The sequence below is a fragment of the Engystomops pustulosus genome, chromosome 1 (genome assembly GCF_040894005.1).
Source record: "Engystomops pustulosus chromosome 1, aEngPut4.maternal, whole genome shotgun sequence".
NCBI classification, from domain to species: Eukaryota; Metazoa; Chordata; class Amphibia; order Anura; family Leptodactylidae; genus Engystomops; species Engystomops pustulosus.
The window spans coordinates 135,813,543-135,957,721 of NC_092411.1; the positions used below are offsets into that span (position 1 = coordinate 135,813,543).

At 42.3% G+C, this 144,179-nt stretch overlaps 3 protein-coding genes across 5 annotated transcripts in view; 1 reads left to right on the forward strand and 2 right to left on the reverse strand.

Moving 5' to 3' along the window:
• The window catches only part of LOC140088367 (thioredoxin-like), a 16,662-nt gene extending 15,596 nt beyond the window's left edge, over nt 1–1,066 (reverse strand). The window contains exon 1 of the mRNA XM_072126536.1: nt 884–1,066. Within this exon, the coding sequence (XP_071982637.1) occupies nt 884–1,051 (168 nt within the window). The 5' untranslated portion in view covers nt 1,052–1,066. The remainder of the gene's footprint in view (nt 1–883) is intronic.
• A 34,236-nt stretch (nt 1,067–35,302) lies between these two features.
• LOC140133733 (thioredoxin-like) lies at nt 35,303–71,609 on the forward strand. Of its 3 annotated transcripts, none has more exons than XM_072154317.1 (5): nt 35,303–35,554; nt 39,229–39,333; nt 66,270–66,329; nt 69,259–69,324; nt 71,456–71,609. In XM_072154317.1, the coding sequence occupies exons 1-5, from the start codon at nt 35,531–35,533 to the stop codon at nt 71,519–71,521; spliced, it is 321 nt and encodes a 106-aa protein (XP_072010418.1). In that variant the 5' UTR covers nt 35,303–35,530; the 3' UTR covers nt 71,522–71,609. The 3 variants fall into 3 exon arrangements, with proteins under 3 accessions (XP_072010418.1, XP_072010403.1, XP_072010411.1); XM_072154302.1 differs by lacking the exons at nt 66,270–66,329; nt 69,259–69,324; nt 71,456–71,609 and adding exons at nt 47,165–47,224; nt 48,054–48,119; nt 50,130–50,734 and having other exon boundaries at nt 35,381–35,554; XM_072154310.1 differs by lacking the exons at nt 35,303–35,554; nt 39,229–39,333 and adding exons at nt 63,882–63,986; nt 64,719–64,823.
• A 6,164-nt stretch (nt 71,610–77,773) lies between these two features.
• On the reverse strand, nt 77,774–98,237 carry LOC140088534 (thioredoxin-like). The gene is made up of 5 exons (XM_072126537.1): nt 98,127–98,237; nt 80,585–80,689; nt 78,864–78,923; nt 78,642–78,707; nt 77,774–77,956 (listed from the first exon to the last, which is right to left on the reverse strand). Exons 1-5 carry the CDS (start codon nt 98,145–98,147, stop codon nt 77,891–77,893), a joined length of 318 nt encoding a protein of 105 aa, XP_071982638.1. The 5' UTR covers nt 98,148–98,237; the 3' UTR covers nt 77,774–77,890.
• Between the last annotated feature and the right edge of the window lie 45,942 nt (nt 98,238–144,179).

The following is a 144,179-nucleotide window of genomic DNA, read 5'->3' on the forward strand; positions in this document are numbered from 1 at the left end:
TTTCAGATCTCTTTTTGAGAAATTTGTTACAAATGGCGCAAAAATTTCGCACAAATGTCTCAAGTCCATTTTCTAAGTTTTTCTTAAGTATGGTTTCATTCATTCAAATGTTGCAAATTTTAGACAATTTCAAATTCAAAATGTCATTTGCGACATTTAGTACATTTAGCAGATAAATGTGTCTTCCTGACGAAAAACAAAATGTCCGGCGGACATTTCAAAATGTCCCCAAAAATGTGCAAAAATTGCAATGTGCCAAAAACTGTGTCAAAAAAGACAGAAAAAACTGGTAGAAAAATCAAGATAAATAACCCCCATAGTCTTTATAGGACTCTTGAAGTAATTTTCTTTAGCTAAGACGTCCTGAGATAACTTCTTAATAACATATGTCTACTGTACATCTATCTAACTAACTCACTACATGTTTTATATTACTTTATGTTTTGAATACACAAGTCTTGTACATTAAAAAGCATATAAATGTGCAAGTCCAAGTAGGAACAAGTAAATACAACTGACTAGATTATAGAAATGTCATGGCACATGAGGTTTAGAAGCTATGTACATTTTTTAGATGTGTTTCCTTTCTTGATAGAGGGGATCAATAATTAAGAAATTTAAGATTAAGTATTCTCTTTTCCTAATGCTTTGATCCAATCTTCAGAGTCATACATATGTCCTATATTTATATATGTATCTCTTGGATCTAGTCCTTATTACTTATGCTTACTTATAGATAGATGGTTAGGTAAATATACAATAGATAGCATGAGCCACTTCCTAATAACAATAGCTTTTATGATGTAGTAAAAAACTTATGTTAAACAATGAAAAAGTACCTATCAAATGAACAATAGTATAAACAAAAGTAAAAACTGTTTACCTCATCTGATAACTGTATTACAGGCATGATTTCACTTTTTCTTTCTATGGCTCCAAATCTATCTCTTCCAGGCTCCTTATATGAAGATGTTGTAGTTCTGGATTCCTTTTGCTGTTTCCTGGTATTTGTGAATTCATCAATGACCCTCAGGGAAGCAGCCCAGCCCATTATTACAAACCACAATGAAATCAGGTGCTTACCAATATTTGGGAGCGGCACAGCTTAGTGTGGGTGTAAAGATTCTTGGATATATGCAATTTTGAACATGAATTGGCTATGTGTGTAGTAGAAACAAGATTGCGAAGAACAGAGTACATATAATTGTCTACAGTGTCTATTAAATGTAGTTGTTCACTAAATTTTAGAACTTTTATAGACTTCATAATAAATAGTTATTGCTTAGTTATTGGAAATGTAATACATGAGGTGTGGAATGAAAAGTGGTTGCTCTTTAGGCCTTTGAAGTAATACTCCCAAGGAGTACTGTAGAACTGTATATGCTTCTGCACCCCCTATTCTGGTTCACTTCTGTCACCTTCTTGGTATTGCTGTCCTATATTACATATTTTAATAAGAACAAGAAGTCTTCTGTAGACTCATTGCACATAAGCTTCAATGTAGTAAAAAAATCACTTGTGTCCTCTCAACAAGCGACCCCTTAACAACTGCTGTTTTGGGTTTCTATAAGGGACCTTCTACTTTTGGCATTTTATGTTGGTGCATCAGAAGAAGAAAGTAGGTAATCACACAAGTGCTAACACCAAGGATAAAAAAAACTCCAATCATGGGCGTTAAACTACTTTGACTCTGCAGTAATCCACAGGCCATGATTATAATTACCAAATGTTCAGAAAATTATATTTAATGTGAAAAAAACAGAAACAATAAAGTTTTTAAAAAAGGATGAAATAATAATAATCCCCCCCCCCCACACACACACACAAAAAGTAAAAGCACACACATTCTATTACTTCCACTACACACAGGTAACTGCACACCTTTGCATAATGGCTGGGGGATACATAGCAGTCTTCTTGTTTCTGATACATACACTGCCATGTTTTTGTGGTATTGGGAGGAGTTGAGGTTTATCCTAGCATTGCATAGGTTGATTTCCATCACAGCATTATCAGGAATGAGTGACATGTCGACATGTCTCAATGATCTTGACACTGTGTGTGAGATTATCATCAATGCAGTTTGGAAAATCCATATATGCTCCACAATTTTGTACTCTATATTCTGCCCTGTTGATGATCCCAAGCTTGTTTCTTGGATTATGTCATTTTGCTGCTTGTGGCTTGTTTGACTGTAGCTCTGCCTGACCGCATGTCCTTTGCACCATTGTTTTCTGACCAACTAAGACCCTCTGTCACCTAAACAGGACAAATTTAAAAAGTAGCAGCCTTGTGAAGTCTGTAACCCTCTTTATGGGTAAAAGGGTGAAAAGCGACCTCTGGATAACAGCCCTGGAATTATCCCAAAGTAAACTGGTTAGATGGCAAAGTAGATCCACAATCTCTTGTGAAAATTAAAAGAAAATCATAAAATAAAAATCAGTAACAATTTGTAACACATTAGGTGTTGACCTAATGAATTGTTTTGACTAAGGTTAATTAATAAATGTGATGTAAAAGCACTACTTTTCCATCCTTTTACCGGGCCTGTACTTGAGTGAAAGGGTCATCAGGTTACTACCCCTTGCACTATTCACTATTCTTAGAACATTGGCAAATTAACCTATTCCTTAATTCTGTATGACTATATACACTCACCGTCCACTTTATTAGGTACACCTGTCCAACTGCGCGTTAACACTTAATTTCTAATCAGCCAATCACATGGCGGCAACTCATTTAGGCATGTAGACATGGTCAAGACAATCTCCTGCAGTTCAAACCGAGCATCAGTATGGGGAAAAAGGTGATTTGAGTGCCTTTGAACGTGGCATGGTTGTTGGTGCCAGAAGGGCTGGTCTGAGTATTTCAGAAACTGCTGATCTACTGGGATTTTCACACACAACCATCTCTAGGGTTTACAGAGAATGGTCCGAAAAAGAAAAAACATCCAGTGAGCGGCAGTTCTGTGGGCGGAAATGCCTTATTGATTCCAGAGGTCAGAGGAGAATGGGCAGACTGGTTCGAGCTGATAGAAAGGCAATAGTGACTCAAATCGCCACCCGTTACAACCAAGGTAGGCAGAAGAGCATCTCTGAACGCACAGTACGTCGAACTTTGAGGCAGATGGGCTACAGCAGCAGAAGACCACACCGGGTGCCACTCCTTTCAGCTAAGAACAGGAAACTGAGGCTACAATTGGAAGATTGGAAAAACGTTGCCTGGTCTGATGAGTCTCGATTTCTGCTGCGACATTCGGATGGTAGGGTCAGAATTTGGCGTCAACAACATGAAAGCATGGATCCATCCTGCCTTGTATCAACGGTTCAGGCTGGTGGTGGTGGAGTCATGGTGTGGGGAATATTTTCTTGGCACTCTTTGGGCCCCTTGGTACCAATTGAGCAACGCCACAGCCTACCTGAGTATTGTTGCTGACCATGTCCATCCCTTTATGACCACAATGTACCCAACATCTGATGGCTACTTTCAGCAGGATACTGCGCCATGTCATAAAGCTGGAATCATCTCAGACTGGTTTCTTGAACATGACAATGAGTTCATTGTACTCAAATGGCCTCCACAGTCACCAGATCTCAATCCAATAGAGCATCTTTGGGATGTGGTGGAACGGGAGATTTGCATCATGGATGTGCAGCCGACAAATCTGCGGCAACTGTGTGATGCCATCATGTCAATATGGACCAAAATCTCTGAGGAATGCTTCCAGCACCTTGTTGAATCTATGCCACAAAGAATTGAGGCAGTTCTGAAGGCAAAAGGGGGTCCAACCCGTTACTAGCATGGTGTACCTAATAAAGTGGCCGGTGAGTGTACGTTGTACAGCAGTAAGGGCTGTGTGAGGGCACTCATAGGCTGAGCCCTCTCCATACACAGCTGACACCTTCCAGTAACTGCCACAGTCATTTAAATGCCCCCCCCCTCCCGTGGATCTATTAAAGAGCGCCAATTGACACTCAGAGAACTCAGAGCCTCTAAAAGGCTCCTATAACTAACATTAGCATATCTATATTACAGTCTGTCTGAGACAGACTTTAATACAGAAGCAGTATATCTACAATATACTGCGCTACAATTGTTTACATCTTTCTGGAGAAATTATGTCCTCTCTTCATTATAATGCGACTTTAGTTCATAAAGGTGAGTGATGAAGGGTTTGTCCTGGGGTTGGAAAACATGGATGCTTCCTTCTTAAAATAGCCAAATATCTGACCATGGTATTTGCCACTATTGCAGCTCAGCTGTATAGAAATGAGTGGATCATAGTTGCAATACCTTGCATAACCCATGGTCATGTGTGGCACTGTTATTAAAAGAAAGCAGATGTTTTTTCAACCCTGGACAACCTCTTTAAGGTGCCATCATAGCATTTGAAATGGGTTGAGGGCTGCAATTTGGTTCATTGTGACATAAGTCATTCCTGGTGAAGGTGGTTCCACAACATATTGTTTCATGGTTCATATTTATTTCTCTCACATTGATTTTCCATTTTGGCTTTTGTTAAATAAATAAAATGTGGAATTTGTTCTTGGTTGTTGATGATCTAAAGTATATATATATAATTGTAAGACCTTCCAATGACCATTTGTTTTCTTTTTATTACATCCTAATAAATAAAGCCATTGGGTGAGATTTATCAGATGCTGGCACTCGTGCATACAGCCACGTTCCACGGGGTACAACAAAACTACACCTGGCATAGTTTTGTGGAAAGTACAGGCAGTCCCCGGGTTACATACAAGATAGGGTCTGGAGGTTTGTTCTTAAGTTGAATTTGTATGTAAGTCGAAACTGTATATTTTATAATGGAAGTTCTAGACAATTTTTTTTCTTTTGCCCCAGTGACAATTGGAGTTTCAAAATTTTTGGTGTAATTGGACCAAGAATTATCAATAAAGCTTCATTACAGACATCTTACAGCTGATCAGTGCAGTCTGGGACTATACTAAAGCATCCAGAGAGCTTCACCAGAGGTCACAGTGGGCAGAGGGGTCCGTCTGTAACTATGGGTTGTCTGTAAGTCGGGTGTCCTTAAGTAGGGGACCGCCTGTATGCAGACATGGGGCAGTAACGTCTGCCCACACATGGCAAGGAGGTGTAGCCACAAATATACTCAAAATTGTGATTATTTCAGCACTTCTATAAATATTCTTTTATACATAGTTAGTTTGGTTTTAGCAAATGGTAGACGCTCTTTAATACATTGTGAATAAAAGAAGATCAATGAAATCTGCAACTAGATTTTTACAGAAGCAAGGTACTAATAAAATGTAAATCACAAATCTGACTAATATTTATGGTTACACCCTCAACTAGAAGAACCAGTTTTCAAATATTATCCACACAGAAAGCTGTGTAAAAACTAGACATAAGTATTTTGTATGTATACATTCACATTACAGAGAGATCCTAGGACGTTAACACTCTACTTAGTATGATTGACAGCAGGGTTCTACAAATTCAAGTATTTGATGCTAAACTAGACTAAACGAGAACTTAGACTTTTGTAGGTTTGGATCCAAGCTATTGTGAGTAGAGCTAGCTATAGGGAGCTCTAATCTGGGACTTAGTTATCAGGGTTTTGCCGACGTGCCTCCAGGGAAATTGATTCAAAGACAGTCAAAAGCAACAAATAATGTTCATTAGTTTTGCAGTATACACATACTTCAGTATTTATTTATATAAATACTGTGCTTCCCCAAAAATAAGCTAGTGTCATATTAATTTTTAATTTAATCTTAATTTTATTTCTTGGTCAGCGCCAAACTGGGAGACACGAGGGAGAAATACAGTATGAATTGCCGGTAGTAATTGGCGAAGTCCAGGAATCTCTGAATGGCACAAAGTCCCACTGGGCAAGACCAATGAAGTACCGGAGACAATTTTGTGGGATCCCTCTGTAGTCCCTTGTCAAAGATGAAGACTCTTAAAGTGGAATAGATACTTCTCGAGCTTGGCATACAGGAGATTGGCAATTAGGCGCCTGAGCACTAGTCGTACGTGAACCTGATGGGATTTGAGGTAAGCAGAGAGCACCAGGATATCGTCCAGGTAGATCAAGACACAAGTATAAAGCAGGCCTCTCAAAAAGTTGTTCACAATCTCCTGGAGTCTCCTAGGTCCCTCTAAGTGTACATACCACCTATAAATTGACCTTCGACCTCCGGATCTTCTAACCTCACCAGAAAACAGAGAAGAATAATAAGGAAAAGAAGAATAGAAAGAAAGACAAGAGAAAGACAAGGACTTTCCAATGCAATAGGAATGATCAACACGGCTCTTTGTCAACAGTCTTGCCCCCTGCCGATTTTGGACTCTTGACTCCTTATGTGACCCTATGTGACTTTACCTTTTTTTGACCTTCATCAATTTTGGGACTCAAACCTACTTTACACAGGAATGTATGTTTCTCTGACCAAAGTGCTTTCTGTTCGCCATGGCTCTCCTGCGTGTCCCCACTTGCACTCTCCCAGCTCCCTAAGATGATTCACAGATTATATATATATATATATATATATATATTCTTTATGGAAAGATACCAGGTTAGCTTATTTTTATAGTTTGGTTATCGCTTGACCAGCCTCCAGGCACCATTCTTGGCCACCTTATATGGCTTCTAGGTAGTTGCATCGTATATAATATATGTTTCATCTATAATTCCTCTTTTTTGCGGAATTTCAATTTGAATAGTACTTCAATATATGGTACTGATACTCACTGGTTTTTGGACACCCTTATACTTACATCGTCTTGAATATCCTATTTATTAAGATTGGGTGTATCACCACATATCACTTATCTGGATATCTTAGTAATGAGGTCCGGGGTTCTTGTTACATCCATGTCGCCGTTTTATTAACTATTGTTGTAACAGAAGTGTCTCCTCACATGTACAGGATTGTTTTCCTGTGTAACAAGCTTCCATTCCAGACGCTTTGGCACAATAATCTTATTTTAATTTTCCTCCTTGTTCCTTTTTCTCACCATTTATTTTGCTTACCTTATATTGAATACTATACTTATGCAGACGCGCGATCTATAATGAATGATCTATTATTTATCCATGTACTTTGAGACAGGGTCGACGCATAATGCTGGATCGCCGTTTATACATACCTATTGCTGGCATGAAGAGTGGCATACTTACCTATTTTCTGTAGCATCGCGTTGCCTAGTTACCATACTTGCTTCCACAGCACTGTGGCCAGCACCTCGTCATTTCCGGATTAAGCTAACTGCGCATGCGCCTGTATTGATTGACAGCCAGAATCATCTCGACCATTGCGTCATTTCCGGCACCTGCAGTACGCATGCTTGCCTAACACGCTGACCGCTACAGCTGATGGTGAGTGCTGTGGGGGGTATATAAGGGGATCCTGGCAACATGGGGGCATCTTTACCCCTGAGGAAGTCTCCAGTGAGAGACTGTGGGGAGCCCTCCACCTCCTGACCTTTGTACCAACCCGCTTTTCTGACGCTGTACCATGCTGCCTGGCTCAGAGCCAGATAACTTGTAATGTATACTAGGGATTTGCCTCGCACCTTCTTCACCATTATTTTGGGGAACAATTGATCCAGGCACCAGTTTACTTGCTCAGTATTTTTATGACAGCTGGTCATTTGCACTTGCACTTTGAATTTATTTACATTGTCATTGGGTTTGTCTTGGTTTACGTTACCCATTCAGGAGGGGTTTGTTATCGTACCTATCAGAGTACTATTAACACGATATTACATTGCAAGTACTTTGGTACTATTTTTAATTGTTTTTATGGTATTGTCTGTGTATTGGTTGTGTGTTCCAATAAAAATCATGATTTTGTAACTATTCCATAGTGGCACACCACTTTGTTTCTGGTTCTATGTTTAATTCATCACCTTCGCGGATGAGATTATGTGCCCCAAATAGGTCTAATTTGGTGAAGACCTTGGCTACACGTATATGGTTGAAGAGTTCCGTGATCAGTGGCAATGGGTAGCGGTTCTCCACAGTGATTTTGTTCTCTCTGCGATATTAAATGCATGGATGGAGTGAACCATCCTTCTTGGCTACGAAGAAGAACCCAGCACCAGCAGAAGAAGAGGACTTGCGTCAGTGTGGTGGTAGAGTCTCCAAGACTCCAAGAAGACCCACCAAGGACTTGGAAGACACCAGAGAAGACATAGTGGACACAGGATAAAGTGCCACCAGACAGCGTGACTGGCATTCAGGTCCCCATTGAAGAACTTTCCCAGTTTGCCAGTTGAGCATAGGAGAGTGACATTGCAACCACGGAAGACCCAGGAGAACAGAAGACGTAGATCAGAGTAGCACATAAAATGACAGTCGTTCTTCGTGGAATGCCCCAAATTGCAGGCACAGAGGCTCAGTGCAGTACAGGACCGAATCACAGAAAATCTGCTCACTGATGGGCGAGATGACCGGCGGCTTCTCAAGATGGACAATAGGAAGATGAGAAGATAATGCTGGGAGACCAAGACAGAAGAACTTTCCTGCAGAACTGGAATCCAGGAAGGCAGAAACTTTAAACTAAATACCTGTCCCAGAGCTGTCCCAGGTATGTTCAGACGTGGAGAAGCTTTGCTCTCACCTAGTGATGCTTATCCCAGGGACCCTAGGTGCCTGAGTTTCCGGGACGCTGTGGACGCCAGGGGCGTTGCTAGGGTTGTAAAAGATCCGGGGTATGTGGGCCCATCACATGTGTATTACTGGAAACGCAAATGAGATCAAACCGAGGCCCATCCTAGTGCCATGTGTGACCACGCTCCAAGAATAATGCCCCCCAGTAAGTATTGTCCTCACACAGCCCCCCAGGAAGTAATGTGTCCACACAGCCCCCCAGTAAGTAATGTGTCCACACAGCCCCCCAGTAAGTAATGTGTCCACACAGCCCCCCAGTAGGTAATGTGCCTCACACAGCCCCGCCCAGTAGGTAATGTGCCTCACACAGCCCCCCAGTAAGTAATGTACCCACACAGCCCCCCAGTAAGTAATGTGCCTCACACAGCCCCCCAATAAGTAATGTGTCCACACAGCCCCCAGTAAGTAATGTGCCCACACAGCCCCCCAGTAAGTAATGTGCCCACACAGCCCCCCAGTAATTAATGTGCTCACACAGCCCCCCTGTAAGTAATGTGCCCACACAGCCCCCCCAGTAGGTAATGTGCCTCACACAGCCCTCCAGTAAGTAATGTGCCTCACACAGCCCTCCAGTAAGTAATGTGCCCACACAGCCCCCCAGTAATGTGCCCACACAGCCCCCCAGTAAGTAATGTGTCCACACAGCCCCCCAGTAAGTAATGTGCCCACACAGCCCCCCTGTAAGTAATGTGCCCACACAGCCCCCCAGTAATGTTCCCACACAGCCCCCCAGTAAGTAATGTGTCCACACAGCCCCCCAGTAAGTAATGTGCCCACACAGCCCCCCTTTAAGTAAGGTGCCCACACAGCCCCCCCCCCAGTAGGTAATGTGCCTCACACAGCCCCCCCAGTAAGTAATGTACCCACACAGCCCCCCAGTAAGTAATGTGCCTCACATAGCCCCCCAATAAGTAATGTGTCCACACAGCCCCCCAGTAAGTAATGTGCCCACACAGCCCCCCAGTAAGTAATGTGCCCACACAGCCCCCCAGTAAGTAATGTGCTCACACAGCCCCCCTGTAAGTAATGTGCCCACACAGCCCCCCTGTAAGTAATGTGCCAACACAGCCCCCCCAGTAGGTAATGTGCCTCACACAGCCCTCCAGTAAGTAATGTGCCTCACACAGCCCTCCAGTAAGTAATGTGCCTCACACAACCCCCCAGTAAGCAATGTGCCCACACAGCCCCCAGTAATGTGCCCACACAGCCCCCAGTAAGTAATGTGCCCCCCCCCCTAGTAAGTAATGTGCCCACACAGCCCCCAGTAAGTAATGTGCCCACACAGTAATGTCCCCACACATCCAATGTTCTCCCCCTTCCCTGGCCCCTGTCATGTCTCCCCCTCACCTCACAGATGCAGCTCTCTGTGTGTGTGCACTGCTTTGCCTCCGGCACTATTATTCACCTGGAGGCTGAGCTGCAGGGGAAAGCAGTGACAGCAAACGGTCCTGCGGACACGGATCGTGTTAAGAGAGGGGAGGATGCTGGGGAGAGTGCCGAGAAAGTGGTCCGGGTTAGCATTAGAGATCAATTAGACAACCTAGGGTCAAAGTTACCTAAGGGAGCCTAAAAATAGTAAAAATAAACAAAAGTAAAAAAAAAAAAATATATATATATATATATATATATATATTAAAAAACCTAAAAATTCAAATCACCCCCTTTTCCCTAGAAGTCATATAATTATGTGCCTCACACAGCCCCCCAGTAAGTAATGTGTCCACACAGCCCCCCAGTAAGTAATGTGCCCACACAGCCCCCCTGTAAGTAATGTGCCCACACAGCCCCCCAGTAATGTGCCCACACAGCCCCCCAGTAAGTAATGTGTCCACACAGCCCCCCAGTAAGTAATGTGTCCACACAGCCCCCCTTTAAGTAATGTGCCCACACAGCCCCCCAGTAATGTGCCCACACAGCCCCCCAGTAAGTAATGTGTCCACACAGCCCCCCAGTAAGTAATGTGCCCACACAGCCCCCCTTTAAGTAAGGTGCCCACACAGCCCCCCCAGTAGGTAATGTACCCACACAGCCCCCCAGTAAGTAATGTGCCTCACACAGCCCCCCAGTAAGTAATGTGCCCACACAGCCCCCTGTAAGTAATGTGCCCACACAGCCCCCCAGTAAGTAATGTGCCCACACAGCCCCCCAGTAAGTAATGTGCCCGCAAAGCCCCCTGTAAGTAATGTGTCCACACAGCCCCCCTGTAAGTAATGTGCCCACACAGCCCCACCAGTAGGTAATGTGCCTCACACAGCCCTCCAGTAAGTAATGTGCCTCACACAGCCCCCCAGTAATGTGCCCACACAGCCCCCCAGTAAGTAATGTCCTCACACAGCCCCCCAGTAAGTAATGTGCCCACACAGCCCCCAGTAATGTGCCCACACAGCCCCCAGTAATTAATGTGCCCACACAGCCCCCCCAGTAAGTAATGTGCCCACACAGCCCCCCAGTAAGTAATGTGCCCACACAGTAATGTCCCCACACATCCAATGTGTGTGAACTGCTTTGCCTCCGGCACTATTATTCAACCGGAGGCTGAGCTGCAGGGGAAAGCAGTGACAGCAAACGTTCCTGCGGACACGGATCGTGTTAAGAGAGGGGAGGATGCTGGGGAGAGTGCCGAGAAAGTGGTCCGGGTTAGCATTAGAGATCAATTAGACAACCTAGGGTCAAAGTACCTTAGGGAGCCTAAAAAACAGTAAAAATAAACAAAAGTAAAAAAAAAAATATATGTATTAAAAAACCTAAAAATTCAAATCACCCCCTTTTCCCTAGAAGTCATATAATTATAAATAAACAGTAAAAATCCTAAACACTTTGGGCATTTTTGGACCCGGCGATACCTAATCTATCAAAATATAATAACAGTTTTATACTTTGTTTAACCCCGTAATGGATAATAGCGCCCAAAGTTGAAAATGGCACTTTTCTGCCATTTTGAAAAATGTAAAAAATTCAATAAAAAGTGATCAAAAGGTCATACAGTCATGAAAATTATAGCATTGAAAACGTCATCAAATGGTGGAAAAAAAAATTACACCACTCACAGCAGTTTTTAGCACCAGAAGATGTCAAAATTAAAAAAAAATGTTTTTACAGGTTTTCATTTCTAAAATGTATGGAAACGTTATAAAACCTATACAAATTTGTTATCCCATGATCACAACGACCCAAAAAATAAAGTAGACATCTCATTTGTGGCCTACAGTGAAAGCTAAAGTTATAGATTTTTGATAGTGGGCAGTGAAAAATGGGAATGAAAAAAAAAGGGCCAGGTCGTTAAAGGAGATATTATACTATGTTTCTGGGTGGGGCAATAGACATGGTTTTGATAGAAAGGGGGAGGGACATTTTGTCCCTCTTTCTCTGGCCCAAAAGTTGGGAGGTTCTGATCTAATCGAGAATACGGTAGTAGGCCTCATTCTAAAATGGTTGTAAGTGTACTTTGCTACCACTTAGTGGTCAAAAGTTGTAAATGTTCTGAACTGATATGTTATTTGTTTAACTAATGATATTGTCTAATGTAACCAAGAAATTAGAAATAATTCCCTATTAGTCAAAACTATAGAAAATTCTAGAGTGTCCCACAGATTCACTATATAAAACCCTATATAAATCTAAGTGAAAACAACCTGCACAGGTATTTAAGAAGTGTCTGCGCACTATTTTGTTGCATGTGACACTTTTGTGGTGCAGCTGCACTAGCCTCCATGTGACACAAATTAACGGGCGTTCCGGTTCTCAGTCGGACTGACAGTCTTTAACATGCAAAGCCTGTCGGACGCCCTATGTTAAAGGTGCACCACAAAAAAGTTGGTGAACTCTGTCGGGCCAGTGCAGTGATTCATGATTTCTAGCGCATGTTCTTAATGAATCGGTCGCACCCAGCATTATACGGGCAGAACAGTTTCTGCGACGTTTACGACTTTCTTAGTAAATGTGCCCCTATAACTATAATTAAGCTCAAATAATCTGATTTGTCAGTCAGATAGCTGATTAGTAGTGTGTGCATAGGTGATTCTACTAGACTACAAGATTGCAACTCAACATTTCTTAAGCCCCAAAAAGGAAAGATTGAGGGTGCGTTCACACGTGGCGTTTTGGATGGATCACAACGCATGCAACGAAATGCATGCGTCAGGATGTGGTTTTTAAAATGTTTTAACAGCTGATTTTACTTACATTAATGAAGTACACTTTTAGGGTGCGTTCACACGTTGCAGTTACAGGTGAAAGACATGAAATGAATGGGTGAATGACATTTATGGAGCCGGTTTCCCCTTCAGTTCATGTCTTTCACCTGTTCATTTGACAAAACTGCACCTAAAACCACCTCAAAGCTGATTGCGATGCAGTTTTAACTGCAACGTGTGAACGTACCATTAGCCTGATTGTTTTATACCTGTCTTTTTATTGTTGGTGTTTTTGCATTACCTGCTGATGTTTTTAGGTATCAGCTGTGACCAGGCTCCATTTAATGCTGGTTTTGTCATTCGGTGTTTGCTAGGTTGTATCCCTGGCTCTTTTCTGTAGGAACATCTATACTTTCTAGTAGCTTGTTTCTTTGACTGTGGTGAGAAACGGTGAAGTCTCACTGTTCTCTTGTATTCAGTCACCACTTTCCTGTCTGTTCCCCTTTGTCTGTGTTTATTTTATAGTGTGCGTATTTGGACATCAGGATGTTACCCACTATTCCTGTCCTTCCTATTGCCCTTTTTGCTGCATTGAGATTTTTTGCAGCAATCGTTTTGTTAGAGGAGCCCAAATTCAGTACACCAGACCTTAGTATCTTTTAGTCCTTTTCCTTAATATCTGGAAAGGTCTTTGTGTTCAGAGAGAAAAGTTGTCAGGTCCGGAGCTAGCCTGGGTAGGCTGACTATCACCCACAGGCAGGGACTACCTTGGCCTTAGAGTAAGGAACAGTTTTCCCTTCCCCGTTTCCCTAGTTCTTGCTGCTCTCCTTATATGGTTTCTGGCTTCCTTGTAATTCGAGACAACATCACTACTAAGATTTGCAAGTTCTTTGTAACCCCTGTGTCCTGGTGTCACGATTCGTAAGGTGCGCACCATCTGAAAGTCTCTTTGGGAAGAGTCTGTGGACCCTCTCGACCACCGCAGGGGATGGTATGAGACCCGCGGTGGTAGCCAAGGTAATAAATGCAGGAAACAGTCACAATCTGAGATGACAGCAGGAACGCAGAGGAGCACTGGTAACGCTGGTACGGAATGAAGACACTGCTGGGATGGAACCCTGGAAGGCACGGCAGAAGCACAGGAAGGCAGGTGGTCACCACTGGGCTGGAACCCACAGGAGATGTACCACCGGACACGGACCACCAGATACAGAGCACCGGACACGGACCGCAGGACACGGACCACAGGATATGGACTACCAGACCCGCACCACAGTAAACGAACCACTAGACACGGACCACTGGATATGGACCACTGGACACAGACAACAAGATACGGACCACCGGACACGGAGGCGTCTGGAAACTAACAGGAACCGGGACCTTGGGAAACACACAGGAACAGGACCTCGGGATTCACACAGGAGGCTTTCACTTCAGTTGGAAGACTTGAAGATCTGGCGGGGAGTGGAGGGAGCCGCCGGGTTATATAGGAAACCCGGAAGTGACTGGCGCCAAAGGGAATGATGCTTCCCCTTTGGGCGTGCGCGCCCTAGCAATGGGAGCGTGCGGCATGGAGGCAGGAGGCGTGCGGCCTGCACGCCTGGACCCGGAGCACAGCCAGGAACCAGGAGAGGTAAGTGCGGGACGGCAGAGGGACGGGGACAGGCAGCCAACAGAGCACGATGTACCCGCGATCCATGTCGTGGACCTGTGACACCTGGTGCCATTTTATCCACTGCACACCATACCACCATGGGCATCCTCATTTAACACCGGCCAGGGACAGCATATAGAGGAAGGCCCGGGAAACAGTAACATCTTTGAGGCAGATTTCCCCCCATACCATTGTTGCCCCATGTCGAGCTTACTGTTGTCATGACATGATAGATTTTGCCTTAATTGCTCTATGGTTCTCGAGGCCTCTGCCCCGACAACTGACTCTGGTGGTCCCCAAGTACTGCACATGTATTAATTAAAACCTCCAATTTTACCAATAAAATCACTGTACCAGTACCAAATATTACCACCATACAGTCACTAATATTACTGCCCTATTACAAATTTAAAAAACAAAGACCACTACTTTACAGGCACTCTGCAGGCCATATACATGTACAGAGTACATATACAGTGTGTATTTGTAAATTTGGTACCTCTTGAAGTGTATTAACGATTCTTCTCATTAAGGCAAAGAATTTCATATTGACTCTTCTGATGTATGGCTGCAGAATTTGCGTTCCAGATATCTTCAGCATATCACCAAACTGCCCAGGTGCTTACAGAATAGTGTCACCTGAATAAAATCTTCTGACTAGTTCATCCATCTCTGAACATCATACCCATCACTCTTCCACACAGATATATTAACGAAGACAGAATGCTGTGGGTTAGCTACTGCATATTTGATAGTTTCTCACCTGTGGCAATTTACAGTAGGAGCGTAATGATTGTCAACAGCCCTGTGTTAGGATTGGGTACACAAAAGACAGGGGATAGTGTGCCCTGAGCTTGCCCCAGCCTCTGTCCCTTCCTATAGCCCCCCCACGCTAAACCGTGGGGCGACTACTTGAAGACTCGGAATACACTGGTTTAAGTGGGGGAAGGGAAATACAAACAGACTGACAAACATAAAACACAAAAGAATCGTAAACTAGCCGGAGTCACAACGGGAGGGTACGTCAATAGCAAAGTCAGTAAGCAAATAGTCAATGTCAAAAACTAGCCGAGGTAACAACAATACAGATACAGAGCAATACAACCTAGTGCAGCAAGCAAGTGGAGAAAGAGATTTCAAACACTGGCACAGGTGACTAGTGAAGCTGCAATTTATGCAGCCAGAACTCCACCTCCAGAACCTGATAGGAGCTGGACAGCATCTGGGAATTAACCCCTCACAGTGCAGAACAACAGGCACCAAGCAGAGGTTCAAAGTCCCAGCCCCTCCTAGACAGCGCGAGATCTTAGCAGCCGCTGCCCAGGACGAGAGGTGGAGTTTGCGCGGACACGCGCCGGGGTTCGGAGAACGCTGCTGGCACCACCAGAAGTCCCAGCATTCTCCCTAGCGAACCTGACACCCTGATATATATATAAGAGAATTGGATTACAGAAGTATTTAGTAGGAAGAGAAAATACCAGACTGGGGGTCTGGTGATTTGAAACAAAATTAGCTAGTTAAAGGGGTTATACCATGAAACAAATTACTTCAAAAAAACTCCCAAAGAGGTAAACATTTTTCAAAAAGCTCTTCACATTGGTTACCGTATTTTTTGCCCTATAGGGCGCACCGGACTATAAGGCGCATTAGTCCGATGCGCCTTATATATGTAATAATTACATATATAAGGCGCATCGGACTATAAGGCGCGGGGTCCGGGGGCCGGGGGCGTGGCGGAGACCCGACGGGACGCGGCGACGGGACGCGACGCCGAGACGCGACGGGGAACGCGGGGAAGGTGAGCGGGGAAGGTGAGGGGGAGGTGGAGGAGGGCAGCGGACCATACTTACATAGGTCCCCGCTACCGGAGACAGCAGATCTCCAGCGGGAACTGCAGACCACGCGGCAGAAGTTGTTCGTGCCCCGTGGTCTGCAGTTCCCGCTGGAGATCTGCTGTCTCCGGTCTCCGGTAGCGGGGACCTATGTAAGTATGGTCCGCTGCCCTGTGCCCAGCGCCATACATAGGGCGCACCGGACTATAAGGCGCACTTTGGATTTCCACGGAAATCCAATGCTTTTAAGTGCGCCTTATAGTCCGGAAAATACGGTACCTGGAATTAAAGACACCTTTTTATTTAAAATTGTGATACACAGAAGCAAATGTGGGAGGGGCCTAGCTGGGCACATGCACAGCACTAAAGGGGAGGCAGGTATACCCCAACTCATTGGCCTCCCCTAAGCTGTACATCACTGATCTTTCTCTTTCCACCTGCTGTGTTCAAATACTACCTACACTTGCTGTTCCCGCGCATAGCAGGATGATAGGTCACTTTCCAAAGCACTGACATTGATTTTCCTTCTAATCCTGGTCATTACATACTCGAAAAAGAATATAAATTATTATTTATTTACATGCACACCTATATATTCCATAATATTTATATCCTGAAATCTTCATATCAGCCCCATTTATAAAAGTTTTTCATAGCAACCAGTCACAGCTCTCACTGCTATAAATTTTTAACCCCTTCTGGCCGCAGCCCTTTGTCGTTTTTGCGTTTTCATTTTTCACTCCTCACCTTCAAAAATCTATAACTTTTTTATTTTTCCATGTACAGAACAGTGTGATGGCTTGTTTGCTGCGTAACAAATTGCATTTCAAAATGGTGGTATTTAATATTCCATGCCGTGCACTGCGATGCGGGAAAAAAATTCCAGAAGCAGTGAAAATGTTGAAAAAATGCATTTGCAAAGTTTTCTTGTGGGCTTGGATTTTACGGATTTCACTGTACGCCCCAAATGACATGTCTACTTTATTCTTAGGGTCGGTGCGATTACGAGGATACCAAATTTGTATAGGTTTTAGAATGTTTTCATACATTTACAAAAATTAAAACCTCCTGTAAGAATTTTTTTTAGATTTTGCCATTTTCTACAACTTTTTCATACGAAGCTGTGGGTGGTGTGACTTTTGATGACGTTTCCAATGCTACCGTTTTTTGGGACTGTACAACCTTTTGATCACTTTTTATAGAATTTTTCATATTCTTTAAAATGTCAAAAAAATGCCATTTTCGACTTTGGACACTATTTTCTCGTACAGCGTTAAACGCAACGAAAAACCCGTTATTATATTTTGACAGATCTGGCATTTTCGGACGTGATACCTAATGTGTTTATGGTTTTTACTGTTTATTTATTTCATTTCTAGGGAAAGGGGGGTGATTTGAATTTTTAGGTTTTTTAGTCATCTATCATAAGGCTCTAATAGGTAGATCGAAATGTGCTGCTGATCAGTTCCTCTCTGGTATGGAATTTCGCTATAACTTACACCTTAATGGGTGTAAAATATTGCTTGTGCCCAGGTGCAAGGAATGGAACACCCTGCAGCAGCCCACCCTGCTGCTGGGCACGCTCCCTTCACATCCCTCCATGCCCACTTGGCATGGAGTTGGAGTAAAGGGGAAAATAATTGTACACTATATGGCACATTTATCACACGCTGGCGCTACATGCCTCATGCTGTATGTGTCAGGAGGCTCCGCCCTCCTGATAAATCTGGGCAGATGGCAGTGCACCACAGCGATGCACTGCACCACCAGGGCATGTCTACGTCAGGCTATAGGCAACTGCAACTCCCCTTCCACACCCAACTGGCACAGAGGCTGCAATTCCAGGCTCTTTGCCAGGTAATGCGACCAAAGGTGTATAAGGTGTGAAAGATGGACTAAGGACCCTTGTTGGTCCGAAACGCATCAGATATATGTTATAGTGACATCCCTACATGTTTTTAAAGATTTTTCTTTTTCAATAAAGTGGATTTTAATCTTTTTTTTTTTCTGTCTGGATGCTGGACACCCTTTCAATTTAGGAATCTGGGAACTCTATTGGAATATTTTCATTACAAGATGAAAGGGGGTCAGGTCTTGCTCAGAGATTTTAAGCATGAGATTCCATGCCCAGTGGAGGAGATATTTAAGATATAGGTTGTGGAGGACACAGATGCCACATCACTGCTATCATTCTATTTTTTTTTGTATGACTGTTTACATTTTATGAAAGTTTTCTAGAGTTAACTTGAACAGGCAAAATCACATAATAACATAAAAGTACAACTGTAAAGTATAAAAACGTTTGCCTAACTCTGCACTAAGCAAAAATAAGAAAATATGTAATTTACTATAATTAGCTATCTTGCGCCCCCAGGCTAATCTCCATTTGCCATGCTTTCTGGTTGCCATGGGAAACCGTATAGTACAGCTAGAGACGACAGGAGGCTTGTTGTGATGGTCTGTAGAGCCTGTAGTGATGTCTCAAGCATGTGACTTATCACATTCTTCAAGCAGACCAATTACAAACAAACTGTCCTGCATCATTTGAAAGTACTTAGTTCAATGCAAAGGACCTTCAATTATGTCACATACATGTGACTCATCACACACTTCAGACCTGCCAATTACAAACGTACTCTCCTCTACTGGCTTCAGTAGGGTGAGCTGATGTCACCCACCCACATCAGTTTTAGCTGAATCTGAACCTAATTTTATATGTACCAGATATATCTCAGGAAAGGAAGAAGCCAGAAGCATGACACAGGTATTGTTGGAATTGTTATCAAAGGTTCTCTCCTGCTGTGCTACCACTATTTTTTGTCAGTAACTTTACAGTTATGCTTTAAGTATCTATCAAGAAAAAGACTATGTACAGGAGGTCACATAAGTGTTTCAACCTAGAACCTACCAAGACCCTAACTGGTCTTTTGGAAAGAACACAAAAGGAGGGAGTATCACTAACATGAGTAGATATATAGTGTCTGTGAAAACGCTGCATTAGCATTCATTTTATTGTCTCCAAAATAAATTTCTTCATTTTACCTTTTGGCGCTAATAACTTTTTCATACTTCAGTGTATAGAGCTGTGTTTGGTGTAATTTTCTGCAACTTTTGTTGATGTTTTCAATGCTACTAGAGATGAGCGAGCACTAAAATGCTCGGGTACTCGTTATTCGAGACGAACTTTTCCCGATGCTCGAGTGCTCGTTTCGAGTAACGAGCCCCATTGAAGTCAATGGGAGACTCGAGCATTTTTCAAGGGGACCAAGGCTCTGCACAGGGAAGCTTGGCCAAACACCTGGGAACCTCAGAAAAGGATGGAAACACCACGGAAATGGACAGGAAACAGCAAGGGCAGCATGCATGGATGCCTCTGAGGCTGCTTAATCGCACCATTATGCCAAAATTATGGGCAACAGCATGGCCATGACAGAGTGACAGAATGAAGCTAGATAGCATCTAAAACATCCAATAATTGACCCTGACACTATAGGGGACGGCATGCAGAGGCAGCGGCAGCAGCGGCAGGCTAGAGAGTGGCATGGCGACATACCCTAAATGGACTCAGGCTTCAAACCAATGGGTGGCAGAGAGGAACCAAAGGAGGTGAGCAAGAAGCGCTCAAATAATATCGGTACATGATAAAAGTTTGCCAGTATATTTTGTGGATTACACAGCAGGGTGGCGACAAAGTTAACATGGAAAACATGAAAACAATCCAAAATTCTGCCTGACACAGCTCGTTTGATAAGGGGACCATGTATGGAGGCAGTGAACTAGTAGTAGATTAAAGGTGCTGCAGTTAAAACTATGTTAGTTGGATCTTGGCATGGAGCTGGCGCTCCGCTGCCAGGCGAGCTTTCGCCAATCCAAGCCCCTGTCTCTAGGCTACTCCCCAAACAGCACTTCTAAGAACCTTTTGTATAAGATCAAGTGTAGTAGCGTTCTTATAAGTTTGGGATATGGCGGGTGAGGGGAATGTAAACATCTGCGCAAGAAGCGCTGAAATAATATCCGTAAATGAAAAAAGTTTTCCAGTATATTTTGTGGCTTACACAGCACGGTGGCGACAAAGTTAACAAGTTTGATGTGGAATGCCCTGTAATAGCTCTTGGGCGGTGTGCCTTTTATCACCTAGGCTCAGCAGTTTGAGCACCGCCTGCTGTCGCTTAGCGACGGCACTGCTGCTGTGCCTAGAGCTACCGACTGATGGCGCCATGCCCACGGATGGTAATTCGGAGGAGGAGGAGGTGGAGGAGGGGTGGGAGCAGGAGGAGGCATAGTAGGCCTGAAACACCTGGACCGAGGTAGGCCCCGCAATCCTCGGCGTCGGCAGTATATGACCAGCCGCAGGGTCAGACTCGGTCCCAGCCTCCACCAAGTTAACCCAATGTGCCGTCAGCGATATATAGTGGCCCTGCCCGGCAGCACTCGTCCACGTGTCCGTGGTCAGGTGGACCTTGTCAGAAACGGCGTTGGTCAGGGCACGGATTATGTTGTCTGACACGTGCTGGTGCAGGGCTGGGACGGCACATCGGGAAAAGTAGTGGCGGCTGGGGACCGAATACCGAGGGGCGGCCGCCGCCATGAGGCTGCGAAAGGCCTCGGTCTCTACTAGCCTATAGGGCAGCATCTCCAGGCTTAGCAATCTGGAGATGTGCACATTAAGGGCTTGGGCGTGCGGGTGGGTTGCACTATATTTGCGTTTCCGCTCCAGCGTCTGGGGTATGGAGAGCTGAACGCTGGTGGATGCTGTGGAGGATCGTGGAGGCGACGATGGGGTTTTTGTGGCAGGGTCCTGGGCAGGGGGCTGACTATCAGCTGACACAGGGGAAGGAGCAGTGGTGTGCACGGCCGGAGGTGAACGCGCTTGTTGCCACTGAGTGGGGTGTTTAGCATTCATATGCCTGCGCATACTGGTGGTAGTTAAGCTATTAGTGGTGGAACCCCTGCTGATCCTGGTTTGGCAAATGTGGCACACCACAGTCCGTCGGTCATCCGGTGTTTCCTTAAAGAACCTCCAGACTTCTGAAAATCTAGCCCTCGCCGCAGGAGCCCTCGCCACGGGAGCTTCACTAGTTGACACATTTGGCGCTGATGCACCAGCTCTGGCCCTGCCTCTCCGTCTGGCCCCACCACTGCCTCTTCCAACCTGTTCTGGTCGAGGACTCTCCTCCGTCTCAGAAGCACTGTGTTCACCCGGCCTCTCAACCCAGCTTGGGTCTGTCACCTCATCATCCTCCGATCCCTCAGTCTGCTCCCCCCTCGGACTTCCTGCCCTGACAACAACTTCCCCACTGTCTGACAACCGTGTCTCCTCATCGTCGGACACCTCTTTACACACTTCTTCCAGTACGTCAACAAGGTCATCATCACCCACAGACTGCGACTGGTGGAAAACCTGGGCATCGGAAAATTGCTCATCAGCAACCGGACAAGTGGTTTGTGACTGTGGGAAGGGTCCAGAAAACAGTTCCTCAGAGTAAGCCGGTTCAAATGGCAAATTTTGCTGGGAGGGGGCAGACTGGGGGGGAGGAGGCTGAGGTGCAGGAGCTGGAGGAGTGCCGATTTCGGTGACATGGGTGGACTGCGTGGAAGACTGACTGGTGGACAAATTGCTCGAAGCATTGTCGGCAATCCACGACATCACCTGTTCGCACTGTTCTGGCCTCAACAGTGCTCTACCACGAGTCCCAGTAACTTCAGACATGAACCTAGGGAGTGTAGCTCTGCGGCGTTCCCCTGCTCCCTCATAAGCAGGTGGTGTCTCACCCCGCCCAGGACCACGGCCTCTGACCCCTGCAGTAGTTGGACGCCCACGTCCCCGCCCTCGTCCTCTACCCCTAGCCCTCGGGTTAAACATTTTGAAAATGAGAGTTATAACTTTAATTTTTTTTTTAACTTTTTTTTGTGTTTTTTTTTTGTGTGTTTTTTAGTTTTTAAAACCAAACGATGCTATCCTATTGCTATGGCTATTTTCTAGCCAAGTATGAAAGCACACTGCTATGCCAGATGAGATGACACTGAGTTATTAAAAAAATAAACGTAAAATAAAAAGAAACTGGCAGACTGTGCCTAATTGAAATCAAACCCCTAATAAATTTTCCCACTTTGGTGTTTGAGGTGGATATGTGTGTCACTAAGAGCTAAACACAACGGTAGCAAGTCCCCCTGCTAATTCCTCACAATATGGTACTAGCTGCACTACTAGTGCCAGCAAGCCCAGCCACAAGCAAATAAAAAAAAAAAGTATAACGTTATTGTAGCCCTAAGAAGGGCTGTTGGGTTGTTGTAGAATCACTCCTGCCTAACAGTAAGCTAATAGAACACCCTAACGCTTTCCCTGACCAGCAGCAGCTCTCTCCCTAGCGGCATCCAGACAGAGAATGATCCGAGCAGCGCGGGCAGCGGCTAGTCTATCCCAGGGTCACCTGATCTGGCCAGCCAACCACTGCTATCGACGTGTAAGGGTACCACGTCATGCTGGGTGGAGTGCAGAGTCTCCTGGCTTGTGATTGGCTCTGTTTCTGGCCGCCAAAAAGCAAAACGGCGGGAGCTGCCATTTTCTCGAGCGGGCGAAATACTCGTCCGAGCAACGAGCAGTTACGAGTACGCTAATGCTCGATCGAGCATCAAGCTCGGACGAGTATGTTCGCTCATCTCTAAATGCTACCATTTTGAGGATTGTACAGCCTTTTGATCGCATTTTATTTCATTTTTGATATTTTTCAAAATGGCAAAAAAAAGATTTTGGGTGTGTGTGTATGTTTTTTTTTTACTATTTTTCAGACCCCCTAGGGTACTTTCAACTTCTACAGTATGTTCAGGGCCGGCACAGTAGATGCAGAGATTTTCCTGTCTACGTCTGGAGCGTTCTTGGGGTGTCAGCTGGGTTTCACCCACATGCAAGGGCTTTTCGGTAGCAGACGGCAGAGGTGATTTCTGGAAAGCCGGTGCCAGACATGATAAACTTCGGACTCTGGGTTGTGATAGTTCAACCCGCTGTTCTTCCTTGCGTTCAGAGAAGCAGATGTCTCTCTGAGTAGCCAAGGAAATTAGACCATTCAGGGTAGACGGCAGGTCGTGTGCAGACAGTGAAATATGGAATCTAGTCACACTGATTGGTAGTTTTTAGAATGAGTATAAGTTTATTTTGCAAACAAAACAGTGGTGTGACATTTCGGTCAATCTCTGACCTTCATAAGACACAGTTTGCAATGTGACAGGGCGCTTGGGGAAATGGCGGAGAACTGCTCTGTGTTGAAGAAGCGATCTGTGTTGAAGAAGCGCGTGCAGACAGGGCGTCTTTGATCAAGGCTGTTTCATTCCTGGAAAGTTCTGAAGCCAGAATACGGAATTGCACCGCATAGTCTCCCATGGAGGAGTACCCTTGACACAAGTTTAGAAGGGCAGTCTTAGCAGAAGATGCCCGGCCTGATTCCCTCGAGGCTGGTCCATAGTTCAGCGAAGAAAGCAGCAATGTCTGCTGTAACTCGGTGTCCCACGTCCCAGAGGGGTGTGGCCCAGGCCAGGGCTCTTCCAGAGAGAAGACTGTTCACAAAAGCCACTCTCGACTGTTCAGTTACGAACTGTTTAGGCATTAGTTTAATATGCAAGGAGCACTGGGTAATAAAGCCTCTGCACAACTTTGCATCCCCACCATATTTTGAAGGCATGTTGAGCCTCAGCCTAGGTTCTGTGGAAGGTAGACAAACCGAGCTAGCAGGTGAAACCACAGGAACTTGACGTGGCTGCTGGGAGGACAATATCCACGGTAGAATGGCGGTGGCTTCTCCCAGCTGCTGACTTTGTACGGCAATCTGCTGGGACTGCTGGGTCACGATGGCGGGGAGATCAGCCAGTACAGGTAGCGGAACCTCGGCGGGATCCATGGCCGGATCTTACTGTCAGGATTCGGGATCAGTGGATCCTCTAGACCAGTGATGGCGAACCTTTTAGCAGCCGAGTGCCCAAAACAAACCCCCCTTATTTATCGCAAGGTGCCAACCAAAAATTAGAGCAGTAACTTATTGCTCCCTGTTTTTCAACAACTTTCAATCATATTGGCCTCCTGAGGACAGCAACACAGTAGAAAGATGGAAAATTTGCATCATTGTAGCTTCTTTCCAGTGTCCCTCTGAACACAGAGAATCGTGGGGCAGCAGAAGGTCCTCCAAAGCCAACTTGTCCCCGTCTACTCAATCTTCCTCTTCCTACAGTCCCTAGAAACTAAGCAAGTATCAAAATTTGAAGGAAAAAGCAGCATCTTTTAAGTTGCTTGGAACTGCAGGAAGATTCATTGAGTCCGGTCTGGTGCGCTGGGATAATGGCCCGGGTGCCCACAGAAAGAGCTTGGAGTGCCGACAATGGCACCCGTGCTATAGGTTCGCCACCACTGCTCTAGACCACAGCGGTAGGTGGTACAAGCCAACATCTGGGACCGTAATCTAAGTGGCACCTGGTCTTCACCAGAGCCCACCGCAAAGCGGGAAGGACTTGCTGCGGCAGGGCACCCCCAGTTCGTTCCACAGGCTCGACTAGCCTGCGGTGGCAGCTGAGGTCAAGGTACCTTAGTAGGAGACAGTCTCGTGGTCAGGTTCAGGCTCAGGGTCAGGGCAGGCGGCAGAGATGCAAGGTCAGGTACAATGCGGGTTCAGCAACTGGAGGTCAAGGCAGATGGGAACACAGAAACGGGACAAAGGAACATAGGAGCACGGGAACTGGAATGCAGGAACACAGGAACGCAGGACACAGGAACTCAGGAGCAGGAACACATAGGAACGCAGGAAGACAGGAGCAGGAACACACAGGAAAGCAGGAACACACAGGAATGCAGGTATATTGCAGGGAAGCTCTCTCAGAGACACGAAGCACGAAGATCCGGCGGAGAATGCAGGAAGTAGCCAGCTTTTATAAAATTCCTGGAAATGGCCAGCACCAATTAGCGGTGTGCTGGCCCTTAAATCTTCAAGCACAGCCACACACGGGCCCTAGGTGGCGGGGACGCACGCGCCACACTGCTGAGTCCTGAGCAGGATTGTGGAGAGGTAAGGCAGTACGGGGAAATGACGGGGCCGTGGAGGTGCCGGGGAAAGGAAAGATGCACACGACCCGAGATGTGGGTCGCGGGGACAACCGTGACAGGTTTTACATTTCTGTACAAATGCCAAGGGGGAGGCTGCAGTGATGTTGTGACTTTTTACAATGTGCTTTTATGTCTAAGTGCTGTTAAAGTTCCTGCACAACTTTTTGACAGTGAAAATGTGTCGCAACTGTTTGCCGCAAAAAAATAAAAAGGAAAACAGATCATAAATATCCACATTTACTTAAATTTACCAATTTATTATGGATAGGAGATAGAAACAGTTGGTGATTGAGCTTTATAACTATTTACCCCAAGGAAGTCTCTAAAATGGAACTCTCTTAAGTTCAATACAACCCTTTACTCTCTGTTTAAGTTCCTTTAAAATAAATATCCAGAAATAAAGGCAAAATAAAACATTTGCTCTTTTATACACAGATTCTACAAAAACCATCCTCGAAAAAGAGATGAAGCACTTCTCAGCATGTAATGCATAAATCTCAAATGGGTTTTCCAAGTTTGTGATATGCATGACTTATCTATGGGATGGGCAGGAAACCCTTTCCACATTATGTAACAACAAAATATGAAGAATCAAGTACACAGGAAGTTCCACTATAAATATAATAAGTTGCAACATGTATGAAAGAATCATTAAAAGACAAACCATTCACTCAAGCTGGCAGAACGGGTTTTCTTAAATACAGCTTTTATACATACCGGTACATGTTACAGTGAATGGCTGGAATACATTCATTAACTTCCTTAGTGCTAGGTTCAAGGTGGGATAAAGGCTTAGTATTAACATTTATTGAATGGCAGTTTATAGTCTTATCTAATATATAAAGCTGAGTTTGTGTATGTGTGTTTGTGTGTATGTCCGCTAAAGGGATCTGCACAATCGCGTTTACAATCACCAAATTTTGCACAGCCGCTCTCTGTGACTTAGGGGACGTCATAGACTAAGGATTGAGCCAAAATTTTCACCATGTGCTTTCCAAAATCCACTTATTAACCACCATATACACAGGGCCGGATCAAGGTTGGTGGGGGCCCCCATGGAATGTAGCCCAGACAGGGAACAGCAATCGCTACATATCACTCCCCAGTAATCGCTATATCCAGCTCCCCCAGCAATCACTGTATACAGCTCCCCCAGCAACCGCTGTATCCAGCTCCCCCAGCAACCGCTGTATCCGGCTCCCCCAGCAACCACTGTATCCAGTTCCCCCAGCAACCACTGTATCCAGTTCCCCCAGCAACCACTGTATACAGCTCCCCCAGCAATCACTGTATACAGCTCCCCAAGCAACCGCTATATACAGCTCCCCATATATACTGTCCCCCTATAACTATTTACAGTCCCCCTATAATAACTATGCACCCCTATAACTATATACAGTCCCCCTATAATAATTATACACCCCTATAATAACTGTATACAGTCCCCTTATAACTATATACACCCCCTATAATAACTATACATCCCTATAACTGTATACAGTACCCCTATAATAACTATACACCCCTATAACTATATACCCCTAAAATAACTGTATACAGTCCTCCTATAATAACTATACACCCCCTCTAATAACTATATACAGTCCCCTTATAACTATACACCCCCCTTTAACTATATATACCCCCTTTAACTATATAGAGTTCCCTATAATAACTATATACCCCCCTTTAACTATATACACCCCCTTTAACTATATACAGACCCACTATAATAACCAACTACATACAATCCCCCTATAACAACTATATACAACACCCTCCCCCCATAATAAATATATACAGACAATCCCCTATAATTAACTATATACAGTCATAGATAAAATAAAATTGTTCTCACCTTCCAGCGTTCCCCTGATGCGCGGCGTCATCATCTTCCTTCTCGGTGTAGAATGTAAACAAAGATGGCGGCACCCTGCTACAAGCGGCGCCGTCGTCGTGGCGCCATGATGTCACACGCTGAGACGTCACGCACTGCGCCGCTAGCGGCAGGGGGGCGCCATCTTTGCTTATATGCAATCGTCTATGGCAGAGCAGGGAACTTATTGTTCCCTCGCTCTGCCATAGATGAAAGTCAGCAACATCGGCGCGAATCGGCCAGGAAGCCCGAAGCCAAGTACGCTGTTGGCGATTCAGGCGGTCGCCCACATTTGGTGGGGGCCTCTTTAAGGGCTAAGTGGTATGATCTGGCTCTGCATATACAGGAGCCATTGTCTGCTGCTGCTGTGGCAGTTGGAAGCTGAGCTGTGATTGTTTGCTCTTCTGCCACAGGTCATTAATATGTGTGAGGTAAGATGGATAGGGATATAGAGATATGGGGACATTTTTTCAGAAATGTCTGAGGTAAAACTGTTTCAGTTGCCCATGGAACCCAATCAGAGATCCGCTGTCATTTTATAAACAGCTATATAAAAATGAAATTTGAGCTCTAATTGGTTGCCATGGCCAAGTATAGCAGTTCTGCTCTCAGATAAATCTCCCCATAGACAAAGTGACAGTCAGAGATAGTCACAGTCAGATATAGAGACAGTCACTGAAAGAGACAGTCAGTGACAGTCACTCAAAGAGACGGTCACAGACAGTCACTGAAGGAGACGGACAGAGACAGTGGAGGTCAGCGACAGAGACAGTTAGAGACAGAGAGACACAGAGAACGTCAGAGAGAGAGAGAGAGTCAAAGAGAGTGATATAGATACATATAAAATATTTTTTACTAACCCATTGTTATAGCTAAGAGCAGTTATTTCCTATCCCGGGCAGGATCTACAGCTAGTAAATATGTATAATTTAGGTGTTTAAGCTTTTAAAATAACAAGCTATGAAAAATTATGATGGAGTATGAACCTACTGTACATTTGAGGCATACACGTTTTCCATTAAAAAAAAAACTTATACCTAACCTCCACTTATGTCCAAGGAATATAGTGTAAGGAATATAGTACTGAAAGCCAGATCTACTATGTATCTGTTAGGAGCTGGTCTGAACACCAAGGAAACTAGTCAGCAATGGGAAGAGGTGAAGAAGAAGAAATTGCAATTAAGAGGTTTTTTTTTTGTATGTTTCGTAGAGAAAAACTTAATTGGGACAGGGACACATAATCAATGCTGAATTTCCAAAATTCATTCAAGATGCATTGAGATATATCTAATATATAAAGCTGAGTGTATGTATGTATGTATTATGTATGTATGTCCGCTAAAGGAATCTGCACCATCACCTTTACAATCACCAAGTTTTGCACAACCACTCTCTGTGACTAGTGGAACGTCAGAGACTAGGTTTTTCACCCCTCTTTAAAATCCACTTATTAACCACCATATACTGGAGCCATTGCCTGCTGCTGCTGTGGCAGTTAAAAGCTGAGCCAGATTGGTTGCTCTTCTGCCACAGGTGATTATTATGAGCTCTGAGAGTTAAGGAGAAACCACAATATAAAGTGTATGTGTAAATGACAATATCAAATTAGATGATATGTGTGTTTATTATTAGGAAAAAGTTCCTAATAAAAACTGTTACTGTACATATGAATATATATAAATAAATCAGAGACAAGAAGACACGTAACCAAGTCACAATGGCCAACTCTGTAGCCAAGTGGCTGACAGTACCAAAGTCACAGTTTTTATAGTAGTGTTTGTGACTTATCCCCTTCCTAATACTAACATTAAAAGTTATACAGTTACAGTAAAAGTAATTCAAGTAAAACATTTTAGTAAGAAATTCTGCTTGTAAAGACACAGACAGTAATGTGGCCCTTAGTTACACTGTTACTTTGCTATGGCAAATCGGTCTATGATTAAAGACAGGGCTCACTCTCCTCTCCTGTTTGTTACACAGCTGTGAATATTAACCCTTCCTGCTCTCTCCCTGGCTGTAGTATGCTATAAGCACTATATTAAAATAACAAGCTGAAAGTGAAGGGATTATTATTATTATTAATCCTCCTATTTAAGAGCTGTTTAACCAAACACAGGGAGATTAGATGTCAGCTCATGCAGCCTTCATAGACACACAATGTATAGGCTGGAATGCACAACTCTTTGGGAGGGAGTAGCTCATTTTTTTCACAAACTCAACAGAATTTGTTAATGAAATATATTAGAAAAATGTTCACAACATCCCACCAAACACAATATAAAAAAAAATTAAAAAAGTAATTATCTTAAATATGTTTAAAAGGTTCAAAAATGTATACTCCCCCAGCTCACTAATATACACAATAATGTTTCCACCAAAGTATTCATGTTTGTAGTTGCTGACTATCATATAGAATTTTTTTTTGTGCCGCACAATTTTATATATAGGAGCTACTGACAGCCTCAGACGGATCCAAAATATCCGACAGTAAAAAGTCATGTATAAAATAGCTGACCGGAGCTCGCATATTCCAACAGCGACTTTACTTTTGGGTATTCAACAAATCTCCAGATAATAATAGAATCTACATCAAATATATAATCAGGAAATCTTCTCCAAGAATAAGCCACCATTCAGATACAGGAACGCTATACTATACCTTTTTCCAGCCTCAAACATCATTCTTTTGGGCTTGCTAAATACAGTAGATTCACATAGACGTAACATAGCCTGTTTCATCAAGAATTCCAATATTTGTATTGTATTAAAAATGCCCTGAAACATATTTCTTCAATAAACAGTTTAAAAAAAATGCCCTGGAAGAAGTCACGGAAGCGAAACCCTGGGTCGGGCAGGGATGATTGGCGTCCTAGTGGTTTTTATATACGCATTTTAATATTTTAATTGTGAGTAGAATTCAATAATAATACAGGATATTATATCATATAATAAAGCACTGTTGAAAATTTATGCAAATCCGTCATAACCCTAAGTACTCATCATTACAAAGCAGTTCTTGTGATACTTATCAGCTCTCCACACATTAATGCTCATAGTTTTAATAGTCACCCTACTCAACTACAACCTATTTGCATAGTATGCCAGTTTCATTATTAGTTTCTATTCTTAATATAGATGTTCCACCACAGAACTTTGTCCTAAATAAACAAAATCTAGGGTTCATTTTTACTTCCAATTTCTGAAGCCAGAAGCAGAAGTGAAGCTAAATGTGAGAGCAACCATAAAGTAGAGCATACCTCCCAACCGTCCTGGTTTTAGCGTGACTGTCCCGTTTTTTGGGCTCTGTCACACTGCCACGGGCAGCTGGGAGAATGTCCCGGGCCCTGCCCACTTTTCACAGTTTGTCCCGCCTTCTCCAGACCCCATAGTTCAGAGTTGCAGAGCAGCCAAGGCATGGGGGCCAGGAGGAGGTGGGACCAGCCCCTGCTACCTCCTCACATGATGCCTCGCATGTCATGTGAGGAGGTAGCTCCGCCCCCGCTGGCCACGCCCCCTGCATGAGTCAGTCGGACTCCAGCAGGGAGAAGATGGAATGACTGCAGGGAACGAGGAGAGGTAAGAAACTGAGAGGACCGGGGGCCACAGGAAGAGGAGCCAGGAGGAGGATAGAGGATGGTGGGGGGGGGGGGCTGGAGGCTACAGGAGGAGGAGAGAGGACAAGGCAGGCTGGGGGGTTGGAGGCTACAGGAGGAGGACAGGGGGGGCTGGAGGCTACAGGAGGAGGACAGGGGGGGCTGGAGGCTACAGGAGGTGGACAGAGGGGGCTGAAGGCTACAGGAGTAGGACAGGGGGGGCTGGAGGCTACAGGAGGAGGACAGGGGGGCTGGAGGCTACAGGAGGAGGACAGGGGGGCTGGAGGCTACAGGAGGAGGCTGGGGCACAGGAGAATAGTGGAGGCGGATGCTGGAGGGCAGGAGGAGGCTGCTAGGCAATGTGAAGAGGCTGCAGGGGGCTGCTGGAAGACAGGAGGAGGCTGCTGGAGGACATGAGGAGGCTGCAGGAGGACAGGAGGAGGCTGCAGGAGGAGGCTACAGGAGGACAAGGCTGCGGGAGGACAGGAGGAGACTATGGGACAGGAGGAGGCTGCAGGAGGACAGGAGGAGGCTGCTGGGGGACAGGAGGAGGCTGCTGGGGGACAGGAGGAGGAGGGTGCGGGACAGGTGTAGGCTGGAAGACAGGTGGAGGCTGGGGACAGTAGGAGGATGCTGGTGGACAGGTGGAGGCTGGGGACAGGAGGAGGATGCTGGGGGAGGAGGCTGGAGGACAGGAGGATGCTTGAGGAGGCTGGGGGACAGAAGGAGGCTGGAGGACAGGAGGAGGATGCTGGAGCGGAAGGTCAGAGGACAGGAGGAGGCTGGGGACAGTAGGAGGAGGCTGGAAGACAGGTGGAGGCTGGGGACAGTAGGAGGATGCTGGTGGACAGGTGGAGGCTGGGGACAGGAGGAGGAGGCTGGGGGACAGGAGGAGGAGACTGAAGGACAGGAGGATGCTTGAGGAGGCTGGGGGACAGAAGAAGGCTAGAGGACAGGAGGAGGATGCTGGAGGGGGAGGTCGGTGGACAGGAGGATTCTGGAGGGGACTGTGGGACTGGAGGACAGGTGGAGGATGCTGAAGGAGGAGGCTACATTATGAGGAGGATAGAGAACAGGGACCACACCATGTGAGGAGGGGTGGGGGTAGGGGTACAGATAATATGTAAATTTGGGGAGATAAATAAAAGTGGAAAACCAAATGTAAAGGGAGGATAAAATTAAAGAGGGGTTTTATATGTTGCAGATTTGCATTAGGGCGTATTAAATGGGTCCATCGGGGTGGGGTGGGGGTGGGGTAAGAGGCATCGTACTATGTGGGGACCGTCAAGGTCGATATTATACTATGCTTGTGGGTGGGACAATGGGCATGGTTTAGAAAAAGGGGAGGGGCTTTTGTCCCTCTTTCTCTCGTCCAAAAGTTGGGAGGTATGATGTTACTCCTTTTTCATTCAATCCACTAGCTTTACATCTGTGACTGGATGCCTTTCTGGTTTCTGTCAGCTATTCTACCCAGATTTTATAAAATCCCATACATATATTATGGAAAATCTCTGTAGCAGAAACAAATTGCTACGGATCAAGAACTATCACAGGCAGGGCTGGATTATAGGGAGAGCTCCAGGGGCACACGGCCTGGGGCCGCCAACAGCAATGTCCAACATTACCCGGGAGTGATGCATAGCGGTGATACCACCATGCTGTATGTGAGCTTTCTTTAAAGCTACTATGCAAACAAGGCAGGCACTGCCACAATATTAAGTTTGTGCATCATCCCAAAGTCATATCAAAATTTAAAAAAATTACGCACACAAAGACCAAAAAGATAATGTAGAAATCTTAGTATAAGTCTTTAATAAATAACACAAAACCACAAAAAAGCACACCAAACATAAAAAACACTTAAAAGAATGCAAAATGATGTGCGTCCGGGAGGGGCAAGGAACAAGTACAAAGCAAAAAACCTCCCCAAACCTTATGTAAATGTAAAGCCTATCTATAGTGACAGAAAAGTGCCAAAAATGGGGCTGAATGGCATGTGACAAATGTAGCTAGAAGTATCATAGAATACCGGAATCGAGCTTAGAAACCAATATGGCAGGTGGACGGCGAGTAGAGGAACATACCTACCAGATTTTGCGCCCAGGGGCCTCCCCCTACCTTAATGCAGCCCTAATCACTAGGATAAATTTGGCCCATCTCCGGCAGTGCAGCAGCTAACTGCGGGTACACGGGTGGCAGACAAACGGGTGCTATTGTGCACATGCAGAGCTCCCCAGCAGCGTGCGGTGCACCAGCAGAGAGCTGCTGTGCTTGCACACAGGTCAGTTAATGCCTGAGTCAGGCTGGATCCGGGAGACGGGTGGGTAGAGGAAGGTCAGTATTGGCTACGGTGGGGGTGTGAAAAAGCCTTCGCCACCCGAAGCTGTCTCAGGCTACTCTGCTCCTCGAGTAGCCTTAGAAATGTATTTGCATATTGAAAAATTAAACTTTATTTCTGCAGCAGCTGCATCCCTGGATTAGTGAAAAACGGGATACAGCTGCTTCCCGGATAGAGAGTTTTTCCAAAAGTAGATTCCCCGTGGTAGAAGACTGTCGGTTCCTACCTTAGACTTACTTTTAGATGGTCTAAACTGTACACCAGAATTTTGGGAGTACGGACGATTTCCCACAAAGCACTTTCTTGAGTGTCCATGCTCATCACATGTAGGCCATGCCCCCTTAATCAGACAAGTTGGGAAAGTGCCAAAAATTGGTCAAAAAGCCTTGAAAACTGTGGTGCAAGGCATTTTAGACAGTGTTTTGCATTAAAGATAGCTGAGTCATCCTCCTACTCCATCTCATTGTAAGTCACATTAATCCAAGGATGTGTCACCCTCTAGTCCACACAAAACATTCAGCTCTGTGGCAATCCAGTCATGTACATTCCAGATTAATCCCCTTTAGGGTACATACCTCTGTGCGCTGTAGAGGAGGAAGTGACCCCTCCCCCCTCCATAGAGAAAAGTGGTGCACAGCCGCTCACACAGAGAAAGATAAAGCATGCTCTATCTTTTCCCCATGTATGGCGCTGATTGCACCACCGCCAGGCTGCCATTGCCGTCTATGGGGACATATATATACACCCCCTCAGACGGCCGTCTAAATGTACCCTTAGATGCCCCTTCTTACACACATTTAGGAAAATGTGAAACAAATCCCCCCTAAAGTTACAAGCCTCATAACTACCTAGAAAAATGACAGGAGGCTTAAAGGGCACCTACCACCACAAATCTACCTATAAAGGTAGATCGGGTGGTAGGTGAATCAATGGGACGTGAGGATAGCCCTTTTAAGGGCTAATCCTCACGTCCCCGCACTGTTTTATAAACTTTTATTACTTATATATGTTAATTTACTTATGCGGCTACCGGGGCGTGGAGTAGCCGCATCTGAGGTTACACGAGGCGGCTACTCCACGCCCCGGTAGCCACATTACCCCTCCTACTCACCATGTTCGGCCTGCGCAGCCCCGGCTTCAGAGCAGTGACCGCGCAGGCGCGGGCCTGCTGTTCTGCGCATGCGCAGACGGCAGGATCGGCGGACGAGGGCGCGCAGCTACGAGCAGCTGCGCGCCGAACATGGTGAGTAGGAGGGGTAATGTGGCTACCGGGGCGTGGAGTAGCCGCCTCGTATAACCTCAGATGCGGCTACTCCACGCCCCGGTAGCCGCATAAGTAAATTAACATATATAAGTAATAAAAGTTTATAAAACAGTGCGGGGATGTGAGGATTAGCCCTTAAAAGGGCTATCCTCACGTCCCATTGATTCACCTACCACCCGATCTACCTTTATAGGTAGATTTGTGGTGGTAGGTTTCCTTTAAAGGAAACCTACCACTTAAAAGTGGTAGTTCTAACCCACAAATACATGGCACCACCTCAGGGTGAGCTGGTGCCGGAGCATATTTTCATTAATGCAAGAAACCCCCGATTTTATACCTTATGGTACAACCCGCTTCGGCGCACCAGATTACGGCACCATGTGCGCGTCCATGCGTGCGGCTGATTTGGAAGTGCCGGAGACGTTGAGCTCTCGGGCACACGCACGCCTGCGCAACTTCTCACGGGGAAACAGGCTGGTGCCATGTATTTGTGGGTTAGAACTACCACTTATAAGTGGTAGGTTTCCTTTAAATACACAGCAACATAAAGCAGCCATTCGGTAAATGTTTAGTCACTTACTTCGGTGGTACAGTGATCTGAAAAGCAGAAGCTGTAAAACTTTAAAAACTGAGATTTTTCCCATATTTGTTACAATTTTTTTTTTTTTTTTCATAAAGTAAAACAGATCACCCAACTAAGGTGAATACAATGTGTCACAAGAAAACATATAGTACAAATGGTGGCTGGTGGGGAAGGTGAAACTATTTCTGTACTGTGGGTAATTTCCTCACAGCTCCTCAGTAGTGAGTAGCAGGATCTGCAGCCATGATGTTTTCTCACTCTCTACCTCCAGCTACACAGGGCGTGTTACTGGCAGCACAAGCCCCGGCCTGCCCCGCTATAACGCGCTAATGCCTGAGCTCCACAGTTATACTTGTACACACAGCTAGTAATGGAGACACATAGGACACTCCCAGGAATGTGAGACGTGTAATAACTGCAGCTGTCACATGAGGACTCCCATCCCCGCCCACACACTGCTCAGTATATGTAACTGCAGGTCACACAGAGAGAGAAGAGCAGCCTGGCATCATGGTGCAGTACGTGGAGACCGAGGTGAGTCCTGGCACATACTGTAAGCTCTGGAAATGGCTGCTCACTGCATGGAATACCTCAGCTAGTGTCTGCTGCTCCTGCTATGAGGCTGGGGTGGAACATCTCCTGATGTAACACAGTTCTATCTCCACCACTGAGGCCCACTACACATACACTGCAGCCTCATGTCATGGAGGAGCAGAACTAACTACTCAACACATTACTTGTACATGAGGCTCCAGAACAGAACAAATGATGTAGATGCTGCATCTGCTACCTAATGGAATGGCGGAAGGTAGAACGCGGATGTGAGCGTCGCCTCAGGCATGTTTACCTGTACAGACACAATATTGTATTGTAGGTAATGTGACTCAGCTGAAACACCTTATTTATTCTCCTGCAACGCTTTTTCCCAAACTTATGTAGAGGTAAAAATGATTTGCGACTCTTAATATGGCAGCGCTCCAGCATGAATAACTCTGCCATTGTGCTATGCCTCCTGTACACTGGACATGCAGTTATCTTCAGGCCGTGGAGTGATAAAATGGTCCAACATTTTCTTTAGCTGTCTGCTCTATTCCTGTTCTAAGGCTTTAGGCCTGGTATGAATAGTTGTTCCAAGGGCCACATTGTCGTAAGGGGCTGCAGCAGTAACCAGTACCCTAGATGCACCAACAACCACAGTACAGCAAAAAAATGCCACTGTACAGCAATAAAGTGATCATTGTAAAATTCCAGAGAATTGTCCGACCTTAGCCAAAAGATTTACGGTCAGATCCATGGGCAGCCAAAATTGTAAACATCAGGGCTGATGGAGAGAGGTTGGAATAATATCTGTGAAATTCAGTATTTTTGTTAATAACCATGAATTTTAGATTGTATTTGTTATCCTTATTATACTTAAGAATCTTGTCTTTGTGGGAATACCCCTTTAAGTTGAGGCGAATGTGTGATGTACTTTTAAGTACATGCTCAGTAGTGAAACTCCTCTTCTACAGATCGGAGGAATAAGGCACTGGGAAAGAATGTACACCTTTATCTCAGCACGGTTAGTGTTCCCTGGAATTCAGGACTATGGAGTCAGTTTGTGACCATTTTGGTGAAGTTGAAGTTTGGCTTACTGACTCCACAACCCTGGTTATCTGGCACACAAACAATGGATCTGCTCATGCACTGATGACAATAGAAAGACTGCGTGGGAAGCAAACACAGGCAGGAATAGGACCTGCTCTATCTACCCGGCTTGGGCAGTTGATCATGCACAAGGTTGTAGAATCCAGGGCCATGTGCATGAGGCCATAGAACTGAAAGGGGACGTGTGCTAGCTGTAGCAAAAGATAGTTTACTTCATAGGGATTGAAAGTCATAGTCTTGGTTGTAGTGTGTCTATATCCAGTATAATAAGACTTTAAGTGTCCACAACAATCTTGGGATGCACAATGTGTTGGTTCTGGTAAGCTGAGCCCCCATTTACTAGGTGATCTACTTTAGCAGTGGGACACCACAAGGATATTGTTCTTTCAGGGGTTGTTCAGTTGATAGCTACCCTTTTCTAAATCTGCTCAAACTCCCTATATCAATATGTGGCTCTGGCACAGTTATAGCACAGGTATCAGAGGTGCCAGTCAGAGTTCTCTCAGTGGGCACCAGGTTCTCCAGACATAATTTAAGGGATTCTCCTACAGTCCCAGGTAGCCCAGGATTTGTCACGTGCAGTGTTTATTTGAAAATGAAGCATCCTGATCTACCTGCAACTCCAGGGAGAGAGAGAGGGGTGTGGACAGGGTCAGATTATCATTGGAGCCATTGTATCTACTGCTATGGCCTTCACAGTTCTTCCTCTTCAGGGAGCTCCCAAAGCAAGTTCCAGTGGGAAACCCTTCCTTCTGTCAATGATATTGGTGTCCTTCGGACCTGTGAACCTGTTGTACAGGGAAGAGCAAGAAGATTGCAGCAAGTTACTGCTTGAATTAGTTTGTTGGCACTTTGCAATAAATAAGTGGTTTTAGGTTGCAGTTTGGGGTGCCGGTCCATAAAAGGTTCGCTTTCCCTGCTCTAAACCATACACTCACCGGCCACTTTATTAGGTACACCATGCTACTAACGGGTTGTACCCCCTTTTGCTTTCAGAACTGCCTCAATTCTTCGTGGCATAGATTCAACAAGGTGCTGAAAGCATTCCTCAGAGATTTTGGTCCATATTGACATGATGGCATCACACAGTTGCCACAGATTTGTCGGCTGCACATCCATGATGCGAATCTCCTGTTCCACCACATCCCAAAGATGCTCTATTGGATTGAGATCTGGTGACTGTGGAGGCCATTTGAGTACAGTGAACTCATTGTCATGTTCAAGAAACCAGTCTGAGATGATTCCAGCTTTATGACATGGCGCATTATCCTGCTGAAAGTAGCCATCAGATGTTGGGTACATTGTGGTCATAAAGGGATGGACATGGTCAGCAACAATACTCAGGTAGGCTGTGGCATTGCAACGATGCTCAATTGGTACCAAGGGGCCCAAAGAGTGCCAAGAAAATATTCCCCACACCATGACACCACCACCAACAGCCTGAACCGTTGATACAAGGCAGGATGGATCTATGCTTTCATGTTGTTGACGCCAAATTCTGACCTTACCATCCGAATGTCGCAGCAGAAATCAAGACTCATCAGACCAGGCAACGTTTTTCCAATCTTCTACTGTCCAATTTCGATGAGCTTGTGCAAATTGTAGCCTCAGTTTCCTGTTCTTAGCTGAAAGGAGTGGCACCCGGTGTGGTCTTCTGCTGCTGTAGCCCATCTGCCTCAAAGTTCGACGTACTGTGCGTTCAGAGATGCTCTTCTGCCTACCTTGGTTGTAACGGGTGGCGATTTGAGTCACCGTTGCCTTTCTATCAGCTCGAACCAGTCTGCCCATTCTCCACTGACCTCTGGCATCAATAAGGCATTTCCGCCCACAGAACTGACGCTCATTGGATGTTTTTTCTTTTTCGGACCATTCTCTGTAAACCCTAGAGATGGTTGTGTGTGAAAATCCCAGTAGATCAGCAGTTTCTGAAATACTCAGACCAGCCCTTCTGGCACCAACAACCATGCCACGTTCAAAGGCACTCAAATCACCTTTCTTCCCCATACTGATGCTCGGTTTGAACTGCAGGAGATTGTCTTGACCATGTCTACATGCCTAAATGCACTGAGTTGCCGCCATGTGATTAGCTGATTAGAAATTAAGTGTTAACGAGCAGTTGGACAGGTGTACCTAATAAAGTGGCCGGTGAGTGTATATTTTAACATCAAACCTGTATTTAAAGGGCTTGTCCAAAACTACAATTTTGTGTACAGGGTTTATATACACTTTCATTTAGCTTCTGAACATTCTACAAGTATCTGGCACCGAGATAAAGAGAGATGAGACAGATCCATGAGATGGCTTTGAAAGTTTAAAAAAAAAAAAAAATTATAAAAAAAGATGTACTCACCTTTCTCCATTCTCCCTTTCACTGCCTTCATTTTGTTCCAACTAAAAAATAAAATAAAAACATGAAATGTATATACTGCCAAACTTAATTTCTAAACATCTGGATGCAGTATTTTTGTTATGGTAAAACTGCAGGTAAATGCCGACAAATTTGTCTTGTGTCAAAAAAGCACAAATGATACGAATTTCTGATGTTCTATTTCTTTTAACAGGATGAATTTAGGGCAATTCTAGAAAGTGGTGGAGATAAACTCATAGTTGTGGATTTTACTGCAACGTGGTGTGGACCATGCCAGCGTATAGCTCCTTTCTATGAGGTACGTTGCAGAGGAATATATTTGAAAACCCATTGCACTATTAGGACTTTATGGGAGAATTCTGGCAAAGCTTTCTTTGGCCTCTTTCAGGGTTTAGTCAGTGAAAAACTGACATTTTTTTTTCATCAGTTTTCAGTCAGTTTGTTCAGTGTCAGTTTTTCACATGCTTTTTTTCTTTTGGTGTAAAGAAAAATTAAAATTGATCAGTAATAAAAAAAATTCATTGCACTTCGCATGCATTTTTGATGTATTCCCATAGTTCCATAATGCGTTTTTCACACGTGACTAGCAAAAGTAGAGCTTGCTGAGATTTTAACGTGCTTCAAAAAAAAAAAAAGTGCTTGTGTGCATGAAAAAAATGCAAGTGTGACAACACCCGTTCAATACAATGGGTCAGAGTGCAATGCAATTTCTGAACGTCGTATACTCGCGCAGAGCATGTGCGTGAAAAAAAGAAAGTGTGAAAGGGGCCTGACAAAAGTATACATTCCCTGTAAGACGTCTACTTGTTTATAGTGCAAAGTCCCTGGTAGTGGGTGCAGGAAAAATATAAAATATTTGGCTTTTTTGACCCATTCAATCTCAGGAAAGAACAGTATCTTCACTGTTAAAGATGACCTGTCGCCCTAAAAAAAAACTCCCTAGAAGCTGCTAACTAAAATAAGCAGCTCCCAGCCATGATTAGCAGTGTTGAATAGCTAGCTTTATCAGAACCTTTGGAAAAGCTAGTGAACTGGCGTATTCATGAGGGGGCGGTCAGAGGCGCTCCTCTGCTTCTTCCCCAGACTGCCCCTCCCACGCCATAGGCCGGTGGTGACTGCCAGGCTTCATGCGGCACTGCCTCCTCATACTACCCCCTCATGAATACGCTGGACCACTGTAAGCTGGTCCGGAGGGCTATGGCAGTGCAGTTTTCACTAGCTTTATTGGAAGGTTTTGATAAAGCTATCAGTTTAACACTGCTAATAATGGGGTAGCACTAGGAACTGCTTACTTTAGTACAGTTTAAAGGTGTTGTCTGGGATTAAAGTGTCTCTGGGACTGATAATCGTCTCTCCCAGTTTCTATTCAGCTACGAATGCACCAGTCACTGTCGCACTCTGTCCGTATACAGAGGCTAACAGAGATGTAGTGACCACAGCCTCCTGCCTGCTACAGAATTAGTTTCAGGCTGTGGTATTTTGCTGGCTGTGGTCAGAACGTCTCTGCCGGTCTCTGTACGCAAACAGGAATGGCAGTGATGGGCAGCGATGTGGCTGAGCGGGAGATTGGAGAGAGCCCCTTTAACAAACAAGGGGAAAAATTCCAAATGCGGTGAAATTGATGGAAAAACACATTTGCAACATATTGTGGGATTGGTTTTTACAGCTTTCCCTATGCACCCCTAACGACATGTCTCCTATAATCTTTGGGTGAGAATGATTACAGGGATACTAAATTTATATAGGTTTTATTGTTCTACATTTAGAAAAATTAAAACATTCCATACAAAAATTCTTCATTTTGCCATCTACTGGCACTAATAACTTTTTCATACATCGGTGTATGGAGCTGTGTGACATGTCAAGTTTTGCAAGATGAGCTGACATTTTCATTGCTACTGTTTTGAGGTCTGTATGTCTTTTAGATCACTTTTTATAAACATTTTTATATGTTGCAAAATAGCGAAAAAGTAGCGTTTTGGGCACTATTTTCCGTTAATGGGGTTTATTATCAGTTCTAGAGGAAAGGGGATGATTTGAATTTTTATTTTTTACTATTTTTCAGACCCCCTAGGGCAGCGATGGCGAACCTATGGCACGCGTGCCACAGGCGGCATGCATAGCCATTCATCTGGGCATGCACACCGTCGCCTGTCCTGCTAAACATATGTCTATGGAAGGACGAAACTAGACGCCGCTCCGTAGACATCATTCGGCTGGGGAGCACTGAATGTTATTGTGGCTCCCATAGAAACCAATGCGGCCGGGAGAAGAGAGCAGTATGATAAAACTGCTCCCACATCATAGGATTGGGCAGGAGCGTAAGGATCTTGCCCTTAGAGAGTGGGCCACAATGTGCTCTGTTCTACTTGCAGACAGCCGCAGGACCCCTGAGTACAGTAATGTAGTCAGGAAGGCACAGTCATTGCTCTGCCGTCCCCCCTGCTATAGCCAGGACTCATAGAGAGGGCTGGTCACCTGACCCGACCAGCCAATAGGAGAAGAGGGGCAGAGCACAGAGGGAAGAAGAATCACCAGAGCCAGGGCTGCAGTATAGAAAGGTAACAAGTGAAATACATAAAGTATAGGATCAGCTCATTCCCCCCTTCTCCACTGCTATCCTGTAAAGATCCCCCTGAAAAAGCTGCCTGTAAACAAGACAGATTGATAAACTACATCATGCAGCTATTTCATATCTATCATATATCTATCCGTCAATCTCTTATCGTTATATCACATCTACATTTGCATTTACAAACGCCCATTTCCAGTCAAATGGATACTTGTTAGCAGTCGCATCCAATGTTTGTTAGGAATCACATGCGTTTTGCTGGAAATGCATATGCGGTCGAACAAGAACCGACTCCTGGCATTTGCACTGCGTTTTTAAGTGCAGTGCATACACCACGTGTGAACGCACACTGAGACTGTCTGCCTATCAAACTATTCTGTATATCAGAGCACACGGCCCTGTGACTGCTGCTAATGGACAATTTATTATGGAGTGGAGGCTGCTGCTGTACTTAACCCCTTCACGCGCAGTGACTTAGCGCTCAGTGGCGGATATATCCGCCACGGCGCTTATGCCGGCTCGGCTCTGGATCAGAGCCGAACCGGCATCGGGAAACACGGGGTGCCGGCTGTAACTAATAGCCGGCACCCCAGTGTAACACCCGCGATCGGAGTTGTCTCCGATCGCGGGTGCTTAACCCGTTAAATGCCGCGGTCAGCGCGACCGCGGCATCTAACATGCATCTGGGGGATCTTTCCCCCACGATCGGCCCCCCCGAACCGTTTTCGGGGGGTGCCGATCGTTGCTATAGCAACTCTGGGGTCCGATCTGGACCCCAGAGTTACTTGCAAGAATTGCCGGTAAGATGGCGTCTGTGACGTCATCTTACTGGCACAGTGCCAGCCTATGCAAGTGTATAGGCTGACACTGATAATACTCTGCAATAAGTCAGTATTGCAGAATATTATCATGAAGAAGCAATCAGATGATTGCTTGTTCATGTCCCATGGTATAAAAGTGAAAAAGTTAAAAAAAAGTTATTCAATAAAAAAATAAAGTCATAAATCACTAAAAATGCCCCAAACCCCCAAAACATATAAAGAGACATATAACTAAAAAAAAAGTCTAAATCATAACACAAACCCCACATATATAGTATCACCGCGTCCGTAACAACCCGTAGAATAAAAGTAAATCATTATTGAACCCCCACGATAAACGCCGTAAAAAAAAACTGTTATAAACCCTCCAAAAATTATGATTTTTACCTTTTCAATCCCACAAAAAATGCTATAAAATGCGATCAAAAAACCATATGTACTCAGACATGATACTGGTGCAAAGTACTACATGTCCCGCAAAAAACAAGCCATCAACCAGCTCCGTAGCCAAAAAAGTAACAATGTTATGCCACTTGGAAGACTGCAATACATAAATGATAGATTTTTCCCCACATTAGGGTTTTGTTTGACAAATTTAGTAAAACGTTAGAAAATATATTCATGTCTGGTATCCCCGTAATCGTATCGACCCATAGAATAAAGATAACATGATTATTAGTCTATACGGTGAACACCAAAAAAAAAAAGAGTAAAAAATCCAGTACAGAATTGATGCTTTTCTACTCCTGCCCTCAAAAAAAGTTCCTAAATTTTCAACAATAGGTGATACCAACCCCAAAATGGTAACAATGGAAAAAGCATCTCGTCCCGCAAAAAAAATGCCGTCAAATGGCCCCAATAACGAAAAAGCGAAAATTTTATAGCCTTCAAAAGGGGCCAATGAGGAAACTAAAATCCTGGCAGCTGCAGCGCCCTCCTTCCCTTCTGCGCCTCACTGTGCGCCCATAAAACAAGTCACAGCCACATGTGGGGGGTCTTTGTACTCAGGAGAAATTGCAGAACAAATTGTATGGTGGGTTTTCTCTTTTTATATTTTGGAAATGTGTAAATTTTAGGGCTAAATGAACGTATAAGGGAACAATATGACCATTCTAAATTTCACCTCCATTTTGATTCAATTACTATGAAGATCTCAAGGGGTTAACAATCTTCGTAAAAGCTGTTTCTGATAGCTTGAGGGGTGCAGATTTGAAAATGGGTTGGTTATATAGGGGTTTTGATGCTAAATATGTAAAATTTCATTCAAAACTGTATTTATCCCCAAAATAGTCAATTCTGAAAATCCGGAAAAGCGATATTCTATTTGTAAGCTGCGTGACATCAAAATAAATTATCCAGACATATCAGAAATTATGAAAATGTAAAGTAGACAAATGGGAAATGTTATTCAGCAACTTCTTTAGGTGGTAAATCTATCTGCCTGAAAACGCAATGATTTAGAATTTCGAAACTGGCAAATTTTTCAAAAAATGTATCATATTTTCTTAGGTTTTGCGTTTATTTACAAAAAAAATCAGCCAAAATTTACCACTAAAATGAAGTACAACATGTGGGGAAAAAAGCAATCTCAGAATCGCTTTGATAAGTAACAGTGTTCAAAAGTTATAACCATATAAAGCGAAGCAAGTCAGAATCCAAAAAATCGGGCTGAGCCTTAAGCTACAAAATTGCTCCGTCCTTAAGGGGTTAATAAGAGTGTTTCTAGACAGTATATTAATAAGAGAGGCTCCTGCTGGACACTAAGTATAAGGTGTATGAGTATGGTGCTGTAGGTATATGTATGTGTAACATATATGTGTATTTATATTGTATAATGTGACAGGGGAGGGGCGATGGCGAGATTTTGGGTACAGTATATGGGGGCCCCGATCTGGAGTTTGCATCGGGGCCCACTGGTGTCTTGTTACGCCACTGGTATTGGGGTAACAGATGGGGGTCAGCAGACCCCTATATGTGACATATGAAATAGCTATAAATAAAATACATCAATAGAATTGCCCCATTTTAATATCTATAATGCTGGTTATCAGCTGCAGGTGTACTTGAGCTTTGCCTCCAATCCTTCCCCTGAACAGTATACAACAGTTTTAGGTGAGCAGAGGACAGCAGCAGTAAAGGAATTATTTATAGCTGAATGAGATTGCTTATGCAGCATGTGAATGGAGTACTGCTCTCTCCATTCAGATGAATGGGGCAGTCACATAAATTTCTGACAAGTGAATGTACTATAGAGAAGTTGGTTAGCACATTCCAACAGATGAGAGAATGACATGTCAGGCTTAACAAGCACTGGCCCTTAATGGGTTTCCAAGGTTCTTGGTACACATGAGTGATGAAAAGAACAAGACTCTTCCAAAGGTCCACTTATATCTGTATAAAACATGACTGTGTGGGTGTCTTAGATGACTTTCTACATGAATATATTATATTTCTCATTCATTCTATCCACTGATTACCCATAAGAACAATGTTTGGGAATCAATTTCTTGTTAATCAGTTGTTGTACTAGTGTAGTTGAATAGGGTGTTCTAAAATATCTTTAACAAATTACAAATATTTAATATTTAGCTGAACATAGGGGGAAAAGCATTTAGATACTACAAAAAAGAAAAGGAAACATTTCTTGAGAGGCACTTTCGACCTAGTCCAAAAAAAACATGCTAAAGTTTTTGATATAAGAAGACACAGGGCTCAAGACTTGTATGGAATCAGGTGGTTCTCTAACTCGGCAGTAGACAGTCCAATTTTCAAACAACGAAATAGAAGAATCGAAGTTGGCACTCACCATTTCCTAAAAGCAGTCTTTATTTCAAGCACAAGCGTTTTTTTGCGGGAGGGAAGGAATACAGCAGGAGCCAACGGTCCGTTTCACTCTATCTAACCACTTATTCCTGCCTAGCTGGTCGGCCTTCTCACATGAAATTAAATTGAGTGCAACATGTAAAACAAAGAGTTTCATTGGCCGCGTACTATGGAGGGCAGGTAACAGAAATTAACTCTCATGATGACATATACACACGAAGCACACACAATGGTGAAATATAATATGTTAAAGAGGAACTGTCAACTCTAAAAACTGCACTAGGAGCTGCTTACTAAGCAGCTCCAAGTGCTACAGCATATGCCGCAGTGTTAGCGCAGCTAGCGTTATCGGAAACCTCAGATAACGCTAACAAACACCGCAGTGCTGTACAAGTGAAACCGTCAGACTGCGCTGTATTCATGAAGGGGCGGTCGGAGGCGATGCCTTTCCCCTGGACCGCCCTCCTACTCCATAGGCCAGCGGTGACTGCCAAGCTTCGCACGAAAGTCACCGCCCCTAATAATCCCACCTCCTCATGAATATGCCTGACCTTACCGCGAGTTCCAGCGTTTTCAATTGTACAGCGCTGCAGTGCTTGTTAGCGTTATCTGAGGTTTCAGATAACGTTAGCAATGTAACACTGTGGCATATGCGGTAGCACTAGGAGCTGCTTAATTTAGTAAGCAGCTCCTAGTGCAGTTTTAGAGGTGACAGTTTTTAGAGGTTAAATATACAAACTTGATATGCACATACATATTATAACTTCTGAAATGCAAAAACTTCAACAAGAAGAGATCAGCATAAGAATGAAAACAAACGACATTCAAAATATTGAGAAGGCATGTTCTCTAGATGGATGTGAGCAGATGGCATATAAGGATTATTTTATGGATAATAAAAATACCAATTTAGTTCTGTAATAAAAGTTTAGTTACAAAAAGACCCCCATCACGTTTTTATCGGGCATGCCGAATGGTCCCATGGCATTAGTTTTCATTATCCAGGATTATTAGCTTATCAGTAAGATTCATTGTATCATCTTTATGTGGACGATGTGTTCATCGTATGGTCGGGTACAAAAGATGAATTCTTGCAAATGGACCGTCTCCTCCAGTGGGCTCCTGCTGTATTCCTTCCCTCCCTCAACAAACGCTTTTAATGTACTTGAAATAAAGACTGCTTTTATGAAATGGTGAGTGCCAACTTTTGTTTTTTGTTTTTATTTTGTTGTTTGAGTATTTAGATTATAAATTTCAACCAACAAAAGGGATCTGTGATGTAGGTGGATGTAGCAGATTTATCTGTTGAACAAGAAAATTCTCAGTTAATTGGTTTGTATCGCATGCAGGGTTCACAGTTGATTTTCATCCAATTATAACTGTATGTTTGGTGTAGAGGGGTCTTCAGCCATATGTGTGTATTCAGAAGTTTCCATAATTCTGATGTCCAGCTGATTTTATTATTTTAACCGTATTTATTTATGACTTGAAGAGGAGATTGAGGAATCATCACTGCTGTTATCTTCTAAATCATTTTTACGCCTTCCTGTTCCTTCCTCTTGTAGACAGCTTAGGCTTGCCCCCCAGATTCGCCCCCAAGTGCGCATCAAGTAGCTTCCCCCTTTAGAGAGCGGGTGCATCACTAGATCATATAACAAGGGTCTAGAGCTACAGCTGACGCATCAGATTAAAGTGATGTGCATTCGCCATTCTGCAACTTGGGACAGAGTTCTAGTAGTGCAGGGAATGGGTGACATCGGTACAGAATGATCTAGTGATTGCATCACGTGAAGCACATCCTTACACATCCGTGTAATAAACTTAACTCTACTGGGTCTTAGGTTCAGCCTTGTAAGAAGAGGAAGAAGTGCATACAATGCTACCACTTTAACCATTTGTGTTTTGTTTTTCAGTCTCTTGCTGCTAAATACCCCGGAATTCTCTTGTACAAAGTTGATGTGGATGAGGCAGCTGTAAGTTACTGCAATACATATTTTTTTACATTCTGCATAAACACAGTATTTTCATGGATTTTTCACTGCACCTACAGTCCTTTGTGTTTCCACGTCCACCTTTAAATTATGCCACCTTCTACATTATCATGATGGTGTTTACACAGTCTGCGATGCAAGTTATAATATGTCCTTTGCCAGTGGATATTGCCCGCTGTTGTGCTGCAGGGAAGAAGGCTTGAAGCGCTGAAACGTACATTGGGGCAGCAAAACAGCTAGCAATATCCATTGCTAAAGGAGATTTGCTAAAGTGTTGCTAACTGTGTAAGCACTTTGTTACTATAAAGCAGACTAGTGTATCCTTTTATTGTGCCTCTCATTTGTCTTCCTTATAAACACACTTTATGGAACGCCATTAGTAGTGCTCATTGTGTTGGGATAAATTTATCCTTCTTCAATTTGTATTTAGATGTTATCATTGCATTATCAATAATTATTAATTTATTTATTTTTTTCGGTATGTGCCCCTTTCTTTTGTGTTATTAGATGGTCATGCTCACTGCATTAAATATTACTATTTCACCCGGCTAGCTATATTTGGTTGTGTTATTGATTTTGGACAGTTTAAGGTACTTTAACCCTTGTTGACTATTATGTGTAATGGATGGATTTACAGAAGACTGGATTCATATTTCATTTGTTAAGCACAATAATTGGGGGAAATTTACCTTCAGTCTTCTTACAATAACACTTAATAGAATTCTTAGTAAATGATCTGCTATTCTGTTTCCTAATATAATCCATCATTGATTTGTTCTCTGTATGTGAGTCATTCTTTCATGTTTTGCAGGAAATATCTGCTCAATGTGGTATAAGGGCCATGCCAACGTTTCAATTTTACAAGTGTGGAAAAAAGGTATGTGAAGATGTACTTAACACTTTAACCCTTCACCACTGTCAGTCTTAAGCCAGTGTATCACAGTTGCCATATTGGGGCAGGATCCCTAGGAGCTCTCGCATGTCTCCTTGTTAGGGCCACTGCGATGCTTAGGTGTGCTTTGAAGCAGGGGCACCTTAGCATGAGAAGCACAAGCACTTCCTTTCCATACTACTTCTATCCATGCACTCTGCCCCTGCCCTCTTGCTTCAAGGATGCAGCAGCGTCCTTTGGGGCAGAAAGCCCAAAACTCTGCTTTATTCTAATGTCAGACTACAGCACAAAACATAACCCAAAGATTCCACCTGTATACAGACTAACTACAGAAAGTACTGGCTGCAGTTACGCAGAAAGTTTACTTTAACCCCAAAATGAAACATAAAGGATGAAAAGTATGTAATCTAGTAAATTACTTTATTAACAAAAAACATAAAGTTTTTAGAATAAAGAAATATTTTGTTATATTTTTATTGTTTAACTATGTGAAAATATATATATATAATTTTTTTTTTAATTATTTTTTATTATTTTTTCTATTCCTCACACATTATTAAGAAACAAAAAGCTTCATACATTGGGTATTGGGTAATAATTTTGTGGAATGATACTTTCCATAAAATTTTTACATCCTCTATGTCTACTTGGGTAAAACTTTAGTCACATAAACTAATATCTGCTTTATAAGGAAAATCTACCATCATGATAAACCTGGGATACCACTCATATATCCAGACACTGTGACTGTGGTAATATTCTTATATTTGTTATCTATGGCCTTCTTCACTCTCAAATCCTTCTCAAAATTATTGTAATGAGCCTGAAAGGCACTGGGGCCTGAAAATTTACAAGTTTTTACATTTTTCTGGAGCACTTCACCCCTCCCATTGTGTGAGATTATATCAGGCATTGGGATGGGGAGGGAAGTACTGGGGGAAATGGTCTAAAAGTTTTTGAAGCAAGAGCACTCAGGTACTCTGGTAACACTCCACCCCAGCCCTTCAGGTTCAGTAGCATTTTTTGAAAAGTTGATATTACAAGGAAGGAGGCCATGGATAACAAATATAAGAAGATCAGTCACAGTGCCTGGATCTATGAGTAAGTGTTCCTGGTTTATTATGCTTAATTTTGATGGTAGATTTCCTTTTAAGACAATCCCCCCCCCCCCCCTCCTTGTCAGAGAAAGGGTTTGAAAATATCTAACGATAGCACAGACACAAATAGAGGAATTCACCATTGATGTGGGTGATGGGCAGTGTCATCCTTATTCCTACGCAGAAGTGCCCGTATAACACATTTATGCACACAATTGCACCATGCTGGAAACTAGTTAGGCAGTGTCCAAACTCGGTGGGTGGCCTAGTAAGCCAATTCTTGGAGACCAAACCTTTTCAGCTGATTGACCTATCTATCACATTTCAATATCAACCACTTACATAGTTTAGCTTCTACACATGAATTCTAGGAATGATGTATTTAAATAGCCTACTATGTACTACACTCTGCCATCTCTCCTATCTTGGAAGGTGGGAGAATATGCAAAGTTTTCCAAAATTGGATAAGGAAAACCATGCCACTTTTAGCTACCTTGATATCAAGTAAACATCTGTCTAACATGGTGCAACCATTCAGTTTGCGTTCAGGAAGGGCCTTGACTCAGAAGACACACTAATTCATCTTCTGCAAATGCCTTGTTACGCATAGTTTTTCAATGTATGTAGTGCGTTCAACACAATCCAGCCAGGCATCTTGTGAGCAAAGTTGGACAAAATGCTGCAAGTCTTGTTAGTTGTGTTTATGACTATTTGTCAGGCAGGCCATAATGAGCCATGATGAACGGACTTAATATAGAAAAAACAAAAGAGCTGGTCATTGACTCCGAAAATGTAACTACAGTTGACATTCTGATTAAAAAAAAAAGCAAAATCTGCTTCTGGAACAATAGTAATTCAATGATGATTTATTATTAATTGTATGCCTTACACTCTACAGGTTGATGAACTATGTGGAGCTGATCAGGATAAGCTTGAATCTATCATCATGAAGTTGACTTCCTCATGAAGAACCAATCTAGAAAACCTCTTTATTGATTCCTGTTTTCCTGCAGCCTTGTATTTAGCCCAAATCTCCATATCCCAGGAACCAATACATTTTTCTTGGTGGAACAACAATCTTCCTCCATGTTAGAGTATTGTGACCACTAGCAGTTTTCAAAATATAGTGCTTGACAATCCCTGTACACTGTGGCATGTTATCTGGCTGATAAACAAAATTGTATGTGTCATGTGATTTATATGCATAACTGCTTTTTCCTTGCCTTACGTTCACACATGTTCAGATAACTAGAGGCAAACTGATATGCAAATGTTCTTCAATATTAGATCTTATCAGTAACTTCAGCTGGTGTCAAAGCAAGGACAGTAATGGGCATAACTTGTCATTTCAGAGGAGTTGAGCACTATTTATTGAAAACCAACAAACCCCTTTTAATTTGTAGCACTTTGCGCCCCAATAACTTCACAATATTCTGTTTCAGAGGGCTTTTACACAAAATGTTTCAGAATGCTTATCTGCATTAAAAATGTTTGGCCACCATATGTCATGATCTTTTGTAGGATAAATTCAATATACTGTAAAGAAATAATTGTGGGGCTAGGAATGGGGAACAGAAAAAAAAAAGAATCTATACATACATTCCTTTGTCTCCCTGTACTCAGGAAAAAACCCTCTATGAAATTGTCAGGTATTGCTACGATCAGTGCAGCAACTTGTGTCATATCCTAGTCAGGATCAATGGAGGGTGTGGATTTAGGAATTATTTCCTGGCAAATACAAGCAATTTTATCTTTAAAGTAGGTGGCCAGAGTGAAGAGTATCATAAAGTCTTTTGGGGTTGTTGCAGAGGGAGAATATTAGATTAGTGAAACTCACCTTTTTAGCAGGGAAAGAGCCTGCAGATGTGCGCAGTCTTCTCCACAGACATTAGTCGAGAAGACAACGCATTTTGTCTGTGTGCCGAGGTTGCCTTTCTGTTTTGAAAATTTTGGATATCTCATCCTGGGGAGCTTATGACAGTACGATTATAAGGGTTAGTATCCAGGTTTGGATGGGTGAAGTTTGCAAGGTTTCTGTGAGTTGGTGAGTATCAATGGCATGTTGGTTCCGGTATGTACAGTGGGTGGGTGGATGGATTTGGTGAAGGTTATGGTCTGAATGTGGAAAGGAAGAGTTGGTAAAATTAGATATTAAAGTCGGCAGAAGACCAATTCAAGGTTGTTTCCCTCTTTTATGAGTTGGAAAATCAGAGTTGTGAAAGACCTAGAGAAGTAGTTAGTGATGAGAACTGAAAGTAGGGGAAATTGGAGTGTTAATAGGGTTGTTGGTCTCCCATTATGATGAGTGGCATCTCACAGGATAGAAAGTGAGGGAGCCAAGAGGCCTGGTGTAAAAACTTACATCCTCGTCCTTTACTCTAGGGGTTGGCAACGTCCTTATTATCCTCAGAGACCATCGGTATAGTTTAAAATAATGTCTTTATAAAGATATGCATATGAGCAGAAGGCGCTCCGGCCACATCCGAGTCAGAGAGCCTTCTGCTCTGGTGACCTTCCCGGAACGCCCTCTTCTCATATGCATATTTTTATAAAGACATTTTTTACACTATTCCAGACATCCCCTAGAGCAGACTAGAGTAAAAGATGTAAAAAAAAATATACATATATTCTTTGTGTCTATATGATACTAAATTTATTTAGTTTTTATAATGTTTTCATACTTTTACAAAAATGAAAGCCTCCTGTACAAGAAAAAAAATGCCATCTTCTGCGCTAATTACTTTTTCATACATATATCAGACGCATAGAGCTAAGGAGTTTATCGTTTCTTTAACCACTTCATTACGGCTTTCTTGCCAAGCTATTTTTTTTCAGTTTTAGAAATTGAATTATGTAACAGCAAATAACTTTTACATTTTTAATTCAACATGCATACATTATATTTTTCACAATATTTTTTTCAGGACACATTAGACTATTTTATGCAATTCATCTTTTATTTTACCAAAAAAAAAGACAAGTTTGTTTTGGAAACCATTCCCTTACACCTGCTCTATGTAAATCAATGGCATTTGTATAATTTATTTGCTAGTTTTGTTCACCACAATACATAGATTCCTAGAGAACGTTATGGATTCCTATTATACATGTTGTAGGACCCCAAAACGTTACAAATGCCCTCAAAGTGAATTTCTGAAGGGTGCATCCTTTGTGCCTGCTTTCAATCTGGCACCTTAAAACGTCTTGAATTAGCTCTTGTGAGCATGTGTATTGAGAGCAGGAAGAGATCTAGGCCTTTCTCAGTACCTGCTGCCTAATCCAAGCCAAATTATATACTAAGTGCCTGTATGTAAGGCATATAGGATAAAGCAGTGGACTTTAGGGACCCGGGATAGTGTGGAGGAAAGATTATGGGGCACATTTACTTACCTGTCCTCGTCATAATCCCCGATCCGGAATGTCAGACGATCATAGATTGTGCCGCGAGCGTGCGCCAGATATCCTGCATGTGTTGCTCCCCGCTGAGGCCCACTGGAGTTCACCTTCTTCCCGGTGCATGTAAGTGCATGGATTGCGACACAATTTAAATGTTAAATCCCATGCTTGGTCCGAAGCAGTCAGATCGTCAGACGGCCCGACCCCCCCCCCCAATTTGTATTGAATGAAAGCCAGTGCTGATGCGCCAAAATTTGATTGTGTGCTCCGAAAACCCCTGCTAAATGCGGAGCAAAACAGAAATCGTCGGAATATCTGACTATAGTGCGATCCACGGACCCTCAGTAAATGAGCCCCTATGAGTTCTGTTTTGTCCATGTTAAGTTGTATAAAACATGAAAAGAAGGAGGATATGGCTGAAGAGAGGATATATCTGGACCAGAAATACAGATCAGTGTCATCTGAACAGCAGTGATATTGGAAGCCATGGGACTTAATTTTGTGTCCCAGGCCATGAAGAACTTAGCGTCTGCAGCAGGAGAGAATGGTCAACAGATTCAAAGGCAGAGGACAGATCAAGGATGAGGAGAACAGAGTAGTAGTTATTTTGTTATAGTTATAATTTATGCATATTCTGTTCATTAAGAATAGTAAGTAAGAAGAGGGGGTTGTATTGAAATAGCCTTATTGTAAGGATGGATATTATGAGCTACTGGAGAATATTGGTGCAAAGGAAGTTGTCAGAACACATTGGCACAATACTCTTGAGGAACACCGTCAACAGATAAACTGCAGCACAGTGGTTGAGATGCCAACAAGAGATGAGAAGTCAGGAACCACGGAGATAGACACACACAATGCTGAATCTGCTCTAGTGAGGAGCATCAACTGAGGTGACCTGCTAACATCTGCAGACTGACTGTAGGATCTACCCATTATTAATACTACTTGCCGTTGTAGTGTGTGCACCGTCAGCGACATGTCACGGTCTGACCACGCACACAATATGATGTCAGTGGCAGCTGATGTCCTAGTTTGTGCCTGGCGCTCGGACCTGCTGCTGCCTAAAGTAAGGAGAGGACCTGCGGGGTCATCGGAAAGGTGAGTATTGACTTTATTGTTTTTTTTACTGTAGTATAAGCCGGGTTTGGGTCTTTTAACGCAATTTTTGTGCTGAAAAACTCGTCTTATATGCGTGTATATACGGTAAATGATGAAAAGCTTTGCAACATTTGATACCCAATTTCACCTGAGTTTGCCAATACCCCATATGTGGTGATTAGTGTCATTCGCAGCAGATTTATATGGTTACATTGTACAGGCTATAAATTTTTTTTGTGGACATATGAGGGCTTATTTTTTGTTTGATGACATACACTCAACAAATACTTCATATTGGGTGTCTATAGCTTATTTATGAGACTTTATCGACTATTTTAAGGTGGACACAAAATAATCAATTTTTGTTTTAGTGCTTTTTATTTGTCCACTCGCAGCATCATAAAAATAATATGTTATATTTATTCTCTGGTTCACTATGATTACGGCAATGCCTCATTTATATAGTTTTTTTTTTTTTAATCTTTGCCCAATTTTACTGTTCATAAACAATACTGGAGAAAATTGCATTTTTTTTATTATCACTAACTGCAGGTTAGTAATATTACATCCATTTGCAGGAAGGGGTTAAAGGAAAGCTACCATCAAAATTAAGCATAAAACAGGGACTCTTAGATGCAGGGACTTTAACTGTGGTAATCTTCTTATATTTGTTATCCATGACCTCCTTACTTCTAAAATCAACATTCACACTTATGTTAAAGAACCTGAAAGGCTCTGGGGCATTACCATAGTACCCCACAGTGCTGTAGATTCATAGGCTGTTACATGTTTCACCCAACCCACTGCTCTCTCCCTCTGTTTGTGTAGTCTAGCAAAAGCAGGAAGCGCTGAGCGAAAGGAAATGATAAAATAATCTGCAACACCACCAACTCTAATGGGTCATCTCAAAGGCACATTTAATTTCAAAAGACAAATAAAATTTAGATAAAAAGTATCAAATTAGCACAGTAGATGCGGGGCCCTCAAAACTAACATGTACTATCAATGTGCATATCTTATACTCATGTAAACAAAGTAGTTTGCTTTACAATATACATCTAAAATGTACAGAAAAGTATTAACTGTGAAATAAATCGTAAATATGTTAGTCTTTCTGCATAGTCCAAATCATAGTTCTTGTACCTCTCCCATTGTATCTTCTCACTTCACGTATGAATTTCACAATACTCGGTTACCATTGCTTGCTTACCATTGTGGGCTAGGTCTTCTATAAATATACAGAATTTAGATATAGTTATAGTATATAGTATACATATATAGTTCAATACAGCTTCTTTTTGTCCAAACAAGTGTCCGGTAATTTCCTCGTCTCTTCCAGTTCAGAGGTGGAATTGAGTCTTGGTTACAGAGCTAGAGAGAGGTTGTCTGGCGCATGCGCAGTGTCCTTAGACTTGCTGTGATCAGTAGTGCCACAATACTGATATCATTTTTAGGCAAATAATACCAGCTGGATGATTAATTTTCTGTGTTGGAATTATCTTTCACAACGCTTTGCCCCAATTTATTATGCTTGTTATTCGCCCTGCAGATTTTTATTAATAAATAAGCAACAAACAATCGAGACAATCGTATGCAAGCAGTCCAGATAGTAAAGGGAGCAGAATATATACAGGGATCAATGTGCAAGGTCCAAACTAAGTTCAAAACCTCTGTTCCTCTGTGTTGACTTCAATTATATATTAGTAAATATACAAGACATACAAGTAAACAAAAAGATTAGTTTCAATACACAACACAAACCCCACTGTAGACTACATTTGTGTCATGTCTTTAAAAAAATTTTTGTATTTTTTATTTTAATCTTTTTATTTAGTTTTTGTATTTCTTTGACATAAACCTTAATAGATATAATGGATGTGAAATGGCAGTATTACATTCTGTGTTTTATATATTAACTCACCATGTTTTCCAAATTGCTATTACATGATTATATACACTCACCGGCCACTTTATTAGGTACACCTGTCCAACTGCTCGTTAACACTTAATTTCTAATCAGCCAATCACATGCCGGCAACTCAGTGCATTTAGGCATGTAGACATGGTCAAGACAATCTCCTGCAGTTCAAACCGAGCATCAGTATGGGGAAGAAAGGTGATTTGATCCCTTTGAACATGGCATGGTTGTTGGTGCCAGAAGGGCTGGTCTGAGTATTTCAGAAACTGCTGATCTACTGGGATTTTCACGCACAACCATCTCTAGGGTTTACAGAGAATGGTCCGAAAAAGAAAAAACATCCAGTGAGCGGCAGTTCTGTGGCGGAAATGCCTTGTTGATGCCAGAGGTGAAAGGAGAATGGGCAGACTGGTTTGAGCTGATAGAAAGGCAACAGTGACTCAAATCGCCACCCGTTACAACCAAGGTAGGCAGAAGAGCATCTCTGAACGCACAGTACGTCGAACTTTGAGGCAGGTGGGCTACAGCAGCAGAAGACCACACCGGGTGCCACTCCTTTCAGCTAAGAACAGGAAACTGAGGCTACAATTTGCATAAGCTCATCGAAATTGGACAGTAGAAGATTGGAAAAACGTTGCCTGGTCTGATGAGTCTCGATTTCTGCTGCGACATTCGGATGGTAGGGTCAGAATTTGGCGTCAACAACATGAAAGCATGGATCCATTCTGCCTTGTATCAACGGATCAGGCTGGTGGTGGTGGTGTCATGGTGTGGGGAATATTTTCTTGGCACTCTTTGGGCCCCTTGGTACCAATTGAGCATCATTGCAACACCACAGCCTACCTGAGTATTGTTGCTGACCATGTCCATCCCTTTATGACCACAATGTACCCAACATCTGATGGCTACTTTCAGCAGGATAATGCGCCATGTCATAAAGCTGGAATCATCTCAGACTGGTTTCTTGAACATGACAATAAGTTCACTGTACTCAAATGGCCTCCACAGTCACCATATCTCAATCCAATAGAGCATCTTTGGGATGTGATGGAACGGGAGATTCGCATCATGGATGTGCAGCCACAAATCTGCGGCAACTGTGTGATGCCATCATGTCAATATGGACCAAAATCTCGGAGGAATGCTTCCAGCACCTTGTTGAATCTATGCCACGAAGAATTGAGGCAGTTCTGAAGGCAAAAGGGGGTCCAACCCGTTACTAGCATGGTGTACCTAATAAAGTGGCCGGTGAGTGTATAATCAGTGTCGGACTAAAGTACCTTGGGCCCACCAGAGAAAATTATTTTGGGGGGGCCCACTCTTCATGTAATTGAGAGACTACCAGACTACTCCTAATTGAAGTAGTTGGCGGATTTATTAGAATCATCTAACATTAGATACAGGGCCATAACTAAGCTCCGTACATAACTGCAGCATTCAGCCAAGTTCACTATACACATCAGAATTACAGTAATACAGCAACAAAATATGCTCCATACAAATAGAAAAAAAGCTTTTTTAGAACAACACAGATGACATACGGGCACTGCGATCCCTGGGTAGGGAACAGGTGGTTGTAAATCTACTAACTTATTAAAATAAGACACAAGAACAAAATCTAAACGGTGCTAAAAAAATGTCCGTAGCAGCAAACGGTGCATATATAGCGGTCATATACTATGTCTACAAAGGGTCTGCAGAGTATTATCACACTAACCACTATATGGGTGGATATAGCACTGTGCAGCAATAGTCACCGGACAATACAGATCTGACATCACTCCCGGCATGTCTGTATGAGTATGTCAGTCAATGTTTTGCTGTGTACAGTGGCTGTAGCTCTTTAACCCCTTCCTGACGTGTGCCCTAACAGTATGGCGCACGTCGGGAGAGGGAGGACAGAGAAGGATGACACCACACACCAAAAAAGTTATTAGCACCAGAAGATGGCAAAATGAAGAATTTCATTTCATTTTTGTAAATGTATGAAAACATTATAAAACCTGTATAAATGTAGTGTCCCTGTGATCACACCGACCCAAAGAATAAAGTAGACCTGTCATTTGGGGCGCACAGTGAAAGCTGTAAAATCCAAGCCTAATAGAAAACGGAGCAAATGCATTTTTTTCACCAATTTCACTGCATTTGGAATTTTTTTCCCGCTTCCCAGTACATGGCATGGAATATTATACATCATCACTATGAAGTGCAATTTGTTACCCAGAACACAAGCCGTCACACAGCTATTTACATTGAAAAATAAAGAATTTATAGATTTTTGAAGTTGGGGAGCAAAAAACAAAAAGAGCCAGGTCCTTAAGGGGTTGAGTAAAAGTCTTATTTTTCCTCATAGAAGTCACAGCACATAATAGATGCTGCAGGATTGTGAGTTATGAGGTAATACCAGCACTCGCTCTAAATTTTACTTTCATCTTCTTCTATGACCTAGCCCTCCATGGCAGTTTCTCTTCATAAACAGTATAAAAGTATCCCAAAGTAGGCAATATTACAATGATGACACCTCTGTAGCCAGTATCCTTATCATGGGCAGTACAGTCACAGCCCCCCCCCCCAGTTCAGTCACAGGGCAACCCCCCCCCCAGTACATTTACAGGGCAACCCCCCCCCCCAGTACATTCACAGGGCAACCCCCCCCCCCAGTACTGTCACAGCCCCCCCAGTACATTCACAGAGAAACCCCCCAGTACAGTCACAGGGCCAAGTCACAACCCCCCCCCCTGTACAGTCGCAGGGTCCCCCCAGTACAGTCGCAGGGCCTCCCCCTCAGTACAGTCACAGGGGCTCCCACCCAGTACAGTCACAGGGGCTCCCACCCAGTACAGTCACAGGGCCTCCCACCCAGTACAGTCATAGGGCCCTCCACTCTGTACAGTCACAGGGCCCTCCCCTCCATACAGTCACAGGGCCCTCCCCTGCGTACAGTCACAGGGCCCTCCCCTCTGTACAGTCACAGGGCCCTCCCCTGCCTACAGTCACAGGGCCCCCCTTGTCCCTACAGCTAGCATTATGACCCCAAGGTCCCCCCCTACAACTGCCATTATAGTTACAGGGCCCCCTTCCTCCCACAGCTGCCATTACTGCGTCCCCTCTCCTCCCAGAGTTGCAATTATAGGTCCCCTTCTCCCCCGAGAGCTACAATCACAGGTACCCGACCCCCCCTCCCTGGGAGCTGCCACTAAAGGGCCCTCCCCCAGTGCTTTCATCAAAGGGCCTCCCCTCCCCCACAGCTGCCATCAAAGGGCCACACTCCCACACAGCTGCCATCAAAGGGCCCCCCTCCCCAAGAGCTGCCATCAGAGGGCCCCCCTGCCCCAAAGCCTTCCATCAAAGGCACCCCCTCCTCCAGAGCCTGCCATCAAAGACACCCCCTCCCCGGAGCAGCCATTAAAGTCCCCCCCTCTCCCGGAGCATCCATCAAAAAACCCACCGGTTCGCCCAGAGCTGCCGTGAGGCGGCCATCCACCTCTGGTCCACAATTGCAGGTCGGAGGATGTTGAAGGGTGGACGCTGTCACGCGCGCCCCTCTGTCAGGCGCCGCGCACTCCCGCCATTACCGCAAGAGCTGCGGCACCCGCAAGACCGCGCTCTGATGCCAGTGGCGGTGCTCGCGTAGAATATTGTTGTACGCAGCGCATCTCTGCCAGCGGCCCTGCTGGGGAGTGTCCGATTCCCGGCTGTTATCAGGTGCTGACGGAAACAGCGTCCGCCAGCGCCTGATGGCCCCGGCAGCTCAGCTCATAATCTTTTCTAAAGTCAGTGTCGGTACTTGGGGCCCACCGGAGGTTTCTCCGGTAATCCGGTGGGCCAGACCAACGCTGTATATAATTGAACTCAGCTCATCAAGCATAAGACATAACCAAGCCTCAATTCCACCTCTGAACCAGAGGATACTTACGTGTAGTACACAGCAACACAAGGAGAGTGTTAGACGCTTATTTGGACAAAAAGGAACAATATCTTTACACCTATTTAAGTTTTGTATCTTTATATAAAACTTACCCCACAATTGTAAGCCACCTAGTATTATAAAATTCATTCATCCAGTGAGAGTTATAAAGTGTTTGTGTTATCATTTGTATTTTATAGAAAAAGGCCAAGAAAACAAAAATTCTGCAGGGGTAGGTTAAATTTGGAGCACAGATGTATGCTATTTATTTCACAGTTTTTTATTTCACAGGTTATTTCACAACCTAGTGGCTTGAGGGCAGCTGGATTATCCTGTTTCTGAGTGACTGGCTTTAGCGCAGCCTAGCGCTAACTTGGTCATGGTGGCTTGGCAAGGAGAAACTGGTGGGAAGGCAAGGAGAAACTGCTCTGTAGATCCGGGAAGTCTATTATCTCCCTTGATTGATAATCCACTATGTCTGCAAATCTAAATAAGCATTTATCGTGCCACGGCTTGACCATATGTCCTTCCAGGCTGGACCGCAGTCCGGGGTTAAAGAGGAAGGAAGTCATTGGAGAGCGGGCTGACTGCAATTGAAATTTTGAGAAGCAGTAGTTCCAAATTGATCTAGTGTGTGTCATGGGGCCTAGCAATCTGCTGGGTGGAGGGGTGGGGGCCGTGGCCCATAGGAAGGCATTAGGGTGAATCGGGGCAATTTCTCCAACTCCATCCATTTAGTGTATGACTATAAGGTGGACCAGGCTGGTATCCTTCTCAGATGCGTGGCCCAGTAATATTTAAGCATGTCGGGGAGTGCTAGCCCGCCCCTGTCTTTTGCAGGGTCAATATTTGCCTAGATAATCTGTGACGTTTGTGCCGCCAAATAAATTGTAGCAGAGAGTCCTGGAATGTCCCTAATATGCGTAGGGGGATTGGAACCGGAAGGGTTTCACAGAGTCTAATATAAACTACACATCTGGGTGGTGAAAAGTTCAGACATTCAACAGGGACCTTGTGACAGGAAAGGATTGACAATTATTCAAACATCAGTTAACATTAGTCAATGTAAACTTTCCATTCTCAGGCAGATACGGTGACAGGGCATTATGCTCTATAGCCAGTAGGTCTTAATACGTACTAAGGGCTTAATACACATTCTTGATGGCAATGGATAGGTTATTAAAGGCAATTTAAGGAAGTGCCCACTAAGAGTGCAGGGTTAGGTTGGTGATAAACATTTTAAATGTATATCGTAATTCTAACTATTTTATTGTTTACGTTAATATAAGATCTACACATTCATTGTGCATGTTATTTGTGCGGTCTCCGCTTCTACTGAGTAAATATCAAATTTGATACTTTTTATCTATATTTTATTATGATTTAATGTGTCTTTTGAAAAAAATTAAATGTGTTTTTGAGATGACCCATTACAATTGGTGGTGTTGCAGATTATTTATTTTATCACTACCATGTTACAATTTTTTGCCCTGATACTGGGTTCAAATATAGCACCCACCCTTTCTCCATATTTGGTAAAAGTGAAGCTCTCCTTATATTTCTGTACTATTTAGGGTGAAAGGGAGACCTGCTCTTCTCATTTAAAAAGCCTGTGAAGCTGCAGCAATGAGGGGCTATAACCTGCGCCAAGATCCTGACAATATAGTGGCCCCAGACTCCCTGTCTCTATGTACATGACTCTATATTCTTTTTTTTGTTGTTGAACCTTGGCTATTATGAATTTTTCATAATATTAACAAATTGCCATTTACTATAATATATTCAGCATTAAATTATAGTTTCGGTTATGTCTTTTCTGGAATGACAGGCCCGAGTATTTTAAAACACTCACTTGTGTGAAACTGGCCTTAGATTAAGTACTTTACCTGAGCGACAATAGCAAGCCAGGAGGGGACCTCCTAATGTGGCTTCATTAGGTCAGAAGTATCCATCTGCTTAATATTATAGCACATGCTATCAGACCTGCAAAACAAGATGGCCACAGGTTATCTTTAGGTAGCAACACCGTGTCACATTCACAAATTCTCAGGGCTAGGCACCACAGTTTTCTCGTAAACATTGCTCCTCCCATTTTTGTAAACTTCTGAGGAACTGGACAATTAGAAGGGATTGTCTCAGCCCTTCAGGTTTCATGTAGTCTGTAAAAATTCTAAACAACCACAAGGTGTCAGTATAACATCCTAAGTAAAACATACTTATCAATACGTTTACCAGCCTAACATTCAAGTTTTTACTCTCTTTTCAAAATGGTACCCTGTTCCAAAGTGACTGAAACCCCCCGGCAGCAGGTTGTTCAGATGAAGGACAAAAGGGTAACCCTGTCAGCCATAGCAAGAGAAGTTAGTCATTCCAAGTTTGTGATTCCTAAAATATTGCATCTTTATAACTTCACTAACTCATTCAAGTCCCCCATGTAGGCTGGTCACCCTCAAAAAAAAAAAAATAGTGAAGAGCATCTTTACTGAGGAGAGTGTTGTGTGGACAGAGGAGAAGTGGTCCACAATTTTAATGTATTTGCTTTGTCAACAAACTGGGGAAATACTAGACCCAAAGTCTGTAAAGAAGTCAGTGAAAGATGGTGGAGGAACTGTTATGGTTTGGGGAATGCAAGTGTGTAACCTTCTTCAACAACACAATGGGGGTCATTTACTAAGGGCCCGATTTCCTTTTATCCCGACGTGTACCTGAATTGCCCCGGGATTTTGGCGCACGCGATCGTATTGTGGCGCATCGGCGCTGGCATGCACGCGACGGAAATCGAGGGGCGTGGCCGAACGAAAACCCGACGTATACGGAAAAACCGCCGCATTTAATAACTGAAAATGTGTCGCTTGGGAAGCGCTTACCTTCACCTGGTCCAGCTCGGTGTATTCCGGTGCGTTCCGATGCTTTTCAGCGCAGCAGCGCCACCTGGTGGACGGTGGAGGAACTACCTTCATAAATCCCGTCCGGACCCGAATCCTGTTCAGAGAACGCGCCGCTGGATTGCGAATGGGCCGGGTAAGTAAATCTGCCCCATTATGTGCTTGCATTCTTAGTTCAATCAGACAGCAATTTTCATGCAGGACAATACCCCATGTAATACAGCAAAATGGGAAAAGCAGTTTCTTGAAACAGAAAACATTTAAACAATGAAAATGGCCAGCCTAGAGTCCTGATCTAAACCCAATAGAAAACCGCTGGAAAATCCTTGGTGACAGAGTTATGGCCAAGTAACCGACAACAGTCATAGAACTGTGGAAGAGACTGGAAGAAGATTAGACCAAAATCATTATTGATGTCATGTGGCCACAGATGTGCTGACGTCATTCAAAGCAAAGGCCTGTGCACTTCCTACTGATTGGTGAATGATGTAACCTTCAGAATTTGTTTGTAATCTTTCCCTGTGCTACAGTCATTCCTATTCTCTAATTATGATCATGATGTTTTTTTTCATAATAAATGTTTTATGTTGAGATACTTTGGTTATTTTGTAAAACACTGTTCTATAGGTTTACACCGCCAAATGTTGATTAATGGAGACTAACCAGAAGCCAGGGTCTAGATGTCAGGAGCCACAAGGGGGGGATGGTGGGTCATCAACTGTTTGCCGTGGTACTTGGGGTCCTTCTCCGTGCAGAACGAACAATGGGCAGGAAGCTGGGTCCTCGTCTTTCTGGGCAGGATGCCATGTTTTCAGCTGTTTCAGCCGGGACACTGGCTCCTCCAATGCTCAGGCAAAATGCTGGGCTTTGGATCAATGGAAGTGCAGATGCCAAGCCTTGGGTTTAGGGAGCCGCCAACACTGGGCAGGAGGAAGTCTTGGACATGTGTTTTAGCCACCAAGCCGCCGATCCTCCACCGTGTCGATCTCGGGTCCACAGGTCACAACTAGGTCACCATTGCGCCGTGACGTGAGTTGGCCCACATTCCCAAAGAGCTGGTGGGGATAGGATGGGATAAAAGGGGGGACAATGCCGGAGCACAGCATACAGACAGCTACCTATCCCGGCACCATTGTGCCAATGGATACAAGCTTTTTAATGTTTTTAACTTAATAATTCTATATAAATAAATTATCAAAATAATAATGATAAAATGATTTGCACTAGGATCGTAGAGCTGCTAGGAGGAAGGTCACTTTAGCCCAGCTTTAGGAAGGTGAAGTTTTAGAAATCTAAATAATTTAGCCTCCAGGCTCCTACTACTCCCAGTAATGTGAGAGCTGTAATGTGAGAACTAGGAGGTATACACTGGTTATGGCTTTCACACAGGAGGGCAGTGGGATGTCTTACACCTTCATATTCCTGCCCACACACTGCCCTATATATGTAGACTGCAGGTAAGAAGACTAATTACTTGTATATTGTAATACAGCGAGAGAGACCTCAAGGGAGAAGTGTGACATCATGGTGCAGTTTGTGAAGACCCTGGTAAGTACTGTGAAGTTCTCTATAATGCTTGGTATAATAACATCCTTAGCTTTACTGAGATGGGACCCTTTCTATGGTAGAATGGAATCAATTTAGATATTTTGATCTATATATTTGTTTTTTTAAACAATGTGGCATAAATAACCTTTATTTATTTATTCAGACATGTTATGTGTTGCTACAGTCTAAGGGCAACTGTACGGTTTAGATAATATTTTATTTTTATGTAGTGGTTAATGATTTCTGATACAATGGTTTGGTATACAACAGGAAAGTCATCTGGCAATATTAACTGCCAGTTAGTAGCCTAAAGTAGCCTATCAGCATTTGTAAGGGTCCTAAGTTGCTATTGCAAATATCGGCACCCAATACTTGCAGTCCAGGGGTGATAGTTGTGGCGGTCATTCTTCTTACCGTTTAGATGTTGTTGTCAACATTGTCATCAGCATGTAAAGAATTAAACACCTGTGTTAAGTGGTTTTTGGGCTCCTGCTGTGATCTTGCAGCTTGTATGCCACATGATCACCAGGAAATACCCATGTGTTGCAACAACTACTTTCTTATTTGGATGTACAGCTATGCACTATTGTAGGAAGAGGTTGAAGCATGGAGGAATATTCAAGTTTATTTTTTATTTCATTTTAGAAAAGCTTTGTAAGACTTTTAATACTTGTATTAATACTCGTAAAAGCCCTTTCATGTCACTTTCTAACTATAAATTGTTTCTAACAGCCTGAATATAAGGCAATTATTCAAAATACTGAAAATAAACTTATAATTGTGGATTTTACCGCATCATGGTGTGGGCCATGCAGGCAAATCGCTCCTGTTTTTGAGGTAAGTTAATAAGATATTTTACAACAAGTCCCACATTTCCATCCCATTCCCAATAGCAAGAGTAGTTACAAAAGTGTCCCCAGCACCAGAGGACCAGAGACATCAGTGCATGACTTGGATAGACCTATGATTTTAATGATAGCTTTTATTACTCCACTGGTGGCGCTGCAGAATATCCTTCTGAGGATATTATCCTAGTCTTAACTGTTTCTTATAGACATCTTACACTTTGAAAGTAGCAGCAACAGGAATGCCAGACCACCTTTGTATTCAAACTTCTACATGGTTGAGTGGAGAGGACATACAAATGTCTAAAGATCCGTATTCTAGTAATTGCTGGGTGTTTCAGAAGTTATGGGTAGGCGTGGTTCTATTCAAAAGCCGCTGAACATTTCCTGAATATCCTTTGACTGGAAAATTTGTACCAATTATCTGAAATGTTGTTTCAATAATGTTGTTTCATACCTGTCAGTTAACCCTAATCCCTCTTCCCTTGCTATCTGCATGGGATAAAGCATAACGCTCAAGCTGTCGTCTTACTAATTTTAATAAACCTCAAATCTAATAACTAGCCCTTGTTCTTTAGTCCACACATTCACCCATGCTCTGACTAGTGAGTCGTCACTGGCTTACAATGGAATTTGCGGACTTATTATATGTCAGTAACAAAACCTGTTCTTCAGTCCCCTCAGCATACGTTAAGATGGAAACCGTAATTGTTTTTTTTTTTTTGACAAGTTGTTCCGGAGGATTCCACAGCAGAAAAACAACCCACATTCTTAAAAGGGAATTTCCACTCAAAATTTGTAGAAAAATAGGGCACATTTATATAAAAATTATTGTTAGCCAACATAAACATTTCCTCAAAAAGTATCTGCGTGAACAAAATCTTTAGCAAATTCTTTTGTAAAAAATGTAATCTACCCTATTTAAAAGCTAGCTAATATAACTTTGCTTTATATACTGTATGCCACTATCAAAATTATTATGAAAATTATATCTTTCTGAGATTTTCCTAAATGGTCAATGCAAATGTCAGTATAATAAAAGTCATCACCCATTAGTATAAATCAAATTTTATTGAAAAATCCTCCCAATGATAACAGTAAACTCAAAATGCACAGTACCATTTTATTAAGAGTTTCCACACATTTTATAAGTTGTAAAGAACTGAAAATGGTCATTTGTTGAGTTTGCAGCATTAGCAGAACACATTCACTGATATTGAATCCAAAACATCCTAAGAGGCCTCGTTACATTTAACATACAACCCTTCTTTGATATCACCTTCTAGCATCCATTGAACTGTTGAGATTTTGGAGTTTCTGCTTGAATTTCTTGATGTGAACTGCCTTCCACTGTCTCCCAACTTTTGATGTACTGGGTATTTGTTTTTTCTTTTATCCTTTTTTCATCATTGCTTTAACTTTTGTGTCTGCTTTACAGTCCCTCGCTAGTAAATACCCAGGAGTTGTCTTGTACAAGGTTGATGTGGATGAGGCATCGGTAAGATAATGCAGTAAATATTTTTGCACATACAAAAATACAGTATTTGTTAGAAATTGTTCAATCCACCTTATCTCAATGTGATAACTTTGATCAGTGTTCTTTTTCATTTATCTTGTTTACATTTTTATTTTGTGCTTTAGAATATATACAATTTATATAATAATCTCAAAAGACTAATATTTAACTCGAGTAAGGATACATAGGGCTCCACAGTGACCTTTATATTTAGGAAATTGTGTGTTGTTCTCTAATTTTGATCTCTAGTGTATATACTCAAGTTGTAGTGAATTGTGAAAATATTCGGACCCCTTTTGCCACATTTCAGGCTTCAAACATAAAGATATAAAATTTAAATTTTTTGGTGAAGAATCAGGAACACGTGGGACACAATTGTGAAGTGAAACTAAATTTATTGGATATTTAAAACTTTAGTAAAAAATAAACTGAAAAGTGGGGCGTGCAATATTATTTGGCCTCCTTAAGTTAAGACTTTGTAGAGCCACATTTTGGTTCAATTACAGCTGCAAGTCGCTTGGGGTATGTCTCAGTTTTGCACATAGAGAGACTGAAATTCTTGCCCTTTCTTTCTTGGAAAATAGCTAGAGCTCAGTGAGGTTGGACGGAGAGCGTTTGTGAACAGAAGTTTTCAGCTCTTTACAAAGATTCTCGATTCGATTCAGGTCTGGACTTTGACTTGGCCCTTCTAACACCTGGATATGTTTATTTTTGAACCTTCCATTGTAGATTTTGCTTTATGTTTGGGATCATTGTTTTGTTGGAAGATAAATCTCCCTCCCATCTCAGGTCTTTTGTAGACTCCAACAGGTTTCCCTGTATTTGGCTCCATCCATCTTCCCCTTTATTTTAGCCATCTTCCCTGTCCCTGCTGTAGAAAAGCAGGCCCAAATGCTGCCACCATGAGATGCCACCATGTGCAGGCCCATGATGCTGCCACCGCCATGTTTGACAGTGGAGAAGGTGTTTTAAGCATGATTAACTGTGTTGCTTTTATGCCAAACATATTGTCTGGCATTGTGGCCAATAAATCTTGATGGCAAACTTTAAACAAGACTTTTTATGGATATCTTTGAGAAATGGCTTTCTTCCTGCTACTCTTCTATAAAGGCCAGATTTGTGCAGTGTATGACTGATTGTTGTCATATGGACAGACTCTCCAACCTCAGCTGTAAATCTCTGCAGTTCATCCAGAGTGATCATGGGCCTCTTGGCTGCATCTCTGATTAGTCTTCTCATTGTTTGAGATGAAAGTTTAGATGGATGGCCAGGTCTTTGTAGATATGCAGTGGTCTGATACTCCTTCCATTTGTATATGATCACTTGTATATGATCTACACAGGTAGATTATATTTATCATCAGCAGTCATTAAGGACAACATTGGGTCATTCAGAGATCCTCACTGAACTTCTGGAGTGAGTTTGCTGCACTGAAAACAAAGGGGCCAAATAACATTTACACCCCATTTTTCAGTTCATTTTTTTTACAAAAGTTTAATATATCCAATAAATTTTGTTCCACTTCACATTTGTGTCCCACTTGATCTGGTCACATGCTGTAGGTGAATGTCGTTGCGACAGAGGAATAACGGAGCTGAACAGGCAGAAAGGGGCTAAACAGAACTCAGTAAAATTCCGAGCCTTTATTTATACATCCCCTAGCAGGTGTGCTGGTTGTAACTGATTAAATTGCCATTATAATTGGTTAACATACATTGAAACAATAGCTTAAGATTGACTGTTCAAATAACATCTCTTATTGGTTAATTTTCAATCCAACTTCTGATTGCTTACTACAAGAGTCTTATACATTCAATAGGTTAATACTAAAGTCTTATTCTGACAGGTCAAATCTCAATACATATGTTACATTAGCTGTTAAGTTATTTCTGGCAGGCACACAACTTATCTAATCTTAACTAGTGAAGTTTCAAAGAGTCAGCTAGTTTAGCAGGCAGACAGGCACCATCTTTTTGTTTTGTCACAGCAAAATTAGAAACACATAAAGAGAAATAGTCTTTATCTTGGGGGGAAGCTCACATCGCCTTCATCAGGTGTATAAGGGGTGCCCACAATATGGGAGGGGGTACAAGAGGGGGCCCACCATATGCAAGGGGGGTACAAGAGGGGGCCCACATTGTGATGGGGATATGAGTAAGGGGTCACATTATGGTAGGAATATAAGAGGGGGCTCACATTATGGGGGAATATGAGAGGGGACCCACATGATGGGGTGTATGAGAGGGGGGCCACATTATGGGGTTATGAGTTTTGCATAAAAACCAGTGAGCAAAAGTTTTGCTCCTGAGCCTCGCTGCCTACCAGATACATTAGCAGCCTTAAGCCTCTTAATGTATCCGGCCATTGGCTGGGGGGGGGACGCTGCCGCTATAATACACTGCCGTTGTATCACACTCCCTATGACTAAGAAACGCAGAGCAACTATAACACAAAGGCAAAGTAGTAACATGTGCTGTCTGTGTGATGGACATGTGAATAGGGCCATAGTGTAAAATCAACGGAAAGTCCAGTAGAAAAAGGAAATAAAATTCCTTAGAAAACAGAGAGTTAATAGCTTTCAGATGCGATATGCCTATGCCTGGAGTTGGAGCTGAACCTGTGCAATGCATATTCTGAAGTTAGAAGCAGCAGCAATAATCAACATGCAAGGAATTCTAAATCTGTAGCATATTTCATTTTATGGAGCCGTTTTTTTTATTCATTTTGCTGCATATTGTGTAAATCCCATCCACTATGCTGCTTATATAAATTACAGATTTTACTGTAGCTAAACTGCTATGTGTGCTGAGAACTTTTAACTAAATAAGAGTCTAATATTTTTTTGAAACTCACATTGCCATTCTGTTATAAATGTTCATTTCTGTGTTTTTCCCACCTATATGTTTTGCAGGACATAGCTGCAGAATATGGTATAAGGGCCATGCCTACATTTCACTTTTACAAAGATGGAAATAAGGTACGACCTGACTTTTTAACATTTTTGAGTGATTTCTCCAAGCTGGACAGAGTTGGGTTGAAGTAGCAAATTAGAAAATATTAGAATTATATATATATTTTATCCAAATGAGGTGAATAAAACTCTACAAGCTACAGTATATTTATTAACAAATTTAAGACATTTTTTTGAGTTTCCACCAATTTTGAAATAGTCTAAATTCCTGAGCATGGCCAGGGCTTGCAAATGATTTCCTGCCTACACAAGCCTTACGCCAAGTGGGGCAGAGAATTCACAGTACTATACATGGTGCAGGTTTTAATGCAACTCTATGCCAGACAAGACCTGGATTAAAATATGGGTGCACAATAAAACCTCTTAGTATGTTCTTTCTGGCATGTGCTGGTGGGAGAAAGATCAATACATAATGGGGGACATTTATTATGGCATTTCCGCCAGTTTTGTGGCGCTCTCACCGCAAGTTATGCTTTCCGACCTATTTATTATTATTTATTAGAGTAAAAGACTTATTTCGCCTGCTCAGACTATGCTCAGAAAAGGGGCATGGCTTTGGCGGAGTGGAAACTCTGACACAATTAATATGTATCGTAGCCATTTTTGGGTGCTGTAAACTGGTGGAAAGTAGACCAAAAACTACATTGTCTAGCAGGAACACCCAACTGTGCTACTGCACTCAGCTTACACTAGCGTCCCCGGACTGCAGGGATGTTGTTGGGATGTAGGAGGCATGGGATGTCTGCTGCATGTCCTTCTCGTGTCCAATTCCGACTGCATGAGCTGTCGGAAGAGGTCAGCCACTGATGAATTGCTGCAGCAGGTATTGCTCCTTTCCAGGGCAGGATGATCATCCTGTTCTCTGACTGCTAGACACATTTCTGGCACTGGGGACATTTTTTGGTCCCAGGGACAGAAAATGGTCTCGGTGCCAGAAATATATCTGCACAGCACCACAATATTAAAGGAAACTTAGCATCTTGTCATTGAAGCCCTTTTTTAGTTTCAAAAGGTTTAATGCCCTAATATGCAAATTAATGAAAGAGGCTACTGGGGCGGGGAGTAACCAGAGCTGAAGCTATACGACACGGCTACTCCACGCCCTAGTAGCCTCTTTCGATCCTCCTACTATATCTTCAGAATGCAGCTCTGGTTACTCCATGCCCCAGTAGCCTCTTTCACTAATTTGCATATTAGGGCAATAAAACATTTTTGAAACTTATCGGCCAGTGAAAGAGTAGCCCTAAAAAGGGCTGCAATGGCATTTACTAGAGGGACCTGCCACCAGATCTACCTATTAAGAGATGTTAGGTTTCTCCTTTTCTGAGAGCAAGTGGGTAACCAAGCCCATGCAGATACCGACACCTTATATAAATGTCCCCCAGTGTGCTCATAACTAAAGATGAGAGAGTATACTCATCCAAGCTTGATGCTCGTTCGAGTATTAGCGTACTCGAAACGGCTCGTTGCTGGGGCGAGTATTTCGCCTGCTTTCACTTAAGGAAACACAGTGAAGAACACAGTGAAAACAGTGAACACAGGATCATTTAAGTGAAGAACACAGTGAAGAACACATTGAATGTGAAGAACAATATGTGTAAAGAACATATTAAAGATGTATGGAAACATCTGCAATGTGTTCTTCACACATATTGTTCTTCACATACTATTGTGAAGAACACCGTTCTGCACTCGTGTCTTCGGATAAGTTAGCAGATGTATGGAAACATCTGCAATGTGTTCTTCAGTGTTCTTTCAATGTGTTCTTTCAGTGAAAACATCTGCAAACATCTGCAATGTGTTCTTCAGTGTTCTTTCAATGTGTTCTTTCAGTGAAAAATGCTCGAGTCTCCCATTGACTTCAATGGGGTTCGTTATTCGATACGAGCACTCGAGCATCAGGAAAAGTTCGACTCGAGTAACGAGCACTCGAGCATTTTAGTGCTCGCTCATCTCTACTCAAATATCCCCTTTGATTTTCTTTATGTCGGGAGAGACGTGCCCTCTATAATAAATTTGATGCACTGGACCCCAAATGTCTTTTTAGACTAAAATATTAAGCAATGTTGCAAATAAATTTGCTCTGATGTAACAAGTTTGATGATATTTAAGTAATTATGTGCCTCAAACTCTACAGGTTGATGAACTATGTGGTGCTATTCCAAGTAAACTGGAATCTCTAGTCCAGCAGTGGACATCCTGAAGAAATAATCTAAAGATCACCTCCTTTTTGTGACCATTGGCAGAGTAATGGAGTTGGTTGGTTCTTATTAAATGGTGCTTGACTACAATCACTATAGTGTGAACTCTTATTAGCATCGGCCTATACACTAAAGTTCAATTTGCATCATATCTTTCTTAACGTTCTCGTACATTGATTAACAGTAACAGTAGAAACACAATTCACGCACAGTGAGAGTTAGCTGGTCCCAATCACTTACAAAAAATGCCTTATGCACAAAAGATATCATGTTCTCTTATATTTAGAAGCAAGGCACAGATTGTTTTCTTAGGGTGAAATGCATGTGTGCGTTCTTTGGTGTTTAGTAAGATTGGATATAGACAAAAAATGACCTGTGAGAAACTGCAATGGCAGTGATTCACATGTGGTAGTAGGTATTCTTCTCTGTATTATGGAATTTCTATTATACGTTGTTCTGGGCTTTTATATGCAGCTCATTATACTATATTTTGGAAGTTATTTAGTATTGTTTTCTTGGTCTTTTTTGACGTAAACAAAATGTCTCAAAAAAGTTGCATTGAGTTTTAGGGACTTTTTACTGCTAAAAAGTCTCACAGGGCTATTTCCACCACTTCATTAATCTGGTATAAACATAGAACTACTGATGATAATTAATAAATAACCCCCTCTAAATCTTTGTGTAATACAAATACAGCATAAAATACAGGCCAAATTCAGGACAGACAAACAAAACACAAGAATTCAGAATAAGGCATTTTGCAAAATGCAAAATCCAAGATCTGAGGACAAAGCTAAAACAAGTAGGATGCACATGTGTGACATCACATGACCATAGACTTTTTGGGGCATAATTATCAGGGCCTCTGCGCCCAATGCGCCCACTTTAGCACAAGCACCGGCGAATGATAAATATCCCCCTTTATCTACAAGAAATAAACATGAAGTTTTCTATATAATTAGAGCAAGTAGAGATCTAGAAATCTGGGAGGTATTGATACAGAAAGTATATTGTAGAATTTTTAGAACTTTTTTATTTCAAATGCAATGAAAATGGTGAAAAAACGCATTTGCGCCATTTTCTTGTGGGCTTGGATATTACGTCTTTCACGGAGCGCCCAAAATGACATGTCTACTTTATTCATTGGGTCGGTACGATTAAGGGGATACCAAATTAGTAAAGGTTTTATAATGTTTTCATACATTTACAAAAATGAAAACCTCCTGTACAAAAATTATTTTTTTGATTTTGCCAACTTCTGGCGCTAATAACTTTTTTATACTTTGGTGTACGGAGCAGTGGGTGGTGTCATTTTTTGCGAAATTTGATAATATTTTCAATGATATCATTTATAGGACTATACGACCTTTTGATCACTTTTTATAGATTTTTTTATATTTTTCAAAATGGCAAAAAAGTGCCATTTTCGAATTCGGGCGCTATTTTCCGTTACGGGGTTAAACGCATTGAAAAACCGTTATCATATTTTGATAGATCGGGCATTTCCTGTTTATTTATATTTATGTCAGTTCTAGGGAAAGGGGGGTGATTTTAAATTAAAAATTTTTTTTAACTTTTTTTTATTTTTATTTTTACTATTTTTCAGACTCCCTAGGGTACTTTAACCCTAGGTTGTCTGATCGATCCTACATTCGAGCTATCAGCACATTGTAATGAAGGGGTTAAAACGAAATAGCCTCGGGTCTTCGGAAGACCCGAGGCTACCATGGAGACGGATCGCCGGCAGCCCACGCTGTGAAAACACCCGCGATCGGTGCTGTTACCGATAAGCCTTTGCTGCAATATGCAGCAAAGATTTACCAGCTATGGAGAGGGCTCAGCCCGTGAGCCCTCTCCATGCAGCGCGACCCGACTGCCTCCGTGAATACACGGCGGGCGGTCGGGATTACCGGCGTATAAGACGACCCCAGAGAAGACAGAAGATTTTTCTGTCTTCAAAAGATGTCTTATACGCTGGAATATACGGTAATTGTCCAGCAGCCTCCTCTCAGTAATTAAATACCTAGCAGCATCGATTCAGAAATGAAATGACCTGCAGCCTCCCTTCAGTAATGAAATCTCCAGCAACTCACCCTCTCTCGTTAAATGTCCAGCTAATCCCCTCAGTAATTAAATGCTCACCAGCCTCCCTTCAGTTATGTAATGTCCATCAGCCTTCCCTCAGTAATGAAATGACCAAGAGTTTCCCCTCAGCAATGCAATACCCACAAGTTTCCCTCTATGATGAAATACCCTGAAGCCTCCAATCAGTAATTAAATGCCCAGCAGCTTCCTCTCATTAATGGATTGCCCAGCAACCTCCACTCAGTAATAGATTGCCCAGCAGCCTCTCCTCAGTGATTAATTGTCTAGCAGCCTCTTCTCAGTAACTGGTGTACAGGGCATGATAAATCTTCTCCCATGAGCTTGTTGTTTTTGTTGTGTTTCATAATGAAATACAGTTGTGGAAATAAGTTCTCAACAAAAACAGAAATGCATCTCCAGAATCAGGCTTAGTACAGAAATCAGAACCAGACCACAGGATCAGCAATGCTTTTACACACGTACAGTTCCACAGATAACATTTTCATATATACAGTGCCACCTATTCCTTTTTACAAATGTATCTCCTGCTATAAGAGTGAGTGCTGTTGCTTTTTTCAGTTTTGGACAATGTTTTTATATGTGCTCATAGTATGCAGTACCAGCATAGAAAACAGATACAATCTAAACATATGTAAAATAAAAGGGACTTTTACATCAGTGCTGAGCTGCTGCCATGGCAACCTCTTAATAAAGCATTGCAGACACATTTACTCAAACCTGAAAAACTTGAATTTCAGAAAGAAGGTCAAAGGATAGTTGTGACTGCTGCAAGACACAACTGACAGACATTACCAAAAAATGCTGTGTAATCATTACATCAATTGTTGTATAGCTTATGGTAACAGAGGTGTTTTGGTTGTGCTAAAGCGATAATATGCAGGTTGCACAAGCAGTTTGTTTTACTGAATGTCATGGGACTCCTCTGCATGAATAATGGGTGGAGAGAAAATCAACTCTAAATGTCATGTCATTTTTTTACACAGGGAAACAAATGCTAAAAGTGTCATGTGTCTTGAAATAAAATCTCAAGATGTACAGAACTCACACATTGCGCCTCTGCTTGAACCGTATCCGTCAACTGAGATCATCTTTAATATTGTGTGTGGGGGATGTGGTGAACATTTTTCTAATATACTTCTTTACCAAATTGTACTTTGTTTAAAAAAAAAAAACAAGCTTCTCCCTCCCATAGAGATGCATATTCCAGCCTGTACAGTGTGTGTCTATGGAGGGTGCATGAGCTCACATCTGTGTTTGGTTAAACAGCTCTGAGATGGGAAGGGTAACCCCTTCACTTTCAGCTTGATCTTTAAAAGTAGTGCTCAAAGCATACTACAGCCAGGAAGAAAGCAGAAAGGGTTAACACTCACAATTGTGTAAAAAAACATGAGAGAGACAGAGAGATCTTCCATTAGACAAATTTGCCATAGCAATGTAGAAGTAAGATTTAACTAGAGATGAGCGAGTATACTCATCCGAGCTTGATGCTCGTTCGAGTATTAGCGTACTCGAAACGGCTCGTTGCTCGGATGAGTATCTCGCCTGCTCGAGATCGAGCATTTACTTAACGAAACATAGTGAAGAACAGTGAAGAATACAACGAAAACAGTGAACACAGGATCATTAAGTATGTTCTTCACAGTGAAGAACACAGTGAAGAACACATTGCAGATGTTTCCGTACATCTACTAATTTATCCAAAGACATGTGTGCCGAACGGTGTTCTTCACAATAGTATGTGAAGAACACATTGCAGATGTATGGAAACATGGTTACTCTTTAAGTGTACATGCATACAGAAAAAAAGAGATAATAACAGTGCAGACTGCATGAGTGTATTTGTAATCTGCCGCTGAAAAATGAAAGCTGGGTGCTATTAACATCTAAGGGCAACAACCAGTTTCTCCTGCCTCTATATGTTTCCACAGACATTATTAGCATTGCAGTTGTCTGAAAGCACTAGGTCGTATAGGTTTCATTTTCTCAAAGCTGTTTATAAAATTACAGCTGATCCATGGGCAACTAGACCAGTTTAACTCAGATATTTCTGATAAATCTCCCCTTTTCTTTCTACCCCTATCCATATTAGCTAACACATAAGGAGTCTTGTGCCTGAAGTAACCAATCAAAGCTCAGAGCTCATATTAATAACCTGTAGCAGAATACCAACCAATCACACTCAGCTTCTAATTGCCACAGCAGCAGCAGATAATGGCTCCTGTATATGGTGGTTACTAAATGTATTTAAATGTAATGTGAAAATTTGGACTCAAAACCAAGTGTATGATGTTTCCTGAGTCACAGAGAGTATTGTGCAAAAGTTGGTAATTGTAAACGTGACGGCGAAGATTCATGACAGCACAAAATTTTGAAACTGCTATTCTCACTGGGACAAAACATTTTTTCGTCAATAGTAACAAACATTTCCACCTGTGATCTATGTGATAGTTTTAGGTGTGGTTGGTTATTTGAAACAGTAGAATGTTACATTGGGGCCATATACTTAGAAAGTTGGAAAATGCACTTAAAGTGCTATTTCCGTGTATAATGCTGCATGAAGCGATTCACTAAGCAGCTGCGCCACAAAGAGTTGCCCTAGTATGTCTATTCCTGGTGGTTTCCAGGGTAAGATATTGGTGGGCTAGAGAAATGTCATCCATATCAGATAAATGGATATCCACCTCTGCTACAGTGGCTGGAAAAGCCATAAAAATATAAAGACAGATGTCTGCACCACTTATTTGGGCTTATTTTCAACTTTCTGGCCTTTTGGCTGCCTCTAAAGTGCCTTTGAGCTAGGGAAACTGGGAGTTAAAATTCACATTGTCTTCCACCAGAATCAAATAATCAAGGCTGACTTGCAGAAGATGGAACTCTAAAGTCTATTACCATTTGGGTGCATAAACTCATAAAGAGGTCCATTTCATTAAAGGAGGGCTCTGCTGTGGACACTTTATTAAGGGGTCTTGCACTAAAAGGGACATTTCTGTAAAGGGTGGCATCTGCTGTGGACATTTCATTAAAGGGGTTTTCCCACAAAAGAAATGTCTCATATTTCAATCCCCTAATGATGTTAGCACAATAAAGATCATTTTAATCCCTTACAATTTTACTCAGTTGTTATTGCTGTTTTAGCTTCTATCACCCCCTCGGCTAATCAGTGCAAAATCCCAGGGTGTGGATGGGCCTGTGGTTACAATATCAGGGTACAGGTAAATATACACTTTCATCTGGATGCTGACATTATACTAACACACTGACACATAGGCTGACAGACTTTTATAGTGTTACACTGTGAGCTGTGCTACATCTCACAGACATGTACCTTCCTTCCCCTTCCCCTGTATCAGTTATCTCCTTGTAGCTTGATGTTTGCATTCTCTCTCTACTCACGATCTCCTGGCAGGAAGTAATAAGTGAGTGTCTCTGAGCTCCGTGCATGGGTCATGGCTACAGGCTCAGAGCAGAGAGAGACATAATTCTCTCATAATCTGCACAATCTCACATAGAAATCCCGACTCCAAGCCACCAGCTCTATCTCTCACATCATGTATGCACTGCTAAGAAAGGAAATAAATGTTTAATTTTTCATTGTGCCTAATGTTGTACCCAGTTGTTGGAAAGCAAAATTTGTAAAATAGGGTACAGTTCCTTGTTGAGCTCCACCAGCATTATAGTTACACTGCCACCAGTGTTAGACTGATCTGGGGTTCTACTCTACAGTTAGATCATATTTTTACATAATTTTTCAGAATGTCCTGGAGGCTCTTGAGGCTGCATTTACGCGTGACTTTTGTATTGTAATTTGAAATGGAATTCAACAGCTGAGGTGAGGAGATTTGCCTAATTGCATTGCTTTAACAAAAGACCTGTTGTGAACACATGTGGTAATTTCATGTTAACATTGTGTTTTGTAATTGCAAATGTCAACAGAAATGTAATTGGGAAAATCTCCTCTCCTCTGCTGTTATATTGCACTTCAAATGCAATGTAAACGCCAGATAAACGCAACCTCAATAGAAGAAACCTGGAGGAGTGGGCAATTATTCTGGGCCCTTCTGAAGGTATTTTTTAATCTTCTAAGTTGTCATGAGCACTTCCAATTCTGTACCTAATGTTTGAACAAATAAAACACAACACTATTTAAATAGACTTAAAATTTGTTCACATTTTTATTGGTATTTTTCTTTATGTCCAATTAAAATAGAGTAAAGTCAGATCACTTAGTTAATTAAACAATAGCAACTAATGAAAGATGATCAATTCTAGTTGCCAAGCTCCAAAAGGGTTTTCATGACTTGTTCGTTATCTGCCCCACTTATACGTCGGTACTGTAATAAAAAAAAAGGATTAGTGTGATATACAGCAGAAACAGAGAGTTGTTATAAAATATAGTTTCAGTTTACAGTGATGCAGTTACATTTAGCATAGAGAAACAACACTTGCTTATAAATAGCTTATACACTTTTTGGGTACTGATGAGACCACAATCACGGGCAATGTAAATGATATTTGGGGCCAGAAATTACATCTCTGGAACTTCATCACTAAAATTAATGTGGGATCTAGTATTCACTTAGGTGTAAGCTCCTATAACGTACTAAAGTCTATTCAAAAGCTCTCCCACACAAGATCCTAATTATGGGTTAATTGCCCGGAATTTCTGTGATAATTATAGCATAATACACAGTATGGTTTTTTTTATTATACTGGTGATAAATATTCTGATTGACATCCCTGCTGTCAATTACATAATAAAATAAGTCTATAAGGCTATGCAGTATACGTGCGGCACTGTAATGTTCCATAGCCTGTAGAAAGATAGGACATGTCTTATCTTACTACGGAATACGGCACTGTAATGTTCCATAGCCTGTAGAAAGATAGGACATGTCTTATCTTACTGCGCTCATCCCCTGCTCCTCTTCCCGGCGCCGATATACTATGGTATGGCAGGCATACATAGTCTGTATATTTGGGAATTTTAATAATTCAGTTAAAAAAAAAATCACATACCAAACCACCATTTGCGTAGATAAATGTCTCTGGTACACCAGTAACCTCAAATTCATTCCTCAAATCCTAAAGTTGATAAAATAAAGACTTAGAGAAATGGCTTTAGTTTATGCCCAATTATATATTTTATATATACATATGTGTGTATAATATATATATATATATATATATATATATATATATATATATATATATATATAGTTAGTTAGAAACAATGATTACTTCTGAACTGTTGACATCCACTTTCTTGAAAATGACTCCAGGCATCTTCAGGCATAGGGACTGTAAAAAAATAAAGATATAATTAGTTGTTAATTTATCTCTATGCTACAGAAAATACAGGTTTTTCCAGCTTGCTGGTAACTGATTTTGTACATTTCCTTTTTTAGTTCCTTATAGTAACTCAACACCAACACCAGTGTTGTGATGGAGAGAACATTGTTGCTTTTATCCTGTGACTGATCAATCATGTTTAGCTCCCCTTACTCCAGCTTCATATTTACACAGTATGGTCCGTGAACTGTGGACCATGCAGGGTCCTGCTTCAAAGTCCTAATCCACTGCCGGGGAACCACATTGATATGAGTTTCTTCTTCATCACTAAATAGCAGAGTCAGTTTACAGTGTTGGCTCTCCTGAATATCGGGAATGCAGGAACTCCATGCACCATATATCAATGGTGCATAATCCATTCCCAGGAATGTGCTTGGTTCATGAAGCAGGACCCTGCACGGTCCATTGTTCATGGACCAAACTGGGCAAGTTTACAGCCATCCTAAAAGCTGCAATTTACAGCATGTACATGGTACACCACTGGAATTGTAACAACTTGCTGAATAAGTAAATGCATTCTTTATGCCACTTAAACTTGCCCTCATGCTGACCCAGGAAATAAAATTAAAGAAAATCTACCATTAAAATAAAGCATGATAAATCAGGGACACTTATTCATAGATCAAGGCACTGTGACTGTGGTACACTTCCTATATTTATTATCTATGGCCTCCCTACTTCTTAAATCAACTTTTAAAATTATGATAACAAACCTGAGCAGCTATGAGCATGTTATGAGAGCCCCTCTGTGCTGCAGATTCACAAGCTGTTATATTCTAAAGGAGCACTTCCCCTCCAACTGTGTCTGCTGCTGCCAATATGACAGGAAGTGCAGGGGAGAGGGAGACACAGAGGTGTTGCTGCAGTGTAACAACCGATTGAGCAGCCAAATCACAGAGGGCTTCTGTAACACACCCATAGCTCCTCAGGCATAATTATAAAAATTGATTTTAGAAGGAAGGAGGTCATGGATAACAAATACAAGAAGATTACCAAAGTCACAGTGTCTGGATCTATGAGTAAGTGTCCCTGGTTTATCATGATGGATTTTGATAGATTCTGGTAGATTTCCTTTAACTTTTATCTTCACTTTACAATAAAGGTAGGAAAAAAACACTAAAACAATGGAAGAAAAAAAAATTCTATAAGGTCCTTATTGCTCTAAACAGGTTGAATGAACAACCATTAAAAGTAGACCTCAATTCTGTAGTTTTTGCCTACGGACATTTTAGTGATTAAATAAACAATCCAAAATGTCTCCTAGTTACATTTAGTTACCATTAATTATAATCTCTGGGTTAGAAATCTTAGTGTAAGGAAGAGCATGCTCTTATTTGGCCTTGCCCCTAATGGATGTTCCACTTTTGTTTGGATAGTATGTCTACACATAGGAATGTTCAATTATCACATAGATAATGAAACCCCCACCTGTTTCTGCTTATTTAACCAATAATTAACATGGAATTTTTATACATGTCAGAACTGTTGTCAAAATTCCTGTAACATCTGAAAGGGGTTTTTCATAAATATCTGCAAAAAAACAGCCACAGATGAACTTTACACTTTATATTAAGTTTTATAATTGCTTAGCTTAGTCATAGACCACTTACGTCAAGAAAGGGCATAAATCTTTTACAATATCCACATCTATAAGAAATAAATGCAATTACTACAGTCTTTCCTCCAGCATCTCTCCAAGCTCTCTCCATTGATTGCTACAAAAAATGAAAAAACAAACAAATCTTCAAATAATAAGTTTTTGACAGCACATTCTCAAAGTTTGATGTCCATGAATGAAATTACAATATGTGTTATTGTATCAAAATAATTAAATACAAAAACTGCAATCATATGTACTCCAGAATGATACTGTTACAAAGTAGAACATCTCCTGCAAAAAAAACAAGCCATCAACCAGCTCTGTAGCCAAAAAAGTCAAAATGTTATGGCACTTGGAAGACGGCGATGCAAAAGTGATAGATTTTTCCCACATTAGGGTTTTATTTGGCAAATTTAGTAAAACCTAAGAAAAAATATTCATGTCTGGTATCCCCGTAATCGTATCATCCCATAGAATAAAGATAACATGATTATTAGGCTTTACTGTGAACACGAAAAAAAAGGAAAAAATCCAGTACAGAACTGATTATTTTCTACTCCTGCCCTCCAAAAAAAGTTCTAAATTTTCAACAATAGGGGATACCATTCCTAAAATCACTGGAAAAAGCATCTGATCCCGCAAAAAAAATGCTATCACATGGCCCCAATAACGAAAAAGCAAACATTTTATAGCCTACAAAAGGGGCCAATAAGGAAACTAAAATCCTGGCAGCTGCAGAGCGCTCCTTCCCTTCTGCGCCTCGCCGTGCACCCATAAAACAAGTCACGGCCATATGTTGGGTGTCTCTGCACTCGGGAGAAATTGCAGAACAAAATTTATGGTGGATTTTATCGTTTTATCTTTTGCAAATGTGTAAATTTTAGGGCTAAATGAACGTGTAACTGGCACAATTTGACCATTCTAAATTTCACCTCCATTTTGATTTCATTTCTATGAAGATCTCAAGGGGTTAACACTCTTGGCAAATATTTTTGTAAATAAATGCAAAACTTCAGCCAAAATTTACCACTAAAATGAAGTACAACATGTGGGGAAAAAAACAATTATGTTTTCAGTACAAGATGGTTGTCCTGCAGAGATTCAGAGACTCCATGCATCGTATGTCATAAAAATAGTGCTGAAAACAGCTCCATGGAAGAGCCGACACTTTGCCATAGGAACATAACTGAATAAGTCTGAAACATTGAATGCTTACTAATTTTTGCATAGTGGATTACTTCATCAATACTCTATTATTTATTTCATAATATCTCTTTATAGAGATATTTCTGTCGATTACTCTCCAGGGAGCAACGAGGGTCCGATTGAGGTAACTGGGACCCCATCAGACCCATAGTTTTCGTGATCTGTGGGAGTTTCATCACTGAGACCCCCACCAATCAGCAAGTTAGGCCCTGATTCATGGCAAAACCCCTTTAAAACCACTTTTGTATTTATAAATTGCACATGACATAGAATATATCATTTTGGGGTAGCTCTTGGGGCAGAACTTCACTTACCGACATCCATTGAGTACCAGAAAGTGGTCCCAAGCGCATGTAGGACCTGGCTATGCAGCCACCCACCGGATACATCAAGAGGCCTCATTCTGTTTGTATTTCTTTTTGAAATACTTTACAAACGCATCATTATTAATGATGGTAAAAACACAACTCTGTTTTGAGTTGTGTTTTTCCAATTGTGTTTGCAATGCTTTTAAAAATGCAATACAGACACATAGGGGCTTATTTTTTAAGGGTCCCGCAGTCGCATTTTCGTCGGGTTTCCTGACTTTTCGGGGATTGTGGATTGTGTCCCACGAGATTGGATTTTGGCGCATCGGTGCCGGCTTTCATGCAGCAGAAATCGGGGGGTGGGCCACTGTGCATGACTTAACACCACAGAACGGTGAAGAACAATAAAGACAGACCTGGAAATACACCAAGCACCCCAAGTCACAAAAAGGGTAACCAGATATACAAAAAATGTGGAAAAAAAAGAATGCTCTTCACCAGGCAGATTCCCAAAGAGTCTGATGGGAGTGACATATGCAGAATTTAGAACAGATGAATGGGACATGGAGAGTGTCCACAAAGGGAAACATTATGACAACAAAGTAAACACCATCTCTAAGTCATTTCTCAAAAAAGTCCTTCCGCAAGCCTTGCATCCAGTGCTGGCTGAATTTGCTGACATAAAAGCAGAAAACATACACTGGTTTATCTGCCTTCTCAGCGTACCACTCAGGGCAACATCATGCCTCTATAAACAGTCACATTGAGGAACAAGAGAACAGGATCAAGCCAAAGAATACCAGAATAAAAGGACTGTCAGAAACTATGCCTCCTGAGTCGTTAGCTAAGGTGGCCATGGACTTGTTATGAACCTTATTGGGGGTAGATACAGCTGCCTGGATTGTGACGGAAGGCATACATCTGGCCTTCCGTCCACTGCCTAGATAAAACGAACCCCTGAGGGATGTCATTTGTGGACTCCTGTCCTTTGTGGACACTACTCAGATCTTATCTGTAGCCAAGGAAAAACTAAATTTAAGGTATGGCAACAAGAAACTTTTCTTCTACCAGGACATTGCGCCATGCACATTAGCCAAATACAGACTCCTGAAACCATTATTGGAGGCCCTGAGAGATAAGAACATACAATACTTCTGGTTATTTCCACTCAGCCTGGCTATCCCTAAAGATTGAAGAAGAATTATCATTAGAACACCTGACGACCTGCACAACACATGGTGACTTCTGGGGATTGACCCCTTCCCAATTGAATCCTGGCTGCCATTTAACCTACAGAACCAGCTGCCTGAACTCCAACCATCAAAAGTGCCAGGCAAGGACCACAAGAAACCTCAATGAGGACCTTCTCTGGAATTTCATTATTATGTGAAGATTGAACTGCCCATTTACAGAATACAGAGAGTTTGCCTATGTTTGCCTAACCTTCTCTTCCCCTGACACTTAATCAGTGTAGTTATTACGTCAACCATACAACTTTAACCCCTTAAGGACGCAGCCTGTTTGCAGGTTAAGGCTCGCAACTTTTTTTGGAAATTTGACCAGTGTCTCTTCCTGTGGTAATAACTTTTCAACGCTTTAAGATATCTCTGTGATTTTGAGATTGTTTTCTCGTGAGACATTGTAGTTTATGTTAGTAGTGTCATTTCGGTGATCCGTTCCTTTTTTGGGGGGTAAAAATTCAAAAATTTAGGAAAAATTTGAAAAAAATGACTATTTTCAAAGTTTCAAATGTTATAATTTTTAGACAAAAAGTGATACCACAAATTTTTTTTGATAGAAACCTTTTGCCATTGGTCTTCTTTTTATATCCATAATTTGTTTTACGTTTCCATTATTTTTATGGATGTGAGAAGGTTTGAAGTTTTAGTAGCAACTTCTCAGATTTTCTTGAAATTTGAAAAATGCGAACTTTTTGGTGATCAATTCAGTTTGGAAGTGCCGTATAAAGGCTTATGTGCTATATACCCCCACAAGTAACACCATTTTATGAACCTAACATCTCAACCTATTCAAATCAGCATTTAAGAAGTCTGTTAACCCTTTAATTATTTTTCCGGAAGCATATGAAAATGGAGTGGAAATTTTGAAATTTCAATTTTTGATTTCAATCTTTCCAATTTAGCCCTAAAACGGATACATTCAGAAGGAATTTGAGGTAAATATATATTCCTAATTTCTTGCCCTGCTTCTTCCGAGTACGGCAATACCAGACATGTGGATGTCAGCTGCTGTTTCCCCGCACATCGATGTCCAGAACAGAGTTAGCGATACCGGGAATTTGGAAGGCCAATTTATTTTGTGGTGCCACAGTGTAATTGAAGAGCCCCTGAAGTAAAAGTACAATAGAAAACCCCCCAAAATGTCACCATTTCGGAAACTAGACCCCTCAAAGAATTTATCGGTGGTTGTGGTGAGCATTTTAACCCCCGACACGCTGGTCAAAATTGAATGCAAAGTAAATAGTGCAGAGTAAAAATTGTGTTTTTATCTCAAAAATGTCATTTTAGTGCCTCATATACTGTGCCCAACTCATGCCACTTTAGACAAACACCCCAAAAATCATTCTGCGGGTTGTCCCGAGTACAGCAATACCACACATGTGCCAATAATTTACAGACTGGGCGCACAGAAGGGATGAGAACGGAAGGAGTGAAATTTTGATTTTCCAGCTCCGTTTTCACATGTTTGGATTTGGAGTGCCATGTCATGTTGGCAGGGCCCGTGAGGTGCCAGTGCAATAGAAACCCCCAATAAATGATACCATTACGGAAACTAGACCCCTCAAAGAATTTATCGGTGGTTGTGGTGAGCATTTTAACCCCCGACACGCTGGTCAAAATTAAATGCAAAGCAAATGGTGCAGAGTAAAAATTGCGTTTTTATCTCAAAAATGTCATTTTAGTGCCTCATATACTGTGCCCAACCCGTGCCACTTTAGACAAACACCCCAAAAATCATTCTGCAGGTTGTCCCGAGTACAGCAATACCACACATGTGCCAATAATTTACAGACTGGGCACACAGAAGGGATGAGAACGGAAGGAATGAAATTTTGATTTTCCAGCTCCGTTTTCACATGTTTGGATTTGGAGTGCCATGTCATGTTGGCAGGGCCCGTGAGGTGCCAGTGCAATAGAAACCCCCAATAAATGATACCATTACGGAAACTAGACCCCTCAAAGAATTTATCGGTGGTTGTGGTGAGCATTTTAACCCCCGACACGCTGGTCAAAATTAAATGCAAAGCAAATGGTGCAGAGTAAAAATTGCGTTTTTATCTCAAAAATGTCATTTTAGTGCCTCATATACTGTGCCCAACCCGTGCCACTTTAGACAAACACCCCAAAAATCATTCTGCAGGTTGTCCCGAGTACAGCAATACCACACATGTGCCAATAATTTACAGACTGGGCACACAGAAGGGATGAGAACGGAAGGAATGAAATTTTGATTTTCCAGCTCCGTTTTCACATGTTTGGATTTGGAGTGCCATGTCATGTTGGCAGGGCCCGTGAGGTGCCAGTGCAATAGAAACCCCCAATAAATGATACCATTACGGAAACTAGACCCCTCAAAGAATTTATCGGTGGTTGTGGTGAGCATTTTAACCCCCGACACGCTGGTCAAAATTAAATGCAAAGCAAATGGTGCAGAGTAAAAATTGCGTTTTTATCTCAAAAATGTCATTTTAGTGCCTCATATACTGTGCCCAACCCGTGCCACTTTAGACAAACACCCCAAAAATCATTCTGCAGGTTGTCCCGAGTACAGCAATACCACACATGTGCCAATAATTTACAGACTGGGCACACAGAAGGGATGAGAACGGAAGGAATGAAATTTTGATTTTCCAGCTCCGTTTTCACATGTTTGGATTTGGAGTGCCATGTCATGTTGGCAGGGCCCGTGAGGTGCCAGTGCAATAGAAACCCCCAATAAATGATACCATTACGGAAACTAGACCCCTCAAATAATTTATCGGTGGTTGTGGTGAGCATTTTAACCCCCGACACGCTGGTCAAAATTAAATGCAAAGAAAATGGTGCAGAGTAAAAATTGCGTTTTTATCTCAAAAATGTCATTTTAGTGCCTCATATACTGTGCCCAACCCATGCCACTTTAGACAAACACCCCAAAAATCATTCTGCGGGTTGTCCTGAGTACAGCAATACCACACATGTGCCAATAATTTACAGACTGGGCACACAGAAGGGATGAAAACGGAAGGAGTGAAATTTTGATTTTCCAGCTCCGTTTTCACATGTTTGGATTTGGAGTGCCATGTCATGTTGGCAGGGCCCGTGAGGTGCCAGTGCAATAGAAACCCCCAATAAATGATACCATTACGGAAACTAGACCCCTCAAAGAATTTATCGGTGGTTGTGGTGAGCATTTTAACCCCCGACACGCTGGTCAAAATTGAATGCAAAGTAAATGGTGCAGAGTAAAAATTGCGTTTTTATCTCAAAAATGTCATTTTAGTGCCTCATATACTGTGCCCAACCCATGCCACTTCAGACAAACACCCCAAAAATCATTCTGCGGGTTGTCCCGAGTACGGCAATACCACACATGTGCCAATAATTTACAGGCTGGGCACACAGAAGGGATGAGAACGGAAGGAGTGAAATTTTGATTTTCCAGCTCCGTTTTCACACGTTTGGATTTGGAGTGCCATGTCATGTTGGCAGGGCCCGTGAGGTGCCAGTGCAATAGAAACCCCCAATAAATGATACCATTACGGAAACTAGACCCCTCAAAGAATTTATCGGTGGTTGTGGTGAGCATTTTAACCCCCGACACGCTGGTCAAAATTGAATGCAAAGTAAATGGTGCAGAGTAAAAATTGTGTTTTTATCTCAAAAAAGTCATTTTTGTGTCTCATATACTGTGCCCAACCCATGCCACTTTAGACAAACACCCCAAAAATCATTCTGGGGGTTGTCCTGAGTACGGCAATACCACACATGTGCCAATAATTTACAGGCTGGGCACACGGCAGGGGTCAGGAAGAAAGAAGCACAATTTAGGTTTTCAAGCTTCGTTTTCACTAGATTGGTAATGGGGGGTACCCCCGAGGTACCAGTACAATAGAAACTCCCAAGTAGTGAACCCATTTTGGAAAGGGCACCCCTCAAAGAATGTATGTAGGCTTGTATGATCATTTTAACCCCCAACACGCTGGTCAAAATTGAATGCAAAGTAAATGGTGCAGAGTAAAAATTGTGTTTTTATCTCAAAAAAGTCATTTTTGTGCCTCATATACTGTGCCCAACCCATGCCACTTTAGACAAACACCCCAAAAATCATTCTGGGGGTTGTCCTGAGTACGGCAATACCACACATGTGCCAATAATTTACAGGCTGGGCACACGGCAGGGGTCAGGAAGAAAGAAGCACAATTTAGGTTTTCAAGCTTCGTTTTCACTAGATTGGTAATGGGGGGTACCCCCGAGGTACCAGTACAATAGAAACTCCCAAGTAGTGAACCCATTTTGGAAAGGGCACCCCTCAAAGAATGTATGTAGGCTTGTATGATCATTTTAACCCCCAACACGCTGGTCAAAATTGAATGCAAAGTAAATGGTGCAGAGTAAAAATTGTGTTTTTATCTCAAAAAAGTCATTTTTGTGCCTCATATACTGTGCCCAACCCATGCCACTTTAGACAAACACCCCAAAAATCATTCTGGGGGTTGTCCTGAGTACGGCAATACCACACATGTGCCAATAATTTACAGGCTGGGCACACGGCAGGGGTCAGGAAGAAAGAAGCACAATTTAGGTTTTCAAGCTTCGTTTTCACTAGATTGGTAATGGGGGGTACCCCCGAGGTACCAGTACAATAGAAAGCCCAAGTAGTGAACCCATTTTGGAAAGGGCACCCCTCAAAGAATGTATGTAGGCTTGTATGAGTATTTTAACCTCTAAGGTGCTGGCTCAAATGTAATACAAAGTGAGTAGTGCAGAGAAACAGTTGTATTGCAATTTATCAAATATGCCATTGAAGTGACAAAAGTATTTTGCCCAACTCATGCCACTGGGGAAAAACACATCAAAAATCATTCTGCGGGTTACCCCGGTTAGGGCAATACCCCATAGGAGGCAATAATCTGTAGGATGGTGACACGGCAGGGCTCAAAAGGGAATAACTTGTTGGAGCACAGACATTGTACTTTTTTTTTTCTTTTTGGCATCATGAAAGATTTGTAGATGCCAATAGGGGCCAGTACAGTAGAAACCCCTAAGAACTGACCCTATTTTGGAAACTACACCCCTCCATGAATTAATCTAGGGGTATAGTTAGCATTTTAACCCCACAGGTGGACCCCTGAAAAAGTGCAAAATGGATAGTGCATAGTAAAAAATATCTATTATGTCATTTTGTGCCCAGCTGCTGCCATGGGAGACAAACACCCTAAAAATCATGATGCATGTTTTCCCGGGTAAAGCATACGGGACAGTAATCTAGAGGCTGGGCACATGGCAGGGCTTAGAAGGGAAGGTGCGGCATGATGTATAAGCTGTGCGTCAGGGTAACAACAGGGTACTCTAAAAATCCAGGGATGTATGATAAATTCGGAAGCAATCTTTCATACATAACCCTGGTTTTTCTGGGCATGTCTCACAGTGATGAATGGTGTCCTTCCGAATGCCATTTTTGGAGCACACCCTGCACCTCTTTTGTGACCTTCCCTTGCTGGCTGTTTGGGGAACTACTCCTGGAAAGTGCTGCCCTGGTACAATACGTGATGTGGCCTCACTTCCAGATGTGCTAGCACTCCCCCCTTCCTGGTCTCCAAAAAGAAAGTACTTTATTACCATCTCTTGAAATTCCAGGAAAGTTCCCCTCTGGCCGGCATATCGATGCAGCACATAAGCATTATACAATGCCATCTGCATGATGTGCACGGCCAGCTTCTTGTACCACACCCTCGACTTCCGCATGGCATTGTACGGCTGAAGCACCTGGTCAGACAAGTCCACCCCTCCCATGTATTTGTTATAATCTAAAATACAGTCTGGCTTGGGGGCTTCTGCACTGGCACCTCGTACTGGGACAGGGGTGGTGGTGTGCTCATGTATTGTGGTTAATACAAGGACCTCTCTCTTGTCCTTGTACTTAACACACAATACAGAGTCGCTGCATAGTGCCCTGCTTTCGTGCCTTTTAAGTTTTTGCCCAAGCAGCGACTTAGGGAGACCTCTCTGATTTCTGCGTACAGTGCCGCATGCCGCAGTATTTCTGGAAGTGAGGCACTTGAACAGGGTGGTGCTGGTGTAGAAATTGTCCAGGTAGAGGTGGTAGCCCTGGTCCAGCAGTGGGTGCACTAAATCCCACACTATCTTCCCTGTAACACCCAGGAAGGGGGGGCATTCTGGGGGCACTATAGTGGAGTCCTTCCCTTCATATACCCTGAACTTGTATGTGTACCCTGATGAACTTTCGCACAGCTTATACATTTTCACACCATATCTTGCCCTCTTATTGGGCAGGTACTGGCGGAATTGAAGTCTCCCTTTGAATTGTACCAGGGACTCGTCTATGCTCACATGTTTTGCGGGAGTATATGCCTGGGCAAACTTGGCACTAAAATGATCTAATATGGGCCTGACCTTAAATAACCGATCATAACTGGGGTCACCTCTGGGTGGGCACTGTGTGTTGTCAGTGTAGTGCAAAAACTTATGGATGGCTTCAAAGCGCATCCTGCTCATTGCCATGCGGAACATGGGGGTGTGGTACAGTATATCTGTGCTCCAGTAGTCCCTGATTGAAGGCTTCTTTACTATCCCCATAAGGAGTATTATGCCCCAATACTTGTACATCTCTGCTGCAGTGACAGGGGTCCACCTGTAGGGTTGTGCATAAAAGGACGTGGGGTTTTGGGCAATATGTTGTGCAGCGTAGAGATTTGTCTGAAATATAATAATATTTAGCAGCTCCTCATCAAAAAAAAACTTAAAAAAGTCTACAGCTCTGAGCCCTGTCGTGTCAAAGTTAATGCCAGGATGGCCCAAAAAGTCAGGGACCTGAGGGGTATAATTATCTGGGGCTACCCATGTGGGGTCAGTGGAAGCCCCAGACGCTTCTCCTGCAGAAGTCCCAGAAACTTCTCCTGCAGAAGTCCCAGGCACTTCTCCTGCAGAAGTCCCAGGCACTTCTCCTGCAGAAGTCCCAGGCACTTCTCCTGCAGAAGTCCCAGGCACTTCAATTGCAGAAGTCCCTGGAACCCTACGGCGCCTTCTTGGGGGTCCTTCCAGGTCACTGGAAGATGAGCAGGAGGATGATGATAGGTAAAAGGGACCATCATCCCCACTAGCTGACTCGGTGTCAGAGGCAAGCATGTTATATGCCTCCAACACGGTGTACGTCTTCTGAGACATTGCACACAAAAAAAAATAGAGAACAAGAAAAATTAGATAATGTGCACCAAACTACACGGATAAACCGTCTAGCAGGCACACAAAAAAAAAAATATAATGCACACCAAACTACACGGACAAGCCGCACAGATGGCACACACAAAAAATAATGTGCACTAAACTACACGGACAAGCCGCACAGATAGCACACAAAAAAAAAAAGATAATGCGCACCAAACTACACGGACAAGCCGCACAGATGGCACACACAAAAAGATAATGTGCACTAAACTACACGGACAAGCCGCACAGATAGCACACAAAAAAAAAAAAGATAATGCGCACCAAACTACACGGACAAGCCGCACAGATGGCACACACAAAAAATAATGTGCACTAAACTACACGGACAAGCCGCACAGATAGCACACAAAAAAAAAAGATAATGCACACCAAGCCACACGGACCAGCCGCACAGATGGCACACAAAAAATAATGCGCACTAAACTACACGGACAAGCCGCACAGATAGCACACAAAAAAAATAATGCGCACTAAACTACACGGACAAGCCGCACAGATAGCACACAAAAAAAAAGGTAATGCACACCAAACTACACGGACAAGCCGCACAGATGGCACACACAAAAAATAATGCGCACTAAACTACACGGACAAGCCGCACAGATAGCACACAAAAAAAATAATGCGCACTAAACTACACGGACAAGCCGCACAGATAGCACACAAAAAAAAAGGTAATGCACACCAAACTACACGGACAAGCCGCACAGATGGCACACACAAAAAATAATGCGCACTAAACTACACGGACAAGCCGCACAGATAGCACACAAAAAAAATAATGCGCACTAAACTACACGGACAAGCCGCACAGATAGCACACAAAAAAAAAAAGATAATGCACACCAAGCCACACGGACCAGCCGCACAGATGGCACACACAAAAAATAGCTAAGTACGGGTACACCTACGGCGTTCTGGAAAAAAATATTACCAGGCACCGAAAAAAAACCTATGTGCACCGCGCAAAAAGGCGCTACAAATGCACCTAGCTTGCCCTAAGACAAACTAACTACCGCTAAGATTGCTAAAGATTCTGTGCAGCGCTATTCACACGGCGCACTGAAAAGTGCGTCCAGTGCAGAACAACGCTAACACAGCGCACTGAAAAGTGCGTTTGGGTTCAGAAGGGACAGACAGGGAAAAACGGAAGACACGTGGGATCACACAAGGCGATCACACAGGGAACACACAGGACACAGGAAAAAACAGATAGGATGGGAATTTGTAGGGAACAATAGGGATCAGATAAGGATCAGAACACTATTTATAGTGTAAAAGTGTATTTTGGTGCACACAGTAACGCTCTTTCCTCTCTCCAGCGATACCAAACCAAAATGGTGCCGCTGGAGGAAGAGGAAAGTGCTAAAAGCACGTTTTTTAGCCTAAAATCGCTGTAATTGGCCAGTCAGGTTTGACTGGCCAATCACGGCGATCGGCGGGCGGGACCAATTTGATTGGTCGGGTGACGGAGACAGGAACTCCTCCTGCCTCTGTCACCCAAATTTCAGCCCGATGTCACCACGTCTCGCGACGTGGTGACAATTCTAAAATAGTATGCGCTCGCGCAGTAGCTGTACTGCGCTGAGCGCCAATAGTGGGAAGCTGCGCAGTACAGCTACGGCGCGGAGCGCTAAGGGGTTAAACTCTATACCCTAAAGATATAGACAATGGTTAAATAACTCAATATTACAAATACTGTACAATGGCCTAATACATCTTCACATCTTTTACTGTGAAATGGCAGAACGCGACCCATAAAAGACACCATGTACTACTACTCCTCAAAAAATATAGATTTATCGTTATATTTCTACAAGAAACACATTTTAAGAAAAGAGAACCTGTGTACCTCTCTAAATATCCTTTTTCCCAGTGGTTTCACAACCAGAGTCCTTCCTCCAAGTCTAAGGGAGTCTCAATTTTGATTCACAAAGATTTCCCATTCCTATTGAAAATCTAATACTATGACACAGAGTGAAGACTATTATTTATTAAAGGGAAGATATCCAACACACCCTCAGGCCAAGTGAAATGGCTGCTTAAAGCCCAAGACCTGTTTGCACTGTTCTCAGAAGACTTGATTATTCTTGCGGGCAACCTCAATACTGCCCTAAATTCTCTGCTGTACACCTTTTCAGAGGAATACCACATTCCCCAAACGGTACTATTTAGACTCCACAACAAGCTAGATGATATGGGTCCTGTAGACACCTGGAGAGTCCACAATTTTTCAACCAAAGATTTCTCCTTTTTCTTTATACCACATTCCTCGTCAGTGCCGTATTTAGACTTGATGCCATCTTAGGAACCACAACACGTATGCACCATCCTGGCTTATATCCATAAAATATGATTAGCCAGCCCTCTGCCTCCAGTATATAAGTAGCGGGCACATGCCCCAGCATATTGCCTGCAAGCCCATAGCATACAGCCAGCCACTGCCCCCATTACATAGCTTGCCAGTCCATAGTATACAGCCAGCCCCTGCCCCCAGTATACAGCCAGATTTTGCCCCCGGCATATAGCCAGCCCTTGCCTCTAGTATATAGCTAGCATGCACATGCCACAGTTTATATCTTGCCAATCCATAGTATACAGACAGACCCTGCCCCTGGTATATAGCCTTCCAGTCCATTGTATACAGCCAGCCCCTGCCCCCAGTATACAGCCAGCCCCTGCCATTGTATATAGCCTGCCAGTCCATAATATACAGCCAGTCCATGGCCCCAGTATACAGGTTGCCCACGCCTCCAGTATACACCCTGCCCACAGTATACAGCCAGCTCAAGCCCTCAGTATACGGCCTGCTCCTGTCCCCAGTATACAGCTTACTCCCAGTATACAGCCTGCCAATACCCGAAGTATTCAGCCTGCCCCCCAGTATACAGCCTCCCCCAGTATACAGCCTGCCCATGGAAACAAAGGAAGCAGGTTCATGTCCTCGCTCATTAAGAAACAAAAGAGGAAATGTATATAGCAGCAATCTGCACATGGACACTCCTGGTTTTTCAGATGCTTTCCACTCCTTTTTTTTTTATCAAAGCTTTATTATGTGCAAAATGAGACAAGTGACAGAACTGCTTTATTGGAAGCACCTGAGGGGTTTTTATAATAGGTTACATTTACCGGCCTTAGGGTGCGTTCACACGTTGCAGCTAAAATTGCATCGCAATCAGCTTTGAGGTGGTTTTAGGTGCAGTTTTGTCAATTGAACAGGTGAAAGACATGAACTGAACAAGTGAATGACATTTGTGGAGCAGGTTTCCCCTTCAAAATCAAATTCACCCGTTCAGTTCATGTCTTTCACCTGTTCAATTGACAAAACTGCACCTAAAACCACCTCAAAGCTCATTGCGATGCAGTTTTAACTGCAACGTGTGAACGCACCCTTAACCCAACAAGAAAGAGACTTACCTGACGACCACCTGTAATGCATTGTTACAGGATGAGTCTTCAGTGAAGCAAGCTCAAGAGGCCCTTATTGTACCCATACCTGAAGAAGGGAAAGATACACAAGAATGCAGTAGCTACAGACCCATATCTTTGTTAAATCTCAACCTAAAGATATGGGTGAAACTACTTGCTACTAGATTAAATTCCTTAACTGATACATACAGATCAAGCTAGGTTTGCTTTAGCAAATCGGAACTGTTAAATGTCACAGTACCACAAGTCACATCACAGTTTCTCTTTAAAGTTCAAACCAGATCAGTGAAATATTTGGGAGTACAGTATCCAAACACAGCACAGATCTGTACAGACTAAACTACTCTCCCCATTTTTGGTGAAATTGAGAAGCTACTCAAGATGATCTCCCACTTATTTCATGGATGGGATGGAATAACCTTTGAAAACCATATATTTTTCCAAAAATTCAATTCATGCAAATGATTCATATTGATCTACAAGCTACCTTTTTCACCAAAAGGAAATCTCTCTTTTCAAGATTTCTGTAGAGGCAAAAAAAACTTGACTAACTCATTCTTTAGTAACTAAGCTGAAATTTGAAGGGGTACGGGGCTACGAGACCTACGGCACTACCAAGCAATACAATTAAATCCATGGTAAACCCACATGAAAATAGGGAGACGGTGGCCCTAATGGCATCTCCATATGGCCCCTCATTCTTAATAGACTTGTGGCTTCCCAGGATGTCTTCTATTTCATTGACCCAAAAAGACTTGCTGCTTAAAGGAGCCCAAGACACTTGGAGATCCATAGCATCTACATTGGCACCTTGCCCCTGCTTGCCTACAAGGCTTCTCCTGCACATCACAATAGGCAAGGAGTCCTCGTATCAAGACACGTGGGATGCTATTGGGGACATACCGGTAGCTACAGCGGTGTGCAAATTAATTGGGACAAAGCAAAAAAGCATGTTTTTGCATATTTAACGATAAAATGTTATAATGCACCCGTACATACTAATTATGTTCTCCTTTAGCAGATATGAGATTTTTAATGTGTTTTGGCATTGCATCTACCAAGTTTTTGCATAAATTCTTCCATTCTTCATCAGGGAACCACACTTGTATGGCACAGTTTATCATGCGTTCTTTATTTGTACAGTCCATGTTAACAAATTGTCTCTTCACAATGCTCCACAAATTTCTATAGGATTTAAGTCTGGTGAATTCCCAGGCCAGTCCAGAACTTTTACTTTATTTTCTTCCAGGAATTTCTTCAAACACTTGGAATTGTTTGCATGGAGCCAAATCTTGTTGGAATCTCCCTTCACATTTATGCATGAATGCCACAATAAAATGTGGAATTCATCACACCATCAACAGGTGAACTATCAGATGAAAAATACCCCCAAACAATTGTTTTTGAGGGTGTTTTACAGATTGTTGAATATGATCAGCTCACAATTGTTCATATTTGCTTCCTCTAACAACACTTGCTCTGTTCCCTTGGACAAAAAGAGGGGTTTCATCACTGAAAATTACCTTTTGGATGGATGCCCTGAGGTGGAACTACCCCTGTTTCCCCGAAAATATGATAGTGTCTTATATTAATTTTTGCTCCTAAAGAGGCACTAGGTCTTATTTTCAGAGGCTGTCTTATTTTTCCATGAACAAGAATTTACATTTATCAGTGAACAAAAAATCAACTTCTCTAACATCCTTATAACTCTCCAAACTCTGAATTTCATGCTGTATTTCTTGTGACTTCATTTCTTTTAGAATCAATAGCCCCAATCTTCGATAAATGACCCCTTCTTACGCTGGTAACTGCTAGTATCACAGGGAGCTGCTGCAGTGACTGCCGCTAGGTCTTATTTTCAAAAGAGGACTTACACTGTGTATTTCTAAGCCTGAACAAAATTGTACTAGGTCTGGCACTCACCAATAAAAGTCAATTCTTTATTCCAACATTATAAAACACATCGTTGTGGGAGGGAAGAAGACTGCAGGAGCCCAGAGAAGGCGACGGTCCGTTTCGCGCTTCACACGCGCTTAATCCTGCTTTGGCTAGCCAATGGAAAGGGGGAGACGTTCCCATATATCTAACTCCTGTTTCACTCCCCAGCTGGTCATGCCCAAGTTCAGAAAAAATAGCATACAGGCCGTTAAACAAGTAAAAAATCGTGTCTCTTCCCCATTCAGGTCGGAGTTCACGTTCTTCTTCCTGGTGCATGTAAGGGCATTGTCTTGCAACACAATTTGAAAGATAAATCCCGCACTGAGTTAGAATCAGTCGGATTGTCCGACGGCATGCCCCCGATTTCTGTTGCGTGAAAGCCAGCGCAACTGCACCAAAATCCGATCGCATGCAACACAATCCCCTGTTAAATATCTGTCAGAGCCGCACAAAACCCAAAAATCCCAGGAAGTCCGCGGACCCATAGTAGATAAGCCCTATACTGTACTTAGGGTGCCATTTTTGAAAAGCATAGAAGAGCTTTGTACATAGACCATATAAAGGCCAAACAACTATACTAGCTGTTATATGTATATGACTTTGTGTTTGTGAAATATCTTTCTTCCAACTGTGCCAATAGATAATGCTTTTGTAAAATTCATGGAGCAAAAGCGTGTGGGAAATACTAAAGCAATAACAAAAATTAAGTCAAGAAACACTGGGGTGTGGATAAAATAGGACTACTACTACTACTGATAATAATCTCTATTTATATAGCTCCATCAAAATACAAATCGTGGTTGATAATCCGATATCTGGGTTATATTATTTATCTGCTTGAAGTCCTTAACCCCTTCCCGACTTGCGCCATATTAGTACGACGTGATGTCGGGTCCCAGTGCATGGAGAGGGCTCGCTCGCATATTGCAGCAAAGGCTTACCGGTAACAGCCAATCGCCATTGCAATGCTGCCACCGGCTTAAAAACGCATGTATATTCCAGGATTGTAGATGGATTCAGGGCACTATGGTCCACTTGTGTATGAGATCTGAACACAGGACATAGCACAGAGTCTCCCCCCAAAATAAAACTTTTTAATAAACTGTCACACTCTGAGGCTCAGTACACAGTAAAACAGCCTCCCCTTATCCTCAGTATCTATACACAGGCTCCCTACACCCCCAATGTCTATATACAATTTCCGCTTTCCCCCGGTATCTGTATACAGCCTCCCCCCCCCCCCAAGTGTCCATATAGAAACTCCCATCGGCCCCCTAGCGACCCCCAGTATCTACAACCGTCACACTCAGGAATTGCATCAGAGGCACAGTGAAAAAAACCTCCCCTTACCCTCAGTAGCTATACACAGGCCCCCTTCATCCCCAGTGTCTATATTCAACCTCTCCTTACTCTCAGTGTCTATATACAGGGCCTGGGTAATTGCCCACTTTGCCTCAGCATTTCACCAGCCTTGCTCATAGCAAAAAAGCTGTGAGCTGTGTTCAGTGAAGAGATCTTATACACCAGAGTGTTTCAACAACATGGACCAATGGAGTGGTTCACAGACTCCCATAACTGCTACCTACTATTATGTGCAGCTTTGTATGAGCAAAACTGCTTGTAGAAATAGGAATGTAGAAAGAGAAACTCCCAAGTGAGCAAAAAACAGTAGTCCAGTTTATATACATGAAGAATACCACGGTTTCTGGTCATTAGGTAATTCCATTTGACTTTGGCTAAAATCATGAAAGAATTACATACAGAAATACAGAATAGACGTGGCTGTGTTAACACTCCATATTAAAACAGTAGCTAACAGAGGCTGTGTACTAAAATCCCCTACATGTTGCCATATAGACTCTTATTTTCTATTACTAAATAGATTTATCAGAAGTTTCAGAGAGCAGAACTGTCAGAGCTGCCCATGGCAAGCAATCACAACTCAGCTTTCATTTTATAAACAACCGTGGGCAAATTAAAGCTGAGCTCTGATTGGTTACCTTGAGCAACTAGAACAGATCTGCTCTCAGACACTTCTGATAAATCTTCCCTTAAATAGAGAACAATTCTATTTACCAAACATGAAGACCAATGTCCTTAGCATGAGAAAATTACTTTAGAGTCAGAAAATATAATAATATCTGGACTTGAATCAAGATGTTAAATCATTACATATCAAAGGTAAAATGAAAAAATATACCTTGTCCTGTATCACTTCCATTGCCTTGTTGTAAGTAGTCTTGAAACTCCCTGCTCACTTCCTTCTCTCAAAAGCTGCCTATAACTAATGTAATCCCTACTGCTATACTGTATTTATACTGGAGTGGTTATGGGCAGTCCGCCAAATGTTATATTAATATGTTAATTGAAATCTGGGGAGTGGTGCATATTAAGGAATACCAAATAATTTCATAATTTGTGTTCATGTTTTGGACATTTTTCACTTCCACTAGATACAGATCTGTTCTCATCATCTGAGTTACATACAGGAGCAAGAATTATTACAAGAACAACCGTACATGTATCAGTGCACTGCGTGATCATGACATGTTTAATGGAAATAACCAACAGGGGTCCTTATTAAATGACATCAAGAATGCAGTATATTTCTTAAAACTAAAAATATCCCTTTAATAGGGTTTGTGCATACAGGAAAATAATTCATAGGAACTACAGAATGTCAGAAACGTTCCCACCTTTGCCCTGTGATAGACTGCTGAACATATGAGGCTCCATGATTCCTGGTATCCATAGTACAGAACATTATCATTTGCCTTCCTGAAAATAATTGGAACATTGGGGGAGTCTTATCTGTACTTTTACGCCAGTTTCTGGCATAGAAGCACTGAAATAATCGCAAATTCTTATGCAATGCTAATTTGTACTCCATTAAAGGGAATAAACCAGGGACACTGTGCAGGATCACTTTTGAGGGTGCAGGAGGGAGTGTGTGACGAGCTGTGTAACAGTCTGTGAACCCAGAATATAGAGGAGCTCTAGTTATGCCCCCAGAACCTTCTGACTCATTAGCATAATTATAAAAGTCGATTTCAGAAGGAAGGAGGCCATTAATAACAAATAAAAAAATACCACAATTACAGTGCCTGGATATATGAGCATGTGCCCCTGGTTTAGCATACTTCATTCTGAAGGTTGATTTCCTTTAAGATTAATATTGTAATAGGCTACTTGTACTGATGATCCAAGCTGTTCTAACTTGATGGATCACATACCTGCATCACTCATTTAAATAGTGTGTTTTCTCGTCATCTATAATTACAGCAATCAAAATATATTTCCTCTTATGAAGATATAACCAGGTTTGTCAACATCCTCTGATTACATGTTACAATATGATGAAAAATATCCTAGATCACGTGTTCCAGAACACGTAAACAATGTTTGATACATGACTGTGTTATTATGGTACTTCTGTGGCTATGGAGAGATTTGCTGACCTATTTGCCATTTAAAAACCATCTAAAGCATAGCAAATAATTCCAGAAAATAATCAAAGGAATTTTTACTATGTAATAACGTTAGCATTTTGAATGTTCATAGTAAGGGAAATCATCCAGTTGTAAAAACACCAAAGAACGTAGAAATACTCACCTCCACTCCTCTTCATCTTGATCCTGGCACTGTTTGTTGCTAATCTTGACTCGCCGGGATCACATAGACAGCAGCACGGAGTGTGGGGATAAGATGTCCGATACTCTGGACTGCAAATTATACATGCCCCGCATCTCCCTCTCCCATGCTGGGAGCATGGTAGAGGGAGGTGAGGCAAGACGCAAGAGGCCTTGAATTCACGCCTCCCGCCTGACATCACCTCCCTCTTCCAGCCTAATTAGCAGCTGGAGTGCCGGACATCTTGTCCCCACACTCCAAACTGTGCCCCCGGCCTGTGTAGCATTTTTACAAATGGTTTTCTTTAATCTCCTCTTACTTAAAGAGGTTGTCCAGGAATACATAATTTTGTTATATATAGCTGGGGTGGGCTTTGGAAATAATAAGGAGTTTATACTCCCTTTGTGCTGCGCCGCCTGTCTGTGCTAATTACAGCCTCTGTTCACAAACAGAGACCAGCAACGGCTTTCCTCGGATTTTCGAAATTTCCTGGATTTGCGCCGCTGTGACAGGTATTTAACTGGGGCTTGTGTCGCACGCGATCGGATTGTGGCGCAATTGCGCTGAGTTTCATGCGACAGAAATCGGACGATCTGACTGATTCGGACTGAGCGCAAGATTTAATATTCAAATTGTGTCGCAAGACAATGAAATCACATGCACCAGGAAGAAGAACGTGAACTCCAGCGGACCTAAGCGGGGAACCGACAGATGCAGGAAATTGGGCGCACAATCTTTGTGAATCACAGCAAAGTTCACTCTCGTCAGACAACGCACATTGGGTATCGCGCAGGATGCAAAAGCTTCAAGTTCATGTGGAAGTACAGTTTGATACATGTCTTCCATGTATTTTGCAGTAGCTTGTGTGATCATTAGTTTAAGTTATATCTATTCTATGCCCCTAATTATAATAATAATTCTTTATTTATATACCTAAACAACCTACCAGCATGTTTCGGAGTGTGGGAGGAAACCGGAGAACCTGGAGCTGTGCCTTGTTGTTCAGTAAATTCAGAGCTAGGGTACAGAAGCAGACATACGACAGACTGCGACACATTATAGGGCCCACAGTCACAGAAATCCAGATTTCACATTTTTAATAGGTTTCATCTCCACTTTTAGTCTCTAACTGCTACCACTGTCCCTTGGACTATAGGGGAAGTGCCCTGCTTCTGTACCTCCCTAATCATTGTTACTCATAGGAGGTAGTTGGGAGGAAATCATTGAAGCAGCATTGCTAACAGGGCTTCAGTCTCAGTTCTAGACCTATGGCATGTTAACCTTTGCTTCCTCACTGTAATAAACAGTGGGTTATGGAGCCACTGTGTTATCCAACATTTTTTACTTTGGGCTATCACCAAATGCGTTATCCCTGGACCACTCTGTTTTTCACATTTCTATCCCTATATAAATTTTCATACTACTCAACTTCAAGGGGCCACACTAGTAACCAGAATCCTAGATGCACAGACGAATCCCCGAGACAGCAAAAATGCCACCCCTGAAACCTATTACATTCTTTAACATCTGCTAGACTAGCAAGTGATGCACATGGGTCTTGATAAACTTAGTATATTAGAAATCGAAATCCATAGTAGCTAGTAGAGGGAGATTTCATGTATTACAGTACCTAATGATAGTTTTTGGCCATGAGTAAAAGTAAATGGATTAGTCTGCGCCACTTTGTAAAGACATTGAGGGTAAGTAGAGGTTGACTAGCCCACATAGTAATGTCCCTTGCCCAGCGCCCATAATAAAGTCACCTGCCAAGCCCCAAAAGTAATTCCCCTTTCCCAGTCCCCACAATCATGTCCCCAGTGCAACCCCCATAGTAATGTCCCCTGCCTGGCCCCCAAAGCAATGTCCCCATGGCAGCCCCCTCAAAAATAAAAAAAACAGTATACCTCTGACGCTCCTCTTCTCCCCGAGGCTTCCTAGCAGAAGGCCAGAGGCACAACTTTGCATGCCGTCAGTGCACACTGTAATGTAATCGGGTGCATCATAGACGTGGCTCTGGGTGTGTGCCAGGAAGCAGCGGGACCAAGAGGAGAGCTGCGGGTGAGTATACAGTTCTTTATTTTAAGTTCTTTTGGCTGCAACCCGGGGTCGGGTGCTTCACGGCCCGGTGGTTGGGGAACACTGTAGTGCTATTGAAAATCTTTTTAATGTAAGACACATCATTGAATTTCACCTCAAACATGTCGCCCATACAGGGAGCATGATGTGTACAATTTATGCTGCATTGAAGGGCACTACAAAATATTTATAGAAAATCTCTGCAGCTCCAGTTGCACAATACGCTCATCGTGCTCCTAGTCTGTGGGAATATGGGCTAATTTCTGATTGTCATGGCTGCACTCCTTCCAGCCTTCAGTCTGCTCTATGCTCACAGGATTATGGGGTCTTCCTGTTTCTGTGCTCTTTTTGGGGCTCCTTTGCTGAGGTTCAGTTGTAGATACAGAGTTCAGACAGAAGGCATCCACAGCCCATTGCCTTGGGATTGCATGCAGGCTCAATAGTGATGGTTCGTCACTTTTCAGTGAATGGTGACAGCAAGCTCTGACCTGAGAGCAGATCCAGTGAGTCATTTCTTAAAAATTGCATTAAAGAAGGTTGGGCCAAACAGGAGAACAGGACATGTGATGTTTATTGAGGTCTCTCCTGCTCCGCCCCCTGACCCGTACCTTTCTATATTTCTAATAAATTCGCTATGTACTAGCAGACCCTGGCCAGGATTAAACCCCGCCACTTCACCCCAGAAGGAGTCTCCCTATATTATTACCAACCAAAGCAATTTCTCACAAAACTATACTGTTACCAGATCAATTAGTTAAGTAGCAGCAGGTAGGTAATCAGTTAAAAAATTCTAACTTTATTGAAAATATACTAAAATATATCTCAAAATAATTGCTCTCACATACGACAGGACACAACCCTATACATCCTAGTGCAGGGTTATACAATAGGATCTAGTCTCACTTAAAGACAATATTTATTAAAAGGCATGTATATGCTAGCAAATGGAAGAAGGTATAAATACATATATAAAAGGATGTACCTACCCCAGGTGATAAATATATATCGTATATACTTGTGTATAAGCCAAATTTTTCAGCACAAAGTTTTAAACACAAGTCTATAAAAAAGAAAAAATTATATATACTCACCCTCCGGCGTCCCGATGCTCCAAGCGGCTCCCCGATGTCCCCGATTTGTCGGCTCGGCTCGTCTTCTTTCTTCTGTCTTCTTTAACTACCGGCATGGGCGCGGCCATGTTACCTTCTGGCTGGCTGACGCATACTATAACGTCAGCAACGGCCGCACCATAGTATGAGCATGCTGGAAGAAAACATTGCCACGCTTACATTGGGAAGCCGCGCCGAGCATCGGAGGGTGGATATATAAGTTTATTTTTTTAAGTGCTGGGGGGGCAGGCTGTATACTACTAGGGGGCAAGCTGGCTGTATACTACTAGGGGCTGGCAGGCTGTATACTGCTGGGGGATGGCTGTATACTACATGGGGGCAGGCTGGCTGTATACTACTAGGGGGCTGGCTGGCTTTATACTACTGGGGGCAGGCTGGCTGTATACTACTAGGGGCTGGCAGGCTGTATACTACTAGAGGCTGTCTGGCTGTATACTACTAGAGGCTGGCTGTATACTACTAGGGGGCTGGCTGTATACTACTAGGGGGTGGTTGTATACTACTGGGGGCTGGCTGTATACTACATGGGACTGGCTGGCTGGATACTACATGGGGGCATGCTGGCTATATACTACTGGGAGCTGGCTGGCTATATACTACTGGGGGCTGCTGGCTATATACAATGCATTTCCCACCCTCAGCTTACACTCAAGTCAATAGTTTTTCCCAGTTTTGGTGGTAAAATTAGGGGTCTCGGCTTATACTTGGCTCAGCTTATACTCAAGTATATACGGTATGTCAGATCCAAAAAGGATCTCTCTTACCCATGTGTTCGTCCAATTCCAGTCTATGCAGTAGGGCTGGAAGGGAGCTTTCTATTCATGTCTGCAAGTTGCAGGCCAGGGAGGGTGTAAGGCCCTAATGAAACTTATCCTGATTCCCAAAATAAACTCCCACCCTTACAAGGTCAGTCCCAAAACTCTAGTAAAAAGAGGATTTCTGCTGCACGCTAAATTAATTAGAATGCGCAGGTGCTCTGGAGAAGGTCCTAATCCTTTATAGTATAGGAAATTTGTAGACTCCAGTCACACTGTTTCTTGTTGCAAGTTGTGAATTTTATCAAACAAACTTCTAAACGTGATGTTTCGGTCAGACAATTGACCTTCATCAGACTCTGTGAATACAGTTAACATCAGAATTAGGTGGTTTCTATATACACATACATCAAAAAATCAATTTACATATGTACACAAAATCTAGCATAGCGAAGCTGATAGGAAAATTGCCTTGAGTGAGGAAGGGTCGATAGAATAGATATGGTTACAAGCAGGGGCGTCGCTAGGTCAAAAGATCCGGGGCTCGTGCCCTGGATCTTTTGGCCAGTGCCCCGAATCTCCTCGGGTCAGCAGATCATCTGCCCCGCTGCCCGGGAGATTCCTTCCCTCTCTCATCAAGATCTGTGTCTGAGGACACAGATCGTGAAGAGAACGAGTGCAGGCACTGCTTTCCCCTGCAAGGACCTAGCCTCCGGGAGTTCCAGAGGCTGAAGGACCTGTGATGATGTCATGATCACATGACCTGCCGGGGAAAGCAGTGCACAGAAAGAGAGAGAGCTACATCTGTGAGGTGAGAAACATGATAGGGACTAGGGAAAGGGGAGAACATTGTAGGCTGTGTGGGGCACATTATTTACTGGAGGGACTGTGTGGGGCACATTATTTACTGGGGGGGCTGTGTGGGCGCATTATTTACTGGGGGGCTGTGTGGGTGCATTATTTACTGGGGGGCTGTGTGGGTGCATTAGTTACTGGGGGGCTGTGTGGGCACATTACTTACTGGGGGGGCTGTATGGGCACATTACTTACTGGGGGGGCTGTATGGGCACATTACTTACTGGGGGACTGTGTGGGGCACATTACTTACTGGGGGGGCTGTGTGGGCACACTACTTACTGGGGGGACTGTGTGGGGCACATTATTTACTGGGGGGACTGTGTGGGGCACATTATTTACTGGGGGGCTGTGTGGGTGCATTATTTACTGGGGGGCTGTGTGGGCACATTACTTACTGGGGGGACTGTGTGGGGCACATTACTTACTGGGGGGCTGTGTGGGCACATTACTTACTGGGGGGACTGTGTGGGCACATTACTTACTGGGGGGGCTGTGTGGGCATATTACTTACTGGGGGGACTGTGTGGGCACATTACTTACTGGAGGGACTGTGTGGGGCACATTATTTACTGGGGGGGACTGTGTGGGCACATTATTTACTGGGGGGACTGTGTGGGTACATTATTTACTGGGGGGACTGTGTGGGCACATTATTTACTGGGGGACTGTGTGGGCACATTACTTACTGGGGGGGCTGTGTGGGCACATTACTTACTGGGGGCAGTGTAAGGACACTACTTACTGGGGGGGCTGTGTGGGCACATTACTTACTGGGGGCAGAGTGAGGACATTACTTACTGGGGGGGCTGTGTGGGGCACATTATTTACTGGGGGGGCTGCGTGGGGCACATTATTTACTGGGGGGGCTGTGTGGTCACATTACTTACTGGGGGGCTGTGTGTGAGGACATTACTTACTGGGGGGCTGTGTGAGGACACTACTTACTGGTGGCAGTGTGAGGACATTACTTACTGGGGGGGCTGTGTGGGCACATTACTTACTGGGGGGCTGTGTGAGGACACTACTTACTGGGGGGGCAGTGTGAGGACATTACTTAGTGGGGGGGCTGTGTGGGGCACATTATTTACTGGGGGGGCTGTGTGGGCACATTACTTACTGGGGGCTGTGTGGGCGCATTACTTACTGGGGGGGCTGTGTGGTCACATTACTTACTGTGGGACTGTGTGGGGGACATTTCTTGGAGCATGTTCACACGTGGCACTAGGACAGGCCTCGGTTTGATCTCATTTGCGTTTCCAGTAATACACATGCGATGGGTAACACGCACCTGGTTTTGTTTAAATGCAAGACAAACGTGTGAGCGCTGTCTTACAGTATTTGGGGAGATTGTTAGGGGCGGTAGCAGGATAACACTGCCCGGGAACCCAGATATAGGGACAATGAGAAACATAAGATGTGGTGATGGGGATTTCTCCTTTGTTCTCTGTAGCTGTATATACCAGAAGTAACCTTGTTTTTGGCACAACCACATGTGAGGGGGTTATGTACAGGAGGGGGCATTACTGAAAGTGTAATACACATGCATTGGGGCCCGTGCCCCGAATCTTTTACCACCCTAGCAACGCCCCTGGTTACAAGGGTATATTGTAATAATGGTACATCAGCCATAACGTTCCACTTTTTCGGAATATGGAATGCAGAGCATCGGTTATGTCCATATGAGCAGCGTAGGGATAAAAACGGCCCCTTCAGGGAGAAGACCATATCCTGTAGAGTCTGGTTACATAGTTTACCTGAAAGGGAAAATAGGTCAGGAGGCAGCTTACCAGTTTGTATGAGGTAGGTCAGGAAGCATTTTTGCATATAGCAAATAGTGGCACAAATGGCATAGGAATAGCGGTTGCCACTGCTCTGGGTAGATAGCCCTGCAGTCCCTGTGTGCCAGGTGGTTTACAAAGCCCATTCCCGAGGTAGAGGGAGTCGACTTCCGGTATTGGGCAGTGACTTCCGGTTGGAGACCGGAAGTTGTCGTATTTGCGTTCCATCGGTGGAACGCATGCCAGAGCATGCGCTGAAGGGGAAAAACGGGCCATGCTCACGTTTCATTCAGAAACTGGTGCTTATGTGCTGGGGGATGTACTATAGTATTACTTAGGTTGTCCCATTGTGGTTGGGATTTCTCCATATTCCCACAAATGAATTTAAGATGAGGGATCTGGAACATACATCGAAACAAGTACTGAACTCACAGTTACACTGTGCCACCTTATCTGAATATCTCAAGGTCCAAAGAATACCAAGGGGGCTTCGAGCCCCTCTCAGACCAACATTCTTCAAAGATAATAAGGACTTTTGTTCTAAATATGAACAAATTTTGAACAAATGTTCATTGGATTTAATGACCTTAACCGTGGAATTCCTACATAAAGAGATTACGACCCTCCAAGAAAAAGTTACAAGCATAGAATCCCAACTACGTACAACACTCTCCACAGAGGAATTTACCTTGGTACAATCAAAACTACAATCTTCTCTCGTTACGTTCAAAAAAGAACAAGAAACAAAGAAACGCCAAAAATTCTTCAGAGACTCCGAAGATTACTTAAACAATAGAGTCTATAAATGGCAGGACACGTTCCACTGTACAATTCTTGTCGACGAAGATTCAGATCACCCGCCACTTCTTCAGCCTCGAGCATGGAAGGGGATTATCAAGAACAATCCACCTCTCATTTTTTTAGGTACAAACCAGGGATGCCCACCAAGAGGAAGACTGTATTTCTAAGTCCCGCAGAACATCTCCTCCTTCAGAGCGGTCTCTCTTTTTGCCCATCCAATAAATATGACACATTTTCCCTTGACATGGATTTACAGAGATTTTACAGGAATCTAAGACTCAAAGCTCACTTCTCAGACCTGAACCAGGCAGACAACCATAGGAACCTACCCACTCAAACATACCCCATCAACCTACAGGAATTAGGCCTCAAAATAGAAGTACATACATGCCTCCAAGGAATTCACATGTAGTCAAAACCTTTATCTCTCTTGTTCAAAGAGAAGTCACCCAGTTAAGACACAACATTGATACCAACCAAATGCATGCACCATACAATGGGGCACATTTACTTACCCGGTCCAGTCGCGATCCTGCACAGGATTCGGGTCCGGCTGGGATTTAAGAAGGTAGTTCCTCCGCCGTCCACCAGGTGGCGCTGCTGCGCCGAAAATATTCTTAACGCCCCGGAATGCACCATCCCATAGCAGGTGAAGGTGAGCGCTTCCCAAGCGACACATTTCGGTTTTTAAATGCGGCGGTTTTTCCGAATACGTCGGGTTTTCGTTCGGCCACGCCCCCCGATTTCTGTCGCGCGTATGCCGGCCCCGATGCGCCACAATCCGATCGCGTGCGCCAAAAACCCGGGGCAATTCATGTACAAGTGGCGCAAATCGGAAATATTCGGGTAACACGTCGGGAAAACGCGAATCGGGCCCTTAGTAAATGACCCCCAATCTCTCTAGCACTGACAAAACGGCCCTATTCGACCTCATGAACAGAAAGGAAATAATCATCAAACCCGCGCCCAACTCGGTGACACAACTGTCTATAATAAACTAGAGAGAAACCCCACCATAGAATTGCCACCACTATCCGGAAATAATAGACAAATACACAACTCTGGGCATTATTGATGAAAATGTACGCAGGTTTCTTACTAAAACCGACCCAATAACTCCTGTAATTTACAAATTGCCCAAAATCCATAAAAACGTAACCAATCCCCCTAGACGCCCTATTGTGGCCTCTACGGATTCGATTCTCTCACCACTTTCAATCCTGCTGGAGAAGATTCTCACTCCACTAGTCAGGACCACAAAATCATTCCTCTAAGACACATCTGAATTCCTTAAATTGATACAAGACACCCACAAAATACATCCAGATACCATCCTTGTCACTTTTGACGTTAACAGTCTACATACCTCCATCAAACACGACTTGGGCATGGCAGCAGTTCACAAATTACTCACAATACACAAATATCCCCAACTGCAGATAGACTTTGTCATGGACTTACTACAACTTTTATCTACCTTGATCCTTTATTCATTCAACATTGCCAGGTTTGGAAAAGACAAAAACTCAGATGGCACTCTGTGGTCAGACCTGTACACAAAACCCACAGACCGTAATAACCTATTACACTTCTCCAGTTATCACCCCACATCTACCAAACTCTCACTACCTGCCTCCCAATTCAACAGAGTTGAGCGCATTGTTAGCAGACCGGAACTCATCAACACCAGGCTACAAGAAATGGAGACCAAGTTCATCAATAGGGGCTATCCATCTAACACCCTAGATCAATATAAAACAAGGCAATCATGCCAGCGATTAAACAAACAACCGCGCATCCCATTCGTACACTCTTATCATCCATTTGCATACAGAATCCACCATTCCATCAGGAAACACTGGCCCATCCTACAAAAAGGACACCCATCCTTAATTGAATTCCAACAACCATTCCTCCCTTGCTTTAAAAGTCTCCTGAATTTAAAAGACAAACTTGTAAGAGCAGATTTGGGCACCACCTTGCAATCATTAAGACAATCCTTTCTATGTACATTTAAAAAGGGCACCTTCCCATGCTTACCACACAACAAATTCGATACCGGATATCAAAACATAAATCTAAAATCCGACTCAACAATACATTACTTCACATACCAGCTCATTTCTCAGAGGCCAGACACTCCATAAAACAATTAAATTCCAGATCATAGACCAAATAGAGACACCACGCAGAGGAGGGGATCGAGTTGCGTTGCTCAAAAAACGTGAATCATATTGGATTCACACCCTACAGACATTACAACCTAATGGACTTAATCGAGACTACAATATTAAAAGTTTTTGCTAATTTCATACCCCTTGTTTCACCTTATTTTTTCAGTGGTTTTCAGTGGTTAACAGGAGACAATAATCAAGGCATGAAAGGCGGGATACCACAGCTAAGGATGGGTAAAATAAACCCTGTTCCTCATGTGTCTTTTCCCCATCTTCCCCATGTTCTGTTTAAAACCCTTCCTGCATGCATATTAATTTTTTTATTTTTTCCATTAATTTTTTTCCCATTATTTTCTTTTTTTCCATTATTTTCTCTGTTTTCCTTCTTTTTTCCATTTTTATTTTTCCATTTTATTTTTCCATTATTTCTCCATTTTTCCCCTACTCGTCAATCTTCATTACGATTTAAGTTTCATTGTTTTGTTCCCTTTTTACCTAATAACTGACATGTCCATATTATCCTCTTGTTTCCCTCCTCCTATTTCATAACCCTGATGTATTATTGTGCCTCAACGACTACATAATCCCAACCACAATGGGACAAGTAATACTATAGTACATCCCCCAGCACATAAGCACCAGTTTCTGAATGAAACGCGAGCCGCCTATACAATCAGCACGGCCCGTTTTCCCCCTTCTGCGCATGCTCCGGCATGCGTTGCACCAGTGGAACACAAATATGACAACTTCCGGGCTCCAACCGGAAGTCACTGCCCAATACCGGAAGTCGACTCCCTCTACCTCGGGAATGGGCTTTATAAACCACCTGGCATACAGGGACTTCAGCGCTATCTACCCAGAGCGGTGACAACCGCTATTCCTATGCCATTTGCGCCACTATTTGCTATGTGTAAAAACACTTCCTGACCTACCTCATACAAACTGGTAAGCTGCCGCCTGACCTTTTTTCCTTTCAGGTAAACTATGTAACCAGACTCTACAGGATATAGTCTTCTCCCTGAAGAAGCTGTTTTTATCCCTACGCTGCTAATATGGACATAACCGATGCTCTGCATTCCATATACTGAAAAAGTGGAATGTTATGGCTGATACCATTATCACAATGTACCCTTGTAACCATATCTATTATATAGATTTTGTGTACATATGTAAATAGATTTTTTGATTTTTTGATGTATGTGTATATAAAAACCACCTAATTCTGATGTTAACTGTATTCACAGAGTCTGATGAAGGTCAATTGTCTGACCGAAACGTCACGTTTAGAAGTAACCCCCTTCGACTAACAGTTGATGCAGTCCCTAATTACATAGGTTTTGTTGGTATTTTTTCCAACAAATGTTTTGCCTGTTTTAATGTATGGGCATGCTATACATCCACTGCATTTAAAGCAGCCCAGCCGCTTGTTTTTCGATCCAGCCATGTACTGGGAGGTTTGGCTATGCACGAGTGAGCGGATCCTAATGATCCAGCTCATTGAAAATAGCCAAACTTCATATTACTAAGGCACAAAACTGCAATACTCAGGGAAATGCATAGGAGCCTCATTTACATAGGTTAACTCGCAGATACAAACCTGCAAAAGGAGAGCAGGATCCATAGGCTTAGGCTAGGCCAAAAGTCTGCCTTACTACTTCACAACCTGGGTGCTACTACTAATAGGGAGTGCCCCAGGGAAACTTCACCCCAGTGTGACTCACACTTTAAAGAAGCCAGGCCAGCCCTCAAGTTAGTGGAAGAGATTTCACCAGTAAAGAGAAGCCACCGTGTCAACCAATTTTTAGGCTATGCAGTCATAGCAACTACAGTATCTTAATGATTTATAATCAGGGTCGGACTGACCCACTGGGGTGCCGGGGAAAACACAGGTGGGCCCCTGCTGGCTCTGCCTCTGCATTGCACCAACTCCGCCCCTCGCACCCTTTTTCCGTTTGGGACTTTAATTGTGCCCAATGGAATCTAAAGCAATGTTGATGCAGAGAGCTAGGAGCTCTCCACATCATCATTGTGCCTGTCTACTGCTATTTACAGTGGGCACGATATGATGACGTCATCTTCTGCCGGACTGCAGGAGCAGAGAAGATGAGGAGCTGCTGGGGAACCTGGGAAGGTGAGGTATATGGTGAATGTTTTTTAACTATGTCACAAAGAGGAGAGGGGGCCACACTAAGAGGGGGGGGACACAAAAAGATGGGGAGATAAAAAGGGGCCACATTAAAAAGAGGGAGATGAGAGGCGTCACAAAAAAAGGGGGGAAATGAGAGTGGGCTCAGAAATTGGGGCGCAAACAAAAACAAAATGGGGGAACAAACAATGAGAAGTGGAGTCAGAAAAAGAGAGGAAGATGAGAGAGGGATATACCAGGGGCCAAACAATAAGAGGAGGAGGTGCAAGGGCACAATATTAAGAGGAGGGAGGTGAGAGGGACCTTAAATGAGGGGGGTGAGAAAGGGGTACAGAAGTTCAGGGGACCCCACAATGAAAGGTGGAGATACCATTGGGTCCGCACTAAAGGGGGAGATACAAGTGAATAACATTAAGATGAGGGAGGTGAGATGGGCCATAAATGAGGGAAACCGATTGACTTGAGTTTGAGTCTAGTATATAGCCTGCCAGATCATGCCCCCAGTATATAGACAGCCAGCTCATGCCCACAGTATATAGATAGCCAGCTCACGTCCCCAGTATATGTCCAGCAGCCTCTTTACCCAGTATATAGCCTGCAGCCCCTGCCTCCAGTATATAGCCAGCAGCCCCTGCCCCCAGTATACAGCCTGCAGCCCCTGCCCCCCAGTATATAGCCTGCAGCCCCTGCCCCCAGTATATAACTTGCAGCTTCTGCCCCCCCAGTATATAGCCTGCAGCCCCTGTCCCAATATATAGCCTGAAGCCCTGGCCTCCTAGTATATAGCCTGAAGCCCCTGCTGCCCAGTATATAGCCTGCAACCCCTGCCCCCCAGTATATAGCCTGTAGCCACTGTCTGTAGTATATAGCCTACAGCCCATGCCCCTTAGTATATAGCCTGCAGCCCCTGTCCCCCAGTATTTAGCCTACAGCCCCTGCATCCCCAGCATATAGCCTGTAGCCCCTGTCCCCATTATATAGCCTTTAGCCCCTCCCCGAGAAATGCCCAGCCTATAAGAAAATAACCCAAAATGTGTGCTTACCTTCCGATGTCCCCCGGCAGGTCCTCTTCTTTCCACCGATGTTTCAGTTCCGGGTCCGTGAACTGCTTGCTGACATCATAGTGTGTACCGATGGCAGTGCACACACTAGAATGTCAGCGTGTGGCTGATGTCACGACCTGAGCAGGGGGCATCGGAAGGTGAGTACACATTTTGTCTTTTTTATAAGCTAGGGTATAAGCCGAGTTTTTTCAGCATAATTTTTGTGCTGAAAAACTTGGCTTATGCTCGAGTATTTATGGCGCATTTGATATTCCCATGTAGCAGTAGGTGGGCCCCAAAAATCAATTTCACTGTTCGACCCTGTTTGTAATTTATTTCTGCGCCATCATGGAGTGAATCTGTCTGCAATGGCAGATAGCCGGGGCCTATTGAATGTCTGTCCTCATTAAACCCTGTCAGATTGCTTTAGGCACAAAGATCTTTATGAAAATATAGAAAACTAAAAATCATCATCTGAAAAATTATCATTTTAGTTATACTGTGAACACACAATTTCAACAGAAAATAAATGGCCAAATGCATTTTATTTTGCTCATTCTATCTCTTCTAGCTTGGTAACATAAATACAACACGGTAACAACTTGCATCACTAATACAGTATATGGTAAATGTTTTGCAACTCAAAAAGAGCTACTTATTGATTTAGCATCAAAATACAGAAGGAATATATGTACTTGCTGGTTGTTACCTCTAGAGGGCATTGTTGTCATTAAAGATGGAATAGTATATATTTTGCCCATATATTACAGTATTTTATAATTTCATCAGACTTTCTCTACTCCTGGATGGAAAATTCTGACCAGAGACTGGTAAATGGTTTATAAAACAACTTTAGGGCCAATTCACCTTTTTTGAGACTCCAGTTATTTACAGCATTATTAATCTATTTATTTATTCTATCACTTAAAGAATATCTGGGCTGTTCCACAAGTCACTTTACTGTGTTGCCCCTAATCTTCAGAAATTGTAAGGTCTTGTGAGCAGGGCACTCATTCCTGTGATTTCTTCAGATTATGTTATTACTTTGTAATGTCTTGTTTGATTTGTATTTTTTACAATGATCTGTACAGCGCAGCAGAATATTATGGTGGTATTTAAATAAATCTTTTTTATTATTATTTTTTGCTTCAATTATTTTGAGTCCAAACCAGGAGTGGTCTAACACACAAAACAGGTGCATGTTTTTCCACTGCATGTCTAGACAGAGGTACGACATAAGAGAAAGACTTGCATCTGTTCTGTGTGTTTTACCACTTCTTGCTTTGGCTCAAAATGACTCAAGCATATAACTAAAGACCTAACAGAGTTGTAAACTGACCCTTAAATGAGACTTTTTTATTTAGTATATAGTGATAGTATATAGTAAAAAATATAAATATAAAATATATTAAAAAGAATCACCTCACGGATAAGACACCAATCTATTCATCGGCTTCTTGGGTTCCCTGGCAGATTACAAAACCTAATCTACCTGTCTTCAGCTATAACTGGATTGTAATTTATGACAGAACTACTATGTCCTGGCCTCTATCTGTTTCCTGATTACATCCATGATGGTCCTTTGGTACCATGCACTGGAGCATTTTGACCCCTCTAGTTGTACTGTTCCTAAACTCAGACTGCTCATGAGGTAGTGACCAGGAGACATTGAAGGTTAATGGAAACCTACCATGAAGAATCCAAAATATAGTACAGACCAAACGTTTGTACACACCTTTTCATTCAAAGAGTTTTCTGTATTTTCATGACTATAAAAGTTGTAGATTCCCATTGAAGGGATCAAATCTATGAATTAACACATGTTAACAACTGAAAATATATGTCTTATATTCTAGGTTCTTTAAAGTAGCCACCTTTTGCTTTGATTACTGCTTTACACTCTTTTGGCATTCTCTTAATGAGCTTCAAGAGGTAGTCTCCAGAAATGGTCTTCCAACAGTCTTGTAGGAATTCCCATAGATGCTTAGCACTTGTTGGCCCTTTTGCCTTCACTCCGTGGACAACTCACCCATCTTGATTGGGTTCAGGTCTGGTGACTGTGGAGGCCAGGTCATCTGGCGTAGCATCCCACCACTCTCCTTCTTGGTCAAATAGCCCTTACACAGCCAGGAGGTCTGGGGTCATTATCCTGTTGAAAAATAAATGATGGTCCAACTAAACGCACATCAGATAACTAAACTGCTACAAGATGCTGGGGTAACCATGCTGGTTCAGTATACTTTTAATTTTGAATAAATTCCCAACAGTGTCACAAGCAAAGCACCTGCACACCATCACACCTCCTCTTCCAAGGTTCACGGTGGGAACCAGGCACGTTGAGTCCATTTCTTCACCTTTTCTGTGTTGCACAATGACACAGTGGGGCTCATTTACTAAGGGTCCGCGGTCCACACTATCATCAGATTACCCAACGATTTCCGATGTGCACCGCATTTAGAAAGGTTTTTTGCCGCACGTGATTTTGGTGCATCGGCGCCGGCTTTCACGCGACAAAAATGGGGGGGTGGCGGGCGGCCGTTGGATGATCCGACAGATTCGGACTACTCGCGGGATTTAACAAAGCAATTTGTGTCGCGAGACATGCACTTACATGCACCAGGAAAAAGAAGGTGAACTCCAGCGGACCTCAGCGGGGAAGCGACACATGCAGGAACTCGGGTGCACAATCTTAGTGAATCGCGGCAGATGTGGATTCCAGCAGACAACGCACCTCAGGGATTGCGCAGGGACAAGGTAAGTAAATTTGCCCCAGTGGCTGGAACCAAAGATCTCCAATTTGGACTCATCAGACCAAACCACAGATGTCCATTCCTTGTCTTCTTTAGCCCAAACAAGTCTCTTCTGCTTGTTGCTTGTCCTTAGCAGTGGATTCCTTGCAGCTATTTTACCATGAATATCTGCTGCACAAAGTGTCCTCTTAAGAGTTGTTGTAGAGATGTGTCTGCTGCTAGGACTCTGTGTGGCATTGACCTGGTCTCTAATCTGAGCTTCTGGTAATCTGCGATTTCTGCGGCTGGTGACTCGGATGAACTTATCCTTCGCAGCAGAGGTCACTCTTGGTCTGCCTTTCCTGGGGTGGTCCTCATGTGAGCCAGTTTCTTTGTAGTGCCTAATGGTTTTTGTATCTACACTTGGGGACACTTTCAAAGTTTTCCCAATTTTTCGCACTGACTGACCTCCATTTCTTAAAGTATAAAGGCCTCTCATTTTTCTTTACTTAGCTGCTTTTTTCTAGCCATAATACAAATTCTAACAAATTATTCAGTAGGACTATTAACTGTGTATCCACCTGACTTCTGTACAACACAACTGATGGTCCAGCCCCATTTATCAGGCAAGAAATTAAACCTGACAGGGCACAGCTGTGATGTGAAAACCTTTTCTGGTGACTACCTCTTGAAGCTCAGCAAGAGAATGTCAAGAGTGTGCAAAGCAGTAATGAAAGCAAAAGGTGGCTACTTTGAAGAACCTAGAACAGTGATTGCAAACCATTTAGAGACTGAGTGCCCAAACTACAACCAAAAGCCACATATTTTTCACAAAGTACCAAATGCCAATTTATTGCTCCCTGCTCTGTCACAGGTTCAAACATATTGGCATCCTAAGGACACCAATACAGTAGAAGGAAGGAGAAACTATTGTGATTCCCTTTATGGTCCCCTTATTAGAATGAATCACAGGCCCGATGAAGGGGCTTCAATGATAATCCAGCTCAGTCCTCAACTCCGCTTTACAATAGTGGTGAACGTGGCATGTCCTGGGCTGCCTGTGACTGCAGGAGGAGTAGTCCTGAATGGTGTCCCCACAGAGAAGGCTCCGAGTGCCACTTCTGGCACCCAGAAAGGTGGGAAACTTTTATAGTCATGAAAATACAGAAAACTCTTTTAATGAGAAGGTATGTCCAAACTTTTGGTCTGTACTGTAGATCTGATAGTATATTCCTACTGCCTGTATTTGCCCTAATCTGTAATTTAATGATCCTGGAACCTAACTTTACTTGTTAAAAATGTTATTTTAGTAAATATGTTAATTTATATATTACTAAAATAAAGTTTATTACAAATTAGGTACACAATATGTTATACACACACACAGGTTTCAGACTTCTAGTCATATTTTATGTGATACATCTCTTCTGTCACGCTGATATAATCTTTCTATAGGTGTGACTGCAACTAGTGGTAGTTTCCTAGTAGTATCCTACAGTATACATAACACAGGCAATAGTGACACCTGGTGTCCACAGACTACACCACAACGTCACAACCTTGTACTAACAGCGGAATGTCATCATAATCAGTATTCAGTGTCGCCCTACTGCTTCATAGGAATATACCTATATAGCAGGAGTCCAGGCATATTAAGGCACTGGAAATGGAGACAGTGAAATAACAAATTCTCCTATCTCTTCCAGGTGGTGCAACCAGTGGTTGAAGGGGTGATGTCATCTCTGGCAATTAATGTTGGGAATGTTATAAGAATTACTCCTAGTTTCCTGGGATTTGTGTTAGTGAGCTTGGCTTAGATTAGTGATATATGTGTTAGGGCTTGGCACATTACCAAATAAAAAATGCTGACATCTATAATAACTGATGACAATAACTACCCCCACCCAGTGGAGACACACTTGGCTCAAGGGCTCCTGAGGGTTTTACCAGAACCCCTCCATGTTGCAGCTTCAAACTGTTAAACTGTCTCACCTTCCCCTCTGCTTTCTCAGCCATTCCCCCCTTCCTCTTCCCGCTGTTATCTCACTGCACCGCAGAGGAAGTTTCAGCTCAAAATGTGAGGGGAAATGCAGTTTAACAGCATGAGAATCTGCTGCATGGAGGAGCTCTTGTAATTACCCCAGGAGCCCTTCAGACTCATTAGCATAATTCTAAAGGTTTATTTTAGAAGGAAGTAGGCTATGGATAACAAAATAGATTACCACAGTCATGGTGTTTGGATCTATGGGGGGACATTTTCACTGTTTCTACACCACATCTCTCTAGTGTTGTCCACGGCCGCGGCCTAAGCCTCTTGATGCTTAGGATTTAGATGGAAGATTTCATTTAAATAATAATTCATAAACAGCTCCCATGCTATGCAAGAACCTACACCTATACAATGCCCCTATACATTTATATACAGTGCCCCCATGTGAATTTATATACAGTACCCCCACCTGCTATACAGTGCCCCTCTTCTATATAGTCCCCTCCATTGAGCAACTGCTCTTCCTTCTATACAGCATCCGCTCTCCCTTGCAGAACCTGTATTGGGGCAGATTTACTTACCTGGTCCATTCGCGATCCATCGGCGCGTTCTCTGCGGTGGATTCGGGTCTTCCGGCGATTCACTAAGGCAGTCTGCCGAGGTCCGCTGGAGTTCACGATCCTATTCCTGGTGAAGGTAAGCGCGTGTCGAACGACACTTTTTTTTAAAAAAAATGCAGCGGTTTCTCCTAATCCGTCAGGTTTTCGTTCGGCCACGCCCCCCAATTTCCATCGCGTGCACGCCGATGCCGATGCGCCACAATCCGAACGCGTGTGCCAAATACCCGGGGCAATTCAGGAAAAATCGCCACACATCGGAAATATTCGGGTAACACGTCTGTAAAACGCGAATCGGCCCTTAGTAAATGACCCCCATTAACTTTTTTTTCAGGGCAGGAGTAAAAAAGCATAAATTTTGTATTGGACTTTTATGTTTTTTTTTTTTTTTGGTGTTTTTTTTTTGGTGTTTTTTGGTGTTTGGTATATAAAAAATGTCAAGCGGTAATTTGAGCACGTAATATGTTTGTCACTAACCCAACACTTATCCCCACAGATTTTCCCAACACAGGTGGACAATACACATGGAGCATCATCATTTTTTTGCACTGGCACTTTTGCACGTTTGATCTGCACCAATTGAGCACTTCAGCACCTCCCCCCACCTCCCTTTTGTTCCTTCCTTCTCCTTCACTCCCAGTGATATGTATGGTCATTTATTTAGGTCACCATTTTGGAACATTAACCCTTAAGGAGAAACAACAACAGATCTGATAAGTTATCAGTTTTAAATTTGGAAGAATGAGATGCATTATCTTCTTCTAGATCCATCATTTCCTTAGAAATGTATAAATATGTCATCTCTTCTAGATAAAGGGAGAAGAAATTTTACAATGTTTAATGTATGTGAAAACATTGATAATCGTAATACTGCTATTTTATTAATCTTTCTGTTTGCCTGCATTCTGTATCTATACCTCTGATCAGTCCTTGTTTTGTGATGTTGTGCTCTTATGATATGTGTTCCACCTATTATAATCAGCCGATTTCAATGGGCTCATACGGATGCTTTAAAACAAAAAACCTTGAAACTCACCTGTCATTCAAACTCCGGACTATGTGCGTGTGGATGTGGTGGGGTCCCGCCTCCTGGTTCCATTATCCAAGTCCCGGTCACGTGTCCCGCGATGACGTCAGCGCCACGTGACGGGTCAGGTGCGTGGGGCCGGATGCAGAGCGGAGGAGGGTCACTTCCGGATTTCGCATGCCAATAACATGCCTGGACTGATTGATAGTGGGAGAGAAAACGACTACACCATTGGTGGGACGATACATAAAAACCTAGTGCAGCCAAAGTAATACCACCCCCAGACGAAGGCTAGCACCAAAACGCGCGTCGGGGAATTTTCTGTTCATTGTGGACGGGTGTAACATCATTACCATGGGTATGTTGTCACGTCACTAAACTTGCATAGTTGTACTACTTTGTGCATTGAAGGCTGCACGATTATCAGTAGATTGGTACTGTAGCACTCTGTACTTTAATGCAGCTTCTTGCACATAAAAACTCTCTTGCATTCTGATTATGTGACCTTCCTTTGAAATCACTTATATCTCATACCCCCGCCCCATGAATTTTATGTTTTTAATGTGATATCTTCATCTACCCATTTGTGAAAATGACTCTATTGTATATTGGCTTAGTGCTCTGTTTCTAGGTGTTCCCAGGATATAGCCTAATAATCATGTTATCTTTATTCTATGGGTCAATATGATTACAGGGATACCATACTTAGATATTTTTTCTTACATTTTACTAGATTTGCCAAATAAAACCTAATGTGGGGAAAAAAATCTATCATTTTTACATCGCCGTCTTCCAAGTGGCATAACATTTTTACTTTTTGGTTACGGAGCTGGGTAATGGCTTGTTTTTTGCAGGACATGTTGTACTTTATACCGGTATCATTCTGGGATTCTTTTGTGGGATGAAATAGGTAAAAATCATAATTTTTGGTGGGTTTTTAACAGGTTTTTTTTTCAACAAGCGGGTTCAATGATGATCTTTTTTAATTCTACAGGTTGTTGTGGATGTGGTGATAATATATATGTGGGTTTGTATTATGATTTAGAATCTTTTTTGCATTGTATATCTCTATATGTCTTTATATGTTTATGGGGTTCATAGCTTATTAATTTATTAATGTTTTTTTATTTAAGAACAATTTCTTTTTTTTTTTACTTTTTATTAGGACATGAACAATTACAAGATTTTCTCCAAATTGGTTTACACTTCAGTATAAGAAAAGCCATATAAATGAGGTATTTCCGTAATCATGGCGACATATAGAATAAAAATTACACATCATTTTTATAGTATAGTGAAAATGGCCAAGCCCCCCCCACCTCCCCCAAAAATTGATTATTATATATCACAAATTTGCTATAGATGCCCCAAAATTATGTAGGAGAAAAGTGCATCTCATGTGGCAAAAAATAACCCCCTATATATCCACATTAAAAAAAGAAAAAATCTAAAGCCTGTACAAAATGACAATACAATTCAGCTCTGAATGGTGCTCCTTCCCTTCTATTCCCATTCATCTCTCCATACAGCATCTTACCACTAAGTATCGATACACTCGGAAGAAATAGGGTATTAAACTTTATGGAGCCTTTTGTCATTTAATCCTTTGTGAATGTTTAATTTTCCTCCCAAAATGAATGTATTGTCCAAAAATATAAAACACCTAAAAAGCTTTTCAAGCTTCTTAGAAGTGCTTTTTCATACTTTGAGGTGTGTAGTTTTCATAATGGAGTCTTGCTTTTTACTTAGGCCACTCACAATCAATTGAAAGTTGCTCAGGTCCCTCCAAATACAGATCTTGGCGATTCTCCAAAAAATGTGAAAAATGGCACCCAAAGTGTTATAACATTGTAGTAAAATGTGGAATCTTAAAAAACCATACCAACTTAAAGCAGACATTTCGGAAATGTAAGTTATGAATTAATTTGGGTGCTATAACTAATTTAGAACTTTGAAAATGAAGAATTTCTTAGATTTTTTTGCCAAATTTCCCGTTTTTTATAGCTAAACACAGAAGATTTCATCAAATCAAACACTCTCAAAATCCCTTTGATATGTTAAAGTGTTCCAGATTTGAAAAATGGGGCAATGTCCTAGAGGCCAAAATAGGTTAAGCCAAATGCTTTGTACAAATATTTCAAGAAACATCAAATAAATATCAAGTTTTAAGGGGAAGGTAAAAATTGATTGGAGACATCCAGGCACTGTGCTTTGTAATCTCTTAGAGATTCAATAGAGTGGTGCCATCTATTCCGCTCTGCTCATACTACCATTATGCAGTGACTAGAAGTAAGACATGAGTTTCACGGATGCCCTCGCGATCCATGTTATGGATCGCAGGCACACCCGTGCCCTTCTTCGTTGTGCTACCCTGGGCTCCTCTCCGAACTTACCTCTCCACGCTCCCGTCCGGCATAGGCTTATAAAGCGTGGGTGCGCACGTGCCGGCTTTTATAGGGTCAGCGCAGAGGTGATTGGCGCTGGCCACTTACGGTTCTACTATTTAATCCGGTGGCTCCCATCATTCCCTATCGGATCTTCAAGTCAAGCCGTTCCTGTGTTCTGGTCCATTCCTGTGTTCCTGTCCTCCTCCTGTGTTCCTGCTGTGAGTTCCAGTGTTCCTTTCAGTGCTGTTCTCCCGCTGTCAACCCGGGCTCGGACTGTGTTCACCATTTCTACCTTGGCTGCCACCGCGAGATAGTTGCATCTGTGGAACGACCTGGTGGAACCCCGCCCCAGCAAGACCATCCCGCTTTGCGGTGGCCTCTGGTGAAGACCAGGTGCCACTTAGACTCCGTTTCCAGGTGTCAGCTAGTACCATCTACCACGGTGGTCCAGAGGGTCCACAGACCCAGAACCCTGACAATGGGTTCTATTTTGTAGTGATTGGAGAGGGAACTTTACCATTTTTTCATTTCAACATTTCTCATTTCTCATTTGATATATATATATATATATATAATACTCATAAATTACAAAGAATATAATTTAGTATAGATGCATATAAAGCAATGAAGCCTCCAGGATACTGTAATATTGTATGCCGGAAAAGACTGCATTAAGATGAAAGGCCTTGGCCCATTGCCTGGATTCCAAATGTGGTGGCAATTGGCATAAATCTGTCACCTGTTATGTCCCTAGTAAACAGACACATGTAGCAATGACATCACTATTAATCACAATGCAGAACATAAGAAAAAAGCCTTGTGGTTCATTATAAAGATGATATGCAGTGATAAGATTTCACTTTTGAATAATGACACTGTTACTCAGACATCTGCTGATAACATAGGAGCATGTCACATGTGTGTATGTAGCCAGATCAGATCTCATGGTTATGTAATAAATATGCACATATCTTCCTCCAGTAGTGTGCTCCTTGATTCAGCAATAACGCCTGCAAAAGATCTTGCTAAGGATAATCAAAGCAATTGCTCACAGGCTAATTCTGTGTATGTAAGGAATGTCATTCATAGCCTGCCAAAATAATAACAGTCCTGTGTTGTGGAGGCATTGAGGTTACATTTGCTCACTATTACACTTTGAACTTTGACAAGAGGATCACTTAAATAATTGTAAAAGATTATTCATAGAGTTATATTCTGAATCTTAAAAAATCCGGCATATAAGCCTCACTGAAACTCATTTGTCAATTAAAACTTCACTTTTATTAAACACTTTTAAGAGCAATGTGTAATTTCCAAAAGAAAGATTTTTTGGTATGGACCATTTCTATGTTATGTTAAAATTATGCAGGCCGTTGTGGAGACTTCTTTGTGTGGTTCAGAGTGCACACTCTGCAATTGGGCAACAGTGTCCTGAGGTCTTAGTACCCAGATAAAGTCTCCTAACAATGGATGTCAATCTTATATTATTGATTCCAGTGCTATGAGATTGTAACAATAGTACTTGTTTTGTAAGCAGTTAGTATCAAAATTCTGATTTCCAGCAGCAGGTGTCAATCTTGTACTGCTTGTTTAAGCACTGGAAGATTGTAACAATATTGTAACTGTTGCTAAATAGATATAGTATCAATGTCCACTAATTAGTACTCCATCTCATTTGTTCCACTGGTACTATAGCAACTCATATAGTGGCTCTATTTGACAGTTAACGTCACTGTCAACGAGCCCGGCATTTAGATTGGATGTATACACAGTGTTGGTACCGGGACCTCTATTAAGCCTCAGTTCGGTACTGTTGTACCATATAGATTATCCTATTCTTTCCCTTGCCAACATGCACTCATAATTGATTCCACACACAACTTTGCCTGCTAACTAAAAACTAGTTCAACACTAACACCCCCCCGACATGTTTCGCCACATACGTGGCGTCCTCAGGGGTGACGGGGCTCTAGCCACGTATACACCTTGGTATACATAAAACAGTAAAAGGCCAGAAAAAAACAAGGCTCTGTCCTGGGACCCTTACTATTCTCCATCTACGTCTCTGGCCTATGACAGCCCTTAATACCATTCCTATGCTGATGACACGGAGATCTATATTTCTGGCTCAGATATCACCTCTCTTCTAGGCAGAATTCTAGAGTGTCCAGAAGTCCAGAGTTTATCTTCCTTCTTATCTTTTCCATTTTCTAGAACTCATATGGACAAAACAGAACTAGTAATCTTTTCTCCACCTAACGCATCCCTCCCACCAGACCTAACCATCACAATTCATGGTTATACACTCTCACCAGTCTAAAATGTCCCCTGCCTTGGAGCAATCTTTGTCTTAACCTTTAAGTCTTGCATCCAGTCCCCTACTACAACCTGCCGCCTCCATCTCAAGAACACCTCTCACATCCGATCCTTCCTCAACCCGGAGTCTGCAAAATTTCTGGTTCATGCCCTCATTATCTCTCGCTTGGACTACTTCAACATTCTTCTCTGTGGTCTCCCAGCTAACTCTCCAATCTATTCTTAACTTTGCTGTTAATCAATCTGTCTCCTCGATTTTCCTTGCTTCTCCTCTCTGCCAGTGTCTCCACTAGTTACCTAATGTATAATTAATTCAGTTAAAAATAAAAACCTTGACCTACAAAGTCATCTGAAACATGTACCACCCTTATATCTCTGATGTAATCAGCCAATACCATTTCATGAGTAATCTTCATTCCTCAAAGGACCTTTTGCTTCAACCTATTCTTAAAACCATATGCAGAACCTCTGCCGTGCATCTTCCATACTCTGGAACTCTACCAAAATGTGTCAGATTGTCACCCACCTTCCAAACTTTCAAATGTAACCTGAACCCCCCCCCCCCCTTCCCCTTCCAGGATCCCCTACAACACACAACAACTGCACTGTGTGTTTAACTTACCTTTTACCCTGACACAATCCTACTTAGTTCTAGGGGATGGCTATGGTTTGCATGCATTTCAATACTACAATACTCCTCACTCCTCAGCTCTCAGCCCCCACCTTTGTTCTCATGTACAGCTCCTTCCTCCCTCCCTCCCTCCACTGATGTCAGCTCACCAGGCTATGAGGTTTGTTTCTGTGAAGGAGCACAAAGTTTTTTGTTTTTTGAAATGCATGCAAACCAAAGTCAACGCCTGTGACTTAACAGAGGATTTTGTCAGGAAACCAGCTAAGCAAATGCTTAGTGAAGGTAGAAATGCATATTTGCAATGCAGGTGTGATGGGCTTATGCAAACTGTCTTTAGAGAAAATAAGGTCTCTGTCAACCACTGAGCCTCCACATTACATAACTAATTCTGAATACAAAAGATGTCAAAAATGGGTGGATGCGCAAACCCCTCAAAAGTCTATATTCATGGTGCAGTCAAACTTTGTCAAACACTGCAAAAACTATCCTTTGAACGTTTGATGTTCATTTAACTGTCTACAAATATGCATTTCTGGGTTAAGCCAAATACCATAAAATAGCACATATATTCAGCATAGGTCCCACCATTTCAGACAAGAATATTTACTAGTATGACAAGAGGATAGTAAAAAAGAATTTTGTGAAAAGAACTGCTGAGAGTTCTCTTATATCAGCTCAGCATGAGTAATAAACAATACTCCTCCATGACTTCACTGCTGCTTGCATAGTGAATTTACATCTGGTCCCAATTTGGTGATGTCACAAGAAGGCCTGCTCTTTGTTGTTTCAGATGAGTTCCAGGTGCCTCTAATTTATAGCAGCCTTAGACTTTTGTGTTCATAAACAACAACAAAGCCCATAATCGGACTATAAGTGCAAATATATGGGCCTGAAAATGTATAAACACTTAAACCTATCAATATAATGTATGTACATACAAATTGTCCATGGACTAATTAAAAACATTTCTAAACAAATGTGTTTATTACAATACAAAAAAGTTTTGGAATCCACAAAAAGAACTGATGAGGCTTTTTTTCACTGACAAACCAGGTGTGATAGTTTCAAAGCAATGTCAAACCTTCAGTTATTTTTGCGGGAAACTGAGACAAAACACAATGGATGCGCAACTCAAGCTGAGAACGAAACTCCAATGTGAAAGATCCCTAACAGCCAGAAGCACATGCTCAGTCCCCTGGGCCTCCCTCAATTGATTTGCACCAACATCCTTAAAGGCCATCTGCCACCAGGACAAAGGATTTTAAACCAAGTACACATACATACTGGTGTCTGCGGATCCTGCCAGAGGGGGCACACACCAGTTCTTCTCACACTGCTGTTTGCCTGCAGGAAGTGTGGGTGTTTGAGCTCATTTTGGACTGCAGGGGGGAGGGGCATTGCAGAGACACTGCAGTTGTGAAATAAGAGAAGCTATTCATGAGAAAAATCTGTCCTGCCCGCCCAGAAGAATATTGGTCAGACCCCGGGGGAACTGGAATTGTGTACACCAGGACTGATAGAAATAGTTCTGAATTTTCTCTGTGCAATGCTATATTTTTGTTAATAACAGTAAATTAGAGAATGTATTATTTTATTATCCTGAGTTTGAGGGAATACTCCTTTAATGGCACATTCTTATATTAGATTGACATTACCAGTGGAGTGCTACAGGGATCAGTATTGGGCCCCCTTCTTTTTAATATTTTTTATTAATGACCTTCTAAAGGGTGTTATATGCTTAAATATTTGCAGATGATACTAAGCTGTGTGAAGAAATTAATACCAAGGCCGATATTATAGCATTACAGAGGGATTTGTAGAAGCTGGAGGAATGAGCGGAGAGAGGGCTGATGAGGTTTAATGTAGATAAATGTAAGGTTATGCACTTGAGCCATTGAAACAATTATGTTCTAAACAGTTTAGAAAAAAGACAGCTCCGGGGAGACCTCATTGCAATGTACAAATACATGAACAGGCAGTACAAGGATCTCTCCCAAGATCTTTTTATACCTAGGCTTGTGACCAGGACAAGGGGGCATCATCTACGCCTAGAGGAGAGGCGGTTCTACCATTGCCATAAACAGGGATTCTTTACTGTAGAAGCAGTGAGACTATGGAATTCCCTGTCGAAGGAGGTTGTTATGGCGGACTCTATGTACATGTTCAAGAAAGGCCTGTATGCCTTTCTGGAGAACAGAAATATCATGGGTTATGGGGAGAAAACATTTGTTTAATTCTTAAAGGTTGGACTATATTTTCTGTATTTATTATGTCTACCCAAAGGCAAGGACAAGCTTAGTGAGAGGTATCTTCTTCTCCTCTCTAGCTTATGCCTGTGAGCTGCTCTGAGTGTCACCTAACTCCTCCTCCTCTTTCTCCAAAACTGTTCCCTAGCTGGAAAGAGCAGTAGAATGCAACACCCCTGCCGATGTAAGGACAGAGGAGTGTTTGTGAATAAGGCCCTTTATCTCTTTCTCCCCAGCAGGTGAGACTGCACAACTTGCCTAAGAGGTAAAACAGCAATTCAGAGGTAATTAGCAGCAGTAGATCATGCCTGTACAGGCAATGGTTAATAGAGTGCAATTGTAATTGTATTCCGCCATGTACACTGGAGTGTGATTGGAGAGTGAGATACCACCTGACCAGATGAACAAAACCACTGGACAAGGAGGGGTTTGGGTCTCTTGAGTTCCAGAAACCTCTTAGAGCACAAGCTCTTGGAACCCAGCTTTCACTAGAGAGCACATCCTGTCACAGAGAGAAACAGTCCACCATCAGGGCTAACACTCAGCCAATCCCAGAACAAGAGCTGCAGGATCCACAACTGGACACAGCTCCATTCCAGCCTGCATCTACTACCAGGCTGGTGAACCAATTCCTGAGGACCACTCTCCATGACCACTCCAGTGATCCGGAATCTCCAGTAATCCGGAATCTGTTCCGAAATCATTCTGGCCTGTTGCCTGCAGTTGTTCTAATAAAGAATCGTGAGTTATTTTGCACAGAGTTGTCTCTGTCTGGTCCCTGGATACAGCTGTCACCACCACGGGCCCCATCCATCACCCAGGGACATCTCTTACAGACACTCAGGAGTTGCCCCAGGGAGAACCAGTACATCAGCCTCTCCCTCCATATTTCTTGCACACACCACCTACTGGAGACTTGCCAGGCTGTAGGACAGCCCTCCAGTCCCCATACCAAGCACCGTGACATTAGTGCGCCCTAGGCCGAAACCACCAGCCACTCCAGTATTCTGGGCCTCAGCTGCCTCCAGGCCCCAAGAAAAGGCTAGGCCCTGGTGGGGGATGTTGCAAGTAGATTACTGATCCAGCAACCTTCCCTGTGAACCTTTTGTGTACTAGCCTGGCATCTGTTCCTCCTCTTTTTCCTCGTCTGTCAACATTACATCCTTCATCATGGCCTGAAGAGCTTTTTCAAGCAAGGAAAAGATGGGGAAGGTATAGCTGATGATGCCATCAATGGTACCAATCATATTGGTGGCGTATTGGTTGCAGTGAAGCAAGAACCCTTGCACTACCAAGTTAAGTACCTGCTCAATACATGGTATATGCGTCAACCTGGCTTAGCCAAAAGCTGCTAAAAGGTTACGGCCATTGTCGCACACCACCACTACCAGCAGTACTATAGTCACGTCTCTGCTATACAGAGAAAAGACCTTCAAGATCTTGCTGGATGTTGCAGCTAATTTTCTTGTCTGGTCTTTCCAATCATCATCTTTATAATCATCTATTAGCAGTAAGAATCTGTGGGTGCTGAACCCACCAAATGCAATACTGACTCGAACTTTGCAGTTTAGGTCCACTCATCACTAATTACTGTATAACAAACATATTTTTCACACTTATTGCTCGGTCATCACTTCTGAATGTGCTTATTATATCACTGCACTGTAATGATATTTTCTTAATTAAACTTCTTTCATTTTTCATGAAATCTGCAGTAGATAGCAGCTTGTGCATAATGATGGCCACTTGGTGGTGCTTTATACCAATAGATTCCAAACACCGACAAAAGGAAGCATTATTAAGCAGTCTTTGAAATATGTTCAACTATTTTGCAAGAAAAACTTTTTCACCTCAATGTTTTCAAGTGATGTAAAGACAGCGCTTAAAGTGGAGACCACTTTACAATCCATAAGTCCATTGCTTTTTGTGTAAATGTAGTTGGTAGTGAACAGGCTGTGCCATGACCTTCAGCTGCCCTTCCTGTGTGGCAGTGAGGCAGCACAAGAGAGTCATTGTCCTTCTTCTCTGCATGGTCTTTTCCTTTCTGAAAACTGAACTGGTCCTCATTAAACAGCAGTGCTCAGACAGTTTCCCAGCCACAGGGTCTTTCACTCTCCTACTCTTATAGTACATACAAGTGAATTCCCTGCTTTTAACAAAGTAGGACGGTCAATATTTTTACAACACCGTTAATCGTCTAGAGACATGACTGTCAGCAAGCAAATTGTGCGCTAATGGTGAAGGAACAGCACTTAGCTTCTCGGTTTCTATAAGTGCTAAAATATATTTTACAAAAAGCTAAATATAACATTTTAAGAGCATATTAAAAGTATCACATCTCTAGACACCTAGACATAACACTCTCTACCCAGTTTACAGGCATTATGTCACAGAACTGGGATGTGTCACTATGTCTTCATTACTTGTGACATTACAGTTGAGCTTAAAGCTAAAAACCAGCAAACACACATGCACCTTTTCTCGTATCTGTAGTTTGTTACAAATAACCTTATAAACAGCAGTATAAACCTAAAGTAATGCCAATTTTTAAAGAGGACTTTACATTGATTTCCATAAACTCCTGTTGATTATGGCAAATTAACAAGATGTTTAGTATTATAAAATTATGTACTTGATTTTTGTATCTTTATATTTACGATGCAATGGAATTTGATCAATGTAAAAACAGGTGAAATAGGGATTTTTAATCCATGTCTTGGAATCACCCTTACATATAAGGCTACATATAGTAAGGATGACTGTAAAATTTCGGAGTAATGGAGTAATTTTTTGCACAATTCTCATAGCAGTTAGATCCTCCCTAGTGTAACTGTATTATTAAATGACTTGTTGATTGCTGTTTTGTCACTTCATTGTGCTTTAAGTGATGCGGTATGCTAATGATAATGAGAGCATTTATGTAGGGTTTAGTGGTTTATTATGCCGTTTGGTGTTGTATTTTTACTATGTTTCAATACATTTGGTAATATATACGCAATTGTGATCAACTTTGCCTTTAAAGGATACTTATCATGGCAATATGGGACACTAAACCACCCAAAGGTTCTTATGGACAACCAGCTTCAAGAGCATGTGCCATTTTCTTTAAGCTCTAGTATGTAATTCAGCTAGAAAACACACCTAAATTTGCCTAATACAGGCATCCCCACATTGCAAAGTAAGCTTACAGCAAACAGCCTAAGCATCATAGAACATCCTGGCCTACACAAGGTGCAGGTCTAACCCCTGGCACATGGTTCCTAAAATCAGCTGCGTTAAAACCCTATCATAAATTATGAGGCCAGTCCAAGAAGTACCACTCTTGTTCCAAAAAAGTTAGGAGTCAGGACGCTGCATAAAATATAAATAAAGTAAATAAAAACTGATTGTAATTCATTGCAAATCTCATAGACCAATATTCAGTGGCACCTGCCATTTGGATTTAGTGGCTACCTCCCTGCTCAAAATTATATTGCAATCAATGGTATCAGCGCCACCTTCTGTGAGTCCCTAAGCCACCCTCAATGTGAAAAAGAGAGTACATCATTGTGCTGTAACAGCATAGTGATCATATGTTATCACTAAAGGGGCACTGTTGGCTATGCTGGATGTGTTCACTTTCTGAGTACTTTAGGGGGGCTTGTAGGGCTGGTCAAGTTAAACATGGCTTGGTAGCCTGGTGATGGACTGCGTAGTTCCAAGACATCAGGAGGAAAGGAGCAAGAGACATGACCTGCTGGGTAGCCTCCCGAAGAAATGGCTCACATTGCATGGACAGTGCATGGAGAAGAGGACGAGGTGGATCACAAAGATGTTAGGTTGAGATGAGAGACCAGCCAAAATCCTGGATATTGAGGGAGAAAGCACATGGGCATCTGACATACACCGTTGTTATGCTGTCATTAAAGGGGCAATGTTGGCCATGCTGGATATGTTCACTGAATTCACAGAATTCACTGCGGATACCTAGAAGCTTGAGAACCAACTAGGTAGCAAAGCAGTTAATGAATTGAGTATATAAACCAATGGTTAGAAGCCGCCAGGCACAGATGGGGATGTGGAGGGTAGGGCAGGTGAAATGCAGTGTTCATGCTTCTTCCTCTTTGAAGAAGGGAGAGCTACTTTTAGTGGAAAGAGGATGGAATAAGGAAAGGGTGCAACCAGTGGCGTAACAAGGAGAGACATGGCCCCCTTGCAGGCTACACCTTCCAGTGTGACATAATTCACATTCTGGTTGCTGTAATACACATAAACACAGATTTTCTCTACAATTCAATAGTGACCTTGTCACAACACTCATGTGTATATACACATATATACAGTGCCATATGCAACATAATCACATACAGTGTATACAGACACCATATATACACTCACCGGCCACTTTATTAGGTACACCATGCCAGTAACGGGTTGGACCCCCTTTTTTCTTTAAGAACTGCCACAATTCATCATGGCATAGATTCAACAAGGTGCTGGAAGCATTCCTCAGAGATTTTGGTCCATATTGACATGATGGCATCACACAGTTGCCGCAGATTTGTCGGCTGCACATCCATGATGCGAATCTCTCATTCCACCACATCCCAAAGATGCTCTATTGGATTGAGATCTGGTGACTGTGGAGGCCATTTGAATACAGTGAACTCATTGTCATGTTCAAGAAACCAGTCTGAGATGATTCCAGCTTTATGACATGGCGCATTATCCTGCTGAAAGTAGCCATCAGATGTTGGGTACATTGTGGTCATAAAGGGATGGACATGGTCAGCAACAAAACTCAGGTAGGCTGTGGCGTTGCAACAATGCTCAATTGGTACCAAGGGGCCCAAAGAGTGCCAAGAAAATATTCCCCACACCATGACACCACCACCACCAGCCTGAACCGTTGATACAAGGCAGGATGGATCCATGCTTTCATGTTGTTGACGCCAAATTCTGACCCTACCATCCAAATGTTGCAGCAGAAATCGAGACTCATCAGACCAGGCAACGTTTTCCCAATCTTCTACTGTCCAATTTCGATGAGCTTGTGCAAATTGTAGCCTCAGTTTCCTGTTCTTAGCTGAAAGGAGTGGCACCCGGTGTGGTCTTCTGCTGCTGTAGCCCATCTGCCTCAAAGTTCGACGTACTGTGCATTCAGAGATGCTCTTCTACCTACCTTGGTTGTAACGGAAGGCGATTTTTAGTCACTGTTGCCTTTTTATCAGCTCGAACCAGTCTGCCCATTCTCCTCTGACCTCTGGCATCAACAAGGCATTTCCGCCCACAGAACTGCCGCTCACTGGATGTTTTTTCTTTTTCGGACCAATCTCTGTAAACCCTAGAGATGGTTGTGCGTGAAAATCCCAGTAGATCAGCAGTTTCTGAAATACTCAGACCAGCCCTTCTGGCACCAACAACCATGCCACGTTCAAAGGCACTCAAATCACCTTTCTTCCACATACTGATGCTCGGTTTGAACTGCAGGAGATTGTCTTTACCATGTCTACATGCCTAAATGCACTGAGTTGCCGCCATGTGATTGGCTGATAAGAAATTAAGTGTTAACGAGCAGCTGGACAGGTGTACCTAATAAAGTGGCCGGTGAGTGTACATCACAGTATACTTTATATAGATATTATGCTGGACATGTGCAGTACAATATTGATATAATGGTGCACATCCTCCATTCTTTATTGTGTCAAGTTGGATGACAGGGCCCCCTGACACTGTGGGCCCCATAGCGGCTGCTATGGCTGCTACTGCTGTATATACGCCCCTGGGCGCAACATTGTAAGACACATTCTGACTCTGACACTCCAATTCTGATGGTTTGCTATGGTTGGAATGGGAAGAATAAAGGACTGTAAATGTACTTCCTGATCCAGTCAGTGGCTATTTCTTTCTTCCATATAGATCCTGAAGTGACTGATTAAATGAAAATGCTTTCAAAATGTTACAGGTGTTATATTCTAACATTGACATTTTTTTCAGTAAGAAATGCTTTTGACAGTATTGCTCCCTCAAATCATTACTTTTAGTAGAGAATACATTTCCTGGTAAAGGCAACTTAGGATGGCGTGTAAAGCGCCATACGGTATACAGACCATTAGGGAAATGTACCTTTATTCAGTCCATGAATACAGTATTTTACATAAATGTTTTTGTACACCATCATTTAGCTTTACATAGAAGCACTTGCCATTAAATCTTTTTTGATTATGATTAAAACAGATTTTATATTTTCAAGTATGTTTGTATGCTTTATTTTATAAAATGGCAAAACCTGTAAAAGATGTAACAGATTGAAATTCCAAATGGCTTTGTTGTCCCAGGGGTGACCTACAATTTTTTTCTGTAGTAAATCTGTCTCACTCGTGGCTGTAACAGGTCATGTTTTACCAGGTGCTTAATGGAATAACAACTTCCTTCCCCCAGGTGTTTTCATGCGCAGCAACATAACCCTTTACTGCCATAAATGTCCCCAACAAAGATGTTAGCAGAAACAAAGTGTCATAATATGGTAAATTTATATTACTTACAGTCATGTATTTTTCTAAACTTTTCACACTTTGACCGGAAGCTTTACTATTCTATTAAGTAATAGAAAATACACTAACAAATAGGGGAAATTCAGACTTATCTGTTTTTTATTTACAACCCATTATTCATTTAGGAATGTATATTTTTATATTTGACATCACACCCATTACTGGCTTAATTTCTGTAAATATTTCTTATTAATTTACTGTGAATTTGTAGTGTGGTAGTTACCCTAAACCAGTGGTTTAGGTGGTTAAGGGGATCTGAGACCCCCTATCACTGGCTGTTTTGCTGGCGCTGGTTCTTATGGGTGCTATAATACATGTTATGATGTATCAATGCAAATGGAGGTTTCTTAGCATATCACGAACCTGTAAATTGAGTCAAAAGCATTTTACTGGTAAGGCAGTCACATGGCAATTGGACAATAGTTTGAGTTTGCTCTTAGGTTCTTTAGGTTTTAAAGATGTTTATAGAGTACCTTTCACATATTCCTCATAGTATTTCTCCCTTTATAATCTGAATCTGTTTTGGAGCCTATTCTGCATCACAACGCTGATCAGACCCAGATGTAATACAAGATGACGTAAAGGCATCCTAAGGGATCATCTTTCTGGTCATGGCAGAAAATGCCCCCAGTTTGCCATGTCACACTTCATATTTTAGTTTGTAATATTGAAATATGGTTTGTGGCATCAAGCGAATTGTATACTGAAGAACAATTGTAGATAAAGTTGTTGTTTGACTATACATATGTTTGCAAGGCAGCCAGAGGCACTCCTTTGACTGCACAGCTTCTCTTCGCGGCTCCTGACCACAGCTCATCTGGAACTTTAAGCTATCACAATACTAGCTGTTTCCTTCCTACAACTTCACAACAAATATTTTGGTACACCTTCTTTTTGTCCCTACATATCAGTAATGCACACTTTGTGCCCCTTAAAATTTGTACCCTTTTTCCATCCAGATAATTTTATTATTACTGTATTATTAATAATATTTCTCCATTAAGCATCTTTTGTGCCTATCTTAAAGTAATAGTTTTCCTGAAGTAATTTATCAGATTTTGTGCTCCCAAAGTAACAATTTCAATGTGTAATAGTACCTCTGTGTACCGCCAGAGTAATACTCCTTCCATTCTGCTAAATCAAACTGTGGAATTGAGATGTAATTTAATAATGCCTGCAGAAGTAGTCCAAAGTTGCCTCGAACTTGACCTGTGTTTGCGTGTTTTTGCATGGTGGGTCACCACAGGCTGTTATTTTTCCTCCACCAATTTCTAAGCGAAAGATGCAGGAAATGAAGGAAGACAGTAGGATCAGGGCACTGACATTTATAGACGCAGCATAGAATAGGACTCCAAGCTGTAGGTGTACAGGACATAACAGGGTAGAAGCCACCAAGGGTTTACTGTAGACAGGGAGGCTCTAAACCAGTGGTGGCGAACCTATGTCCAGAGGCGGCACCAGAGGCGGCACTCAGAGCCCTTTTTGTGGGCGCCCGGGCCGTCGCCCCAGTACACCAGATAAGACACAAATAATCTTCTTGCAGTTCCCAGCAACTTAAAAGATGCTGCTTTCAGTCATATTTTGATACTGACTTCACTGCTTGGGACTGTAGGAAGAGGGAGAATTAGACAAGGTCAAATTATTTTTGGAGGACCTCCTGCTGGCCCAACGTTTCTCTGTGTAGAGAGGGAAACTAGAAAGAAGCTGAAATGATGAAAATTTTCCATTTTTCTACTGTGTTGCTGTCGTTAGGAGGCCAATATGATTGAAAGTTGTTTAACAGGGAGCAATAAGTTACTGCTTTAATTTTTGGTTGGCACCTTGCGATAAATAAGCAGGGTTTTGGGTTGCTGTTTGGGCACTCGGCCTCTAAAAGGTTCGCCATCATTGCTCTAAACCACTGTTTGTGTGGAGACAAAACAAATTTAATAAGAGGGTCTTTAAATTTCTAATACCATTACTATCCCTATTTGTTCTTCAAATGGTATGCATCCTACATTACTATAGTATTTCTTTATCAAAATGGATAATATCGAATATGCAATATGAATAAATAAATACATTAAATAACAATAAAAGTTGCCTCATTTGTTATGAGAATGATATGAAAAACTAAAACTTTTATTTATATAGGCCAAAAATATTTTACAGTACCATACGAATGATGGGGTATATGCAAAGACAAAATCAGAGCGAGTAATAAATGCATTAAGATTAGAGATGAGCGAGCACTAAAATGCTCGAGTGCTCGTTATTCGAGACGAACTTTTCCAGATGCTCGAGTGCTCGTCTCGAATAACGAGCCCCATTGAAGTCAATGGGAGACTCGAGCATTTTTCAAAGGGACCATGGTTCGGGAATAAAATGTGTTAATTAATTGAAAAAGAATGTCTTCTGATAAGTTAGCAGATGTATGCAAACATCTGCAATCTATTCTTCACTGTTCCGCGCGTATATTATCTCCCGACAAGTTAACAGATGTGAAGAACAGTGAGGAATAGAATAAAAACAGTGAACACAAGATCATTTAAGTGAAAAACACAGTGAAGAATAGATTACAGATGTTCTGCACATCTGCTTACTTGTCGGGAGATACGCTGTCCCGTGCCCCGCTGCTCTCCGTGCCCCGCTGCTCTCCGTGCCCCGCTGCTCTCCGTGCCCCGCTGCTCTCCGTGCCCCGCTGCTCTCCGTGCCCCGCTGCTCTCCGTGCCCATGTCTCCGTGCCCCATGTCTCCGTGCCCCATGTCTCCGTGCCCCGCTGCTCTCCGTGCCCCGCTGCTCTCCGTGCCCCGCTGCTCTCCGTGCCCCGCTGCTCTCCGTGCCCATGTCTACGTGCCCCATGTCTCCGTGCCCCGCTGCTCTCCGTGCCCATGTCTCCGTGCCCCATGTCTCCGTGCCCCATGTCTCCGTGCCCCGCTGCTCTCCGTGCCCCGCTGCTCTCCGTGCCCATGTCTCCGTGCCCCATGTCTCCGTGCCCCGCTGCTCTCCGTGCCCATGTCTCCGTGCCCCATGTCTCCGTGCCCCGCTGCTCTCCGTGCCCATGTCTCCGTGCCCCATGTCTCCGTGCCCCGCTGCTCTCCGTGCCCCGCTGTCTCCGTGCCCCATGTCTCCGTGCCCCGCTGCTCTCCGTGCCCATGTCTCCGTGCCCCATGTCTCCGTGCCCCATGTCTCCGTGCCCCATGTCTCCGTGCTGCCGCTGCCCCATGTCTCTGTGCTGCCGCTGCCCGATGTCTCCGTGCTGCTCCCCGGTGTCTCTGTGCTGCTCCCCGGTGTCTCTGTGCTGCTCCCCGTTGTCTCTGTCCTGCTCACCGTGTTCTTCAATGTGTTCTTCACACATATATATTGTTCTTCACATACTATTTTGTTCGCACCGTTCCGCGCGTATCTTCCGACAAGTAAGCAGATGTGCCAAACATCTGTAATCTATTCTTCACTGTGTTCTTCACTGTGTTTTTCACTTAAATGATCCTGTGTTCACTGTGTTCACTGTTTTTATTCTATTCTTCATTGTTCTTCACTGTGTTTTTTTAATTAAATGCTCGATCTCGAGCAGGGGAAATACTCGTCCGAGCAACGAGCCGTCTCGAGTACCTTAATACTCGAACGAGCATCAAGCTCGGACGAGCATGTTCGCTCATCTCTAATTAAGATCATTTTAATTCATCAGTATATTTACCATTCTTGCAATGAGGAACGTACGCAGATTGATACCTACTATAAATGTTCTACTAATTTTATTAGTAGAGGAGGAGAAGTGATAGTTGCTCGCCCCTTCCCTCTCCATAAAATATACTGGTGCACAGCCGTACTTATGGCCAAAAGATCTATCATTTAAGGTACCGCTGTGTGCACATCCTGAAACCAGATTCACTAAGAGCATGCGCCACTATTGGATTTATCTGTCTCAAAGTGCACATTAGGGAGGCAAACTGCACTAAGGCAGATTGTTCCAGTTTCCATATATCTAGGCCTCTGTATTAGGGGTATGTGCTGTAGTAACTAGTGGGTGTCCAACTAAACTATAAAGTATTAAAATTGTTTCACACTATAAAGATATTTTATCCATTTGATAAGATCCCTTAAGAATTGTTATAATTTAGAATACATGTACTATAAATGGACAGAGTTTTAGCTTTGTACTTAACTTAAAATGGACGCCATGGTGTACTGTGTAAATGGTTCCATTGTATTGTAACAGTTTTCTGGTGGGTATTTGGAATAAATGAAATTGACACTGTAATGTCAGGAGCCCTAGAAACTGTCAGCCTGTGTTTCCTTTACATCATGCAATTTATAAGAATCAGTGAACTGCATGTTCTGGGCTTTATATATTTAAAGAACAATTGCTGACGTAAACATTACCATATGCAATTTACAGATAACATAATCATAGAATCCTTGACTATACACAATCATTTCCTATTTCTTAATAGTGTAAAAGTGTAAATTTAGAATAATTTTGATCTAGAGACTCTTTAGGGAATACAGGGATAGGAATCATAAAGTTGTACCATTAAGTAAATGAACAGTACTAGAACTGACTCAATGAGTATTCTTCATGGTATCTAAAGATTCTGTCATGTTAAATACTTACATACAGTACATATGTATATACAGCATAACACACATACAGTTTATACACACACATACAGCAGACACACACACACATACATTATATACACACATTCATGCAGTATTTACATACCATGCACACACATACAGCATACTCACACATACAGCATACACAAACATACAGCAGATACACACACATACAGTATAAACACACATACATACAGTATAAACACACAATGCACACAGCATATACATTTTACATACATACATTTTTGTGGCTTATCTCACAGCCCCTACATTTCACGAAGCCTTAGTATGTTATCAATGTTAAGTACTTCTAGGGATAATAGGTGTCTTTTCTATCCTCACTCTATCCGAAGAGATCCCAATGTATCTCAGAGCTGTGAACGTTTTTTTTTGATGAAAACTATTACATAGTTGTATCGATAGATTGTTGTTTGTATGGAATTGTTCTTGATGTGTATGGTTGTGTCCCAGAAATGTATTTTTTAGCAACATATTCTAAACCCTATAACATCTTTTACTGATACCAGTATAGGATTTAGGTAATTTTTTATTGCAGTAGGATTATTGACAAACTGTACTTTTGACAAAAATGCATATATGATAGTTTTTCCATTACAACGGTTACCATACAGAATATAAACATTAATATTTGATCAAAATTAAGCATTTTCAGACATGGCATCTATGTCTATGCATTGGCTGTAGGAAAGAGGAAGATACCAGTGCCATTCCCTTAGCAATCTAAATTCTGTCTCCTGAGGTGAAATACTCACCTTGCCTCATTGCATATGTGGTATGGTATTATATGTTAGATTTACCAGTGTTCTGTGAAAGGATGGTTACGGCGGTCTTTAGTCTGTTTAATGTGATGACAAGCCTGGAAGTCCTCAATATGTTCCTGTAATAATGACAGCACAGCGCTGCCCTGTAATTTCAAGGTGAGATGGAGTGGGGAAAAGGGAGTCCATTAGACAAATATCCAAGTGTAGGGCTTGTTTGAACCCCCCTAAGTCTTTGGTTACAATTGATTTTGACTGTTACGGGAAGGTGTTATTTTTATATCCCAGTTGTGCACCACCTGGGGTGAAGTTACTATGGGTGGTAATGAAATGGTTAAACCTTTGCGAATGTTAAATTATGTGAAATATGCAGTAGCTCACCAGTCTATTTACCACAATGATAAATAATATACTTCCGATCGACTTCTATTTTGTCATAATTTCTGATGAAGATTAATTAAGTAAAACTATACTCATGGCTACAATGAAATATAGAAAGCAGATGAAGTAACAGAATACCCAGCCCATTAATATGATGTTTGATTGCCACATCTTTCTTATGCATCCTGTTTGCAACCTGAACTTTTTTTCTACCAGCCCTTAACTATTTCAATTTTCAGTTGTAATGTTATTTCTTTTTTAAGCAGTATATTTTCCAGTTCTTTGAGTGTTATTTTATTTATTATTATGATTATTATAATTAACTTCAGTTTTTAATTAGATTTTGATAATCCTCAAACAGCATACTTACCCCAGGCTGTTCAATTGATGTGGTTATTTGACAGTCTTACAAAACAAACACGCCAGTTACTGAAGTATGGAGAGGGTTCATGGGCTGAGCCCTCTCCATACAAGTTGGGTGTTTGCTACATATTTTAGCAAACACCCTCTGTAACAAATCTATCTATCTATCTATCTATCAAAATATAAAGATAGTAACGGTTATTCAAACTGCTTAACATTGCAGTCCTACATTTGGAGTCTATAGAATATGCATTTCAGAATCAATGATATTAGGTGTCTTAGAAGAGATTTGTTTACCGTGACTATGTTACAAAATTTATTTAGATTTGAATCATTTGCCTGTTTTCAATACTTTTCATATCTGTTTTGACTTACGTTTTCAATGACTTTTTCCAACTTGTCTTGAGCTTTCCTTCTTCAGAAGTACACAGGCCTTATTCTTTTTCTTGCTAGCCTTTCCTGCTCCCCATGTGACCTGCTCTCTGCGTTGCCCTGGACAGCAAGAACATGGAATATATCTAACAACAAAAGGTCGCTAAATGCAAATGTGACATTTTGTGGCTAACATTTTTGTTGCAGCTTCATGGGTAACAATTAATAAGCAGTAGAAAATAATAAAAGACTTTTGTGTGCCTTAATAATTTGGAGATTTCTTTGAGAGGCAGCATGGCAGCATTTCCTAGAAATGACTACTTCTTCAGCGGGTAGCTTGAGCATGTTCTTGTGGATATTATATTCCAGTGAAAATATACTTGTATGGTTCATAAAATGGCCTGTTCTTGAGAAATAAGACAATATCTGAAATCCTGATTTTCAGCTACAACACTTAGAAAAGATGCCAACTTTTGAAAGATTTCCAGTAACATATTGTTGTATTATGTAACTTTAAAAGGCAGACTTACTATGAATACATACAGAAGGACAGAACAGCTCAACAAAATGACCTAGACATTGTAAACTGCTCTTCAGATATTTAAAGGAAATCTACCATTTGCTTTTATGCATTATGAAGCAAACATACCTTCAGAATGCTGTAGCTACACTGATGCAGAAACATATCTTCCTGAATTCCTGAATTGAGTGGTTTTGGTGAAAAAACAATTATAAAATTAGGATTAGAATGAGGCTGTGTCAATCCTGTGGCTAATTATACACTGCTTCAAAGAACATTGTATTCATTGGGGCACATGTATTATAAGTCCGTATTTTTCCAGCTGTTTTTTAAGACGTTTCTTGGCTTTTTTGCTGGTCAGATGTATATTAGCATTTTTTTCTTTATTGGTATAAGGGGATTGTGGTCTTGTGAATTTGTGACATTTTAATACAAAAGTTGCAAAAAGTATCCATAAGTCGCAAAGCTCCTGCCGCTATTTTCTATGCCTGGTCAGGGGCAACTGTAGATTTTCACAAATATTTGCAACCTTTTTGACACCTTTTGTATAAAAAAGTCGCAACTTTCACATCTGGATTTAGGTGATAACTCAGGGAAGACTGCAGAAAACTAGAAAATGAACTCTGAAGGGAGACAGATGAACACAAGCACCATAAAAAGCCTCAAAAAATAAAGAAAAAGATAAGAAATAAAGTATTATACATGTGTCCCACTGTGTCCCTGACAGAAGCTATAATGGAAATTTTTGCCCCGCATTATAATTTGAACAAACAGTGATCAAAAGATAGTGAAGGTTTCAAGACTTTATCACTGAAAACATCAGATCCCACAAAAAAATTTACAGAAAAGAACTAACAAGTGTGAGTATTATTTTTGTAAAGTATTAATTTTTTTGGCTTGAATATGTTGTGGAATAACATCACAATGCAGCAGCATTAGAAAATCCCCCCCCCCATCAGTAATAAGATAAGGCATCTAGGATGTGAGCCTGTCTATAAGAGTAGAATGATATGAGTATACGTATAATATCAATGTACACTGTAGAATAAAGTATACCACCTTTATATATAGCAGTTAAAGAAAATCTACCATCAAAATCTTTCATGATAAACCAATAACAATCATAGATCCAGGCACTGTGACTTTGATAATCTTCTTATATTTGATATCCAAGGCCTCCTTCCTTCTAATATCAACTTTTAAAAATATGTTTATGAACCTGAAGGGCTCCTGGGGGTGTTACCAGAGCTGTTACTCTGTCTCCACCTCCCCCTTTGCTCCCTCAGCACTCCCCCTCCTTCTGCCTGATCTCAGTCCAGCAGAGAAAGTTTCAGCACACTTTGGGAGGGGGAGGAAAAGTTGTGCACCATGCACACTCTAGCAGCCTATGAAGCTGCAGCACAGAGGGCTTCTGTTAAGAGGCTGATTAGCATAGTTTAGCAAAGGTTGATTTTAGAAGGAAGGAGGCCACAGATAACAAATATAAGAAGATTGTATACAAGAATAATATTGGAGATTTGTACAAATGTAGTACACAATATCACAGAGCCAACACACTATATACAACATGTGACCATAACAAAGAGCAAACAAACGCCAGGTAAGCATAAATAACTTATAGCAGCAGTACAGTCCAGTCCTGGGAAACACATACACAGTATATCGGACAAAGGCACTCAGAAAGAGAGCCCAAGTAAAAGTCAGTGAACTCCCAGACAGCAAGGTGAACAAATAATAAAATGTGGATACAAGAACCAGGACCAAATCCATACAAACGGAGCTAGTCAGTGTTGGGTACACAGTGGGAGGAATAGCCCAATCCTAGACAAATATAAGAAGATTACCACAGTCACAGTGCCTAGATCTATTTAATGGTGAGTATCCTTGGTTTATCATGCTCAATTATGAAGGCAAATTTCCTTTTAGGAGAAATATTGTTTCATGATACGTGTAGGCATTGTGAGAGCATGTGTAACCAGTGATCATATTTCTGTGGTAGAAATTAGTTATATATGACCACAGCTTCTTTTTCCTCAGCTTATATTTATAAGTTAGTGGTAAATGGGATAAGGCCCTGCAAATAAAACTTACAATGTGATTGTAACAAAGAAATCTGGATATCCCCGAACATGAGGTCAGCAACAATCTCTTTTCAATGAAGTGGGTTTTTCTTGATTTTTCAAGGCTTCATTTAGTTAACAAATATGTTTTCATGCCTGAACAGATGGATACCAGACCACCATAAAGTCTCATATTATGCTATTCATTTTACATTAGCCCAAACCCTGGTCGCTTAATCTGTTTGATCATGTGCACCAAACCTAATAAACCATTGCTAAAGGCAACACTCTTTATGAGACTGTGGGATTAGAATTCAGCTGATTGTTGTACTATGAAGTTTGTGTTCCTTCCTGGAACGGGAGATGGGAAATTATTTTTACAGTATCTATACATATCAAAACCATATGTCAAAATGTAGTTTAAAGAACTGATAAATATTAAAGGTTCATGTAAATATGGATGGAACTGCCATAGTTAACAATTTATTGACACTAATCTTGCTATTTGAGTTTTAATACCATAGAAATCTAACTGTACACAGACATTTTTTTAAAAACTACTTTTAAACTAGAAGGAGCTAAAGTGAAGGCTTGTGGAGCCATGTGAATAAACTGCACAAAGAGTCAATATAAAATATATTTGTAACAATAACAGCCCTGTGTGCCAACACATGGGTTTTTTATGCGGCACTACATTTTTCCCTTAAACAATGCCTCTTGGATAAATTAATTCCATTATATGCAATGTTTTGTAAAAAATCCAATTGACCTTTTTTTGCTGTGGTTATAAGAATATGACATCCTGGCTATAATACGAGGCTCTGTGACTATTCTGGCTATAAGAAGAGCCCTGTGATGATCGTAGTTACAGTGATGGGGGACCGGTGACCTTTCTGGGTGCAGTGGGGGGCCCCTGTGATTATTCTGGCTACATGGGTGCCATGACTATCTTGGCTTCAGTGGCAGAGGCCCTGTGACTATCCTTACTACAGTGGGGGACCTGTGGCTATCCTGGATATGGTGGGGGTTATAACTTTCCTGGCTTCATTAGGGGACCCTGTGACTTTTCTGGCTACTATAGAGTATGATGATGATCATGGCTACTGTGAAGGAAGCCTATAAACATCTTGGTAACATTGGGGCCCATTGATTTTATGATGGCCCTTTGACTATTCTGAGGAGCAAGAAAACAGTAAATCTGACAGAGGCTAATGGTCTCTCTTTTTGCCAAAAATTGCCATGTCTTTCTTTTTTTAATGTAGTGATAGCGAGAGTATATTATAAATAATGAAGCAAGATTGTTAAAACATAACTTTTAATATTCAAAATGTAAAATCATGAAACATGTCGACAGCATAGTGCCCAGCTGAGTGACGCTATCCAGCAAATACTGGCTACAACAGTGTGCATGCCGCCCTAGTAAATAGTAAATTACATTTGTGTGGTCAATGTATACAAATTGATTTTACACACTCAGACCATTTGCTCTAATATTATTAGCAATGGCGAGTGTAAGCATTATTTAGTGGAATCACAAAAAGAGCATGGAACATGCTGCCCTCTATAAGCCGACCCAAGTATAAGCCGACGCCCCTAATTTTACCACAAAACCTGGGAAAATGTAAATAGCCTGCCAGCCCATATCCCCCAGTATAAAGACAGCCCCCTGCCCTAGTATAAAGCCAGCAGCAGCAGGGGAAACCGGAAAGGTGAGTTATGATATATTTTTTTACTTGAGTATAAGCCGAGTTTGGGTTTTTTGTGCTGAAAAACTAGGCTTATATATATATATATATATATATATATATATATCATGCTGCTGGCATTTTCCTAGCCTGAGAACTAGGCTGATATATCTTTTATGTTCAGCTGAATCATTCTCTCAGTGTTACTGCTGTTCAACATAGATAAGACGCTAACCTGATACATTCAATGTCAATTTTACATCCTCACATCTTTACTAACCTGCAGAGTTAGAGTTACCTATAAACATAGATTATTACATACACTTACATATACATCTACGCACTGTTACACAGATAGACCTGCAATCTATTACAACCTTATCACTACTGTACACACTTTTTGCTATGATGGATGTGTCAGCCATTCTGTTCAGCAGATGTTGTCACTCTCCCCTCATCCCGGGACAGTGGGGTGGGGTTTACAGTGAATGGAGGAAACTGAGCACACACATAAGTGAATATCCTTCATCCTGGCATTGTAAAGAGATGGAGGTGGTTTGCAGAGCAGGCTCATGTATCATATTCGGTGCACACTAGATTATATAACTATACAGCTGCAGGAGGAAG

Coding starts and splice junctions, on each gene's coding strand:
- LOC140133733 (XM_072154302.1), top strand. CDS start 35,531: ATGGTGCAGTACGTGGAGACCGAG. Junction 35,555..39,228: donor TGCAGTACGTGGAGACCGAG/GTGAGTCCTGGC, acceptor TTCTTTTAACAG/GATGAATTTAGGGCAATTCT. Junction 47,225..48,053: donor TTGATGTGGATGAGGCAGCT/GTAAGTTACTGC, acceptor CATGTTTTGCAG/GAAATATCTGCTCAATGTGG.
- LOC140088534 (XM_072126537.1), bottom strand. CDS start 98,147: ATGGAAGTGATACAGGACAAG. Junction 80,690..98,126: donor TGGAAGTGATACAGGACAAG/GTATATTTTTTC, acceptor CATTTTTTGTAG/CAATCAATGGAGAGAGCTTG. Junction 78,708..78,863: donor TGGATGTCAACAGTTCAGAA/GTAATCATTGTT, acceptor TATCAACTTTAG/GATTTGAGGAATGAATTTGA.